At 46.8% G+C, this 135,869-nt stretch overlaps 1 protein-coding gene across 1 annotated transcript; it reads right to left on the bottom strand.

The window, feature by feature from the left end:
- Positions 1 to 24,173: 24,173 nt before the first annotated feature.
- LOC138361125 (uncharacterized) lies at positions 24,174 to 120,681 on the bottom strand (the record flags this gene model as incomplete). The annotated part of the gene is made up of 7 exons (XM_069320566.1): positions 24,174 to 24,989; positions 56,535 to 56,741; positions 68,550 to 68,637; positions 82,728 to 82,845; positions 103,472 to 103,591; positions 118,718 to 118,903; positions 119,288 to 120,681. Coding segments are annotated over 7 exons (2,459 nt in total), but the record flags the coding sequence as incomplete, so codon positions are not given.
- Positions 120,682 to 135,869: the final 15,188 nt, after the last annotated feature.

Genomic DNA, 135,869 nt, shown 5'->3' on the forward strand with positions numbered 1-135,869 from the left:
TTTTATTTCTTAGACTTCTACTGTTAGTGTAATATACCCTAAGTGAATTGTTATTTTGAGGCCCTTTTCTTTCCCTGATCATTTTGCCAATTCTTTTCTCCCACGAACACATACTTTTATTACCTCCTTCCTCCAAATCAATTCCCATACCACTATCTACTAACAGTTTAAACCTAAACAAACACCTCTAACCACTGGTTCCAACGAATTCGCAACAGCAACGACCCCAGCCCTCGATAGATGCACCCCATCACGAGCATACATTTCATTTCTTCCATAGAAGTGTTCCCAGTTGTCTATGAAAGATATTGCATTTGATTTGCAATATCTTTCCAGCCGGCAATTGACACCAAGTGCCCTCGACATCCATTCATTTCCTCCCTCTCATTTCATCCCTTTCTTGGAAGAATGCCACATATGATCGGGACCCTTGCTCCTAATTCAATGGCTGTCCTGAATCTCTGTATTAGTTCCTTACTCCTAACTTGCCCAACATCATTACCCCCTGCACTAATACAAATAATGGGTTTGTTCCCATTTCCCGTCATAATATCATTCATGTTTCCAACAATATCACCAATTCCAGCTCCCGGATAGCAAACCCTTAATCTGTTCCCCCTATCTCTGGCACAAATCGTTCTGTCTAAATACCTCACCTGGGAATCTCCCACAACCAAAATTCACTTCGGTACCTCCTTAACTTTCTGAGCAGCCTGCGCTCCGCCGCGCCTCGCTGATTTCCATTCCGAGTGAACTGCAGGCTCACCACAACACTCGTCCTCCAACACGGCAAATGAATTTGCTGTCCTTAGGGCGTTTGTAGGCGGCCTTGTCAAGGTCTTCTTAAGACTCCTGTCCTTCACGACTCTCCACGATGAGGTTCCGTCAACACTGGTCTCCTCCTTCGTTTCCTCCCGAAGTCTCAGCCGTCGTACCTCCTCCCGCACTCCCGCAGGGAATCCATCTCTGCTCTCAGAGCTCCAACCAGACTCACCAAATCCTTCACTAATCCTTCCATTATTGCAATAATAATGTTACTTAATACAAGAACATAAGGGTCATAATATTGGTGAAGCTAGGCGCAATTAGGACCTAACACAAAGGTCGGATGCAAGTGATACAACACCAATGAAGACTATACAGCGAGCGTATCCAGTTGTAGCTTTGAGCGTCACCCTTGCAATCCTATGCTATCTATAACAATTTGTTTAGATGATACATAGATGAATCGTTTTCTGCATTCGGTGATGATGCATCTGATACAAATAGCATAGATGAACAGTGTTAGCGGCTTCCATGGCGGTGTTTTCCATAGATATTTTCAAGAATACCAGAATCTCTTCCCAACTGACAGACACTCTTTGAAGCTAGCTGAATCTCTTTCCGACTGACGGACACTCGAGGTAAGTTGAATCTCTTCCTGTGTGGGACCATACAAAGCGATCTTTTCAAGACTACCTTACAAATTGATCTTTTCCTATAATCTTTTCAATACTACCTTATGCTTTACAAGCTTGGCTACATACAACCTACTAGTACTAAAGCCAAGGGTGTACGTGAGTGCATTATTTGCAAGCACACAGAATGAAGAAACAGTAAGCGAAAATCTCTCTCTACCTGGTGCCTGAGAGCGAATTAAGTCGCGTTGTGTACCATGGGTTACTTCATTGATTATTACTCACTTCCGAAGTACTGTGTAATACAGTGTGTTACTATGTAAATAGTGTGTGAAACTGTACATATTGTAATTTTAGGTAATTTTTAACACGTTATATTGCAACAATAAACATTTATTGTGGACACATTACTGACGCATGTATCACAGTTCCAAGGAACATTATGAACATTCTACTGTATACATATTGTAAAGGACACAAATATGCATCATATACGATAAAAAAAATAAAACCGCATTGGAAATACATAAAACAAATAATTAAAAATATATCTGTGGCAACACCCGGTGCTTGGCAGCACGGTGGTTAAGGCGACCACCTCCCCCCCCCTCCCTCCCACCAGGTAAACCTACAGAATGGTAAAGTTTCTCGCCGTTCAAGCATTCAGATCCAACAGAACCCATGCCATGCCCCTAATGAAAATATGGGCAGTCTGCCAGCCAGGAAGACTCTGGAACTTCCAAACGCTCCCAATACGGGAAAGAAGAACCGAACTCAAACGAGGACAGATCCATGACGGGGGCAGAATCCGGGTCTCTCCTGAACCTCCTTAGGTGAGATTTGAGAAGCAGAATACCTCCAGAAGAAGGAGCCGAAGAACCCAAGGGCACCCAGAACCAAACTCAGGGAGGAGCCGACCCCAAATCATACTTGTACACGGAAAGGCGGGTTGGGGGGTTGGTTGGTTAAGAAAAACCCCCAATACGCCCCGCAAAGAGGGCACTAGCACTCAAGCGGGGTCAAAGGGGGCCCAAGCCCCGAGGTCAACTCCTCCCCAGCCCCGGGAACCCCTTCCATGTCAGGAAGTGCAGTTCTCCATACCCTCTACCCCCTGAAGAAAAGGCAGAAAAGAGGAGGGCCTGCTGGTGGGACCCAGAAGCCTCGGCATGAGGAACCAGCTCGAATGTCTCCGTTCCCAATCCGAATGGGGCAGCCCCCCAAAGCTGCCCAATTCCCATTACCGACACTAAACTCCGACTCTGAAACCCTCAAGACGCTTGGGAGCCGGAAGCAGGGTGAACAACAGGGAAAGGACCAAGGAGTATGGACAACCAAAATCGAAGCGATTAACACCCCCAAGTCCAGGTCCCTATAACCAAAATGGGGCAGCCTCGGGGCATCCGGGTGGGCAACCAACCTAGCGAGTTGCAGCAACTTAAACCAAGCGTGCAACGCAGATGCCGCTTGTACCTAATATCAATGTCATCAGAATGGGTAAATTGGAGAACAAGCAAGGAGCAAGACTCTGGGTCAAAGACTGTGGTCGGTGACGCAACGGACAACATGACTGAGACAAAAGTGGTGACTGTCACCGCGAGACAAGGGCACATAGCAACCTTCAAACTTGCACAGGTGAGCTGGAACTCTGAAGACGCATACATACGTCCACCGAGCCCCAACAGGATTTTCCTGAGCCCATAGGCTGACTGCTACAGGAAGCCCGGGCAATGTGTTGCTAACCGGTTAGACCCAAAGCTAACAAGTGGGAGATCAAAACACTGAAACCCCTGCAACATGCACAATCACGGGGGCCTAGCGAAGGGCCACAAAATTATGCTCAGGTATATGCCGAGCACCAACCACCCCTACAGAAATGGCATCCCAAACGCACCAGGGAAGATAATCCTGACACGCAAGGGTAGTACTCACAGGGTGCTTAGGGAAGGCTGCCCTAAGCGCATGCAGCCCCGGTACACTTCAGGTACACCTGGCCACCACACTATGAATAGCAGAGGACACCACTAAGGTAAGTAAGTAAGTAATTATCAAAAGAAGGCACCAAACCAGGAAGGCTATGTAGCACCATCAAATACGCAAAATAATCAGAGGGCGCTAAATATCACCAAGGATGCCAATACGAGAACAAAAACGCATAAGGCGAACGATATCAAAAGTATCCGAGTCACCAAGAATTCTATCGAGGGACAGGTGATCGCGAGGGGCGGTCGGAAAGCAAGACACACGCTCGTCCTGGAAGTCAGGACATTTAAGAAGGACATGCACGACCGTAAGAGGGACAATGCAACTAGGACAATAAGGAGCAGGGCAGCGCTCCATCAAATGACCATGGGTTAAGCGAGTATGGCCAATACGCAACCTCGCCAGAGCTGTTTCCCACCGCCGGTTACGGTGGAAGGAGGACTGCCACGAGGAAACACAACATTTAAGAGTACGTAGCTTGTTACCAGTAACAGACAACCAAGAAGCCTGCCAACGGGTAAGGACTGAGGAATGGATAACCGGGTAAAAGTCGGAATACGGAATGACCTTACGAGAGATGGGACAAGAGCGGACAGCTTCCTTGGCGGCAGCATCCGCACGCTCATTTAAAGACACGCCAATATGGCTGGGAACCCAACAAAACTCAACCGACTTAAATTTACTGTGAACGAGAAACAGCCAATGCTGGATCTCGACAACCACTGGATGAACCGGATTAAAGGACCTGAGAGCCATGAGGGCACTACGAGAGTCAACAACAACTACAAAGGAAGACTGACAACGAGAAAGCAGGAGACGAAGAGCATAGAGAATAGCATAAAGTTCCGCTGTAAAGATGCTAGTCTCCGGAGGCAAGCGACACATATAAGTGCGATCAGGAAAAACAACAGAGTAGCCAACACCGTCCGCTGACTTAGACCCATCGGTGAAGACAGAAACGGAGCGGGAGTGAGAAGAAAAGTGCTCGAGGAAAAGGCGTTTTAGAACCGTAGGAGGGGTAAAAGCTTTAGTGATACGGGTCAAGGATGTACAAAACCGCGGAAGAGGGACCCTCCACGGGGGCAAAGAAGGAACAACACGAGGAGAAACATCAGAAATACGAACGGAAAGAGAATCCTGCAGGCGAGATAACTGGACAGAAAGAGGGAGGTGGTGAAGAGGAACAGGAACCGCAGGAGGGGTAAAAGTTAAAGCACGACAGAGGCGAGAGGAAGGATGTTGCAAGGACCGCGCAAGATAGCGAAGACAGTAGCGATCACGGCGGTCCTGGAGAGACAGGAAGCCAGTGTCAACATACAAGCTAAGGACGGGAGTCGAACGAAAGGCACCAGAACTGAGGCGCAACCCAGTATGGTGCAAAGCATCAAGACGGCGAAGAGTAGAAGGAGAAGCAGACGAGTAAGCAGGGCAACCATATTCGAGCTTAGACAGGACGAGAGAGGAATGTAAAGCAAGGAGAGTGCTCCTATCTGCCCCCCAAGAAGTATGGGACAAGACCCGAAGGAGGGTAAGGGCCTTAGAGCACTCAACACGGAGGTAAGAGATATGGGGAGACCAAGACAAACGAGTGTCAAGGAATAACCCCAAAAGCTTCGCGGAATCTTTGTATGCAAGGGGATGACCATAAAGTGACAAAGAGGGACGAAGAACAACCCGTTTCCGCGTAAAAGTCATGGCACAAGTCTTAGAAGTAGAGAACTTGAAGCCATGACCTGTGGCCCAAGACGACACGGCATCAATTGCAAGTTGAAGCCGGCGTTGAAGGAGAGGCGAATCATCACCCTGACAACAAAGGGTAAGATCATCGACATAGAGAGCGGAGAAGACACCAGAAGGAAGAGAGGAAAGAAGACCATTAAGGGCAACCAGAAAAAGAGTAGTGCTCAGAACACTACCCTGGGGCACACCTTCGTATTGCCGAAAAGAGGGAGAGAGAGCGGTACCAAGGCGCACCCGAAAGGAACGACGAGAGAGGAAGCTGCGGAGAAAGAGAGGGAGATGACCACGAAGGCCAAAAGAATGAAGTTGAGATAGGATATGATAACGCCAAGTGGTGTCGTAAGCCTTTTCTAGGTCAAAAAGGACGGCAACAACGGAGGTCTTCGCAGCAAAAGCAGTACGAATATAGACCTCCAAGTTCACCAGGACATCTGTCGTGCTGCGGCACTTGCGGAAACCAAATTGAGAAGGGGAGAGGAGGTGATGGTGTTCTAGGAACCACATCAGACGAACGTTAACCATACGTTCAAAGAGTTTGCAGACACAACTTGTGAGAGCAATAGGGCGAAAGTCCTTATGGGAAGTACCCAGAGACCCCGGTTTGCGAACAGGGAGGACAACGGCATCGAGCCAGTCCTCAGGGACTGACGACGACTCCCAGATCCGATTATACAGACTCAGTAAATACTGAGACTTGCTCGGAGGGAGATGGCGAAGCATCTCATAATGAATACCATCGGAGCCCGCCGCCGTAGAACCGCAGAGGGCCAGGGCAGAACGAAGTTCAGAGAGAGAGAAGGGATCATTATAGGGAAGCTGAAGATGAGTGCAGAAATCTAAAGGACGAGACTCAAGGACTGGTTTACGAAGAAGGAAAGATTGGGGAAGATGAAGACCAGAGCTAACAGAAGAAAAGTGGGAACCCAGTTCGGAAGCGACCTGCAACGGGTCCGCCACAAGAGTATCATGGAGGTGAAGTACCGGTGAAACATCGGGAACGAACTTACCCGCCATCTTGCGGATACGCTTCCAGATCTGGGCCAGAGGGGTTTCGGACGTAATTGTTGAGACATAAGATGCCCAACATTCACGTTTAGCCGTACGGATGGCCCTACGGGCCACCGCACTCGCTTTCCGAAAGAAAAGAAAAGAATCGGTCGTCTGCCTACGGCGGTGCTTCTTCCAGGCTGCACGCTTACAGCGGACAGCCCGAGCACAGTCCGCATTCCACCAGGGAACGCACTTCCGTGGACCCCGAGAGGAAGAGCGAGGAATAGAGCGGAGGGCAGCGTCGAAGACAGTGTCATGAAAAAGGAGGAGAGCGCGAGAGAGGGGCAGAAGGGAGAGGTCAGAGAGAGTAGCACTGAGGGAAAATAGGGTCCAGTCCGCCTTAGCAAACTGCCACCTAGGGAAAGAGAGGGAAGGGCGAAAAGAGAAAAAGGAAACAAGGATGGGGAAATGATCACTTCCATGGAGGTCATCAAGAACCTGCCACGTGAAATCTAAGTAAAGAGAAGAAGAGCAGAGAGAAAGATCAAGACAAGAAAGGGTGCGAGTTCGAGAGTCCAAATGAGTGGGCTCACCAGAATTCAGAAGAGACAGGGAAGAAGAGAGGAGAAACGGCTCAAGGAGGCGACCCCGGGTATTCGTCAGAACGTCTCCCCAAAGAGAATGACACCAATTGAAGTCACCCAGCAGGAGCACAGGCTCCGGCAAGGAGTCTAGGAGGTGTTTCAAATCAGGAAGAGAGAGCGGGACACTCGGGGGGAGATAAATGGAACAAACTGTGTACCATTTCCCCACAAAGATACGAGCAGCAGAACAATGGAGAGGCGAAGGAAAAAGAAAAGGAACAAAGGGAACATCAGCCCGAATCAAGAGAGCAGAAGAATTAGAAGCCCCAGCAATGGCTGGGGGGGGGGAGAAAGGAATAGCCACGAAAACGACCAGGACGAGCACCAAGCATTGGCTCCTGGAGACAGACACAAAGGGACGAAAACCGCGAAACCAGAAGCTGGAGTTCGAGGTTGCACTTATTAGTATGCTTAACTCGATTCATACAGCTCTTGATAAAAATGAGTTCTCTGTTGGGTTGTTTGTGGACCTGCGTAAAGCTTTTGACACTGTCAACCACCAAAACCTTCTTCTTAAATTACATCATTATGGAGTCAGAGGACACTCCCTACAATACCTCAAATCCTACCTTACTGACAGGCTCCAATATGTTTCTGTGAATAATACAATTTCTCCCACCCTACCCATCAACATTGGTGTTCCCCAGGGCAGCATACTTGGCCCTCTCCTCTTTCTCATCTACATTAATGACCTTCCAAATGCCTCCCAACACCTCAAACCAATTCTATTTGCTGACGACACAACCTTCATTTACTCCAGTCCTGATCCCCTTGCTCTAAATGCCACAGTAAATACTGAGCTAAATAAAGTCCATCTGTGGCTAACTGCCAACAAACTCACCCTTAACATTGACAAAACCTTTTATATTCTGTTTGGCAATAAATCCTCTAATCAAATAAATCTCAAAATAAACAATACCCAAATTTGTAACAAATTAGATGGCAAATTCCTTGGCATTCTCATTGACCACAAGCTTAATTTCCAGGGACACATTCTAAACATATCAAAAAAAGTTTCAAAAACTGTGGGCATTCTTTCTAAGATCAGATATTATGTACCACGCCCTGCCCTGGTGACTCTCTATTACTCCCTTATCTATCCATATCTCAACTATGGTATTTGTGCTTGGGGCTCTACTACCCAAAATCACTTACGTCCTCTAATTACTCAACACAAAGCTGCTATTAGGACAGTATCCAATTCTGGCCCCAGACACCACTCGGTACCCCTACTTAAATCTCTGAATATGTTAGACATTAAGTCACTGCACATTCTCTCATGTGTATTATACATATATAAAACGCAAAACTATAATGCCAATCCTGATCTCAAAAGCTTCATAGAAGGTTGTATCAGAACCCATGAGCATCACACCAGAAATAAATACAGTTTTGATATTCCTAGAGTACGACTTAATCAAACTAGAAATGCTCTACAAATCAAGGGGCCCAGAATGTGGAATGACCTTCCCAACCATGTTAAAGACTGTACCTCTCTCAACCAGTTTAAGTTAAAAGCGAAGCTATACCTAATAAATTCCCTGTAACCTACCTTACCCTTCTATTGTCAACCAATGTCTGTTTTTTTCTTTAAAGAACGCTGTTTTTCGACATAATTGTATTTGTGCTGCTTTTTCATCTATGTTTTCATTTCTTGTTTTCATTCTACTCATTATGCTCAATTAGTATTAAGCTTGTCATTTAAGTTTATCATGCCCGAAACGCTTTGCGTAATAGTGGCTTTAGGCATTGTATGTACTAGCTATACCTATAAGTTAAACAATCCTTGTAAATATTTATTGTATGTATGTACCTTACCTAAATAAAATTGTATTGTTGTATTGTATTGTATTGAAATTGGCGTAATAACCTCGAACGTTCCATTGAAGAATGGACAACGACGAGAAGAGAAAGGACAAAAACAGAGAACAAGGAAGAAACAAAGGCGAAAGACCAACAGAGCACGTTAAAGAATATCAGGGTCGGGATCAGGGTCAGCAAAGTCAGGGTTAGGGGGCATGGGCAAACTGAGCAAAGACGGAGGGAAGGAAACGGGAGAACAGATCAGAGGTGGGCGGGCAGGGTCCGGAGGAGGAGGAGGAGGAGGAGACAACGGAGAGGAGCAGTCAAGGACAGCAGCAGGAAGAGGGGGAGTAGAAAGAGAGGAGCGCACCCCAGCAAGAGCAGCAACCGAAAGGGAAGCAGGGGCCAAAGAAACCTCCATAGCAGGAACAGGGGGCGCAAGCACTGAAACGGGAGGGGAAGGAGCAACAGAGCCAGAAGGAGGAGCTGAGGAAGAAAGCGAAGCCTTCTTACCCGCCGGGGAAGAGGAAGGAGAGGAGCCAGGCTTACGCTTCTGACTTAAAGAGACCGGTGTCCCAGCAACTACGTACCGGGCAACGGATTCCAGTGTCTCAACAGGAGAAGCCGAACGAGAGCACACACGACGGCCGTTAGGAGAGCGATGGACATCCGCCCGCACCGACAGGCGGTGGGGAGAGCCGATAGATGGAGGAAGAGGATGGGAAGGAGGATCGGAGGGGGACGAGGAAGAAGACACAGAAGACACGACAGACCGGGTAGAAGGAAGGGGAACCCCAGACAGAGGACCAGGAGGAGGATCCTTCGGGAGAGAACCCAAAGGGACAGAGGAGGGGGCAGTGGGCGCATCAGGGTCCAAGGCCCGGAAACGGTTGTGAGTCAGAGGAAGGCGGGAAGGACGAGGAGAGGAAGAGCGCAACACGCGAGCATAAGAGATATTAGCATAAGGCGGGAGCCGGCGAACCTGGCGCCGCGCCTCAGGAAAAGATAAACGCTCCCGGTGCTTCAAGTTGAGGACGGCTGCCTCAAGCTTGTAATGGACACACGCACGGGAGAAGGTAGGATGGGCCTCACCGCAGTTGAGGCAACGAGCCTGGGGAGAAGCGCACTCCGACTTAGAGTGACCTTCGCCACCACACAAAGGACAGAGAGAGACAGTCCCGGAGCAGCGGAGGGCACCATGCCCAAACCTCCAGCACTTGTTGCAGAGCCGAGGAGAAGGAATGTACTCCTGGACAGAGCACCTGGCACCAGCAAGAATGACAGAGGGTGGAAGGGTCCTACCATCAAAGGTAATCTTCACAACCCGGAGGGGTTGACGGCGACTACCACGAGGGGGACGAGTAAACGTGTCCACCTGGAGAATAGAATGGCCCTGGGCAGCGAGGATATGTCGAATATCGTCGTGGCAGTCGCGCAGGTCCCGAACACCGGTCGCAACATGGGGCGGGAGCAAAATAGTGCCAACACTGGCATTTAACTGAACGTTCTTCGAGACCCGAACGGGGGTCTCGCCAAGGCAGGATAAGGCAGCCAAGCGGGAAGCAGCATCCTGAGAAGGAGCAGCAACGACACGTGTACCGAGACGAGTGGGGTTGAAAGTAATGGAGGCATCCACGGAATCAATGAGATGTCGATGAAGGGAGAAATCGTCAGGAGGCGCAGAATCAAGAGGGAGGAGATCAAAATATTTGGCCCCCGAAGCGGGACCAAACAAGGCTTGATAGGTAGCAGAACTGGAAGGAATCGAGCGAGGGCGGCCGTGACGAGGACTGCGGTGAGAACCCCCAGAGAGAGAGGGGTTAAAAGGCGCAGTAGTTACAACTAGAGAAGGAGCCGCGCCAGGGGACGAGGTAGTCACCACTGGGGGCTTGGGGCTCGACCCAACCACATAGGAGGGAGGGGAGCCAGAGGAAGGAGTCAGAGAGGCCAAAGGAGGAGCAAGGTCGGGGCCCAATGCAGCGGAGGCTACAGAGCCCGGTCTTCCAATACGGACCGACTCGGGGGCTTGGTCGCCCACCCCACGAGCCTGAGAAGGTAAACCAGAAGAAGCCGAAGCAGGGGTAATCATCTTGACGAAAAGAAGAATTCACTCACGAATGTGCCCCCACACCCACCATGGGGCCACAATTAGAGGCAGGACACCCAACAAGAAGCTATCGCCGATCTTGTCGGGGCCTCCTAGGGGTGCGTCGCGAGTATACGCCCCACAAACGCCACCTTAAGAAACCGACAGTCCGTCGAGATCGGGTTCAGTGACGAAGTGGGGATTGACAATAAAAGGTTCCCCTCGCTCTCGACGTCGGGTACTGCAGTTCTACGGGTGCATGAGTATGCCTCCTCAAGCACCCGGGCGTCAAAATAGAAGAAGTCCAAGGGAAGAACCAGAATGAGCAAAAGGTCGGCAGGAAACGGCAAGCAGATAGGAGAAGAGGGGGGAGAAAAACGAAACAGAAGGAAAAGGAAAGGATGCCCAGCAGAATTGGAGAGGACGGCAGCAGGAGCACAAGGCTAGAAAAGGACAGAGGACTGTCCCAAGGAGCATCACACTCCGGCAGCCGCCCACTAAGCCCCCACACGGCGACAACGAGCTGAGCGGGGAGGGGGTGTAATTTAAGAAGGAGGTTTTGGTGGTTGACAGTATCGAAAGCTTTACGCAGGTCCACAAATAACCCAACAGGGAACTCATTTTGATCAAGAGCTGTATGAATCGAGTTAAGCATACTAATAAGTGCATCGTTAGTGCTTTTTTTGGGCCTGAAGCCATATTGGCAAGGGCTAAGTATATTGAGTTTGGCTAGATATGAGTAAAGCTGCTTATACAACCCGTTCTCACACAAGACAGCACATATATGACTTAATGCTTAAAGTCAATATGTTGAATATGAATTAGTAAATATGTGATATATTCCCAGTTACTTTTTTTACCAAGGCCCAAACTCTTCCTCACGTACCAATTTACGTGTCACAGTACCCGTCCGTCAACATAGATAGCAGAATATTCGTGATTGGTTCAATTATAAGGAAAATTGTAGTTTTCAGGTCCCACATGGGTTGTGAAATTTACCTACTGTTGTCCATGCTCTTATAATATTACAGATCAGCTATATCCTATTGAAGGCTCGTAGTTTTGTTTTGAGAAATATTAGTTGTTCTTAGTAAATTATAATAAGCATTATAAATTATTACATAGAATAACAGTGCTTCACCAATCAATATTATATACCATAGTTCGGCTTTAAAAATCTTTAAAGAATGTTTTGTAGGAACGCTAACAGAAAACGATGTTACATTTGAATGTCTATGGGGTAAACTACTGCAAACAGGACGGTATTGTGTCTACTATACCAACTATAGCTAGGATGGGTATATTGTCACCTACCGCCTGTTAGGTGGGAAAGGGGTCCAATACCACCCACAGGATGGGTATGAGGGTTACATCCACCCACAGGATGAGTATGGGGATCACATCCATCCACAGGAAGGGTATGGGGTCCAATACCACCCACAGGATGAGTATGGCGTCCACTACAACCCACAGGATGGGTATGGGGCTCCAACCACCCATAGAATGGGTATGGGGCTCCAACCACAAATAAAATGGGTATAGGGTCCAATAACACCCACTGGATGTTTAAGGCGTCCATTGCCGCGCGTCGAGCTCGAAAACCGCAGCATTCATCTCAGAACCTTGCCTATTTCACACAGATTCCTTAATAAACGTAAGAGTTTTATATGTCACAAGAAAGATAGAAATATAAGCTTCATTCTAAATACCTTACCATGGGCATATTTAAATTTAAAGCGAAGATACGTGTACTTTTATAATAGCCGAGCTTTAACCCCGGACAGATTGATCGACCGAGCAACTCTCTCTCAGAACAATGTTTATTTCACGTGAATTCGTTAATAAACATATATGTTTTATATGTCTCAAGAAAGGCAGACATATAAGCTTCACTTTAAACACTTTACCATAGACATATTTAAAGTTCTAATGAAGATACATGTATTTTAAAAATTACGGAGCTCCCACCCCGTACAGACTGAACGACAGAGCAACTCTCTCTCAGATCAATGTTTATTTCACGTAAATTCGTTAATAAATACAAATGTTTTATATGTCTTAAGCAAGATAGAAATAAGAGCTTCATTTTCAATACATTACAATAGACATATTTATAGCTCAAGTGAAGATACATATGTTTTTATAGTAGCGCTCAGTAGCTTGTCGGGCATGGAGTGCAGACGCCTACGCACTTGCCGATATATTGTATAATTATCAAAGATACGCTAATAAAGCCTAAAATCTTATATGCCTCCAGAAAGACCGAGATATGAACATTATTATGATTTCACCAAATGAAATATATCATGTTCGAGAACAAAGATATATCAATTTTAAATTAAGCTTCGACAATGCTCGGGCGAGAGAGAGGGAGCGACTCTCGCCCCATCTATTGGAGATTCTGTCCACTAAAGACCCAAAGCTACTCAAACCCTCCTAGCATTATTTAAGTAATGAAGTAATATGGTATATTTACTATAATGTGGGTGCTGAATGCAGAACATGAGAAAACATATATTTACTCCAAACTAATATGATTTCATTATGAAATAAGTAAATAAGTAGCATCAAAGGAAGTCGACGGTCCAAGCGTCAGTGTTGTGGAACGACTTATCCAAGATATATCGTTGTTTGGAAAGTGTTTGTTGGCATATCCAGTTGTCGCACTTCTCTGCACAAATTATCACAAATTTAAATTATAATGTTAACAAGTAGAATACGTATTTTTAATAAAATCTAATATAGCTAGCCAGAAAACATTTAACATTTATTAAAAAAATATATGTTTGGAAGTTAAATCGACTTCATAGGACAATAGTGTTGTTATATATACTCGTTATTCGTTGACATGCGTTCGCTACTTAAACTACCATGTACTGTACTTATGTGAAATCTCCCATGTCTCTTCGCTCATCTCACCGAACCCTACAGGCTCTGTGATATATTGCTTAATTAATTGAGATTCACAAATAAAGCTTATAATTGTATATGTTATCAAAAAGGCAGAGCTTATTTTAGTTCATTTATTATGCACCCCATACCCATCCTATGGGCGATAGTGGAGTGTTACAGAGGCGCATAATGGGCTCAGGGACTGAGCCCCACAATTCATATAGCCAAGGAAGTTATAATCTTGATAAGCTAGTTACAAAAGTCAATGCACATTGTCATATCAACAATGGGCTCGAGACCGACCACAAGTACAGTTTATAATTTAAGCAACTGACATATATGGAGGGCTAGTGTCACAATTGATTTGTTTATCCTACACATAACCCCCTCTCCCCCATCCAATGGGCAGCGGTGGATAGGTTACAATCAAGTCGTTTTTTGCGTTTTATTCAGAGATTAGATCTTATTGGGTGAGGAAAGATATTCATATTTTAAAGAAGGCTTCTTGGCTGATGCTCTCCATTGATGGAAAATCTACAACCTTTTGAAAATCAATGTTAGTTTGATCTAGATATTGTAATTAACGAAAGTATTTATGTCATCAGAAAGGTAGAAATATAGGCTACATCTAAAATCCTTTGTCATAAATATAACTGAAGTGAAAACGAAGATATATGCGTTTTGATAGTTACTTGATGGCTTGCTCTGAGAGTGTGAAGCCCTGCACACCAGCCAATAAATTGTATAATTAGTTTCCATATATTTTAATTAATCTTAAAAATCTATATGTCAGAAGAAAGGAAGATGTAGCCGTTAATGTGACAACATTTAAAAATATATATATCTTAAGTTAAATAAATAATATCACCTTATCGCCGGTGTCCGGACACATGAAAATTACCTAGGTATCAGTATCCAGCCAGGCGGGGATCACAGGCTGCACAATACTGATAAATTATGTAATGCACTACTTGTGGTCCATCTCGAACCCATTTATGATGTGACGACTTATAGTGAATTTTGTAACTAGCTCATCAAGATTGTAACTTGCTTAGCTAAATGAATTGTGGGGTTCGGTCCATTCATTTTCTTTCTTTATTATGCACCCCATAATACACATCCCGTGGGCGGTGGTGTAAAGATTACAGAGGCACATAATCGGTTCAGGAACTGAACCCTCTAGTTCGTTTAGCTAAGCAAATAACAATCTTTTGACGCTAGTTACAAAATTATTAATGTACACATACTTATGCATACATGTACATATTCATACGTATACATATATACATACACATACATATTTAATCACCCACACAAATACACACATCAGTAATCTTTTGTGTCACAAGTGATTCAACAAGAGGCTCACAACAGTCACTATACAAGGCACTTTACATTTATGAGGAGTCGCACAGTTACTAGTCTTGCTGCACACCCACCCAACTGGGCGGCAGCTTTACAGTCATGTGCTCCACACCCACCCAACTGGGCGGCAGCTTTACAGTCATGTGTTCCACACCCACCCAACTGGGCAGCAGCTTTACAGTCATGTGCTCCACACCCACCCAACTGGGCGGCAGCTTTACAGTCATGTGCTCCACACCCACCCAACTGGGCGGCAGCTTTACAGTCATGTGTTCCACACCCACCCAACTGGGCAGCAGCTTTACAGTCATGTGCTCCACACCCACCCAACTGGGCGGCAGCTTTACAGTCATGTGCTCCACACCCACCCAACTGGGCGGCAGCTTTACAGTCATGTGCTCCACACCCACCCAACTGGGCGGCAGCTTTACAGTCATGTGCTCCACACCCAGCCAACTGGGCGGCAGCTTTACAGTCATGTACTCCACACCCACCCAACTGGGCGGCAGCTTTACAGTCATGTGCTCCACACCCAGCCAACTGGGCGGCAGCTTTACAGTCATGTGCTCCACACCCAGCCAACTGGGCGGCAGCTTTACAGTCATGTGCTCCACACCCACCCAACTGGGCGGCTGCTTTACAGTCATGTGCTCCACACCCACCCAACTGGGCGGCTGCTTTACAGTCATGTGCTCGACACCCACCCAACTGGGCGGCAGCTTTACAGTCATGTGCTCCACACCCACCCAACTGGGCGGCAGCTTTACAGTCATGTGTATGCATTACCTACAGTAAGCAAATTTTGGATACTTCGCTAAGATTTCGGGCAGCACATCATTATGAATGAAGTACTTACACATTTCATGGACACTATTGATGTTGTTATCTTTAAATTCCGCTATTTTTCACATTCAGATTCAGATTCAGATTCAGATGTTTATTCTGGTAAGGTATATACATACAAGTGATGTTACATTAATGGATTGATATATAGATAGAGCTAGTACATACAATGCCTAAAGCCACTATTACGCAATGCGTTTCGGGCAAGAAAACATTAATATCTAGAACTTAATACTAATTGAGCATAAAGAATAAAAGATGTTGAGAACAAATACAAATAAAGATAAAAAAAAAGGGGGAAACATGACTGAAAAAGAAACATGACATGACTGATTCCATTATATAATGATTCAAAGTATGCGAATAGTTCTGCTGACAGAGTTTACATTTAGTCAAATCTAGATCATCAGATGTTACAAACTCCCAGAGGTACTTGTAGCCGAGCCTAAACCTAGCAGTGGTAACATCTAGAAGTCTGCTAGCATTATTGGATGACCCATATACGAGCGATTCATCAAAGTTTATACAATATTGTGAAATTGAGAGTCAGTGTAGTAACATAAATTGGTAAATAATAAATATTGTAAGTTAAGAATCTGATGCATGTGTGTGTGTTGGGGGGGGCGGGGGTTATACCCTTGGTAAGCGAGAGTGGAAAGTAACCTTAGACGTACTGCGGTCAATGTGGGGGGGGAGGGGGAGGGAGGGTGGGAGAGTCAAATCCACCCTCCAACATCTGGACATAGTACCAGCAGCCTCCACAACACTCCATCAGCCTCCAGCTGATGCGTGTAGATGCTTCATCTAACCTCACTTATGTCACACATTAACCTACAGTTCCTGTGATATTTAAACTCCTCATCACAGTGGCGTCTCACCAATATAAACTGTATTGGATTTTGTCCCGAAATAGCTATATGCTGACTGGACGTGTATGTATGTATGTATGTATGTATGTATGTATGTATGTATGTATGTATGTATGTATGTATGCATGTATGTATGTATGTATGCATGTATGAATGGATAGATGTATGTATGTACGCATGCATGCATGTATGTATGTATGTATGTATGTATGTATGTATGTATGTATGTATGTATGTATGTATGTATGTATGTATGTATGTATGCATGTATGTATGTATGGATAGATGGATGGATGTATGTATGTACGCATGCATGTATGTATGTATGTATGTATGTATGTATGTATGTATGTATGTATGTATGTATGTATGTATGTATGTATGTATGTATGTATGTATGTATGTATGTATGCATGTATGTATAGATGGATGGATGTATGTACACATGCATGCATGTATGTATGTATTTATATATGCATGTATATACGCATGTATGTATGTATTTATATACGCATGTATATACGCATGTATTTATATACGCATGTATGTATGTATGTATGTATGTATGTATGTATGTATGTATGTATGTATGTATGTATGTATGTATGTATGTATGTATGTACGTACGTACGTACGTATGGATGGATGTATGCACGCATGCATGTATGTATGTATGTATGTATGTATGTATGTATGTATGTATGTATGTATGTATGTATGTATGTATGTATGTATGTATGTATGTACGCATGTATGTATGTATGTATGTATGTATGTATGTATGTATGTATGTATGTATGTATGTATGTATGTATGTATGTATGTATGCATGTGTGTATGTATGTATGTATGTATGTATGTATGTATGTATGTATGTATGTATGTATGTATGTATGTATGCATGTGTGTATGTATGTATGTATGTATGTATGTATGTATGTATGTATGTATGTATGTATGTATGTATGTATGTATGTATGTATGTATGTATGTATGTATGCATGTGTGTATGTATGTATTCCCAATCACGTTAAAGACTCCCCCTCTATCATCCAGTTAAAGAGAAAAACAACTATACTAAATAATCAACTCCTTGTAACTTTAATTATGCTGACCTTCCTATCTGTATTCAGACTGAGCCTACCATCATTAAAGGTGATTATAACGCTAGCCATAGGAATATTGGTAATTCGCAGTTCAGTAATCGTAACGACAACCAACTGGTGTCACTATTAGGTAGTCACGATGATGCACAGATTGTGGGTGACCTTGAACCAACGCATATCTACGGAGGTATTCTTGATCTATGTCTCGGTGTCAACGTCTCCCACACCGTGTGTGCCTCGTCAATAGTGCCAGATATGGCGTCTGATCATCTGGCCATATTAGCCACTGTAAGCATTGGCAGCTCTATCCTCCCTGGTGGAGTGTTCAAGCGGAAGAGGCTGGCTGTGCCCATCGATCAACGAGACAATCTTGTTGCTCATGTGTCAGATTGGTGCAGTTCATCTGAGCCTTCATCAGTTGAAGATTTTAACAATGAGCTCACAGGTACTATCGAGCAGTTTATAGAATCACTTGATTCATCGTCCAGGCCACGTAACCCAAATTACACTGGTCATAGCACTTATGCTTATTATAATGATTCTAAATTGCATGCACTAAAACGCACTGCCAGAATAATTGGACTAGCTTGTAGAAGGACCCGCACTGCTGAAATGCTTCGGCTCTTTCAAGCGGCTCTGGCTAAGGCCTGGGAACGTATGGTGGAGCTGAGGCAGACAGACTTTTGGGAAACTTTTGTCCGTGGTCTCAATTCTCACACGCCACTAAGTCGGGCATGGAAGGATATCAACAAGATCAAATGGAAAAATGCTGCAGAGATCTCGTACCCTAATCCTCTGCACAGAGCAAATGATCTTGTTGATGCTTGGGCCACGACTTCCAGCTTTGACAGTCTTCCTCTACCCTCACAGAATGAATTAAATGATAGATATACTGATAGAGCAAGGTTCCTTGACTTCATGCTTCATCAAGAGGATGACTGTGACATGCTTTTTACTGAATACAAACTAGATTCTGCTCTACATAAAGGCAAAGCTACATCACCCGGGGAGGATGGAGTTACTTACGGCATACTGCTTATGCTTCTGCTAGTTCCAAGGAATACCTTTCTTCAATTGTATAATATGAGCTATGTAACTGGGGAGCTTCCTAAGTCATGGACCAACAGTGTTATTGTTCCCATTCCTAAACCTCACCAGCCGAGTGCTTTTCGTCCAATCTCCCTCACTAGTTGTCTCTATAAGTGTCTTGAGAAGATGGTTCTCAACCGTCTCCTTTACAAAATTAATAATATGTTGTCTCCCCAGATATATGGCTTTATGCATGGAAAGAGTGTACATCACTGTATTACCACATTCCTCACCCTGCATACTGATAGGTCATATACCACTTTCCTAGATCTTAAGTCAGCCTTTGACATTGCTAACCCACACGTCATTATGAGAGAACTTGCTAAAATGAATGTTGGAATGTTAATGTTAAAAAATTTTCAAACTGAAATAAATATATAACACTGTACGGTACAGTTGTGTTTAATTATGTTTTGCGATTCCTATGGAAAAGGTATTTGTGCACCAAGTACTACTAGGTCATTATGAGATATGCTGAATGTTGTCAATATACCATCTGAATACGCTTCACTTTGCGTTAATCATTGAACGTCCTAATGATTAAGGTCCCCAAAAGGACTTAATCAGACCTCAGTGGATAATTTTACTCTCTCTCTCTCTCTCTCTCTCTCTCTCTCTCTCTCTCTCTCTCTCTCACACACACTCTCACTCTCACTCTCTGTCTCTGTCTCTGTCTCTGTCTCTGTCTCTCTCTCTCTCTCTCTCTCTCTCTCTCTCTCTCTCTCTCTCTCTCTCTCTCTCAGAGCATCCCCTTATGTGTTGTATGTGGGTGCTGAAGTTCAGTCTCTTGTCTATGTATAGGTGAAGGAACTTTCCATAATTGTTATTGCTAATGTTTACTTGTAATACTGGGTATACATCCGGTGTTCTTACCCTCGACCGCGGCGAGGGTAAGCCGTGGCCGTATGGTCTGAAACCCACAAATATTTACAATGGGGGGTGGGGGGGGGGGATAACATTTCCTCTTCAAGCACGCGCACACAAATGAACTATGTTACTTAACTGGAAGCACTCGTACAACATAATTTACACGATTTCTCAGGATAATTATACTTCTTACCAGCATATATACAGTATAGTACCTAGGAGGTTCTCTTCAATGGTATCTAAGATAATTAAAAGAACCCAAGCAAACCACTGTGGAAATGTGCAGGACAAACATATCAATTGTGACACTAGCTCTCCACTTATGGCATTTGCTTAATTTAGAAACTGTACTTGTGGTCGATCTCGAACCCATGTTGTTGATGTGACGATGTGTTATGAATTTTGTGGCTAGCTCCTCAAGATTGTAACTTGCTTAGATAAAAAAATTGTGTGTTCAGTCCCTGAACCCATTATGTGATAATTTAACTAAACTAAAAACTATAGTCTGGCGACGAAGCCTGAACTGCATAATGTAAATAGGGATTAACCAGAAAAAGATATAGGTGAAGAATAACATCAGGTAACTGCGTTAATTACAATATTAGATCAAACTAACATTGATTTTCAAAAGGTTGTAGATTTTCCATCAATGGAGAGCATCAGCCAAGAAGCCTTCTTTAAAATATGAATATCTTTCCTCACCCAATAAGATCTAATCTCTGAATAAAACGCAAAAAACGACTTGATTGTAACCTATCCACCGCTGCCCATTGGATGGGGGAGAGGGGGTTATGTGTAGGATAAACAAATCAATTGTGACACTAGCCCTCCATATATGTCAGTTGCTTAAATTATAAACTGTACTTGTGGTCGGTCTCGAGCCCATTGTTGATATGACAATGTGCATTGACTTTTGTAACTAGCTTATCAAGATTATAACTTCCTTGGCTATATGAATTGTGGGGCTCAGTCCCTGAGCCCATTATGCGCCTCTGTAACACTCCACTATCGCCCATAGGATGGGTATGGGGTGCATAATAAATGAACTAAAATAAGCTCTGCCTTTTTGATAACATATACAATTATAAGCTTTATTTGTGAATCTCAATTAATTAAGCAATATATCACAGAGCCTGTAGGGTTCGGTGAGATGAGCGAAGAGACATGGGAGATTTCACATAAGTACAGTACATGGTAGTTTAAGTAGCGAACGCATGTCAACGAATAACGAGTATATATAACAACACTATTGTCCTATGAAGTCGATTTAACTTCCAAACATATATTTTTTTAATAAATGTTAAATGTTTTCTGGCTAGCTATATTAGATTTTATTAAAAATACGTATTCTACTTGTTAACATTATAATTTAAATTTGTGATAATTTGTGCAGAGAAGTGCGACAACTGGATATGCCAACAAACACTTTCCAAACAACGATATATCTTGGATAAGTCGTTCCACAACATTGACGCTTGGACCGTCGACTTCCTTTGATGCTACTTATTTACTTATTTCATAATGAAATTATATTAGTTTGGAGTAAATATATGTTTTCTCATGTTCTGCATTCAGCACCCACGTTATAGTAAATATACCATATTACTTCATTACTTAAATAATGCTAGGAGGGTTTGAGTAGCTTTGGGTCTTTAGTGGACAGAATCTCCAATAGATGGGGCGAGAGTCGCTCCCTCTCTCTCGCCCGAGCATTGTCGAAGCTTAATTTAAAATTGATATATCTTTGTTCTCGAACATGATATATTTCATTTGGTGAAATCATAATAATGTTCATATCTCGGTCTTTCTGGAGGCATATAAGATTTTAGGCTTTATTAGCGTATCTTTGATAATTATACAATATATCGGCAAGTGCGTAGGCGTCTGCACTCCATGCCCGACAAGCTACTGAGCGCTACTATAAAAACATATGTATCTTCACTTGAGCTATAAATATGTCTATTGTAATGTATTGAAAATGAAGCTCTTATTTCTATCTTGCTTAAGACATATAAAACATTTGTGTTTATTAACGAATTTACGTGAAATAAACATTGATCTGAGAGAGAGTTGCTCTGTCGTTCAGTCTGTACGGGGTGGGAGCTCCGTAATTTTTAAAATACATGTATCTTCATTAGAACTTTAAATATGTCTATGGTAAAGTGTTTAAAGTGAAGCTTATATGTCTGCCTTTCTTGAGACATATAAAACATATATGTTTATTAACGAATTCACGTGAAATAAACATTGTTCTGAGAGAGAGTTGCTCGGTCGATCAATCTGTCCGGGGTTAAAGCTCGGCTATTATAAAAGTACACGTATCTTCGCTTTAAATTTAAATATGCCCATGGTAAGGTATTTAGAATGAAGCTTATATTTCTATCTTTCTTGTGACATATAAAACTCTTACGTTTATTAAGGAATCTGTGTGAAATAGGCATGGTTCTGAGATGAATGCTGCGGTTTTCGAGCTCGACGCGCGGCAATGGACGCCTTAAACATCCAGTGGGTGTTATTGGACCCTATACCCATTTTATTTGTGGTTGGAGCCCCATACCCATTCTATGGGTGGTTGGAGCCCCATACCCATCCTGTGGGTTGTAGTGGACGCCATACTCATCCTGTGGGTGGTATTGGACCCCATACCCTTCCTGTGGGTGGATGTGATCCCCGTACTCATCCTGTGGGTGGATGTAACCCTCATACCCATCCTGTGGGTGGTATTGGACCCCTTTCCCACCTAACAGGCGGTAGGTGACAATATACCCATCCTAGCTATAGTTGGTATAGTAGACACAATACCGTCCTGTTTGCAGTAGTTTACCCCATAGACATTCAAATGTAACATCGTTTTCTGTTAGCGTTCCTACAAAACATTCTTTAAAGATTTTTAAAGCCAAACTATGGTATATAATATTGATTGGTGAAGCACTGTTATTCTATGTAATAATTTATAGTGCTTATTATAATTTACTAAGAACAACTAATATTTCTCAAAACAAAACTACGAGCCTTCAATAGGATATAGCTGATCTGTAATATTATAAGAGCATGGACAACAGTAGGTAAATTTCACAACCCATGTGGGACCTGAAAACTACAATTTTCCTTATAATTGAACCAATCACGAATATTCTGCTATCTATGTTGACGGACGGGTACTGTGACACGTAAATTGGTACGTGAGGAAGAGTTTGGTCCTTGGTAAAAAAGGTAACTGGGAATATATCACATATTTACTAATTCATATTCAACATATTGACTTTAAGCATTAAGTCATATATGTGCTGTCTTGTGTGAGAACGGGTTGGCTTATAGATTAGTTTTTCAAAAATTTTTGACAAGTTTGGCAGGATTGATATAGGTCTGTAGTTGTTAACATCTGTGAGATCACCACATTTGTGGACAGGCGTTACTCTCGCTTTTTTTAGAATATCTGGAAAGGTTTGGAGTTCAAGTGACTTGTTGAAGAGCAAAGCAATAGCAGGGGCTAAAGATCTGGAGGCTTTTTTGTAGATTAAAGTTGGTATATCCTCAAGGGCACCAGACTTGGTTTTAAGGGAAAGGATTATCTCATTGACGTCAGTGGAATTAATAGGCTTTAGGTACAGAGACTGTGGATAATTACCTGTAAGATAGTCCTTAATGTCAGTACTGGAAGATGGAATATCATTAGCAAGGGATGAACCAATGGAAGAGAAGAACCTATTGAACTCAATAGCAGAATCCGAGGCTGAAAGCTGACCATCGTTATTAGACAGGAGTGTTGGTTTGTTAATTATAGACTTCTTTGATCCCAATATTTGTGAAATTGTTCTCCAAGTTTGTTTAATGTTGCTCTTTATTTGGGTAAATTTATCTTCGTAGTATTTAGTTTTGGCTCGTCTAATTATCTTAGATAGCAATAATGAGTAATTCTTTGAGAATTCTTTGGAGACAATTCCTAACCTATACTTCTTCTCAAGGTCATGTTTTTTATTAATAGATTTAAGTATTCCCTTTGTAAGCCAGGGATTGTTAAGCCTTTTGGTTGTGACTTGTTTTGTAAGCATAGGACAGTGGGTATTATAAAGGCTAAGAGTTTTTTGAAGAAAAGATTGAACTGCTAGGTTGATGTCCTCTATGTTACCTAACTCGGACTCCCAGTTGACATTATCAGTAGCAGTTATAAAATTGTCTATATCAGTTTCATTGTGTAGTCTAAAACGTATCTCTCTTGACTCAAGAGGTGGTTTGCTAATGTTAGTTAAGAGAAATGTGGGGTAATGGTCTGTAGTGCTATCGGTGATTATACCTGAAGTAAGCGGAGAGGTTATGTTTGTCCAGATGTGATCTAGAGTAGGCTGAACTATGACTAATGCCCTGGTCTAATGAATTGCATATTAGCCTGATAGCTGCAGGGAGCCGAAGGGGCTCCCCACAGAAAATATATTGAAAACTTAACCTTTAAATATATATTTTTTTAGGAAATTCTATAAAAATATTAGGTCTCTAGAACAAACTTCCATGTTAAATTTTATTTGAGCTCGTATCAGTTTGGTTTACAAACTGATTTACTTTAAGCATTACCATCTTTCTACATATACTTTAAAACACAAGTTACACCACTTTTATATTTCAGCACTTGTATTTCTCTCGACCCTTTTACATTTAATCAAGCTTTTTCTTCACATTTTAATCTGTGTTACATACATATAAGCGTATAATTTTTTTTAAATGATGGAAAGTCATTTGAGAGCCAAGAAAATTACTAGTTTCTCAATGGTTTGTAAGCGGATTAGTCTCAAGTATATGATCAAGCAGAAAATTTGAATAAATCATAGCCCAATTTTCTTTTCAAGAGAAACTGTTCAGATTAAAGAGAGATGCAGAATACAATTATATAAGGCAAATTCATCCTTTTGGGCACTGAAATACATATACAGTATTAAAAATCTCAAGACTAACAGCTGGCAGTTATTTTTGAGAAACATTAATGATATTGAAACATACTCTGCTGCTGAGTCTCTACTTCTACATGAAACATATTCAATGTCTGTTGTGCTGTGGTGTCACTGTTGGGTGCAGCAGCCTCAAGAGTGTGGTATTCTCTTCCTGAAGCACTGTCATCATGTGGTTGCTGAGCTGGTGCTTGTGGTAGGACATGTGGCTGTGGGTGAGCATGAGTGTGGTGTGCCTGCTGCTCTGGGTGTGCTTGTTGATGGAACTGCGGAAGAGTCGAGGCTGTTTCTGTCGCTGCCGTCACAACTTGAGCTTCTATGTCACATTTCTTAAGCTTGTGCTGTTGTTGTAGGTGTTGGCGGACACCTTGAAGCCATCTGCAATGAAAATTTACGTTTTGCAAATAAACAAATAATATATATCACATTCTAAATTTAGGAAAAACAAAATGAGTGCCACACAAGTCACATATTATAGAAAGTATATAAATTGCTTATTTATATCTACGAAACCTAAATCATGAAAAACACAATGTGCTAAATCTAAATAAAACTATTGTATGCTGTAAATTCTAAAAGCCCGAAAGATCAATCAATCTGACTGGGGAATTAAATACAACCATTGTGACATCTGTATCTTTACCCTATTTCCCATTTTCATGAGATGTGAGGCTTCAGCCTGGAGGAAAGAGCCAAACAATAGCAAAATAAGGTTGAAGATACTCATACAAAAATTCCACCATTTAACATATTTATCACAATTTGTCACTATGCCACTTCATTACACCAGGCACGAAAGGTCCTTTTTGAGCGGTCATTGTTATATTTTGCTTTGCTTTTATTATTTCAAACTATATTTTTTACATAACATAGACACCTTGGACATGGGTGAAAATTTAAGTGCAGCACAAGGGATCAGGGACAAGTCTGTCTATTCATAGCACACATGCACTATGCTATAATTTGCAGAAATATAAACAAGATTATCTTATGATATTCAAGAAAACTTGCTTTTATTAAGAAGTTTAGATACACTCAGCAATGTGCTGCTACCTAATTCGATATGAAGTAAGTAATTATCAAAAGGAGGCACCAAACCGGAAAGGCTATGTAGCACCATTAAATGTGCGGAATAATCAGAGGGCGCTAAATTTCACCAAGGATGCCAATACACGAACAGAAACGCTTAAGGTGAACGATATCAAAAGTATCCGATTCACCAAGAATTCTATCGATGGACAAGTAAGTAAGTAATTATCAAAAGAAGGCACCAAACCGGGAAGGCTATGTAGCACCATCAAATACGCAAAATAATCAGAGGGCGCTAAATATCACCAAGGATGCCAATACGAGAACAAAAACGCATAAGGCGAACGATATCAAAAGTATCCGAGTCACCAAGAATTCTATCGAGGGACAGGTGACCGCGAGGGGCGGTCGGAAAGCAAGACATACGCTCGTCCTGGAAGTCAGGACATTCAAGAAGGACATGCACGACCGTAAGAGGGACAATGCAACTAGGACAATAAGGAGCAGGGCGGCGCTCCATCAAGTGACCATGGGTTAAGCGAGTATGGCCAATACGCAACCTCGCCAGAGCTGTTTCCCACCGCCGGTTACGGTGGAAGGAGGACTGCCACGAGGAAACACAACATTTAAGAGTACGTAGCTTGTTACCAGTAACAGACAACCAAGAAGCCTGCCAACGGGTAAGGACTGAGGAATGGATAACCGGGTAAAAGTCGGAATACGGAATGCCCTTACGAGAGATGGGACAAGAGCGGACAGCTTCCTTGGCGGCAGCATCCGCACGCTCATTTAAAGACACACCAATATGGCTGGGAACCCAACAAAACTCAACCGACTTAAATTTACTATGAACGAGAAACAGCCAATGCTGGATCTCGACAACCACTGGATGAACTGGATTAAAGGACCCGAGAGCCATGAGGGCACTACGAGAGTCAACAACAACTACAAAGGAAGACTGACAACGAGAAAGTAGGAGACGAAGAGCATAGAGAATAGCATAAAGTTCCGCTGTAAAGATGCTAGTCTCCGGAGGCAAGCGACACATATAAGTGCGATCAGGAAAAACAACAGAGTAGCCAACACCGTCCGCTGACTTAGACCCATCGGTGAAGACAGAAACGGAGCGGGAGTGAGAAGAAAAGTGCTCGAGGAAAAGGCGTTTTAGAACCGTAGGAGGGGTAAAAGCTTTAGTGATACGGGTCAAGGAAGTACAAAACCGCGGAAGAGGGACCCTCCACGGGGGCAAAGAAGGAACAACACGAGGAGAAACATCAGAAATACGAACGGAAAGAGAATCCTGCAGGCGAGATAACCGGACAGAAAGAGGGAGGTGGTGAAGAGGAACAGGAACCGCAGGAGGGGTAAAAGTTAAAGCACGACAGAGGCGAGAGGAAGGATGTTGCAAGGACCGCGCAAGATAGCGAAGACAGTAGCGATCACGGCGGTCCTGGAGAGACAGGAAGCCAGTGTCAACATACAAGCTAAGGACGGGAGTCGAACGAAAGGCACCAGAACTGAGGCGCAACCCAGTATGGTGCAAAGCATCAAGACGGCGAAGAGTAGAAGGAGAAGCAGACGAGTAAGCAGGGCAACCATAATCGAGCTTAGACAGGACGAGAGAAGAATGTAAAGCAAGGAGAGTGCGCCTATCTGCCCCCCAAGAAGTATGGGACAAGACCCGAAGGAGGGTAAGGGCCTTAGAGCACTCAACACGGAGGTAAGAGATATGGGGAGACCAAGACAAACGAGTGTCAAGGAATAACCCCAAAAGCTTCGCGGAATCTTTGTATTCAAGGGGATGACCATAAAGTGACAAAGAGGGACGAAGAACAACCCGTTTCCGCGTAAATGTCATGGCACAAGTCTTAGAAGTAGAGAACTTGAAGCCATGATCAGTGGCCCAAGACGACACGGCATCAATTGCAAGTTGAAGCCGGCGTTGAAGGAGAGGCGAATCATCACCCTGACAACAAAGGGTAAGATCATCGACATAGAGAGCGGAGAAGACACCAGAAGGAAGAGAGGAAAGAAGACCAATGAGGGCAACCAGAAAAAGAGTAGTGCTCAGAACACTACCCTGGGGCACACCTTCATATTGCTGAAAAGAGGGAGAGAGAGCGGTACCAAGGCGCACCCGAAAGGAACGACGAGAGAGGAAGCTGCGGAGAAAGAGAGGGAGATGACCATGAAGGCCAAAAGAATGAAGTTGAGATAGGATATGATAACGCCAAGTGGTGTCGTAAGCCTTTTCCAGGTCAAAAAGGACGGCAACAACGGAGGTCTTCGCAGCAAAAGCAGTACGAATATAGACCTCCAAGTTCACCAGGACATCTGTCGTGCTGCGGCACTTGCAGAAACCAAATTGAGAAGGGGAGAGGAGGTGATGGTGTTCCAGGAACCACATCAGACGAACGTTAACCATACGTTCAAAAAGTTTGCAGACACAACTTGTGAGAGCAATAGGGCGAAAGTCCTTAGGGGAAGTACCCAGAGACCCCGGTTTGCGAACAGGGAGGACAACGGCATCGAGCCAGTCCTCAGGGACTGACGACGACTCCCAGATCCGATTATACAGACTCAGTAAATACTGAGACGTGCTCGGAGGGAGATGGCGAAGCATCTCATAATGAATACCATCGGAGCCCGCCGCCGTAGAACCGCAGAGGGCCAGAGCAGAACGAAGTTCAGAGAGAGAGAGAAGGGATCATTATAGGGAAGCTGAAGATGAGTGCAGAAATCTAAAGGACGAGACTCAAGGACAGGTTTACGAAGAAGGAAAGATTGGGGAAGATGAAGACCAGAGCTAACAGAAGAAAAGTGGGAACCCAGTTCGGAAGCGACCTGCAACGGGTCCGCCACAAGAGTATCATGGAGGTGAAGGACCGGTGAAACATCGGGAACGAACTTACCCGCTATCTTGCGGATACGCTTCCAGATCTGGGCCAGAGGGGTTTCGGACGTAATTGTTGAGACATAAGATGCCCAACATTCACGTTTAGCCGTACGGATGGCCCTACGGGCCACCGCACTCGCTTTCCGAAAGAAAAGAAAAGAATCGGTCGTCTGCCTACGGCGGTGCCTCTTCCAGGCTGCACGCTTACAGCAGACAGCCCGAGCACAGTCCGCATTCCACCAGGGAACGCACTTCCGTGGACCCCGAGAGGAAGAGCGAGGAATAGAGCGGAGGGCAGCGTTGAAGACAGTGTCATGAAAAAGGAGGAGAGCGCGAGAGAGAGGCAGAAGGGAGAGGTCAGAGAGAGCAGCACTGAGGGTAAATAGGGTCCAGTCTGCCTTAGCAAACTGCCACCTAGGGAAAGAGAGGGAAGGGCGAAAAGAGAAAAAGGAAACAAGGATGGGGAAATGATCACTTCCATGGAGGTCATCAAGAACCTGCCACGTGAAATCCAAGTAAAGAGAAGAAGAGCAGAGAGAAAGATCAAGACAAGAAAGGGCGCGAGTCCGAGAGTCCAAATGAGTGGGCTCACCAGAATTCAGAAGAGACAGGGAAGAAGATAGGAGAAACGGCTCAAGGAGGCGACCCCGGGTATTCGTCAGAACGTCACCCCAAAGAGAATGACGACAATTGAAGTCACCCAGCAGGAGCACAGGCTCCGGCAAGGAGTCTAGGAGGTGTTTCAAATCAGGAAGAGAGAGCGGGACACTCGGGGGGAGATAAATGGAACAAACTGTGTACCATTTCCCCACAAAGATACGAGCAGCAGAACAATGGAGAGGCGAAGGAAAAAGTAAAGGAACAAAGGGAACATCTGCACGAATCAAGAGAGCAGAAGAATTAGAAGCCCCAGCAATGGCTCGGGGGGGGGGGGGGGAGAGAAAGGAATAGCCACGAAAACGACCAGGACGAGCACCAAGCATTGGCTCCTGGAGACAGACACAAAGGGGCGAAAACCGCGAAATCAGAAGTTGGAGTTCGAGGAAATTGGCGTAATAACCTCGAACGTTCCATTGAAGAATGGACAACGACGGGAAGAGAAAGGACAAAAACAGAGAACAAGGAAGAAACAAAGGCGAAAGAGCAACAGAGCACGTTAAAGAATATCAGGGTCGGGATCAGGGTCAGCAAAGTCAGGGTTAGGGGGCATGGGTAAACTGAGCAAAGACGGAGGGAAGGAAACGGGAGAACAGATCAGAGGTGGGCGGGCGGGGTCCGGAGGAGGAGGAGGAAGAGGAGGAGACAACGGAGAGGAGCAGTCAAGGGCAGCAGTAGGAAGAGGGGGAGTAGGAAGAGGGGGAGTAGAAAGAGGGGGAGTAGGAAGAGGGGGAGTAGAAAGAGGGGAGCGCACCCCAGCAAGAGCAGCAACCGAAAGGGAAGCAGGGGCCAAAGAAACCTCCACAGCAGGAACAGGGGGCGCAACCACTGAAACGGGAGGGGAAGGAGCAACAGAGCCAGAAGTAGGAGCTAAGGAAGAAAGCGAAGCCTTCTTACCCGCCGGGGAAGAGGAAGGAGAGGAGCCAGGCTTACGCTTCTGACTTAAAGAGACAGGTGTCCCAGCAACTACGTACCGGGCAACGGATTCCAGCGTCTCAACAGGAGAAGCCGAACGAGAGCACACACGACGGCCGTTAGGAGAGCGATGGACATCCGCCTGCACCGACAGGCGGCGGGGAGAGCCGATAGATGGAGGAAGAGGATGGGAAGGAGGATCGGAGGGGGACGAGGAAGAAGACACAGGAGACATGACAGACCGGGTTGAAAGAAGGGGAACCCCAGACAGAGGACCAGGAGGGGGACCCCTCGGGAAAGAACTCAAAGGAACAGAGGAGGGGGCAGTGGGCGTATCAGGGTCCAAGGCCCGGAAACGGTTGAGAGTCTGAGGAAGGGGGGAAGGACGAGGAGAGGAAGAGCGCAACACGCGAGCATAAGAGATGTTAGTATAAGGCGGGAGCCGGCGAACCTGGCGCCTCGCCTCAGGAAAAGACAAACGCTCCCGGTGCTTCAGGTTAAGGACGGCCGCCTCAAGCTTGTAATGGACACAGGCACGGGAGAACGTAGGATGGGCCTCACCGCAGTTGAGGCAGCGAGCTTGGGGAGAAGTGCACTCCGACTTAGAGTGACCTTCACTCCCACACAAAGGACAGAGAGAGACAGTCCCAGAGCAGCGGAGGGCACCATGCCCAAACCTCCATCACTTATTACAAAGTCGAGGAGAAGGAATATACTCCTGGACAGAGCATCTAGCACCAGCAAGAATGACAGAGGATGGAAGGGTCCTACCATCAAAGGTGATCTTCACAACGCGAAGGGGTTGACGGCGACGACCACGAGGGGGACGAGTAAACGAGTCAACCTGGAGGACAGAATGGCCTTGGGCATCCAGGATATGCCGAATATCATCGTGGCAATCCTGCAGATTCCGAACACCGGTTGCAACATGGGGTGGGAGGAGAATAGTGCCAACACTGGAATTCATCTGAACGTTCTTGGAGACCCGAACAGGGATCTCGCCAAGGCAAGATAAGGCAGCCAAGCGGGAAGCCGCATCCTGAGAAGGAGCAGCAACGACACGTGTACCGAGACGAGTGGGGTTGAAAGTAACACACGCATCCACGGAATCTACAAGATGCCGATGGAGGGAGAAATCGTCAGGAGGCGCAGAATCAAGAGGGAGGAGATCAAAGTATTTGGCCCATGAAGCAGGACCAAACAAGGCCTGATACGCATCAGCACGGGAAGGAATCGAGCGAGTGCGGTTGGGGCGCGAACGGCGTTGAGAACCCCTAGAGAGAGAGGGGTCAAAAGGCGCAGTAGTCACAACGAAAGACTTAGCCACACCAGGGGACGAAGTGGTCACCACCGGGGGCTGGAGGCTCGACCCAACCTCAGAGGAGGGAGGGGAGCTGGGGGAAGAAGTCAGGACGGTCAAAGGAGGAGCAAGGTCGGGGCCCAACGCAGCGGGAGCTACAGAGCCTGGTCTTCCAATACAGGCCGACTCGGGGGCTTGGTTGCCCACCCCACGAGCCTGAGAGGGTACAACGGAAACATTCAACGACATAGAGACGAAAAGTGACAAATTCATCCACGAATGTGCCCCCATACCCACCATGGAGCCACAATTAGAGGCAGGACACCCAACAGGAAGCTATCGCTGATCATGCCGGGGCCCCCTAGGGGTGCGTCGTGAGTATACGCCCCACAAACGCCACCTTAAGAACCGTCAGTCCGTCGAGATCGGGTTCAGCGACGAAAGGGGGATTGACAATAAAAGGTTCCCCTCGCTCGAGACGTCGGGTACTACAGTTCTACGGGTGCAAGAGTATGCCTCCTCAAGCACCCTGGGCGTCAAAATAGAAGAAGTCCAAAGAAAGAATCCAAAACAAGCAAAAGGTCGGCAGGAAACGACAAGCAGATAGGAGAAGAGGGGGGGAGAAAAACGAAACATAAGGAAAAGGAAAAGCGATCCGGCACAATTGGAGAAGACAGCAGCAGGAGTGCAAGGCCAGAAAAGGACAGAGGACTGCCCAACGGAGCATCACACTCCGGCAGCCGTCCACCAAGCCCCCTCACGACGCCAACGGGCCGGAAGGGGAGGGGGTATCGATGGACAAGCGACCGTGAAGGATGGTTGGAAAACAAGACACACTCATCCTGGAAGTCAGGACATTCAACGAGGATATGCACGACCGTACGAGGGATAATGCAACTTGGACAATAAGCATCAGGATGGCGCGCCATTAAGTGACCGTGAGTTAAACATGTATGGCCAATATACAACCTCGCCAGAGCCGTTTCCCATCGCCGGTTACAGTGGTAGGAGAACGGTCATGAGGACACACTACTCTAAAGAGTACGCAGTTTGCTACCAGTAACAGAAGACCAACAATCCTGCCAACGGGTAAGGATGGAGGAATGAATAACTGGGTAAATGTCGGAATAAGGAATACCTTTACGGGAGATGGGACAAGAGCAGACAGCTTCCCTAGCAGCAGCATCTGCACGCTCATTTAAATTGACACCAATATGGCTGGGAACCCAGCAAAACTCAACTAACTTAAATTTACTGGAAATAAGAAACAGCCAATGCTGAATCTCGACAACCACTGGATGGACTGGGTTAAAGGACCCGAGAGCCATGAGGGCACTACGAGAGTCAACAACAACTTCAAAGGAAGACTGACAACGAGAAAGCAGGAGACAAAAAGCATAGAGAATAGCATAAAGTTCCGCTGTGAAGATGCTAGTCTCCGGAAGTAGGCGACACATATAAGTGCTGTCAGGAAAAGCAACAGAGTAGCCTACACCGTCCCCAGACTTAGACCCATTGGTGAAGATGGAAGTGGAGCGGGAGTGCAAAGAAAGTACTCAAGGAAAAGGCGTTTCAGAACTGTCGGAGGGGTAAAAGTTTTAGTGATGCGGGTTAAAGATGTACAAAACTGGAAGGGGGACTCTCCACGGGGTCAAGGAAGGAACAACACGAGGAGAAATATTAGAAATATGAACTGAAAGAGAATCCTGTAAGCGAGATAACCCAGCAAAAAGAGGGAGGTGGTGAAGAGAAACAGGAACCACAGGAGGGGTAAAAGATAAAGCACGACAGAGGCAAGAGGAAGGATGTTGCAAGGATCGCGCAGGATAGCGAAGACAGTAGCGATCACAGCGGTCCTGGAGAGGTAGAAAGCCAGTGTCAACATAAAAGCTGAGGACGGGAGTCGAATGAAAGGCACCAGAGCTGAGGCGCAACCCAGTATGGTGCAAAGCATCAAGACGGCGAAGAGTAGGAGAAGCAGACGAGTAAGCAGGGTAACAATAATCGAGTTTAGACAGGACGAGAGAGGAATGTAAAGCGAGGAGTGCGCGCCTATCCACTCCCCAAGAAGTATGGGACAATACCTGAAGGAGGGTTAGGGCATTAGAGTATTCAAGTCGGAGGTAAGAGATATGGGGTGACCAAGACAAACGAGTGTCAAAGATTAACCCCAAAAGCTTAGAGGAATCCTTGTACACAAAGGGGTGACCATAAAGCGACAGAGAAAGACGAAGAATGACACGCTTCTGAGTAAAAGCCGTAGCACAAGTCTTAGACGTAGAAAACCCGAGATCATGATCGGTGGCTCAAGACGACACGGCATCAATCGCAAGTTGAAGCCGCCGCTGAAGGAGAGGCGAATCATCACCCCGACAGCAAAGGGTAAGACCGTCGACATAGAGAGGGTAGAAGATGCCAGAAGAAAGAGAGGAAAGAAGACCATTGAGGGCAACCAGAAAAAGAGTAGTGCTCAGAACACTACCTTGGGGCAAACTCTCGTATTGCTGAAAAGAGGCAGAGAAAGTGGTACCAAGCCTCACTCGAAAGGAATGACAAGAAAGGAAGCTTTGGAGAAAGAGAGGGAGATTACCACGAAGGCCAAAAGAATGAAGTTGGGACAGAATATGATAGCTCCAAGTGGTGTCGTAAGCCTTTTCCAGGTCAAAAGAGACAGCAACAACAGAGGTCTTCGCAGCAAAAGCAGTACGAATATAGACCTCCAAGTTCACCAGGACATCTGTTGTGCTGCGGCACTTGCGAAAACCAAATTGAGAAGGGGAGAGGAGGTGATGGTGTTCTAAGAACCACATCAGACGAACGTTAACCATACGTTCAAAGAGTTTGCAGACAACTCTCGAGGGCAATAGGGTGGAAGTGCTTAGGGGATGTCCCCAGAGACCCTGGTTTCCGAACAGGGAGGACAACGGCATCGAGCCAGTCCTCAGGGACCGATGACGACTCCCAGACCCGATTATACAGACTCAGTAAATACTGAGACGTGCATGGTGGGAGATGGCGAAGCATTTCATAATGAATGCCATCGAAGCCCGCCGCTGTAGAACCGCAGAGGGCCAGGGCAGACTGAAGTTCAGAGAGAAGGGATCATTATAGGGAAGTGTGAGATGAGTGCAGAAATCTAAAGGACAAGATTCAAAGACAGGTTTACGAAGAAGGAAAGATTGAGGAAGATGAGAACCAGAGCTAACAGAAGAAAAGTGGGAACCCAGTTCGGTCGTGACCTGCAACGGGTCCGCCACAAGAGTACCATGGAGGTGAAGGACCGGCGAGACATCGGGAACGAACTTACCCGCTATCTTGCGGACACGCTTCCAGATCTGCGGCAGAGGAGTTTCTGACGTAATGGTGGAAACATAAGACTTCCAACACTCACGCTTAGCTGTACGGGTGGCCCTATGGGCCACCGCACTTGCCTTCCGAAACAAAAGAAAAAATCAGCCTTCTGCCTGCAGCGGTGTCTCTTCCACGCTGCACGCTTACAGCGGACAGCATGAGCACAGTCCACATTCCACCAGGGAACGCACTTTCGTTGTTCCCGAGAGGAAGAGTGAGGGAGAGGCAGAAGGGAGAAGTCAGAGTGAGCAGCACAGAGGGTAAATAGGTTCCAGTCTGCCTTAGCAAACTGCCACCTAGGGAAGGAGAAGGGAGGGTGAAAAGAGAAAAAATTAACAAGGATGGGGAAATTGGTCACTGCCATGGAGGTCATTAAGAACTCACCACGTGAAATCCAAGTAAAGAGACGACGAACAGAGAGAAAGATCAAGGCAGGAAAGGGTGCGAGTCCGAGAGTCCAAATGAGTGAGCTCACCAGAATTCAGAAGAGACAGAAGAAATTCAGAAGTGAAATTGGAAGCATTCTATGTCTGCCATCGACTGGGTTAGGCATCCAGAAAGGTAAGCATTCCAAAACAAACCCCTATTCTGGTGAAAATTACAACCAAAAGCCAAACGAGTGGATAGAACTCTTCAACAGAAAACAAGGAAACTAGTATGACGTCATACGTCACCGCGCCGCTGTCTGCGCAGCTCCCCCCTCCCCGGGAGGGGGAAGGGGGAGCCCCAGACCTCCCACGCCAGCTATCCACCCATCAGTTCTGAGGCTGGATGTCAAAACACGCGAAAAACGCCGACCGGAGGGAGGGAGGGAGGGTTGCCGGGGAGCCTCCGCGTCTCACCCAGAAAATGGTGTTTCATTACATTCAACGCTGGTTTTCTGGGGGGAGCCCCGTCGGCTCCCCGGAGCTAACTACCCACAGAGGAAGGTCAAAGGGACAGAACCGGGAGGAGGACACCACGCACCCCCCAAGGAGGTGAGACAACCGGCAGCAAACGCCAACCCAAGGCGCCACAGCCCCGAAAATTCCCGGGAACAACACGAGAACCACGAGCAGCAAGGCCCCTGCACGAACACCAAAAATCCACGGCCGAAAGACCGCAAGGCCACGTCGCCCAGACGGCAGCGAGAGCAGCAAAGCCACGAACGCCACAGGCATGAGGGAAGAACACAGGCAGCATAGCCGCAAGAACACAGCTGACCACCCGGGACACTATCACCCGCGAACCGGGAAGAACAGAACCGGATCAACGCAAAACGCGCTCCGGACCCAAACGCCGTGGCACGCAAACAACAGCGGAGGGCCGCCACAGAACACAAAAACGACACACCCCCGGCCCGACCAACGAAGCACCAACAAACCCTGGACCCCTCCAGAATGCAGCAGCCCCACCCTGCGCCAGAAAAGATGGAGACTGCTGCCACCAAACAACCAAAATGCTAAAACCGAAGGAGCAAGAAAACTCAGCGACTCGACCCCCAGAGGCAAAGGCCCAAAGGAAAGAGCCGACGAAAAAACACACCGGAACCGAAGGGGCACTACCAACCGAGGAGAAGACAGAGCACGCTGACCAGAGACCAGGATGGTGCAAGCAGCGCACGTACAAGCCGGAGGTGAAACGACGCACAAGACAGCTGACTAACGGTGCAGAAGCAACACCAAGACCGAAAGCAAGCTGAAGCGGCTCCGCCCGCGCCGCACGAAAAGAGGCGACAGTATGTGGCAAGACGACGGCCCCCAACCCCCACCAGAAACCAAGCCGAGAGGAAACCAAGCTAACAAGAGTAACCACCTAAGAAGGGACAGGAAAAGGAAGGACCGCCAAAATACCCCATACTGCCGCCAAGAGAAGCACGCAGGTGGGACACCTACCACGAAGCCACCCGACCACCAACCGGAGGCGAGACCGCGAGGCAGAACATAAGCAGCCCCGACAAGGCCCCTCCGAGCCCAGGAAAAAGGCGGAGCCGCGGGAAGATCTCGGGCGTGACCACCGAAACCCAGGCGGCACAAGGAGATGGAACGTCTGCCGAACAGAAAAAACTCCCCAAAGCATGCAAGCCCGCCAGGAGTTCAGAAACGATGGGTCCGACGCGAGACATCGCAAGACCCCAGAAAAACCAACCGGCAGGGCAAGCTAGGAAACCAAAGAAGGCGGAAGGGTCGCCGCCAGAACAGTACCCGAACCAGGGGTACGAACAACTGCAATAGACCGAGACAAAGAAGCACATCACAGGACACAGGCTGACCAACGCCTAAGAACACACGCAGAACATCCCTGTTGCAGAGGAGGCAGGAAGAAAGAGCAGAAGCACAAAAACCCCAGGAGAACAACCAGGGGTGGACAAGCAGGCAGGGACAGAAAAACCCCCACGCAATCCCCAGGCACAAAACGGCAGCAAAGTGCCACTCCACAACTGGACACAGGAACAAGGACACGCCACCGTGAAACACGGTACCAATGCACACGTGCAGCAGCAGCAACAGGCACCACTGCAACATGCAACATGTAAATAGCAACTCCCTTCTGCAAAGGCAGAGAACGGAGCAGGCAGACCCCAGACAGGGCCAACGGAGACACGACAAAACCCTGCAGGCCCAGAAACCTGCACCAGGCGACCGACGGCGGAGAAAACCCCGCCCGATACCTGCTGGATGAGGTACTGGGAGCTCTATTACACCTGAAGCCCGGCCCAAGGCCAGGCTAGACCGGCCAGAGGGTGGCCCACCAGGCAGCTGCTAGGAGCAGTCCACCGGCCCACATACCCCCACAACCAGGACGGGCCGGAACTGCCATACGAAAACAGGCTAGTGCGCCTTGGAAGTCCACGGATGAACCAGCAAGAAGGCTTATGCTCGCAAGTAGGTCGTGTAACAAGCACAGACCTCTGATGGTAATACAGTGTTCCCCAAATGTGCCAATAGCACCACTGCACTCCACTGGTACTATCCCGCAAGTTCTACCAGATAGGCGGGACCCAAGAGCCAGAGCTCAAATCCTGCAAGCACAGCCAGGAGCCTTACCAGGTGAGTACAGAACCAACCCTACAACCCCCACACCTCACAACAGTAAAAAAGGAGGGTCCCCTGAATGATTCCAGCATGGGTTGGACATGCACATGAGGGGGACAGGAAGGGTTGAAAAAGGGACAGTCACTGGTGTGCGAACGGTCTCAGTCGTACAAAAAGATACCTAAACAAAGACAGGTATATAAACAACACCGCATCCAGCGCCCGGCCAAAAGACGCCAGACCGCAGAAACTCACCTGGCGAATGGTGGCACGAACTTGACACGACTCAACCGTGCCCAGAAGAACCTGGGAGCACCGCCAGGTGAAGACGCCAGAGCCGGACCCTGCCGGACCCGCAGGAGAGCAGGGAGAGGCGAAGGAGGTGGTCCACACCCATGACACGGAAAACCGCGGTGCCCTCCCCACAACTGGGAACCAGGACACCCCCGGCGCGAAGGGGCACATACCGCAGCCAGGGAGAAGAACGAGAGGCGAAGCACTGTAGCAAAAAGGGCGCAAAACACCAGCACTGAAACACCGCCCAGACCAAAACAAACTCCACGGCGCATGCGCATAACACGCTGGCCGAACCGCACACCCTCCCAGCGGGAAGGCGCCAGCCAGGACAACTGCACGAGAAAAGTAGCCAAAAGAGGAAGCAGGAACAATAAAACCGGCCAAAGAAGCAAAGAGCCCAAAAAGGAACCCAACCGGGCGACAAGTAGCCCAACCGGGCGACAAGCAGCCCAACCGGGCGACAAGCAGCCCAACCGGGCGACAGGCAGCCCAACCGGGCGACAGGCAGCCCAACCGGGCGACAGGCAGCCCAACCGGGCGACAGGCAGCCCAACCGGGCGACAGGCAGCCCAACCGGGCGACAGGCAGCCCAACCGGGCGACAGGCAGCCCAACCGGGCGACAGGCAGCCCAACCGGGCGACAGGCAGCCCACCAGGGCGACAGGCAGCCCACCAGGGCGACAGGCAGCCCACCAGGGCGACAGGCAGCCCACCAGGGCGACAGGCAGCCCACCAGGGCGACAGGCAGCCCATCAGAGCGACAGGCAGCCCACCAGGGCGACAGGCAGCCCACCAGGGCGACAGGCAGCCCAACAGGGCGACAGGCAGCCCACCAGGGCGACAGGCAGCCCACCAGGGCGACAGGCAGCCCACCAGGGCGACAGGCAGCCCAACAGGGCGACAGGCAGCCCACCAGGGCGACAGGCAGCCCAACAGGGCGACAGGCAGCCCAACAGGGCGACAGGCAGCCCAACAGGGCGACAGGCAGCCCAACAGGGCGACAGGCAGCCCACCAGGGCGACAGGCAGCCCAACAGGGCGACAAGCAGCCCAACAGGGCGACAAGCAGCCCAACAGGGCGACAGGCAGCCCAACAGGGCGACAGGCAGCCCAACAGGGCGACAGGCAGCCCACCAGGGCGACAGGCAGCCCACCAGGGCGACAGGCAGCCCACCAGGGCGACAGGCAGCCCACCAGGGCGACAGGCAGCCCACCAGGGCGACAGGCAGCCCACCAGGGCGACAGGCAGCCCAACAGGGCGACAGGCAGCCCACCAGGGCGACAGGCAGCCCAACAGGGCGACAGGCAGCCCAACAGGGCGACAGGCAGCCCACCAGGGCGACAAGCAGCCCACCAGGGCGACAAGCAGCCCACCAGGGCGACAAGCAGCCCACCAGGGCGACAAGCAGCCCACCAGGGCGACAAGCAGCCCAACAGGGCGACAAGCAGCCCAACAGGGCGACAAGCAGCCCAACAGGGCGACAAGCAGCCCAACAGGGCGACAAGCAGCCCAACAGGGCGACAAGCAGCCCAACAGGGCGACAAAAAATAAAATTAAAAATAAAAAAAAAAAAATAAAAAAAAGTGCTCCTGAAAAATAGGTGAGATAACAGGAAAGTGCTAAGGGAAGTGAAAAATCGGATGAGAAAAAGTTGCCCTAGTGTTTACAGTGCAGAGAAGAACATTCAAGATGGCCACTGGCAAGGGGAAAAACAAAACAGAGCTTGATTTTGAGGGATTCAATGAAGAAAGCATTGATATTAGTAGTCTACATAACAAGTTGGTAAATTTAGATACTATAGTGAACTCTCATGTAGAAATAATTAGTAAATTGAAAGAAAGTAATGACCATTTGAATAGCAAAGTTGTCTTGAGGGTTTAGTGAAAGACTTGCGCAAGGATAAGAATCAATTGGAAACAAATTGCAAAGCCATGGAAGAAGAAAATAAACTCTTAAAAATAGCTTTGGAAGAAGTTAAAGTAAATTTAAACATAAATGACTACAATAGGTTAGGCAAGGAAATCCAACAGGAGAAACAGCTTGTCAGCACAGATGGAGGAAGTTACACAGGGAATAGAACAGTGCAAGAAAGATATGCAACTCACTTATGCACAAGTGGCCAAGGAGAAGGAAAAAATAGAAGAAGCAGTAAAGGAAGTCAAACACTGCAGCAACCAAGATAAAACAAACATTAGGCTAGAAGTGAGGAAAGAATTGGCATCTAACCCGAAGTTGGTGCAAAACACAGTTGATCGGAGTAAGTCCCTGATCATTTTTGGCTGCAAAGAAAAGGCGATAACATCTAGGTCAGAAAGAGCTGTAGAAGAAGCTAAAGTAGTAGATAAAATTGTTGGCCTCGTGGAAGGTCTTACAAACAGAGAGAATGTGTGCGACTACAGGAGAATAGGCAGGTACGTAAAAGGGAAAGATCGACCTTTGAGGATCACCCTAAACGGTGCCAAACAGATGGAAGAAGTACTAAGGAATGCTAGAAAATTGCAAAGGGATGAGGATGGGAAAGGGTGGTCGTTAAGACGAGATCTTTCAAAAGAAGACAGAGAGAAGCTGAAACTGAACCTCGCCGAGGCAAAACATTTAAATGAGAGCAGGAATGAAGAAGAAATAAATTCTTTTTTCTACAAAGTGATAGGGGTAGGCAAACCAGTAAAGTGGTACATAAAGGCAAACCAACAAAATCAATAGAGAGAGGGGGAGTGAAGAATAAGGAGAGGGGGAACAAGTTCCTGAAGATTGCATACACCAACATAGATGGAGTGAGATCGAAGATACTGGAGTTAAGTGATGTAATACAGCTGCAGACACCAGACATTGTTGCACTCACGGAGACAAAACTTGAAGATGTAATTTTAAATGAGGTCATATTCCCAAGGGGCTACTCAATTTGGAGACGGGACAGAAAAATTAGGAAAGGCGGTGGCGTTGCTGTGCTGGTAAAAGAACACCTAAAGGTGAAGGAAATAATGACTGCCAATCCACAAGAAGTTGACATAATAGCACTAGAGATCTGCTATGAGGATGATAAACTAATGATGATAAATGCATATAGTCCACCGCCAAGCAGCACATGGTCAAAGGAGGAGCTAGATAGTAAACGTGAAGGTCTTATAACAATAATGAGAGAGATTATAGCGAGAGCGGATAACGATAGATCACGACTGTTGATAGTCGGTGACTTCAACTTGAAATCCATAGACTGGGAAGCATATGAAGCTAAAACAGAAGATTTTTGGACCTGTAAATTTGTAGACCTCATCCTGGAAACATTCTTGTATCAACATGTTAAACAAGCTACGAGGATGAGGGAAGGGGACGTTCCCTCCATGCTAGATTTGATATTTACCAGGAAGGAGGAAGAGATATTTGACATTCAGTACCTTCCTCCCTTGGGTAAAAGTGACCATGTCTTTTTGGGAATAAAGTATGCAATGCGTTATAAGCTGGAAGAAAATAAGGAGGTTGAAGCAGTTGAAAAACCAGACTTCAGGAGAGGACATTATGGTGACCTTAGAAATTTTTTTTAGTGAGTATAATTGGACAGACTTGATGCTAGGCAAGGAAGTGAATGAGATGTATGGCAAGTTTTGTGAAATATATGATAAAGGCACAAAAAAATTTATACCAAAACAGAGATGCAGAACTAGGAAACAGGATTGGTTCAATAGAAATTGCGAGAGGGCTAGAGACCGAAAGACACAAAAATGGAATCAATACAGGAAGAGGCCGAACCCCTAAACATACCAGCGATACAAAGATGCGAGAAACAACTACACGGCAGTGAGGAGAGAGGCAGAAAGAAATTTTGAAAAAGGGATTGCGGACAAATGTAAAACAGAACCAGGTCTATTCTATAAATTCATAAACAACAAATTGCAGGTAAAGGATAATATTCAGAGGTTGAAAATGGGAAATAGATTCACGGAAGATGAAAAGGAAATGTGTGAAACACTAAACGAAAAGTTCCAAAGTGTGTTTGTACAAAATGAAATCTTTAGGGAACCAGATACAATAAGAATTCCAGAGAACAACATAGAACACATAGAGGTGTCTAGAGACGAAGTGGAAAAAATGCTCAAGGAGCTCGGTAAAAACAAAGCAGCTGGCCCAGATGGCGTTTCACCATGGGTTCTGAGAGAATGTGCATCTGAGCTCAGCATTCCACTTCACCTGATCTTTCAGGCATCCCTGTGTACAGGAATCGTAGCAGACGGGTGGAAACAGGCTAACATAGTTCCAATCTACAAAAGTGGCAGCAGGGAAGACCCCCTCAATTATAGACCTGTATCATTGACAAGTGTAATAGTGAAAGTATTGGAAAAACTAATCAAAACTAAATGGGTAGAACACCTAGAGAGAAATGATATAATATCAGACAGACAGTATGGTTTTCGATCTGGAAGATCCTGTGTATCGAATTTACTCAGTTTCTATGATCGAGCCACAGAGATATTACAGGAAAGAGATGGTTGGGTTGACTGCATCTATCTGGACCTAAAAAAGGCTTTCGACAGAGTTCCACATAAGAGGTTGTTCTGGAAACTGGAAAATATTGGAGGGGTGACAGGTAAGCTTCTATCATGGATGAAAAATTTTCTGACTGATAGAAAAATGAGGGCAGTAATCAGAGGCAATGTATCAGAATGGAGAAATGTCACAAGTGGAGTACCACAGGGTTCAGTTCTTGCACCAGTGATGTTTATTGTGTACATAAATGATCTACCAGTTGGTATACAGAATTATATGAACATGTTTGCTGATGATGCTAAGATAATAGGAAGGATAAGAAATTTAGATGACTGTCATGCCCTTCAAAAAGACCTGGACAAAATAAGTATATGGAGCACCACTTGGCAAATGGAATTTAATGTTAATAAATGTCATGTTATGGAATGTGGAATAGGAGAACATAGACCCCACACAACCTATATATTATGTGAGAAATCTTTAAAGAATTCTGATAAAGAAAGAGATCTAGGAGTGGTTCTAGATAGAAAACTATCACCTGAGGACCACATAAAGAATATTGTGCAAGGAGCCTATGCTATGCTTTCTAACTTCAGAATTGCATTTAAATACATGGATGGTGATATACTAAAGAAGTTGTTCATGACTTTTGTTAGGCCAAAGCTAGAATATGCAGCTGTTGTGTGGTGCCCATATCTTAAGAAGCACATCAACAAACTGGAAAAGGTGCAAAGACATGCTACTAAGTGGCTCCCAGAACTGAAGGGCAAGAGCTACGAGGAGAGGTTAGAAGCATTAAATATGCCAAAACTAGAAGACAGAAGAAAAAGAGGTGATATGATCACTACATACAAAATAGTAACAGGAATTGACAAAATCGACAGGGAAGACTTCCTGAGACCTGGAACTTCAAGAACAAGAGGTCATAGATTTAAACTAGCTAAACACAGATGCCGAAGAAATATAAGAAAATTCACCTTCGCAAATAGAGTGGTAGACGGTTGGAACAAGTTAAGTGAGAAGGTGGTGGAGGCCAAGACCGTCAGTAGTTTCAAAGCGTTATATGACAAAGAGTGCTGGGAAGACGGGACACCACGAGCGTAGCTCTCATCCTGTAACTACACTTAGGTAATTACACTTAGGTAATTACAAGCAGCCCAACAGGGCGACAAGCAGCCCAACAGGGCGACAAGCAGCCCAACAGGGCGACAAGCAGCCCAACAGGGCGACAAGCAGCCCAACAGGGCGACAAGCAGCCCAACAGGGCGACAAGCAGCCCAACAGGGCGACAAGCAGCCCAACAGGGCGACAAGCAGCCCAACAGGGCGACAAGCAGCCCAACAGGGCGACAAGCAGCCCAACAGGGCGACAAGCAGCCCAACAGGGCGACAAGCAGCCCAACAGGGCGACAAGCAGCCCAACAGGGCGACAAGCAGCCCAACAGGGCGACAAGCAGCCCAACAGGGCGACAAGCAGCCCAACAGGGCGACAAGCAGCCCAACAGGGCGACAAGCAGCCCAACAGGGCGACAAGCAGCCCAACAGGGCGACAAGCAGCCCAACAGGGCGACAAGCAGCCCAACAGGGCGACAAGTAGCCCAACAGGGCGACAAGGACGAGGAGCCGACAGACGTTCCAATAATGCGGGAAGTAGCGAAAAACCTTCCCGTACCCTCGAGAACACAGAAGCCAACACTAGTCCCGAAGGCACACGAAGGCGCAGGCGCACCCGAGATCAGAAGTCACGCAGAACCCCATCGAACGGGGAAACATGACGAAAACACCATCCCATAAAGGGGTGGGAGGAAACATCCACCCACAGGACGGAACCAACCGACTCAAAAGGCCAAGGAACCGAGCCCGAGGAGAGGCCGACGCCCAACAGCACGTACGGCGAGTGGGGAGGAAAAACCCCACACCGCGTAACCACAAGCCCCGCCTAGAGGGGGATAAAAAAAACCCCACGGGGTCCAACGGGGCCAAGGCCCCCCAAGTCAGCCCCTTCCCAGCCCCAGGAACCTACACAACAGACCCCGGGGCCGAGCCGTTCCCCCAAAGCCCCGGCCGTACCAGAAAACCGGGGCAGCCGTGAAAACACAAGTGAAGGGAGCCCACTGGCAGACTCGTACAACACGGCTGGAGGAACAGGCTCAAATGCCCCCGTCACTACCCCGGAAGGGGAATTTCCCGAGACTGCCCGAGTCTCAACACCATCAAAAACCTCGCCCCGAACCTACAGACGGTAAGGAACCGGCTGCAGGCAGGAAGGGTGATCCAGGGGAAAGACAAGGGGGCGTGGATGGAACCGAAGCAACCAACACCCCCAAGTCCCAAAACGAACTACAACGGGGCAGCCCCGGGGCTCCCGGGGAGGAAACCACGAGAACGTTGCCACCACCAAGGCTCAAGTGCAACGCCCCTGCTGCCCGCACCCGCTTTGTTAGCACAACTGGGTAACCGAGCCACAACGAGCAACCAAACTCGCACGACTCCGGGTCGAAGGTGTCACCGACCCCACAGGCAGCAGACGCAGGCAAAACAGAGAGTCACCCAGAGACAAAGGGTGAGAGCAACCCTCAAACTCGCTGGAAGCGAGGGGGGGGACTCTGGGGTCACATCCATCGGACCCGCCCGCCCCCAGGGGTTTCCCAGGGTCCCGAGTGTTTACTATAAGAGGACTCGCGCTCAGGTAATCCCAGGCAGGGTACTGCTAACCGGCACCCAAAGCTACCAAACAACTTTCTAAGAGCTGAACCCCCGGGACGTGTACACTCACGGGGACCTAGCAGGGGTACCACCAGAAAATACTCAGAACACAAGGGACACAAAGGGGCAAGAACGAAGGCAGACCCCCCACCAGGTAGATAAACAAAAAGAAAAAGAAAACCCCGCAAGAGGACAGCGTACCCAAGCGGAACACAGCTGGCCGCTATGATTGGTAAAGACAAGCTGCACAGTACCCTGCGCCCCACCAGTGCAAACACTGCCCCTTACTCTAAGGCGAACAAGGGAGACAGAACACCCGAGCACACAAAGAGCGGCCGAAAACCAAGCAGTAAACGGCCTAGCAGGGGCAGGACCCAAGGAACTTGTGGAAGGCGGCCCCAAGCCCCAAGGGCAGTACTTACAGGGCACCTAGGGAAGGGAACCCTAGGCGCATGCAGCCCGAGTACTGGAGAATCACTCCCGGCTCACGCACCACCTAGAAAACAGACACCACACTCTAGTTACAGTGCTGAAACAACCACTGGAGCCGGAGCAGATAACCGTTGCCTATAGCATCAGCCGAAGAACTGATGGGTGGATAGCCGGCGTGGGAGGTCTGGGGCTCCCCCTTCCCCCTCCCGGGGAGGGGGGAGCTGCGCAGACAGCGGCGCGGTGACGTATGACGTCATACTAGTTTCCTTGTTTTCTGTTGAAGAGTTCTATCCACTAGTTCGGCTTTAGGTAGCAATTTTCACCAAAATAGGGGTTTGTTTTGGAATGCTTACCTTTCTGGATGCTTGACCCGGTCGATGGCAGACATAGAATGCTTCCAACCACACGGGGGTTTCTATAGGCCATTGCTCCCCTTGCCTCTCTGAGGGGGCCAGGTTCTGGCTCGTGGTCCCCGGTAGGCCCTAGAACTCCATACACATGACTGATGCCAAAGTCTGACATTAGCATATCAGCCGGTAAAGCTCCGGGGAGCCGACGGGGCTCCTCCCAGAAAACTAAGGTAAAGAAGAACATGGGAGGATCAGGGACAGGTTCAGTGAAATTAGGGTGGGTCATAGGTAAATCTAGCAAAGATGGAAGAGTTGAGTGGTGGGGGAATGGAAAAAAGACACTGGGAAGGGGATGTCAAGTAAATGGGGGGGTGAGGAAGGACAGAAATGGCAAAGTGCACTTGATGAATGTCAACACATGAGGGAGAATCAAAAGCAACAGGAATCTGTACGGTGGTGTCAGTCGACTCCGCCACCGAGACTGGAGGGGAGACAGGGACACAGGTGGAGGTGTTGGGATTTAAGAAATGGAAATGGAAATGGTTGTGGAACTGAGGAACAGAAGAAGGGTGGAAAAAGGAATTGCACTGTGTCAGTCATGCCAGAGAAAAAGGTAAGACAGTGGACCTGGCATCTTTCCTTGTGAAAAGACATACATTCATGATGCTTTAAGTTTAGGATGGCTTGTTCAAATTTACAGTGCATGCACATGTAGGAGAAAGCAGGGAGGGCCTAGTTGGAAATTTCCAATCCTTAACTACTAACCCCTAGTACAATAAGATGTAATTCTTGTACTAGGCATTATATTTTACTACACTACTAACCAATAGAGTAGTGAAATTAAATTATTTCATTGAGGCATAGTAGCACTCGATTTCTCCCTAGAATCATGGCCATGTTGCATCAGCCAGCCGCCACAGGGAATAATTTCTACATATTAATGGATCGAATTGTATCCAGCCTCATTTACACTTCTTTATTAACCCTTAAATTGCATAACACATCATACGATGTGTTGAGTGACTTGCTATAAAATTCGCATCACATCATATGATGTATTGGAGTACTACGCAAGACTTAAACGGCCCGCGGATATCCGGGGTTCACATCACCTTCATCAGGGCTTTTGTAAACAGACACCATTTTTTTTAAATCGTGGGCCAAATTCCCAGGTGGGAGGCCCTCAGTTATTGAGTGAGCCACCAATCCTGACGCATGAGCTCACAGCACTGCTGTTCAGCTTGTGACCACAGCATCGCCTAAAAATGCAATAATATAAATGTTCATGCTACTATTTAGCGACGATATTATTACAGAAGACCCCTGACTGTGATAAAATGACCAGGATTCTGATAATAGCAGGATTGTTGTGATAATTAGTGCTGTAGTGGGAGGAGTAATCTTGGTGGGGAAGGAAGTACTGCTGACTCTGTGTGACCACCTTTTACTGTCTGGACACTCTATACCAGCTTAGTTGTTCGCTATGGTGAACAAAACATGCAGATACTTATATATAATGTCTGTACATAAAAGCAAAAACAGTATGGTGGGAGGAGAATGATGGCGAGTCAGGTGAGGTGGAGGGAGGGAGGAAGTGGTAGCCAGTGGCGGGCTACCACTGGCTGCCACTCAGCATACCAACTTATTGGTTCGTTATGGTGAACACGAATGTAGATACTTATATATAATGTGTATATACAGTGTAATAACAGCAAAAGGAGTGTGGGGAAGAAGCCATTTTGGTGATGGGGTGGCAACATCTGCATGATTTGTCATGTTGGTAGGGGGTGGCCACTATGCTCTTTGGGCATTATACCAGCTTAGTTGAACAGTTATGGTGAACAAAACATGTAGATACTTATATATAACGTCTGTATATAGGGTAATAACCCCACAAACAGTATTGTTTGGGGTGAAATTTTAGTGCATCTCACCTTGAATGTGTGAGGGAGGCAGCCACCAGCTGACTGTGTCAGAGACGTCTCTTAGTGCCTGAACTAACTATATCAGCTTAGTTGTACAGTTGTGGTGAACAAAACATGTAGATACTTATATATAATGTCTGTATATAGTGAATAAAAGCAAAAACAATATTGTTGGAGGAGAATATGGGGGAGTCAGGCGAGTTGAGGGAGGGAGGAAGTGGCAGCCAGTGGCGGGCTGCCACAACCACTGCCACTCAGCATACCAACTTAACAGTTCATTATGGTGAACACGAATGAAGATACTTATATATAACGTCTGTATATAGTGAATAAAAGCAAAAACAGCATGGTGGAAGGAGAATGTGGGGGCGAGTGAGGTGTTGAGCGAGTGAATGACAGCGAGTGGCTGGCTGGTGTATGGCGGTCACTCCTCATTGCTTTTTGACTCATAATACCAACTTAGTGGTTCGTTATGGTGAACAAAACATGCAGACACTGTAACCCCGCGATTATCCGGGATTCAAACATCCGGAAAACGCCCTTATACGGCCAAAATCGTGATCGGATAAAGTTATTACAATATCCGGCCAAAATGGCCACAGAAACCGGATAAAAGCTGGTTTGGCCGGATGAATATTCGGCCATACCGTATTAATCCCGTCTGTGGCTCTAGACGCATGGTGGAGGAGGGGGTGGGGTGGGTGGGTGGTGTTGGGAGGGTGGGAGGGGTGCGTCGGAAGGGACCACCTGGGTACAGGAATTACCATTAATTTTAGAACACTTAATCATAGCCAAAAACAAATTAAATAAGTACTAGTAATTATGTATTAACAAATAAATAAGTTTCCTAAAAGTAATGTGCACAGGCTGAAGTTTCCTTAAAAAATATTGAGGTTTTTTTCCTCCTGGCGGCCTACGTAACGCGCTATAGCTGCCCCACCCCAAGTGGACCCGTCCAACACTGGTCAACCCATGTGCGTCCGTCCCTCGTGTTATACACAGTGCTGCGCCATTAGTGAAATATTTTTTTAAATAACTTTTTTATTTTCATAGTAACTTTGAATATTTTTGGCCAAGACTATGTCTGGTAGCAGCATCAATCGTTCTGGAGGTGTTAAGAGGAAGAAGGTTGTCCTAGCAATTAAAGACAAGTTATGTGTTGTTCAACCAGTGAGGCGTCACAGGCAGCCAAATGCCTTCAACAAGTGAGGCGCCATAGGCAAGCCAAGCGCCTTCAACAAGTGAGGAGCAAGCAAGCAAGCGCCTTCAACAAGTGAGGCGCCATAGGCAAGCCAAGCGCCTTCAACAAGTGAGGAGCAAGCAAGCAAGCGCCTTCAACAAGCGAGGCGTCACAAGCAAGCCAAATGCCTTCAACAAGTGAGGCTTCACAGGCAAGCCAAGCGCCTTCAACAAGTGAGGCGCATGCAAGCGCCTTCAACAAGCGAGGCCTCACAGGCAACCCAAATGCCTTCAACCAGTGAGGCTTCAGCAGCTGGCAGTCAAAACTAACTTTGCTTAACGAACTGTACAGTAATTTTAAGTGTTGTGTTAGTATAGGTTACGTAAATTGTTAAGAATTCTTAACTTCAAGATGTGTGGCATCAATCAAGAAGACGAACACCAACAAGGTAAGTTGAGGTTTCTAGTTGAATATTTAATAATTATATGTGGCAAGGCAATTCAAATTATGTTGTTTGTAGTATAAAAGTAGTTGGAAATTGTCACTTTTGGACTCGTAGGTGAAAAAGTACCATTATCCGAAAAATGTGATAATTCGGCTGGGGGTCCTTCCCATATAGTCCGTATGATCGAGTGGAGACAGTACTTATATATAACCTGTGTATATAGTGTAATAACCGACACAGTATTTGTTCACTGTGTGATGAACATAATTGAATCAACAATATGCATATCATAATTTAGAGTACAGCAATGTTTCACTCATTTTATTATATAAATATATCACACTACACACTATTGAATAATAATACAGCAAAAAACTACGAAAAATCAATCAGAGACATTGAAATAATTAGATAATTATCTCTTTGTGGCCACTCCTGCCTGACAGCTGGGAGCAACAGACTGTCTGGGACGCATGCTGAGTCAGTGCCTGTTTTTTGCCCGACTTTCCCGCCCTATAGTGGGCAATATATGCCACTTACGATTTTTTTATTATTTTTCCCATGATCAGAGAACACAAATTAACAGGTTCAGAAGATTTTTTTTTTTTTTGGTATGCACCTGTGGGTGACAAATGCTAATTAGCCCTGAGCAACACAAGGGTTAAGGATTATTGATTAATAATATTTATTTTTATTTGATAGTATATACTTTCGTTTAATGGAAATAGTTTATACAGTCTAGATCAGCTGTTCCTGTACAGTGCTTCCTCAGGCTAACGAACCCCGCTCTATCGAATTCCCGGAAGAGCCGAACAAATTGAATTCGGTACCAAATGTTCAGTGGAACATACAAATGTTCGATTAAGTGAGGAATGTTCGTCCAAGCGGTCACCGAGGCCGAGCGTCAGAGCTGGCTGTCATCAACTATGATTCGCCAGAGTGTAAACAGTTATGTAGTGTTTTATTATCCCTACCCATTGTTTCTAGGGAGAAATGGTGATAAAAATGGTGATAAAATGGTGTCAGGGGGGCATTGGTGAGAGAGTTGTTGTCAGGAGGCAACACATGCTCCCCCACCCCCACCCTCCTTCCTCCACCTGACCACAGAGACCACTCGCTCTCCTCTCGTCGTCAGATGCCAAGAGTCAATTTAATGATAATTATCACATTATCTACACTGAAAATAGCCTTTTTATTAGAAAAATGTCATATTGGAGCAATAATAATGGTGAAAATTGTAATATATACAGTACATATTTTAAACAGTTTGAACACATTTCCTTTTCACAGAATTTTTAATACAATTGGGGTGTAGATAACAGCTGGCATTGTGTGGCCAGCCGGTCGCTCCCTGAGCCATTGGAGGGGTGGGGGTTGGAGGGGGGGGGTTGTTTCCTGGATCCCTCCCTCCCTCCTCCTAACAGCCTACATACTGTACTAATACCTATTTAGAATAAATTTTGAGGAGGCCAATAAAACAAGCACAGGTCGTGTGAACGTTAGGCCTTGGTGAGGTGGCTGGCATCATTTGTGGTGGTGTCAGGGGAGGCAGGTGGGGTCAGGGGAGGCAGGTGGGGTCAGGGGAGGCAGGTGGTGTCAGGGGAGGCACATGGGGTCAGGGGAGGCAGGTGGTGTCAGGGGAGGCACATGGGGTCAGGGGAGGCAGGTGGGGTCAGGGGAGGCACATGGGGTCAGGGGAGGCAGGTGGTGTCAGGGGAGGCACATGGGGTCAGGGGAGGCAGGTGGTGTCATGGGAGGAAGGTGGGGTCAGGGGAGGCAGGTGGTGTCAGGGGAGGCAGGCGGTGTCAGGGGAGGCAGGTGGGGTCAGGGGAGGCACATGGGGTCAGGGGAGGCAGGTGGTGTCATGGGAGGCAGGTGGGGTCAGGGGAGGCAGGTGGTGTCAGGGGAGGCAGGCGGTGTCAGGGGAGGCAGGTGGGGTCAGGGGAGGCAGGTGGTGTCAGGGGAGGCAGGTGGGGTCAGGGGAGGCAGGTGGGGTCAGGGGAGGCAGGCGGTGTCAGAGGAGGCAGGCGGTGTCAGAGGAGGCAGGCGGTGTCATGGGAGGCAGGTGGGGTCAGGGGAGGCAGGTGGTGTCAGGGGAGGCAGGTGGGGTCAGGGGAGGCAGGTGGGGTCAAGGGAGGCAGGTGGGGTCAGGGGAGGCAGGCGGTGTCAGGGGAGGCAGGTGGTGGAAAGAGGCAGGTGGGGTCAGGGGAGGCAGGTGGTGGAAAGAGGCAGGCGGTGTCAGGGGAGGCAGGTGGGGTCAGGGGAGGCAGGTGGGGTCAGGGGAGGCAGGTGGTGGAAAGAGGCAGGCGGTGTCAGGGGAGGCAGGCGGTGTCAGGGGAGGCAGGTGGGGTCAGGGGAGGCAGGTGGTGGAAAGAGGCAGGCGGTGTCAGGGGAGGCAGGTGGGGTCAGGGGAGGCAGGTGGGGTCAGGGGAGGCAGGTGGGGTCAGGGGAGGCAGGTGGGGTCAGGGGAGGCAGGTGGGGTCAGGGGAGGCAGGTGGGGTCAGGGTAGGCAGGTGGGGTCAGGGGAGGCAGGTGGGGTCAGGGGAGGCAGGTGGGGTCAGGGGAGGCAGGTGGGGTCAGGGTAGGCAGGTGGGGTCAGGGTAGGCAGGTGGGGTCAGGGGAGGCAGGTGGTGGAAAGAGGCAGGTGGGGTCAGTGGTGGAAGGTGTTGTCAGGGGAGGTGGAAGTGGAGAGGGAAGGGTGGTGACCACGCATGGCTGCCAAACCTCTCATTCATACTCTATTATAAATCTCAATCTTAGCTGTAAAATATTTATGCCAAAATTTGTTAATTTTCGTGTATTAATATACATTATTAATCATTAACACGTTTTATTGTTTCCTGAAGAAAACAATAGCTGACTTGGCATTGTGGTGTGTATGGCCGGGTGCCTGGGGGGTTGGGGAAGGGGGTCCTGGAGGTGTGAGAGGAGACCTGTCAACCCATCATTTTTTTTTTTTGTCGGGCGAGTTGACGCTTCCAAGCCTGCTGCTTCAATACACGGTGTGGGTGGTGTGGTTTGGGTGTGGGTGGGTTGGTGTGGGTGGTGTGGTTGGGTGTGGGGGGATGATGTGGGTGGTGTGGGGTGTGTGGGTGGTGGTGTGGGGAGTGTGGGTGGTGGGGGCAAATGGTGTTAGTGGTGTTGGGGATGGTGTGGGGGATGGTGTGGATGGTGTGGGGGATGATGTGGGTGGTGTTGTGGGGGATGGTGTGGGTGGTGGTGTCGGGTGTGTGGGTGGTGGTGTGGGGAGTGTGGGTGGTGGGGGCGAATGGTGTTAGTGGTGTGGGGGATGGTGTGGGTGGTGTGGGGGAGGATGGTGTGGGTGGTGTGGGGGAGGATGGTGTGGGTGGTGTGGGGGAGGATGGTGTGGGTGGTTTGGGGGATGGTGTGGGTGGTGTGGAGGATGGTGTGGGGGATGGTGTGGGTGGTGTGGGGGATGGTGTGGGTGGTGTGGGTGGTGTGGGGGATGGTGTGGGTGGTGTGGGGGATGGTGTGGGTGGTGTGGGGGATGGTGTGGGTGGTGTGGGGGATGGTGTGGGTGGTGTGGGGGATGGTGTGGGTGGTGTGGAGGATGGTGTGGGTGGTGTGGAGGATGGTGTGGGTGGTGTGGGGGATGGTGTGGGTGGTGTGGGGGATGGTGTGGGTGGTGTGGAGGATGGTGTGGGTGGTGTGGAGGATGGTGTGGGTGGTGTGGGGGATGGTGTGGGTGGTGTGGGGGATGGTGTGGGTGGTGTGGGGGATGGTGTGGGTGGTGTGGGGGATGGTATGGGTGGTGTGGGGGATGGTGTGGGTGGTGTGGGGGATGGTGTGGGTGGTGTGGGGGATGGTGTGGGTGGTGTGGGGGATGGTGTGGGTGGTGTGGGGGATGGTGTGGGTGGTGTGGGGGATGGTATGGGTGGTGTGGGGGATGGTGTGGGTGGTGTGGGGGATGGTGTGGGTGGTGTGGAGGATGGTGTGGGGATGGTGTGGGGGATGGTATGGGTGTGGGGGATGGTGTGGGGGATGGTATGGGTGTGGGGGATGGTGTGGGTGGTGTGGAGGATGGTGCAGGTGGTGTGGAGGATGGTGTGGGTGGTGTGGAGGATGGTGTGGGTGGTGTGGAGGATGGTGTGGGTGGTGTGGAGGATGGTGTGGGTGGTGTGGAGGATGGTGTGAGTGGGGTGGGGGATGGTATGGGTGGTGTGGCAGATGGTATGGGTGGTGTGGGGGATGGTATGGGTGGTGTGGGGATGGTATGGGTGGTGTGGAGGATGGTGTGGGTGGTGTGGGGGATGGTGTGGGTGGTGTGGAGGATGGTGTGGGTGGTGTGGGGGATGGTATGGGTGGTGTGGAGGATGGTGTGGGGGGATGGTGTGAGTGGGGTGGGGGATGGTGATTCTCGCATCTCAGATTATTATTGACACCAAAAGAGCATGAAAGATATTATAATGAAGCACCACACAACAAAGAAACAAACTAATGTGTCCTGGCATATGTTTAAAAAAAAAAAAAATAAGAAGGTTGTTGGGGCCGGACGGATGGAACGAATTCCGCACTGGAACGAATCGGCTTCGCCCCATATAGTTCGTTCAAGTGAGGACACACTGTACTTAAAACAATAAACTTGATTTCTACTATTAATATTCTCGGGCATTTATCATCATCTAAATTAATTGACTTGCACTATGGAATATCATTATTCCATAGTGCAAGTCATATTACAGTGTCAAATTATATTTTATACAGTACAACCTCGATTCAACGAATCTCCGACTAGTTCACACACTTTTCAGGCCGAATTTACTCACCAGGTTCGACGAACAATGGTTCGCCGAAGCGGGGATGTTCAGATTTGCTTACGATGTCCAGACAGAGTTCACAGACTGGTGGAAAACTTTCTCATTCTATCACAGATTACAATTAATAATTCCTTCATAAGAAGTTGGATCACACAAGTGAACCATATGAACCAAACACCAGCCAAAATAGTCCACACAAACACCAGCCAAAATGGTCCATACAAACACCAGCCAAAATGGTCCACACAAACACCAGCCAAAATGGTCCACACAAACACCAGCCAAAATGGTCCACACAAACACCAGCCAGTGATCCACACAAGTGAACAACTGAGTTTCCATGATTTTCGTTCACTGATTTGGGGCACACGTATCTTTGTACATTAATTTAAAGGATGAAGCGTGATTACCTAGCTACATGTGGTAAAATCTCCTTATAGACATTTTCTGTGATGAAACAAGATGAGTGAGGGTGGACAGATAAGAGAATACTGTACTGTAAACCTCACTTTACAGTGAGGTTTCACTCGCTTTCGTCTGTGTGTCGTCATAGTTCAGTGTCCCATGACTTTTGAAAGTTTCATATTAATAAATAATTTCTAAAACCAGTGTTTTAATAGCTTTTTATTATCCTAATTAAACTAAACTAAATAAAACCGAAAATATACTGTAATATGATAGACATCTGCTTTTTGAGAAATTACTGTATGTTATTGGAACAACTCTAGCGTGAGTGGACGGGTCTAATCCCTGTACACACACCATGCTTGTTTCATCCCTCCATCCCTCTCTCTCCCTCCATCCCTCTCTCCATCTATCCCTCTCTCCATCCCTCCCTCCCTCCCTCTCTCCAGCCCTTCCTCCCTCCCTCCAGCCCTCCCTTGCTCTCTCCAGCCCTCCCTTGCTCTCTCCATCCCCCCTCCCTCCCTCCCTCTCTCCATCCCTCCATCCCTCCATCCCTCCCTCCCTCTCTCCATCCCTCCCTCCCTCTCTCCATCCCTCCTTCCCTCTCTCCATCCCTCCCTCCCTCTCTCTCTCCCTCCCTCCCTCCCTCCCTCTCTCTCTCCCTCCCTCCCTCTCTCCATCCCTCCCTCCCTCCCTCTCTCCATCCCTCCCTCCCTCCCTCTCTCCATCCCTCCCTCCCTCCCTCTCTCCATCCCTCCCTCCCTCCATCCCTCCCTCCATCCCTCCCTCCCTCCCTCTCTCCATCCCTCTCTCCATCCCTCCCTCTCTCCATCCCTCCCTCCCTACCTCCCTCTCTTCATCCCTCCCTCCCCCTTCATCTCTCCCTCCCTCTCTCCATCCATCCCTCCCTCCCTCTCTCCATCCATCCCCTTTCTCCTTCCATCCATCCAGAATTGAAGAAACAAATCAAGTTAAAAAAAAAAATAACTGGGTCAGAGTTAGGGTTATCACCGAGTGGTCCCTTCACCACCACCGACACACCTCCCCCAACCCCCCACCCCCACCCCTGCAGCCCATACACACACACACCCTCAAATCATCCATCCTTCCATCCCTCCCTCCATCCTTCCATCAATCCATCTCCATCCTCTCCTTCCCTGCCTCCCTCCGTGCCTGCCTGCCTCCCTCCCTGCCTCTCCCTCACAAGCTCTGCCTGCCTGCCTCCCTTCCTGCCTACCTCCCTCCCAATCTCTGCCTGCCTGCCTGCCTGCCTCCCTCCCTCCCTCCCTCCCTGCCTGCCTGCCTGCCTGCCTGCCTGCCTGCCTGCCTGCCTGCCTGCCTGCCTGCCTGCCTGCCTGCCTGCCTGCCTGCCTGCCTGCCTGCCTGCCTCCCTGCCTGCCTGAATGGATGGTGGGGGAACTGGTTTATATTGGCTTTCTGACTTTGTGGTAGCATTCTCAGTCACCTGCTCTTCATTCCTCTGTGAGGGGGTGGAGGGGAAGGTTCTGGCTCTGGTCGACTGTATGCTGAAGTGAACTCCACAGTTGATGTACTCCAGTGGTTTGGGACCATCTCAGAGAGAGTGCTTCAGAAAGCCACAAGGGGCACTTCCCCATAAAGTAAACAATGTATTTAGTCATGAATGGGCATGCATAAGCTTGAACTTGTATAGTAAGACATCATATATGGTAGCGGTAAGCTGAATTATAAACTACATTTTTGTGACGAAAGAAATTAAACCGTCGTAGCATTTCAAACTTACCGAAACCATTTTCCACAAAGGCGACACTTGTACTTGGATTCAGCACTATGAGTCTGCATATGTTTTTTCACACTGTCATGCCAGGAAAATTTCTTGCCACACAACTCACACATGTATGGTTTCTCACCAGTATGTATTCGAACGTGTTCATTGTAATGCGCTCGGTGATAGAAACGCTTTAAGCATAGCTCACACTGAATGTTATATCTGCAAAGAAATTGAAAGATTATTAAAATTTAATGACAATTTTAAACTTAAGTACAAATCAAAAATGCTATTATATAATTAGAGAATTTAAATTATACTAGTAACTTAGTTAAAGTTTTCTCAAGAAGTGTAATATTTCAAATGGACTTAAATGAGATCAAAACCAAGTAGTAATCATAATCAATACCTTTCAATTAAAGGATACAACAAATATTATTACTAATTACCAAATTCAATCTAAGACTGCATTTAAATCACCCAGAAACTAAATTATTGTGAAAATATAGGGTGAATGCTATAGAGGTGACAATGCTTCGAGCATGACATGTAATAGGATCTCATACAATTTAAGGTGCTAAATAGAAAGAAAATATTAAAGCTTGATAATTTCTTTAAAAACTTATCTAATATTGCGCATGCAAGAGGCTAGAATGTAAATACCATCATGCTGAACAGCTACAGGAAGTGTTTCTCTCAAAGAAAGTACATAAACCTGCGAAATGTTAAGCCACCAAAGTAAATCAAACAACCAGCATTGAATGTAATGAAACGCCATTTTCTGGGCAAGTCCCGGAGGCTTCCAGGAGCTTACCGAGCTGATATGTATGTATTAGACTGTGGCATCAGTCAATTCTATTGGTGTTCTTGCCTACCAGGGACCACGTGGCAAAACCTGTCCCCCCTCAGAAAGGCACGAGGAGCAATGGCCTATAGAAACCCCCGTGTGTTTGGAAGCATTCCATGTCTGCCATCGACCGGGCTAGACACCCAAAAAGGTAGGAATCCCAAAACAAACTACAGCTGGTTAAAAATTGCAAACCGAAAGCCGAACAAGCAAGCAGAACTCCCCAATCAGAAAACAAGCAAACAAACATGACGTCACCACAGCCACTGTGCCACTGTCTGCACAGCTCCCCTCTCCCTGGGAGGGGGAAGGAGGGAGCTGCGAATGAAGCTTCATCCATCCAGACCCCCCACCATCCATCCATCCAGACCCCCCCACCATCCATCCAGTCCCCCCACCATCCATCCAGACCCCCCACCATCCATCCATCCAGACCCCCCCACCATCCATCCATCCAGACTCCCCCACCATCCATCCAGTCCCCCCACCTAGAAGACAGACACCACACTCTAGGTACAGTGCTGAAACAACCACTGGAGCCGGAGCACACAACCGGTGCCATTAGCATCAGCTGAAGAACTGGGGTGTGGATCGCCGGCGTGGTAAGTCTGGGGCTACCCATAACCCCCTCCTGGGGAGGGGGGGAGCTGCGCAGACAGCGGCGCGATGATGGGTGACGTCATACTAGTTTGCTCGTTTTTGTTTGGGGAGTTCTATCCACTCGTTTGGTTTTTGGTTGCAATTTTCACCAGAATAGGGGTTTGTTTTGGGACGCCACAAGAGTTTTGAATGGAACGTGAAAAATACAAATACCCAGAGGTGCGTTGCGCAAACCAGACGAGGGCCAGTAGGTGTATTGCGCAGTTTTTAAGGGTTAAACTGCGCATGGCGTATATATACGCCATGAGTAACATATCCCACGGTGCGCACGGTGTATGTATACGCCATAGGGTGCCAGGCACGATTCAAATGGCCCGCGGCTACAAGGTATATGCATCGGCTTCCTCACGGCTCTTGTATACAAGACGCCATATTTTAAAAAAATCGTGGGCAATATTCTCCGGTGTGAGAGCCACATTACTGTGAGAGTAACCAAGATTGTAGCAAGAGTAACCAAGAGTAACGCATGCAGCATGAGCTAACAGCATTGCTGTTCAGCTTGTGACCACAGCATCACCTAAAACTGTCAAAATAAATATGTAACTGCTATTATTTAGCGATGACAGTATTACAGATGACTGTGACTGTGATAAAAACTACCAGGATTGTGACAATAGCAGGATTGTTGAGATAATTATTGCTGTGTGGGAGGAGTAATGCTGAGGGAGGGAGGGAGGGAGGGAGGGGAGATAGCGTCGTTTACTGACCGTGTGGCCACCTGTTATTGTCTGCATTCACCATACCAGCTCAGTGGTTATCTATGGTGAACACAAATGTAGATACTTATATATAATGTGTGTATTAGTGTAATAACTGCAAAAGGACTATGTTGGGAGGAGCCATTTGGGTGACGGAGGCATCATTTGCTTGACTTGTCTAGCTGTGTAGAGGGTGGCCATTATGCTCTTTGGGCCCCCTACAAGCTTAGGTGTACAGTTACGGTGCATACAAGTAGATACTTATATATAATGTGTGTATATAGTGTAATAACACCCCAAACAGTATTGTTGGAGGAGAAATTTTAGTGCACCTGACCTTGAATGAGGAAGGGAGGCAGCCGCCAGCTGACTGTGTCTAGCAACGTCTCTTAGTGCCTGAACTATCAGTTTAGTTGTACAGTTGTGATGAACAAAACATGTAGATACTTATACTGTATATAATGTGTGTATATAGTGTAATAACTGCAAAACTATTTGTTTATTGTTTTATGAACGTAATAATTGAACCGTAATATAAACACCATACTTTTGAGTATAACAATGATTCACACATTTTATTATATAAATCTATCACACTACACACTATTCAATAATATTACTGCAAAAAACTAAGAAAAAAATTATTCAGAGACATTGAAATAATTAGATGATAATATCTTTGTGGCAACTCTCACCTGTCAGCTCGGGTGACGCTGACCAGCTCTGACGACCGCTCTCTGTCGACGCCGACATTTTGCCAGACTTCCTCGGCATATTGCGCCCAAAATATGTCCCTACGATTTTTTTATTATTTTCCCGTGCCCAGGGAACAAAATTATCATTTTTAGAACACAAAATAATTAAAAAACATTTTATTTTTTTTCGCACAGAGGTGTAAATCTCCTCGGGACCCCTTAGCAACTTTAGGGTTAAATTATTCCTCCTTTGTAGGGAAAGTCGTATCTACTTAACCACTTAACTGCGCCAACCAAGTATTCTCGGTCGGCGGGAAACTGCGCCAACCAAGAAAACTCTTTGATTTTTCCGTACCCACTCTGAATGTGTGCGAGATTGGTTGTGTACGAAATGGACTCTTAGGACCTACAGTGAGAGGCAGCCATCTTGGAAAAAATTCCCAGAATGTCCAAGGGCTGCTGGCTGGGTTAGTACCAAGTGAGCAACCAGGGGTGGCGCACGCGCCTCTGGCTCCCAAACACCTGTCCGACGTGGTATTGAAAGATAACGCTCTGTCGGTGAAATTCAAACCTTTTGTTTGAAGAACATAAGGGTTATAATATTGGTGAAGCTAGGCGCAATAAGGACCTAACACAAAGGTCGGATGCAAGTGATACAGCACCTATGAGGACGATACAGCGAGCGTATCCAGTTTACTCTGAGCATCACCCTTGCAATTCTATGCTATCTCCAATTTATTTAGATGATACATAGATGAATCATTTTCTGCACTCAGTGATGATGCATCTGATACAAGTAGCATAGATGAGCAGTGTTAGCGGCTTCCATGGTGGTGTTTTCCATAGATATACACACAAATCACAATTGCGTGATGCATCAAATGAACAAATCCACAAGGGCCATGATGAAGATTCAAACCTGCGTCCAAGAGCATCCCAGACACTGCCTTAATCGACTGAGCTACAAAATGGTCAAAAAGAGTTGAAACCGAAGTTCTACTGAACTTACTGGATCCTGCAGCCTCTCCGAGGCACAAACCAGGGTTTTACACAACTCCCCCATGCACTCGAGCGATGTCAATAGGCAGTTCTCCCTCTTCGCCCTTACTTCATTATATCATTTTGACCCTACTTACCCCTACTTCATTTTGACCATGTCCTAGCTCAGTCAATTAAGGCAGCGTTTGGGATGTTCTTGGACGCAGGTTCGAATCCTTGTCACAGCCCTTGTGGATTTGTTAATTTTCCATAGATATTTTCAAGAATACCTGAATCTCTTCCTGACTGATGGACACTCTTTGAGGCAAGCTGAATCTCTTCCTGTGTGGGACCATACAAAGCGATCTTTACAAGACTACCTTACAAATTGATCTTTTCCTATAATCCTTTCAATACTACCTTATGCTTTACAAGCTTGGCTACATACAACCTACAAGTACTAAAGCCAAGGGTGTATGTGAGTGCGTTATTTGCAAGCACACAGAATGAAGAAACAGCAAGCGAAAATCTATCTCTACCTGGTGCAACAAGAGCAAAGTCGTGCAGTGCATCATGGACTACTTTGTTGATTATTACTCACTTCTGAAGTACTGAGTGTGTAATACAGTGTGTTACTGTGTAGTGTGTGAAACTGTACATATTGTAATTTTAGTGAATTTTTAACAAGTAATATTGAGACAAACATTTATTGTGGACACATTACTGACACATGTATCACAGTTCCATGGAACATTATGAACATTCTACTGTATATAGTGTAAAGGACACAAATACGTATCATATATGATAAAAAACAAATAAAACCGCATTGGAAATACATAGAACAAATAACTGAAAATATATTTGTGGCAACACCCGGTGCTTGAATGGTCCGCGCGACTGTGTCTGGGTGAGTCATGCACGGGCGACCAGGCCCTGATGACGTCATAGCGCACTTTGTCCACGTCCCCACAGCCAAAGTAAGTGGAATTTGGTATTTATTTTTACATACACATGTTCAGGGAAGGAAATTTATCATTTTACGAAGAAAAAAAAAGAATTTATTGGGAACCCTTTATTTCATACACACAGGGGGAATTTCACAATAAACTCGGCGCAGCACGGTGGTTTAGCATTTTCGTTATTTTTTTCCTTTTTTTTTTTTGGTAGTGTCGCTTGCGTTCTCTAAGTCAGACCTCTTTCTAGCTTTCTGCAAATGAACATGGTTGAGACAGATTTTATATGCTTTAAAAGTCAGTTTTTCTATTCCTTGTGCAGGATTTTTATTACTTAGAACAGTTTCCCATTGAATGTTTGTAAGTTCCATGTTTATTTTCTCTCAGTCAATCCTTTTATTAAAATTTAATTTAGTGAATAACCCCTCTTTCTTCATCATTGTTTTAGGTCTATTCTGAATATTGATGATAGTTTGCAATTCAATGAGCTTGTGATCTGCATATGTGGTATCCGAGATCATTATGTCCCCTGATTATATCTTCATTGTTTGTGAAGACCAGATCTAGGAAAGTTTTGTTCCTAGTTGGCTCTGATATCTGCTGGTTGTGCCTGTCTGCCCCTATCCTCAGTTTCATTACCTGTTCCTTCACTGTTGTTTTTTTTCAGATGTGGCTGTGAAGCAATTTAGGTAGTCTTTGCCTTGCATGCTATGTCACTTTCATAGTGTCTTTCTGCTTCTTCTGTCACCATGACGTAGTCATTCCTGGCACTCTGGTATCTTTCTCTGCTCTCTAGTGATCTGTAATTTCTATAGTTTCTCCAAATGCTTGTACTTAGTTGCTTTGCTAGTTTATATCTCTGATTAAATGAGCTGCTCGTCTGCATTTAATTTTTTTCCTTTTGGACCGGGACAAACTTGTCTGCTGTCTCCTTACACTTCTGCGTGATGTAGTCCATCATGTCTTGGGCTGTCTTTCTTCTGAGCTCTGTTTCCCAAGTTATATCTCTAATGAATTTTCTTATCTCCTCATAGTTTCCCCTTCGGAATGCCAGTCATTTGTTTTTTGGGCCCTTCCTTGAGTACATTTACCCTACTTCGACCAGGAACTCAAACATCAGTATGCTGTGATCGCTCATTCCCTCAGGGGGCTTCGAAACCGATTTCCCTTGTGCTGGAGTCGTTTAGAGTGAAGACTAGGTTGAGTCTCGCTGGTTTATTGTTGCCTCTCATTCTTGTGGTTCCCCTGACATGCTGATTTAAAAAGTTTCTTGTTGCCACTTGCAACAATTTAGCTCTCCATGTTTCCTCACCTCCAAGCAGTTATTTGTTTTCCTAGTCTATCCTTCCATGATTGAAGTCCCTCGTGATGAGCAGATGGAATCGATTTCTACAGGCAGCAATGGCTGCTCTCTCAATAAAAGTGTTAACTGCCATGTTGTTTCTGTCATACTCTTGCCTGGGTCTTCAGTCATTTGGTGGAGGGTTATATATCATTGCTACTACTACTCTTGATCCTCCCATCATCATGGTGCCTGTTATGTAGTCTCTGAACCCCTCACAGACCAGGATAACCATCTCCTTGAAACTCCACTCCTTTCTCACCAGTAGGGCCACTCCACCTCCTTCCCTTTCTTCCCTCCCTCCCTCTCTTTCCTTATTTCAGTGTAGTCCTGGGGAAACACCATATTTGTTATGATTACCTGCTTGATACCTGCTTGATGGGGTTCTGGGAGTTCTTGGACTCCCCAAGCCCGGCTCGAGGCTCGACTTGTGAGAATTTGGTCCACCAGGCTGTTGCTTGGAGCGGCCCGCAGGCCCACATACCCACCACAGCCCGCCTGATCCGGAAATTCTCTTAGAAAACAGTCCAGTTTTCTCTTGATGTCCACGGTTGTTCCGGCAATATTTCTTATAGTCGCTGGGAGGACGTTGAACAGCCACGAACCTCTGATGTTTATACAGTGTTCTCTGATTGTGCTTATGGCACCCCTGCTCTTCACTGGTTCAATCCTGCATTTTCTTCCATATCGTTCACTCCAGTACGTTGTTATTTTACTGGGTAGATTTGGGACCAGGTCCTCCAGTATTTTCCATGTGTATATTATTTGGTATCTCTCTCGTCTCCTTTCTAGAGTACATCTGGAGAGCTTTGAGACGATCCCAATAATTTAGGTTTTATCTCGTCTATGTGTGCCGTATATGTTCTCTGTATTCCCTCTATTTCAGCAATCTCTCCTGCTCTGAAGGGGGAAGTGAGTACTGAGCAGTACTCAAGACGGGACAACACAAGTGACTTGAAGAGTACAACCATTGTGATGGGATCCCTGGATTTAAAAGTTCTCGTAATCCATCTTATCATTTTTCTAGCTGACGCAATATTTGCTTGGTTATGCTCCCTAAACGTTATGTCGTCAGACATCATTATTCCCAAATCCATGACATGCTGTTTTTCTACTATAGGCAGATTCGATTGTGTTTTGTACCCTGTATTATGTTTCAGATCCTCCTTTTCGCCGCATTCCTTGAGAGTTTTCTCTCGTCGAGTTTTGAGAGTTTTCTCTCTTGATTCCTGAGAGTTTTGTTTCTGTGAGTCCAATTACATCCAGGTTCACTTCTTGTTCTCTTTTCCTAAATTCACTTGCCTTGCTCGTAATCCCATCTATGTTTGAGAACATTACCTTGAAGCTGACTCTCTTCAGTCCATCCTCAGTTTAATTTGATTCCAATGGAGTAGAGGGACAAGGTATGTCTGGGGTGGAAGGGCCTAAGAATGAGGATCTGGGGGATCTGGGGTGTGAGGGGGCTGAGAGGATCTGGAACGGGAAGGCTAGGAGGGTCTGGGGTGGTGTAGCTGAGAGGGTTGGTATCAATTAGGGCGTGGGATGTGGGAGCAGGGGAAGGGGCATGTCGTGAAGGTCATGGGTTGGGGAATGAAGGCGAGCCCTCTAGGTCAAAGAGTTGGGGAGGGAAGGGAAGCCTGGGGAGGGGGGGGAGGCAAGAAGAAAGTGTGGGGGAGGGGTAGGGAGGAGAGCTTGGGGGGCGGGGGGAACTGGGGAGAGCATGGGCTGGAGAAACAGGGAAGGGCATGGGGTGGGGGAAGGGGTTGGGGAATAAGGAGGGCATAGGGTCGGGGAACAAGGAGGGTATGGGGTTGGGGAGCAGGGGGGGGGGGATCTGGAGAGGGTCTCTACTGATTGGGGAGGTACAAGTGATTGCAGTAGAATGGTCATGGGGTGGATTGGTGGGAGGCTTCAGTTACATTGCTGGACCCCCACCCCTCCCCCCAGGATACTTGCCTGCTGGTGGGGGGGGGGGGGAACCCACGTCCCTCCGAGGTTACTGTAGTATACACTCGATTTAACAACCTATATGGGACTGTACACAGGTTGTTAAATCCGGGGCTCTGCTAAATCTGGTTTTAAAATGTTGGTAACTTTTTAGTGATATTTGGAAGAGCAACAGGATGGATGTTGGGTGGGCTGACTGGCTAGTTAACTGGCTGGTAGACCCACTCAGTTGGGTGGGTAGGCAAGTGGGCTGTCTGTCTGGATGGATCGAATGAATAACTGGCTGGTAGGCAGGCGAGAATGGGGGTGGGCAGGTGGACTGGCTAGGTGGTGGGCAGGTGGGAGTGGGGGTGGGCAGGTGGGAGTGGGGGTGGGTATGAGGACTGGCAGGGTAGTGGGCAGGTTGATTGGATGGGTAGTGGGCAGGTGGAAGTGGGGGTGGGCAGGTGTATACTGGCTGGGTAGTGAGCTGGCAAAGTGGATGGATTGGTTGCTGACTGGAAGGCAGGTGGGGGTGGATGGATTAGTGGTTAACCAATTCATCCAATCCAACTGGTGGGTGGGTAGTTAGGTGGGGGGACAGAGTGGGCAGGAAGATGGGAAGGGTTGATGGCTGGCTGGCTGGGTGGGTGATAGCTGACTGGCAGGCAGATAGGTAGGTTCAGGTGGGTTTGGGTGAGCGGGCAGATATGGGGGGGGGCAGGGCAGGGCAGGGCAAGGCAGGGCAGGGCAAGGCAGGGCAGGGCAGGGCAGGGCAGGGCAGGGCAGGGCAGGCAGTCATGCTGAATGGAAAGGCAGGCAGGTGGTCAGACAGGCTGAATGGACGGGCAGGCAGGCAGGGTGGATGGATAGATGCATTGGTGACTGACTGGTGGATAGGTATGGGCTGGTTGGGCAGGTGGGCATCATGGCAGACAGGGGTTTGGGCATCAGAGTAGGCAGGCGGGCTTTGCAATGGGTGGGCAGGCAAGACATCACTGGGCTTGCTGGGTAGTTGGGTGGCTGGACGGGGTGCGTGGATTGATGAATGGACTGGTGATACCTGGTTGATACCTGGTTGATGGGGTTCTGGGAGTTCTTCTACTCCCCAAGCCCAGCCCGAGGCCAGGCTTGACTTGTGAGAGTTTGCTCCACTAGGCTGTTGCTTGGAGCGGTACACAGGCCCACATACCCACCACAGCCCGGTTGGTCCGGCACTCCTTGGAGGAATAAATCTAGTTTCCTCTTGAAGATATCCACAGTTGTTCCGGCAATATTTCTTATGCTTGCTGGGAGGACATTGAACAAACGCGGACCTCTGATGTTTATACAGTGTTCTCTGATTGTGCCTATGGCACCTCTGCTCTTCACTGGTTCTATTCAGCATTTTCTTCCATATCGTTTACTCCAGTACGTTGTTATTTTACTGTGTAGATTTGGTACTTGGCCCTCCAGTATCTTCCAGGTGTATATTATTTGATATCTCTCTCGTCTTCTTTCTAGTGAGTACATTTGGAGGGCTTTGAGACGATCCCAATAATTTAGGTGCTTTATTGCGTCTATGCGTGCCGTATATGTTCTCTGTATTCCCTCTATTTCAGCAATCTCTCCTGCTCTGAAGGAGGAAGCGAGTACTGAGCAGTACTCAAGATGGGCCAACACAAGTGACTTGAAGAGTACAACCATTATGATGGGATCCATGGATTTGAAAGTTCTCATAATCCATCCTATCATTTTTCTGGCTGTCGCAATATTTGCTTGGTTATGCTCCTTAAACGTTAAGTCGTCAGACATGATTATTCCCAAATCCTTTACATGCTGTTTTCCTACTATGGGTACATTTGATTGTGTTTTGTACTCTGTATTATGTTTTAGGTCCTCATTTTTACCGTACCTGAGTACCTGGAATTTATCACTGTTAAACATCATGTTATTTTCTGATGCCCAGTCGAAAATTTTATTAATATCAGCTTGAAGTTTTTCAGTGTCTTCAGCAGAGATAATTTTCATACTGATTTTTGTGTCATCTGCAAAGGATGATACGAAGCTGTGACTTGTATTTTTGTCTATATCTGATATGAGAATAAGGAAAAGCAGCAGTGCAAGGACTGTACCCTGAGGTACAGAGCTTTTAACTGCACTTGGACTAGATTTTATATGGTTGACCGTTACTCGCTGAGTCCTGTTTGACAGAAAACTGAGTATTCAGCGTCCTACTTTACCGGTTATTCCCATTGACTTCATTTTGTGTGCTATCACGCCATGGTCACATTTATCGAAAGCCTTTGCGAAGTCCGTGTATATCACATCAGCATTCTGTTTTTCTTCTAATGCCTCAGTGACTTTGTCGTAGTGGTGGGTGACTGGCATAGTGGCAGGCAGGTGGGTGGACAACCACAAACTGGCTTATAGCTTCCCCATCCCCCACCAGACCCTCCCAGATATATCCCCCACCCCTCGAGCCGCGTGTAGACGGTCTGAGCGGGATTAATACCATATGGCTAGGCTACCTTCCCACCAGCTGATGGCCTTGGGGGCAGACTGCCCTGCCTGACAGCTTTATTTATTTATTTATATACTAGAAGGTTTTGTGTTTGTGAGTAAATAATGTTGGTGTTTAGTCAACATCATCACTCATATTGTTTACAAACTGTGACTGATTGCTACTATGACTATGAATGCCTAACTGCCTTTGATTGGTTATGACTGACTGACTTGTGACTGTGAATGCCTGCCTGCAACCCGTTCTTGCACTTGCTTATAGTTAATATCTTACTTATGAATAAGTGCATATGTGACATACTAATTTATTGTGAATATTGAGTTTATCTTGAAAAGCTGAATAGAAAACCACAACCTAACCTGACCTTCTTAGTATGTTAAGATATTACAATTAGTACTGAACCTATACCTATATTGATATTACAGTTTTATAAAAATAATAAAACAAAACTAAAATATTTAAATAAATTGTAAAGTAACTCAGGATCTTGTCAAATTTTGTATAAAATCTCTATTGTTTAATAAAACAGAGGAAAAGTTAGTGCCTTGAAAACAAATATGGCTTGGAATATGTCACATATGTACTTAATTATAAGCAAAAGTGACTATAAGCAATAAGTCATATATGTGCTGTCTTGTGCGAAAGCAGGTTGCACAGCCTGACTGTGACTTGACCATGGTTGCCTCTGACTGGTTGTGACTGTGACTAGCTCTGAGTAGATGCTGCATAACAGAAGCAGTGAAATCTGTGAAGAAAAATGTAACCTCTGGCCTAGAGAGAAGGCAAGGTTGTCACAACACAATAGTGGCCTCCAGTTTAATGCGTACTGGACTCTGTAAACTCAATACCATATTCCGAATTTAATGGCCCAATGACTCGGTAAATAAGGCCCCAGTTAACGATCTAAAAATCGGCTATTTGAACCGGCGAAACAGTAAATAAGAGGTCTTTAAATCAAGTGGATACTGTACTGAGCCGAGTCCTGTGGCTTTCCCCATCCTGATCACTTTCTTTGCATCGCTTTCTTGCTTCTGCAGCCTTCCTTCTCTCTTCCCACGTCATGTGAAGCTTATGTGTGAAGCAGATGTAATGGATGATGCATGAATGCATTATTGGAAACATAAGTATTAATTTCTGTGATTTCACTTAAATCATTTTTTTCCTATTTTGTCAAGTCTTCACTAAATTTTTAATTTCCATTTTTTCTTTTGATAAATACAGTAGCTCCATTTTTCTCAAGCCCATAGATAAAACTCACAGCCCATACATTTTATGACTCCTAATTATATCTCACCAGATTATGAAACTGAATACTTGTTTTCCTTAGAAATTTCATTTTTATGGCCATTCCATGCCCTAAATAAAATCAAATGTCACATATTGACTTTCATAAATTATCCAAATTTTTAAAAATAATTTTCTTACCTTTTTTCATGCTGTGATCTAATGTGACAAAGCAAAGTTGACTTATCCGTGAACACTCTCTGACACTGGGTGCATTCGTACTTGCAATCTGAAAAGATTAAATTTTGAGTACATGAATAATTTTCTGAGCAGTACAATCAGTTGCTCCTTAAAGCAAGATTACTCTCTCCTCTGGTTATGATTTGCCACAGTGAAGGCAGGTCAATTTTTAAAATTGTCTCATGAAATACTGATGCGATATATATACACACACACACACACACACACACACACCAAAGAATATTCAGAGAGAAAGTAGATAACAAATATGCTTTTCATGAACCCCAAAACCTGCCCCAGATGCAACTTGACAACAAACACGCCCAAGGTGACAAAGTAACAATTGCAGACAATTTTGTGCTTGGGAGCCCCCAGACTTTGGCATAAGACATGAGTATGGAGTTCTTAGGCCTACCGGGGACCACGGGCAGAACCGGGCCCTCTCAGAGAGGCAAGGGAAGAAACGGCCTATAGAAACCCCCGTGTGGTTGGAAGCATTCTATGTCTGTCATTGACCGGACCAGGCACCCAGAAAGGAAAGCGCCTCAAAACAAACCCCAATTCTGGTTAAAATTGCTACCAAAAGCCGAACTAGTGGATAGAACTCCCCAACAGAAAACGAGCAAACTAGTATGACGTCACACGTTGCCGCGCCGCTGTCTGCACAGCTCCCCCCTTCCCGGGAGGGGGAAGGGGGAGCCATAGACCCTTCACGCTGGCTACCCACACCTCAGTTCTGAGACTGGATGTCAAAAACACGAAAAACCGCCAACCAGAGGGAGGGAGGGATGCCGGGGACCTCCGGGACCCACCCAGAAAATGGCATTTCATTACATTCAACGCTGGTTTTCTGGGGGGAGCCCCATCGGCTCCCAAGAGCTAACTACCCACAGACGGAAAAAGAGGGACTTACCCGGGAGGCGGTCGTCGCTCACTCGTCAACTCGAAGTCGAGACAACTGGCTGCAACCGCCGACCCAAAGCAACACAGGCCCGATGGGGCCCAGGGACATTCAAGAGTTAACGAACAGCCAGGACCCTGTTCGACCGCCAAAAACTCCGCGTCCGAATGTCAGACCAAGACATGCTCCCAAAGACAGCAGCAAGAGCCGCGAACTTACGGACGTCATAGGCATGGGGATAGACCGCAAGCTGGCTGGATTCGATAACTCTGCGGATGACCTGGGAGACCCGACCTGCAAACAGGGAAGATGGGAAACCGGATCAACCCAAAGCGCGTCCCCGTACACAGAAGCCGTGGCGCTCAAATAAAGGCAAAATACCACAACCGGACACAAAGCATGATGCACCCCCGACCGTACCAACTAAGCACCAATCACCCACGGACCCTTCTGGAATGCAGCAGTCTCATTCTTCGCCAGAAAAGAAGGAGACGGCTGCAGGTGAACAAAACAATTGCCACGACCGAAAGAGCAGAAACCCCTACGCCAGAGGAGAGCATGAAGCTCCCCAATCCAACCCCCAGAGGCTAATGCCAACAAGAAAAGAGCCTTGGAAAAACAATTCTGAACCAAAAGGGCCACGACGAAACGAGGAGACAAAAGGTAAGCGAGCGCTCTGTCCAAAGACCAGGACGGCTCAGGCGGCGCATGAGCAGGCCGGAGGTGAAACACTGCATGAGACAGCTTGCAAAACGGTGCAGACGTAACATGGATACCGAAAGCAAGCTGAAGTGGCCCCGCCAGCGACGCATGATACGAGGCGACAGTTTTAGGCATAAGATGACGGTCCTGAAACAACCAAGAGAGAAAGGACAAGACAACCCTAACTGACAGCGAACTAAAACAACAAAGACGCAAAAAGAAACAGAAGGACCGCCAGAAAACGTCATACTGCCGCCGAGAAGAAGCCCGCAAGTAGGACACCAACAAGGAGGCCACCCGATCACCATAGAGATGGTGATAGACTCGAGTCAAAAAAATATAAGCGAATACTCGAGGAGAAGATCGAACCAGCCACGTGAAGTACTGACCTGATCTTCTGAAAGAGGCAGAGCCGTGGGAAAACCCTCGGGTTCGGACACCAAGCAAGCAGCACCTGAAACCAAGGCTGGGCTGGCCCCTAAGGGGCCAGAAGAACAACTCTCTCCTGGCAAGTCTCCAAGCGAGTCAGGACTTGTAGCAACAGCTGAACCGCGAGAAAGAGGTACAGGAACCCTCACCTCGACCAGTCCAGTCGAAAGGCATCGAACCCGACGGCCTCATGATCGGGGAGGGCACCGCATACATGGGAAGGCTCCTCGACCAATCCGACGCGAAGAGGTCCACCACGGGGAGCCCGAACGTTTGGCAAAGCCAACGGAAGGAAGCGTCATCAACCGTCCACTCCATGAAGCGGGGAACAAAGCAAGACAGGCCGTCAGCCAAGACGTAGGACACTCCCCGCACGTGAACTGCCAGGAGAGCCAAACCTCAAGAACTCAGCAGATGAGTCACCCGAAGCGACCAGCCCCCAAAGAGCCAAGGACCGCATCAAACCCCCATGGTTCAGGCAATGAACCACTGGAGAGCAATCCAAATGGAGCCGAATCGTCGATCCGCGGGCGACCCGAAGCCTCCGAAGAGCAGACCACACCGCTGCGAACTCCCACACTGTGCTGTGGGCTCGACGGAAGGATGGAACCCAACTCCCCTGGCCGGCCTGGTGAGCACTGGTCACAAAACCCCAGCCGAGAGACGAAGCATCCGTGAACACATCGAGCGAGGGCTCGGGTAGGAGCCAAGGCACTGAACCCCGAAAAACCCGAAGAGGAACCTAGCGATGTAGCAGCCGATGCAAGGCTCCCCTGGGGTCAAACCCAGCGATCGCGAGAGGCGGAAGGGATGACCCCGAAGGAACCAGAACAGCCGACGAAGCCAAACCCAACCCGGCAGGTAGAATTAACATCGCGAAGTTCAGACTCCCGTACAGCCCCCTCGAGCAACCACCGGGTGACCCGAGGGCCCACCAGAAACAGACGAAGGCGGGACCGCAGCCACAGGAGAGACTCCGGAGGGAGGTTATCTTGAGGTTATCTTGAGATGATTTCGGGGCCTTAGTGTCCCCACGGCCCGGTCCTCGACCAGGCCTCCACCCGCAGGAAGCAGCCCATGACAGCTGACTAACACCCAGGTACCTATTTTACTGCTAGGTAACAGAGGCATAGGGTGAAAGAAACTCTGCCCATTGTTTCTCACCGGCACCTGGGATCGAACCCAGGACCACAGGATCACAAGTCCAGCGTGCTGTTCACTCGGCTCCCTGGGAGAGACAAGAAAGCGGTCCGAGAGTCCCAAATAAGACCCAGCCAAGTCCGAACCTGAGAGGGGACCAGATGGGACTTCCTCCAGTTCACCAAGAACCCGAACATGGCGAGCTGGGAAAGAATCAAATCCCTGGCTAGCAAGCAAGTCGGCCGGCTGGGAGCCCAAACCAGCCAGTTGTCGAAGTAGGCCAACACCCGTACACCAAAGAGACGCAAATGGACCACCACAACCCGCTTAAGGTGTGTGAACATGTGAGGTGCCAGGTTCAACCCGAACGGGAGACAACGAAAGCGGTAACTTAGACACCCCACAACAAAACCGAGCCAGTCCCAGAACCTCGGATGAATCAGGACGTGCCAATAAGCGTCCCGGAGGTCCAGGGACACCATCCAAGTGTCCAGTTCCAAGAGGAGCCAAACCTGGGACAGCGTAGTCACCTGAAAGGAGGGGCAATGAACCCAGGGGTTCAGACGGGACAGGTCCAGAATGAACCGCAGGTCCGCGCAGTCCTGTTCCGGGACTGGAAACAAACGGGAAACCCATCTGAGGGATGTTGTCGTTTCAACCACGCCCAAGCAAACCCACTCCAAGACGACCCGACAAAGCGCAGGGGAAGAAACCTGCCATGCCAGCCCCGACGTCCCTAAAGGGGGGGGGGGCCACCCAACGCCACTGCAAGCCGACAGACACGACCCAAAACGCCCACGAATAGTGGGACCAGGCGTGAGCGAACAGCGCAGGCTTTCCCCGCCCTTCCCCCCATCGCCCCGTCAATGGGGCAAACTGCGGAAGGGCCGGCGCCCCTTACAAGACCCAGAACCCCGCACAGAGCGATCACCGCGCCGACCAGACGAGGGCGGGTCTGAAGGAGCCGAACCCGAACCTGACACCAGTGGCCTACCACTACAAGAGGAACCCCGAGCCCTGGCACGACCCCTCCGGGAAGACCCCCCCACAGGACCACCGGAGGACCAGCAAGTCTGACATCGGACGACAAGCAGACGGAGCAGCCTGGATAAACTGCCCCATGGCAGACGCCTCAAACGGAAGAGGACAAAAAGGCGACGACAACCTAAGAGCCAGGGCCCAAGCAGATTCCACGGAGGAACCCAGCACCGCCTGCCGACATGCGAGCCGGGAAGCATAGAACAGGGAAACTGCATCCCGCAAAATTGGCGCGAAAAGCTTCAACAAGGAGGCAGACGAGCGAGCCGGCGAGAACAAGGCGCTGGACCCAGGGACGGACCCAAACGCCCTCACATCCTCCACGAGCCAATCCAAGGACAGCTCTAGAAGGGAAAAGAACTGCAAGGCCAAAGCCAAAAGGCCCCAGACGCGCAGGTCCTCCGCAACAAGCACCGCCGAAAGGGAGGGAACCTGCACATGGAGCTGAACATCACGTGGAAGGGCAGGGGCAAACAAGCACTCGTTCAGGTACTCAAGATCACCCCCCAGGAAAACCTGAACCACCGTGGAAGCTTCCCGCCACTCCAGCGCGCGGGAACGACAGAAGGAATGCCAGGAATCTAAAACAAACAAGGCACAGTCATCAAGCCAGAAAGACTCCGAAACCTCGTAACGGAGCCAGAAAGGGAACGAAGCCCCAAACCTAAATTCCGAGGGATCTATCTCCGAGGCATAATCCATGTCACGCAGGAGGTATGCTGCAAGGGAATTCAATTGCGAACACAATGATACCAAAATGAAAGCCCTAGGACAGGAATTGAGGTGACAAACGTGAAAGGAGTGTATACATTTTATAGCTCTTATGTGCTCCCGGGTAACATGCACTCACTTTCTCTGTTTGTTGTGGATGGTACGCAGGGCTTTTGGACTTTATATGTCTTTAGTCGTGTAGAGAATTCTATTGCGAACACAATGATACCAAATTGAAAAATCTAGGACGAAAATTGAGGTGACAAAATTGAAGAGAGTTCACACTTTTCAGAATTACCGCACGCTCCCGTGAAACGCCAAGACCCACCCGGGACAGTGCGGGTCTTGTGCGCGCGGTGAGCCAAAGTGTTTTAAGTTGGTATGGTGAGTCAAGACATTAACAGGTGACCACAAAGAGTCAGCAGACAATGCTACCTCCCTCCCTCACCAAGTTTACTCCTCCCACCATACTATGCACAGTGCTAATTATCACCACAGTCCTGTTATCAGAATCCTGGTCATTTTTATCACAGTCAGGGGGTCTTATGTAATACTATCTTCACTAAATAATAGCAGGTACATATATATTTAGACATTTTTAGGTGATGCTGTGATCACAAGCTGAACAGCAGTGCTCTTAGCTCATGCTGCGTGCGCCAGCCTTGGTTGTTCACCCAGTACTGAGGCTCTCACACCCGGGAATGTTACCCACGATTTTTTTCCAAGATGGCGTCTGTTTACTATCGGCCGTGGCTGGACTATAACTGCCCATATCCCTTGGGGGGCATTTAATATCGAGTGTGAGACCCTCAATAGTATATGTACGATGTGCGCCATTCCCTGACAGTTACTTCCCATGTACATGTATCTATTGTGCCATTCAAGGGTCAAGGATATAAATTTTAGCATTGCCTCGATTTCCCTGCTTTCTGCATCAAAAAACCCAAATAATCCAAGAAACGCAGCTCGAGATCTGCTCATTTCTCAAAGATGCCAACCTAATTGTGAAATACATAAAAAGCATGAGCTTTTTATGTATTTCACACTTGAAGGCATCTCCAAAGATGTGGAAGGAAATGGGATCTGAACACCTATACCTATTCATCCAATGAAAAGTTTGCTGGGTCTTTCAAGAATTTTTTTTGCAAGAGTTTATTAAATAGCTGAAATCTAAATTTATCTTTATGAGAAGAAACATGTCTGCCAGGCTCCCTATGTATGTGATATCATTCATTACCTAGATGAACTGAATACAGATATGCAGGGTAGGAACCAAATCCTGGTTGATATTCTTAACAAAATTATGTCTAAGAAAACATTCTATTTTTTTCCACAAAAAATTGTTTCAAGGGGAAAAATTGAAGCAGCATTCACAGAGTTGAATGCCATGATGGAAGTATTACTTGAAATAATCCTACTCTATAGGATGAATTCTACAGCATGACTGCAGAGTTCCTTGTCTGAAACAGCAAGAGTCACACACACCTAAAAAATATTTATCAGGGACACTTAATACAAATTAATTAAAGTTAATAAAACCCAGAAAATGTTGAACTTCACAAGCATAGCTGTGCCATAAATACATTAAATTTGGAAGTCATAATTTAGAGATGACACCCATGAGTCTCAAAAACTTATTAACCTTTATGAAAACAAAGTTCAAAAAGAATATTGTGCTGAACTTCTGTGTTCAAATTTATGGAGAAAGCTGGAGATGATTCTCAGCACTATTTTCATTCCCAGTCTTTCATCAACCTACCACTACTCATGCTCATTATTAATATTTTATAATTTTTTTCCTTTGTGGCTGAAACTCAACCTCACTGACATTGGGAACTGTATAAAACTTTAGATAGTTATTTGGGCAAGGACAACTTCCTAACTAGAATCAAGGATTAGATACATAACTAGAATGAAGGGTTAGCTGAAATCATGAAAAATTCATTTAATAAAACCAGCATTGAATGTAATGAAACACCATTTTCTGTGTAGAGCCACAGAGCCTCCCAGGAGCTATCGGACTGATATTAGCTCTATTTGTCTAGGGCTTCAGTCTCACGGAGTTTGAACCTACCAGTGATCACAAGCCAGAGCCTAGTCCCCTCAGAGATGCGCAGAAAACAATGGCCTCTTTTGTGCTAGTAGTCGTGTCTGTCATTGACCGGGGTTAGACACCCCAAAAAGGTAGGTGCCCCAAAACAGACCCCAACTTTTAAGAAAACTGCAACCGGAGACCGAACAGAGGCTAAAATGTCTCCCCCCAAGGAAAACAAGATAACAAGCAACAAGTCATCATAACATGTGTCGCTCGTTTGCGCCGAAACACCACCCAGACCGCTAGTTTGAAGACTGACAAATAGAACAAAACCGCTGACCGGAGGGAGGGAGGGTGCAAGGGAGCCTCCAGGGCTATACCCATAAAATGGCATTTCATTACATTCAATGCTGGTTTTCTGTGGGGGGAGTCCTGTTGGTTCCCTACCCAAAGGGCAGGAAAAAGAGGGACTTACCTGGGAGACAGCTGCACCGTGGGACTCATGACAAAGACGAGACAACTGGCTGCAACCGCCCACGCAACACAACACAAAACCGCTGAGAAATCGGCACATTAATTAACAAGTTATTGGGCAGCCAGGACCCTGTTCGACCTCCAAAACCCCCGCGACCAAATATCAGCTCGTGACATGTTCCCAAACACAGCAGCAAGAGCTGCGAACTTCCGAACATCATGGGCGCGAGGGTAGATCGTAGACTGGCTAGACTTAATAACTCTGAGGACGACCTGAGAAACCAGAGCCCTGGAACAAGGAACGAAGGACACCGGTTCAACTTACAGGGCATCCCTGGACACACAAGCCGAGGTGTACAGGTAACGGCGTAAAGCCGCAACTGGACAGGTTTGTAAGTACAGTACAACCTCGATTCAACATACCCCGATTCAACGAATTTCCGGCTAGTTCGCACACTTTTCAACCCGGATTTACTCACCCGGTTCGACGAACAATGGCTCGCCGAAGCGGGGGATGTTCGGATTTGCTTACGACGTCGAGACAGAGTTCACAGACTGGTGGAAAACTTTCACATTCTATCACAGATTACAATTATTAATTCCTTCATATGACAAGTTCGATCACACAAGGGACCACACAAGTGAACCGCACATGTGGTCCACAAGTGGTCCACAAGCTTACGATGTTGGGACAGAGTTCACAGTGGTAGAAAAACTTTACCATACCATCACAGATTACAATTAATAATTCCTTTATATGACAAGTTGGATCACACAAATGGACCACACAAGAGAACCACAAGTGGTCCTCAAGCTTACGATGTTGGGACAGAGTTCACAGAGTGGTGGAAAACTGTTTCATTCTATCACAGATTACAATTAATAATTCCTTCATAAGACAAGTTGGATAACACAAGTGGACCACACAACAAGTGAATCATATGAACCAAACACCAACTAGAATGGTCACAAGAAGTGACGCATATTAACCAACCACCAGAGTCGTCCACACAAGTGAATGACCGAGTTTCAATGATTTTCGTTCACCGATTTGTGGCACACGTATCTTTGTAAATTAATTTAAAGGCTGAAGCGTGAATAGCTAGCTAATGTTGAAATCTTCTTATATACATTTTCTGTGATGAAACAAGACGAGTGAGGGTGGACAGATAAGGGAATACTGTACAGTAAATCTCACTTTACAGTGAGGTTTCACTCACTTTCGTCTGTGTTGTCATAGTTCAGTGACCCATGGCTTTGAACGTTTCACATTAATAAATCATTTCTAAAACTGGTGTTTTAATAACTATTATCCTAATTAAACTAAACTAAATAAAACCAAAAATATACTGTAATAAGAGAGATATCTCCTATTTGAGAAATTATTCACGTTATTGGCAGCACAACTCCAGCACGAGTGGACAGGTCTAATCCCTGTCCATACAACACCATGCTTGTTGTGTTCGATTTCGTCGCCACAGTTCAGCGATCTACGGCTTCGAAAATAAGTATTCCAAAATAAAGTATTTTTCAGTTCCAAAATAAGTATTTTTTATAGCTCTCATTATCGTAATAATGTTGCTAAACTAAATATATAACCCAAAAATATATAATTCGATGTAAATCGAATTGTTAAGGGAAATTTATGTTACTGGATCAGGCTTAAACACCAGCCTACTGAAGGGTGTACGTATAGACTTAGTCTGCGTTCGTACAGTATGCACCCAGTGCCCTTAGCCTTGTCTGCGATTGACGTACAGTATTTATTCGTCGGTGGAAGAATAATCGTGGAATTGACCATTTTTTTACTACAGCTCTTTGGTTATAAAACAAAATGTCTCAGGGGCTTACTAATAGTGCCTTATTAATGCCAAAAATGAAGCAATATTTTGCAAGAACTAGTAGCAGAAAATCAACCAGCACGAGAACAGCCGTACCTAGCACGAGAACAGCCGTACCCAGCACGAGAACAGCCGTACCCAGCATGAGAACAGCCGAACCCAGCACGAGAACAGCCGAACCCAGCACGAGAACAGCCGTACCCAGCATGAGAACAGCCGTACCCAGCACGAGAACAGCCGTACCCAGCACGAGAACAGCCGTACCCAGCACAAGCACAGTTGTACCCAGCACTGGTACAACAGCAGCCAGCACCAGCTCAGAAGCAGCTGAACCCACAGCAGCAGCGAGCACCAGCAAAGCTGATGCAAACATCTAAAAACATCGTGTGCAGCTTGAACAAGTGTTAAATTTAAGTGTGTACACAGTGTTAAAATTAAAGTTGCAGTAATTTAGTGTACAATAGTTTTCATAAACTGTATTGTAGTACTCAACATACAGCAGAACTACTTTTAATCAACACAGTGCTAACGGCATAATGCACTGCAGTACGTATTTAACCCTTAAAGTGCGCATCACTTCATATGAAGTGTAAATCGTTTTACCAGTCAACTGCGCTTCACTTCATATGAAGTGTATGGGTACCGCGCACGATTTGAATGACCCGCGGTGTAGCTGGGGGTCCCATACGCTGCCCAGGGGCTCTAGTAAACAGCGGCCATTTTGAAAAAAATTCCAGCTCACGATCCGATGGCATGGGAGGCCTCAGTTTAGCGAGAGTCACCATGGCGAGCGCACGGTCAAACGCCTCACGGGCACGCACCACTCAGTCCCTCACCCCAGAGCAAATAGCCCACGAATTATTCTCTGAAGGTGAAGAAAGTGTGTTTGACGATTCAGACAACGATGAGGATTATACACAGTTGTCGGGTGATAGTAGCAGCAGCAGTGAAAGTGAGAATGACCGCCATGCCATGGCGAGGCCTATACGCTCTCCCATGCCTCCTCGCCCATTTTCTACCCCAATTCTACCACGACCTCACAGTTCCTGTGGATATTTTCTGTTTGAGGGTGACGAGTCAGAGGGAGGTGACTCCTTTTCTGGGTTTAGTGACTCAGATCAAAGTTTTATTGAGCCTGTGGCTGGTACCAGTGGTGTAACTGGGCGAGATATTGTCGCGTCAGCAGCATCTCGCCCGGCCAAGCGCCACCGCATGGCACCACATGAGGGACCAAGACCCTCGTGTTCACGTGCATCCACCTCACGTGCATCCACCTCATGTGCATCCACCTCACGTGCATCCACCTCACGTGCATCCACCTCAAGTGCATCCACCTCAAGTGCATCCACCTCACGTGCACCCACCTCACGTGCACCCACCTCACGTGCACCCACCTCACGTGCACCCACCTCACGTGCACGTAGCCGCCGTGCTTCTCGCAGACGGTATTCAGCTCCTGGTCGCCGGTATGCATCGCTTCCTCGCCGTCTTTCCTCTGCATCTCGCAGGACGCCTGGTATACTTGAGTGGAGTGATGGTGACGATTTTATTCCTAATATTCCTCACTTTGACGATAAAGATGTAGGGATTACAAACCTTTTCCCTAATCAAGGTGAGGACATGGCTGAGATGGAATATTTTACAGCATTCTATGATGAACCACTCATGGAATACATTGTACACCAAACGAACCTGCATGCTGCTTACCTGATTGAGAGGGAAATCACAGAATTTTCACTACTGCAGCGTTGGAAAAATACCACAGTGGCGGAAATGTATGTGTTTTTGGCACTCTGTTTGTTGATGAAGCACTGTCACAAACATGCAATAAATGACTATTGGAGCAAGGACAAGACAATACCAACACCTTTATTCGGGAAATATATGTCACGAGACAGGTTTCAGATACTCCTCAGGTGTCTACATTTTGGAAGTGTTCAGGACCGAAAACCTGATGATAGACTGTGGCGAGTGAGGCACTACATGAACGATGTTATTGGAAAATTCAGAGATTCTTACGTACCAGCACAGAAGCTGGTGGTTGAGGAATCTCTCATACTTTTCAAGGGACGTGTTCCATTCAAACAGTACATTCCCTCAAAACGAAACCGATTTGGCCTGAAATTTTTTGTTCTTTGTGATTGTGAGACAGGATACGTGTTACACATGATTCTGTACTCGGCTAGTGATGTAGACATTCCCGGTAACGACGAACATGGATTCTCGGGGAGTGTAGTGAAGACCATCATGGCTCCGTGGATGAACAAGGGACACATTTTATACACAGATAATTACTATACAAGTCCCTTGCTAGCTCGATTCTTGCTAGAAAATAGAACCGGATTGGTTGGTACAGTAAAGCCACAACGAAGGGAAATGCCTGTGTTTGACAACGACATTGCAGTTGGTGAGTGTCAGTGAAGGAAAAGTGATAACATTCTGTCAGTTCGGTGGAAAGACAAAAGAGAGGTGAACTTGTTGACAACAATTCATGATGGAACAATGGTGAACAGTGGGAAAGTGAGCCATAAAACAAACGCACCACTATATAAGCCAGACTGTGTTTTAGACTATAATATCAACATGCGGTTGATTGATAAATCAGACATGATGATTGGCACTGCAGAGTGTGTGCGGAAGACGTGTAGGTGGACGAAAAAGGTGTTCTTCCATCTTGTGGACATGAGCATGCTGAACTGTTTCAACATGTACCTTGTGAGAACTGGACGTAAGCCCACTTTCCGTGACTTTGTATTTGATGCTGCAATACAGTTATTAGGAAAGTTTGCAAAAGATGTCCCAGGTATTCAGCGGCCCATCATAAACCCACTGTTGCAGCATGCTGGTACTCCACGCCTCGCTCACACTGAAGGCTTCCTAGCACACAAACTTAAGTATTTGCCACCTGGTGTGAAGCGTGCAATAGCCCAACGTGATTGCTTGGTGTGTAAAACAACGACACGTAGAGACAAGAAACGGAAGCTTGTGCAAACATGGTGTGAAACGTGTGGTATCCCATTATGTGCTGTCGACTGCTTCAATGACTACCACAGTCTAGAAATTTTCTAAGTGTGCTTCAAAGTGTGTATTGCGTGTGCGAGTGTGTAAATATGTAAACATATAAGCAGATAGCGTGTGCGTGTGTGTAAATATATACAAATATAAGCAGAACATACAATATAATAGACTGTAATGACATATTATATTGCCGTAATTGAAAACATTTGTGTGCGCCTGTGTATACTCAAATATGCAACAATTATTGATACAAAATATGTTCAAACAGTATTTGAAACACAATTAGTGAAAAAAAATTAGATAAAATGCGCTTAGACATTGTAAATAAATAGCGCGAATATATATTTGTGGCAACTCTGGCTGTTTGAGGACCGCGCGCAACACCTCCCGGGCGTGTACTGCATGAGCGAACATGCAGATTGTGACGTCATCACCGTCCTTCTCGGCTCTATTGCAACAAAAGTAAGTACAATAGAATTTTTTTTTTTTTTTCCCGTGATCTTTGCTTTGATGTCCATAGGGAATGGAAAGGATGGGGGAGGTAGAGGGATGGGGAGATGAAATTCAGGAAGAGGATGCGGGTGTAGAGAGAGAGGAGGTTTGAAAGTTCGGTGGCCTGTCCACCATGGGTTGACATTTTTGTATGTGTTGTTTGTTTGCGTGTGTGTTATGTTGGGTTGTCAGTACATTGGCTGGGGGGGCTAGTGTTTGTGACCTTGTTGGTGTCCTAAAGCACTAGAGCCGATGGAGTTGGCTGAAGGAGGCTAATCTTAGAAACATCAGGGTAGTTACACTTCTGACGCCACGACAAATGGTTTTTTGGTTTTATATTTTTTTTGTAGGTGTTTTATTTATATATATATTTTTTTTTTTTTTTTTTTTTTTTTTTTTTTTTTTATTTATTTATTTATTTATTTATTTTTTTTTTTTTTTTTTTTTTTTTTTATATTTATTATTTTTTTTTTTTCTTTCTTTCTTTATTCTTCATATGGTGTAGATTGGGTCCGGGATGGGCCACTCATCTGGATCGTCTGGCAGACCGCTTAGTATCTGAGGGCTTGGGAAGGCCTCATCATGGATATGTCTGATCACTTTTTGTTGGAGAGTGATTCTTCTGGTTCTGTGTGGTGGTTCGTGGATCTCGTAGTCGCTGGTGGTGTTTTCTGCTACGAAGGGATCTTCTGGGTCTGGGACATACATGTTCTTCATACGGTACAGCTGTCTTCTGGCCAGGTAGCTGAGCCAGTGAACAGAACTTAACAGATTAGCAAAAAAAAAAAAATTTTTTTTTTTTTCAAAATGACATGCGCCTGTGTGGATGGCAGGATATTAGACCCCGAGCATGTTAAGGGTTAATGTAGAACATTCACAACTTCACGAAACTTCAAGATGGACATAACTTCAACAATAAGGTAAATTTATGAATTACAGTATTCTTTAGTAGAGAAGTAATATATAGGTAGAGTATGTAATATGATAATGCATTTTTATTGTGTACAAGAAAAAAAAAGACACTGACACAAACGCCTCCTGAAGGTCACCTCTTGCAACGAATCCAACGCTCTAACGAACTGGGGTTGGTCCCATATAGTACGTTGAATCGAGGTTGTACTGTACTTGCGTAACTGCTTCGTGAATCTGGCCCCAGGTTCTGGATTGTGGTCGCTGGTAGGCTCGAACTCCATGAGAATGAAGCCCCAGACTTTTTACTTTACTTTTTTACTATTAGCTACTGATAGCTAATATCAGTCCGATAGCTCCAGCGAGCAGATGGAGCTCCCACACAAAGAAAAACAATTAACATTTTGCAAACAATTCATATACTCCTCTACTTTTGAATAAAGACTTACTTTCATGCTTCTTAATATGCTGCTTGAGGTTGAAGGGCTTCTTGAAATATGCATGACAGTAGGGACAGGTGTGTAGGGACAGGTCGTGGCTGTGCATGTGTTTTTTGAGGTGGTTTTCCTGTAACACCAACAACACCTGTCTCAATATATAGCATATGGTATCTTCAATGTAGTAACAAATTAATTATAATATAATGGTCACAAAAGAAAACATTTTCACTGACCATCATCATAATTCACTATGGAACTTATTAAGTTAATTAAACTACAGTCAACTCCTATGTATAACTAAAGTTTTAGCATAATGAGTTTGTCATAACACAGGTTTCATTTAGAGACCAATAATTAAAAATGCATGCACTATTATTATAATACACCCACATATAGTATGCTCACCTCCTAATTTGAATCCTTCCCCCAAAACAACCAGCTTTGAATGTAATGAAACACCATTTTCTTTGCGAGTCCTGAAGGCTTCCCAGAGCTATCCCAGGCTGAATGGATATGTAGAACTATCTGGCATCAGTCAATGTGCTTGGAGTTCTTGCCTACTGGGGACCACGAGCCAGAACCTGGCCCCCCTCAGAAAGGTACAAGGAGCAATAGCCTATAGAAACCCCCATGTGGTTGGGAGCATTCTATGTCTGCCATCGACCAGGACAGGCACTCAGGGAGGTAGGTGCCTTAAAACAAACCCCTATTCTGGTGAAACTATTGCTACCGAAAGCTGAACAAGTGGACAGAGCTTCCTCAAACGAAAATTAGCAAACAAGCATGACGTCATCATGTTGCAGCGTCGCTGTCTGTGCAACCCCCCCCCCCTCCCTGGGAAGGGGAAGGAGGAGCCCCAGACCCTTGCACCGGCAAACCAACCTTCAGTTCTTAGGTTGAATGTCAAAATACGCGAAAAACACCGCCGACCAGGGGAAGGGAGGTATGCTGGGGAACCTCCGGGACTCGCCCAGAAAATGGGGTTTCATTACATTCAACGCTGGTTTTCTGGGAGGAGCCCTGTCGGCTTCCCGGAGCTAACTACCCAAAGATAAGGAAAAACAGGGACTTACCCGGGAGGCGGTCTGTCCTCAATCCTCAAGACGAAGTTAAGAAGAAAACTGGCTACAACTGCCAACCCAATGCAACACAGGCCCGACCGGGCCCAGGGACATTCACTGGGCAGTGAGCTGCCAGGACCCTGTTCGACCTCCAATAACCCCGGGCCTGAATGTCAGCCTAAGACATGTAGCCAAAGACGGCAGCCAAAGCAGCAAACTTGCGAACGTCGTGGGCAAGGGAATAAATCGCAGGCTGGCTAGACTTAATAAACCTGCGGATGACCTGAGAGACCCGATCCCGGGAACAGGGAGGAAAAGAAACCGGGTCAACCCACAGCACATCCCCAGCCACTGAAGCCGTGGCACACAAATAACGGTGGAGAGCCACAATCGGACACAACACATGTGTTGTGTTCGATTGCCGGCCTGACCAACCAAGCAGCAACGACCCAAGGCTCCCTCCGGAACGCAGCCATCTCATTCTTCACCAGTAAAGATTGCAACTTTTCGCCAGGTTGCAACCAAATAAAACGACCACTAGGACCAAAAGAGCAGAAACCCCTGCGCCGGAGGAAAGCATAAAGCTCCCCGACCTAACCTGACCCGACCCTCAGAGTCCAATGCCAACAGGAAAAATGCCTTAGAAAAACAATCCTGAACGGAAGGGGCCCACAACAAACCGAGGAGAAGAGAGAGAACCGAGAGCACCCAGTTCAAAGATCACAACAGCTCAGGAGGCGCATGAGCAGGCCGGAGGTGAAACAACGCATGAGACAGCTTGCGGAACAGGGCAGAAGTAACATCAACACCAAAAGCAAGCTGAAGCTGCTCCGTCAGCACCACACAATACGAGGTAACAGTATTCGGCATAAGATGATGGTTCAGGAACAACCAAGAAAGAAAAAGACAAAACAACCCTATCCGAGACCAAAGAACACCTACACAATGATAGGAAGAAACAGAAGGACCGCCAGGAAACTTCACACTGTCGCCGAGATGAAGCTCGCAGCAGGGAGACCAACAACGAAGCCACCTGCGCACCATACAAGTGATGATAGACCGGAGTCAAAAAGACCAGACACGAAGACTCAAGGAAAAGACCAAACCAGCCTCGTACCGGGTTGAATCAATCTAATAAAAGAGGCGGAGCCGCGGGAAGACCCTCGGGTTCGGACACTGAGCAAGCAGCGCCTGAAACCAAGGCTGAGCCAGCCACCAAGGAGCCAGAAGGACAACTCTCCCCTGGTAAGTCTCCAAGCATGCCAGGACCTGGAGCAACAGCTGAACTGGGGGGAAGAGGTATAGGTAACCCTACCTTGCCCAGTCCAGCCGAAAGGTGCCGACTCTGACGGCCTCGCAGTCAGGGAATGGCGCCACATGTACAATGGGGCCTCGACTTACGATGCTAATCCGTTCCCAGAGACGGATCGTATGTCGAAATATCGTAAGTCGAAGCGATTTTTCCCATAAGAAATAAAGGGAATTGAATTAATCCGTTCCCCACCCTCCAAAATATTAACATACAAATACATTTTAATACAATACAATGAATACAATGTTTTTTCTAACTACAATACAGTACCAAAGTTTCACTTACCTTTATGGAGGGCTCTTGATGGCGTATGGAAGATGGTGATGAGGGGGGAGGAGGAGAGTTGTTACTCTTTGGAAGGGGAGTCCCCTTCCATCATCACATCAGGCGGTGATGTTTTCTCTGGGGTACTCTCTCTCCTACGTTTTGCCTGAATACCACTAGGACCTGGTTGTGGTTCAGTGCTTGTTTGTCTCACTACAAATTTGTCAAGAGACATTTGTTTTCCCTTCTTTTTAACGTTAGTCGGTAATGATGCATCACAGTGTCATTGAATAGGTTAAGGCAACGACATACTGCAGCTTGATTTGGGAGAGTCGTTTCAGCAAAGGTTTGCAATTCTTCCCATGTTTCCCACATTTTCTTAATTGTTGAGGAAGACATATTCTGTATACTTGTTTCTGCTCTATGGTCTGCTTACATGGGTTTTCATATGTTTATCATTATCACTGACTTTCCTGGGACTCATGGCGTGATATATAATAATTACTTTAATGTTCAAAATGCAAAAAATCACCACAAACGCGAAATTTCTTACATGTGCGATCGTCACTATGCGGGCAGCTGTAGTAAACTGAGGCAGGTCGGCCGCGTGAACGGGAACCACGCGCTCAGTCGACCCGAACGTGTACCAACAGATATCGGATGTCGAAGACACCATCGGATGTCGGATGTCGATGTTTTTGATGAAATTTATATCGTAACTCGAAATTATCATAAGTAGGAGCAATCGTATGTCGAGGTGCCACTGCACCGGGAGACGCCTCGACTACTCCGACGCGAAGAGATCCACTTCCGGAGGCCCGAATGTCTGGAAGAGCCAACTGAATGCGCTGGCGTCGACCATCCATTCAGTGGACAGGGGGAATAAACCAGCCAGTCGTCGAGGTAGGCCAGAACCCAAACACCCAACAGATGCAGCCGGGCCACCACGACCCGAGTAAGGCGAGTGAACCAGCAAGGCGGCAGATTCAAGCAGAACGGAAAGCAACGAAAGCAGTAAGCTTGACGCCCCACAACGGAACCTAGCCAGTCCTGAACCTCAAATGAACTGGGACGTGCCAGTATGCGTCCTTGAGGTCCAGGGACACGATCCCAGCGCCCGGGCAGTAAGCTTGACGCCCCACAACGGAACCTAGCCAGTCCTGAACCTCAAATGAACTGGGACGTGCCAGTATGCGTCCTTGAGGTCCAGGGACACGATCCCAGCGCCCGGTTCCAACAGACGACAGACCTGGGACAGGGTAGTCATCCTGAAGGAGGGGCAATAAACCCACGGGACAAGTCCAGAATGAATCGGAGGTCTGCGCAGTCCCATTTCGGGACCAGAAACAGGTGGGAAACCCACCTGAGGGACGAGGTCGTTTTGACCACGCCCAAGAGAACCCACTCAGAGAAGGAGAAGATCGTGAGGAAAAGGCTCGTAGAGCATCTGGAGGGAAATAACTTTGTAACGCACCACCAACATGGGTTCAGAGATGGTAAATCGTGCCTCACAGGTTTAATAAAATTTTATGACCAGGCAACGAAAATTAGGCAGGAAAGAGAAGAGTGGGCCGACTGCATTTTCCTGGATTGCCAAAAAGCCTTTGACACAGTACCCCATAAAAGGCTGTTAAAAAAGTTGGAGCAACAGGCAGGAGTAAAAGGGAAGGTGCTCCAGTGGATAAGGGAGTACTTAAGCGACAGGAAACAGCGAGTAACGGTGAGGAGGGAGACATCAGAGTGGTGAGATGTCACCAGCGGAGTCCCACAGGGCTCAGTACTTGGACCCATCCTGTTTCTAATATATGTGAACGATCTTCCAGAGGGTATAGACTCATTCCTCTCGATGTTTGCTGATGATGCAAAAATTATGAGAAGAATCAAGACGGATGAAGATAGACAGAGACTACAGGATGACCTGGATAAACTGGAGGAATGGTCTAGAAAATGGCTGCTAAAGTTCAACTCGGGAAAGTGTAAGGTGATGAAATTAGGCGAAGAGAGCAGGAGGCTGAACACAAGGTATCATCTGGGAGGGGAAATCCTGCAAGAGTCAAATAGAGAGAAGGATCTGGGGGTTGATATCACACCGAACCTGTCCCCAGAGGCCCACATCAAAAGAATATCATCAGCGGCATATGCTAGACTGGCCAACATAAGAACTGCGTTCAGAAACTTGTGTAAGGAATCTTTCAGAACCCTGTATACCACTTATGTAAGACCAATCCTCGAGTATGCAGCTCCAGCCTGGAGTCCATACCTAGTTAAACACAAGACAAAGTTAAGAGAAGATTCAGCGGTATGCCACCAGGCTCGTCCTGGAACTGAGAGGATTGAGCTACGAGGAAAGGCTAAAGGAGCTGAACCTCACATCCCTGGAAAACAGAAGAGTAAGGGGAGACATGATAACCACCTACAAAATTCTCAGGGAAATTGACAGGGTGGACAAAGACAAACTCTTCAGCACAGGTGGGACACGAACAAGGGGACACAGGTGGAAACTTAGTACCCAGATGAGCCACAGAGACATTAGAAAGATTTTTTTCAGTGTCAGAGTAGTTAATAAATGGAATACACTAGGAAGTGATGTGGTGGAGGCTGACTCCATACACAGTTTCAAATGTAGATATGATAGAGCCCAGTAGGCTCAGGAATCTGTACACCAGTTGATTGACAGTTGAGAGGCGGGACCAAAGAGCCAAAGCTCAACCCTCGCAAGCACAATTAGGTGAGTACAATTAGGTGAGTACTCGGAGATGATTTGACAGAGCGCAGGAGAAGAGGCCTGCCCCGCGAACCCCGAGCCTTCCAAGGGAGGAGGAGCCACCCAACGCCACCACAGGCTGCACGAAATGACCTGAAACCCCCACAAATCGTGGAACCAGGCGCGAGCGAACAGAGCAAGCCTCCCCCCCCCCAATGCTCCGTCAATGGAATGAACCGCAAAAGGGCTGACGCACCACATGAGAACCTAAGCGGCGCACGGGGCAATCCCCACGCCTACCGGAAACAGACGGAATCGAAGGCTGCGCTTGCCCCGAATCTGGCACCATTGGCCTACCATGACGGAAGGAACCCCGAGTCCTGGCCGACTTTTTCAGGAAGGCCCCCCACAAGCCCCCCGGAGCACCAACAAGTCCAACACAGGCCGACAACTAACCGAAGCCGCCTGCAGATATTGAACCACCGCAGACTCTGCACACAACGACGGACAAAAAGGCAAGGACAACCTAAGAGCCAGGGCACACGTGGATTCCAAGGAAGAAGCAAGCACCGCCTGCCAACATGCGAGGAGAGAAGCATAAAACCGCAAAATCATATCCCGCAGGAGCGGCGCGAACAGCTTCAACAAGGCAGACGACACCTGCACAGCTGAGGACAGTGCACCCGACCCAGCAGCGGCCCCAAGCGCCCCACATCCAACTCAAGCTAATCCGAGGACAGCACGAGGAGGGAAAAGAAACGCAGGGCCGAAGCTGCATCACACCCACATCCCGCCGAAGGGCATAGGGGCGAACAAACAAGCATTGAGATGTTCGAAGTCGCCCCCCAGGAAAACCTGCAACGCCATCTGAGTATCCCTTCACTCAAGTGCGCGGGACCGACAGAACATGTGCCAAGCCTCCAAAGAGAAGAGCAGGCAGTCTGCCAACCAGGACGACTCCAGAGCTTCATTAAAAACCCGGTACGGACACGAAGATCCGTACACGAAGGAACACGGATCCATCACAAAAGCATAATCTGGGTCGCACAGGAGTAAACCGCAAGGGCTTCCAGCACCACTTGTGATGGAACGCAGTAAGCCGAAAGCCTCCGGAAGGATGGGATTGAAAAACCCAAGGGATCACAGAACCAAACCTGGGGAGGGGTAAACACCAAATCCAACTCGTACAAGGAGGGAGCGAAAGAGAACTCCTCTCCTTGTAACACCAAGCCCTGTTCTGAGGGTAGAAAAACCCAGGCGGGGACCAACGAGGCCCAAGGCCCCCAAGTCAACCCCTACCCCCGCCCTGGTAACGTCAACCCTGAGGACCCGGAGCTGAGCCAGTCTTCAAACCCCCTGCTTCCAAAGTAATAGCGCGAGCCGCCAAAAAAGCAGGAGTGAAGGGGGCTCACTGGTCAGACCCAGACGCTCCGGATGGAGGACCAGGCTCGAATGCCTCTGCCGCAACCCCAGAAGGGGACTCCCTCGAGACCACCCGAGTCTCAACACCAACTAGACCCTGCACCGACTCCGAAACCCTCAGACACTTCAGAATTGGAAGCAAGGGGGGAAAACCGGATGCACAACAGAAGGGGAAGGATTAGGAGGGGCGGACGGAACCAGAGCCAAAGCGACTCCCACCCCCAAGTCCGGGTCCCTATAACAAAACGTGGCAGTCTCGGGGCATTCGGGGCAGCAACCAACCTGGCGCGTTGCAGCAACCTAAATCTAGCATGCAATGCAACAGCTGCCTGCACCCGCATATGTCCAGGAGCTTGGAACAACTGAAGCACGTACAGACAACAAACGTCGCACGACTCCGGGTCAAAAGAATCACCGACCCAACAGGCAGCATGGCGGAGGCACAACTGGTGAGTGTCGCCCTGAAATAAGGAAACAGAGCAACTTTCAATCTCGCAAGAAGCGAGAGGGAACTCAAGGGGTCACATCCATCGGACCATGGAGCCCCTCGCAGAGTTTTACAGGACCCGTAACCTTCTTAACACGCTTAGGGAAGCCCAGGCAGGGTACTGTAAACCGGCCCCAAAGTCTACCAAACGAACTTCTAAAAGCTGAGCCCCTAGGACGTGTTCACTCTCGGGGGCCTAGCGGGGGATACCACCAACACACACAAGAAAATATACACCAATCCCAAAAACAGAGGAGAGGACAAGGCAGAACCCCCCCCCCCCCCCCCTCCACCAAGCAGGAACAAACAAAAACAAAAGAAAAACTCCACAAGAGGACAATTTACCAGGCGGAATAGAGCCAGCCGCTATAATAGGTGATAATTAGCGATGTAGTACCCCGCGCCCCTACCAGTGACGAAAGCTACAAATTTTGAACCGTTCCTGAGAACAAGTCCCTGAAGCGGGATGAAAGGGGGAGGGAAGGAGACCCCCCCCCCATTATATAGACAAGCTTGTCCCAGTCAACATGTGTAAAAAACTAACAAAAAAAATTTCCGCAAGTCTCCCTACAAAGGAACCAACGAGTCTCCGATCAACATTACGAGCTCACTAGCATTTGGAAGCATTCTATATCTGATTAACTAACCTAGTATATATCATAGTTGACCATTTATTAGTATACAGTGGTACCTCGGATTACGAGTGCCCCTGGTTACGAGTTTTTTAGGTTACGAGCAGGATTTGCTCGGAAAATTTGTATCGGGTTACAAGGGTTGCCTCAGGATACGAGTTTGTTGATATGCGTACAGGGTGACCTAGCGCATGGTGGCACGGCGATCGCCACTCACTTTACCAGTGCCTTGCGCCCAGTGACTATCCTGCCTGAATTCGTCACAAGGATTTACCATTTATTTTCGGAGTTTTTGCTCTTTGAGCATAAAATTTGTTATAATATACATCGCAATGGGTCCCAAGAAAGCCAGTGGTAAGGTTCAAGGCAAGAAATCACATGTGAGGATGACAATAGAGGAAAAGCAAGATATCATTCAGAAGCATGAAAATGGTGCACGTGTTGAATTTTGTAGGCAGTACAACAAATCCACGTCAACAATATGCACTATACTTGCCAAGAAAAAGGACATCATGAGTGCCAAAGTGGCAAAAGGAGTATCAACAATCACGAAACAAAGACCACAAATACTTGAAGTGGAAAAGTTGTTAATAATTTGGATACACAACAAGGAGTTAGTGGGTGATAGTGTTTCGGAGGCTATCATTTGTGAGAAAGCCTGGGTATTGCACAAAGACCTTGTAAAAAAAAAACCTGGAACGAGTGCAGAGAAAGATTTTAAGGCAAGCAGGGGATGGTTAGAGAAATTTAGAAAAAGAAGCGGTATTCATAGTGTTGTGAGGCATGGGGAGGCTGCCAGCTCAGACAAACCAGCCGCTGAGAAATTTATTGTAGAATTTAAAGAGTTTGCAGAGGCTGAGGGATACCTATCACAACAGGTGTTCAATTGTGATGAAACAAGACTGTTCTGGAAAAAGATTGCCTCCTAAGAGGACATACATTACAAAGGAGGAAAAAGCATTGCCCGGACACAAGCCTATGAAAGATAGGTTTACGCTTGTGCTGTGTTCAAATGCGAGTGGCAGTTTGAAAATTAAACCCTTGCTAGTGTATCATTTTGAAAATCCAAGGGTTTTCAAACAGTATAAAGTACAGAAAAATCAAATGTGTGTGATGTGAAGGGCTAATAATAAGGCATGGGTGACTAGGATTTTTTTTTCGGAGTGGGTAAATGCAGTGCTGTGCCCTGCCATACAAAAATATCTGCAGGAGAAACATTTGCCACTCAAGGCCCTGCTTCTCCTCGACAATGCTCCTACTCATCCTCCAGGCTTGAAAGATGAATTGATACACAGATACAATAAATTTCTCACAGTAAAGTGCCTTCCTCCTAACACCACTCCTCTAATTCAGCCTATGGACCAGATAATCATTGCGAATTTTAAGAGAATTTATGAAAGGGCACTTTTCCGGAATATTTTGAAGTGAATGAAAACCACAAACCTCACCCTCAGAGTTTTCTGGAAATACCATTTTAACATTTGTAGTTCTTTAAAACTCGTTGACAAAGCCTGGCAAGAAGTGACTAAAAAAGTCCAGAACTCTGGTTAGAGAAAATTGTGACCTGAATGTGTGACAGAACTAGACTTTGAGGGGTTTGAGCCTGTAAATGATGCGCCTATTGTTGAGGAAATCTTTACTCTGGGCTGGCAAATGGGCTTGGAATTGGATAGTGATGATGTGGAGGAGTTGGTGGAAGAACACAACGAAGAACTGACCACCGAAGAACTCCAAGCCCTTCAAAAGGAACAGCAAGAAGACCCAGCTGAGGATGTTTCTCCAGTGGAGGAGGATGAGGCAGTAGCGAATGCCCCTTTTGCAGACATCAAGAAGTGGTGTCAGATGTGGAAAGAAATGCAAACTTTTATTGAAAAGACTCACCCAGAGAAAGCTATAGTAGGCCGTTGCATTAATCTTTTTAATGACAATGTGATGCCTCACTACAGAGACATCTTGAGCAAAAGGGAAAAACAAGCTTCCATGGACAGATATGTTGTGAGAACATCGAGCAGTGAGCAACAACCAGGACCTAGTGGTATGCAGGCAAAACGTGCCAGAGAATGCACCCCTGAGAGGTCCTCACTGCCTGATGTTATAATGGAAGGGGACTCCCCTTCCAAACAGTAACTCCTCTCCTCCTCTCCCCTCCACACAATCTTCCATACGCCTACAGCATTCATCAGCAATGGTAAGTAATAACTTGAACATAGTTTTGAAGTGTAGATTTGGTTGAAGTACGTATAAAACCAGCGTTGAATGTAATGAAACGCCATTTTCTGGGTGAGTCCCGGAGACTCCCCGGAGCTTCCCAGGCTGATATGCTAATGTCAGACTTTGGCATCAGTCATGTGTATGGAGTTCTTAGGCCTACCGGGGACTACGGCCAGAACCGGGCCCCCTCAGAGAGGCAAGGGGAGCAATGGCCTATAGAAACCCGCTTGTGGTTGGAAGCATTCTATGTCTGTCATCGACCGGATCAGGCACCCAGAAAGGTAAGCGCCTCAAAACAAACCCCTATTCTTGTTAAAATTGCTACCAAAAGCCAAACTAGTGGATAGAACTCCCCAACAGAAAACAAGCAAACTAGTGTGACGTCACACGTTGCCGCGCCGCTGTATGCGCAGCTCCCCCCTCCCCGGGAGGGGGGAGCCCCAGACCCTTCACGCCGGCTACCCACACCTCAGTTCTGAGGCTGGATGTCAAAAACATGAAAAAAAAACGACCGGAGGGAGGGAGGAATGCCATGGGAGCCTCCGGGACTCGCCCTGAAAATGGCGTTTCATTACATTCAACGCTGGTTTTCTGGGGGGAGCCCCGTCGACTCCGCTGAGTTAACTACCCACAGACGGAAAAAAGAGGAACTTACCTGGGAGGCGGTCGTCGCTCACTCGTCAACTCGAAGTCGAGACAACTGGCTTCAACTGCCGACCCAAAGCAACACAGGCCCGATGGGGCCCAGGGACATTCACGAGGTAACGAGCAGCTAGGCCCCTGTTCGACCGCCAAAAACCCCGCGCCTGAATCAGACCAAGACATATTTCCAAAGATGGCAGCAAGAGCCATGAACTTACGGACTTCATGGGCACGGGGATAGACCGCAGGCTGGCTGGATTTGATAAAACCCTGCGAACAACCTGGGAGACCCGAACCCGCAAACAGGGAAGAAGGGAAACCGGATCAACCCAAAGTGCGTCCCCGGACACAGAAGCCGTGGCGCACAAATAACGGCGAAGCGCTGCAACCGGACACAAAGCATGATGCACCCCCGGCCGTACCAATGAAGCATTAACTACCCACGGACCCCTCCGGAACACAGCAGTCTCATTCTTCGCCAGAAAAGGAGACGGCTGTAAGCGAACAAAATCTCCACGACCAAAAGAGCAGAAACCCCTGCGCCGGAGGAGAGCATAAAGCTCCCCGACCCAACCCCCAGAGGCTAATGCCAACAAGAAATGAGCCTTGGAGAAACATCCCGGACCGAAGGGGCCACAACGAAACGAGGAGACGAAAGGTAAGCGAGCACTCTGTCCAAAGACCAGGACGACTCAGGCGGCGCATGAGCAGGCCGGAGGTGAAACAAAGCACGACAGCTTGCGAAACGGCGCAGACGTAACATCAACACCGAAGGCAAGCTGAAGCGGCTCTGCCAGTGGCGCACGATACGAGGCAACAGTGTTAGGCATAAGATGACGGTCCTGAAACAACCAAGAGAGAAAGGATAAGACCACCCTAACAGACAACGAACTAACACGACAAAGACGCAAAAAGAAACAGAAGGACCACCAGGAAACTTCATACTGCCGCTGAGAAGAAACCCTCGGGTGGGACACCCACAAGGAGCCCACCTGATCACCATAAAGATGATGATAGACTCGAGTCAAAAAACCCATACGCGAAGACTTGAGGAGAAGATCGAACCAGCCATGTGACGTACCGGCCCGATCTGCTGAAAGAGGTGGAGCCGCGGGAAAACCCTCGGGTTCGGATACCGAGCAAGCAGCACCTGAAACCAAGGCTGGGCCGGCCACCAAGGGGCCAGAAGGACAACTCTTCCCTGGTAAGTCTCCAAGCGAGTCAGGACCTGGAGTAACAGCCGAACCGGAAGAAATAGGTACAGGAACCCCCACCTCGACCAGTCCAGCCGAAAGGCATCGACTCCGACGGCCTCACAATCGGGGAAGGGCGCCACATACACGGGAAGGCGCCTCGACCATGCCGACGCAGAGAGGTCCACCTCGGGGCGCCCGAAGGTTTGGCAAAGCCAACGGAAGGAAGCGTCGTCGACCGTCCACTCCATGGAGAGGGGAACGAAGCGAGACAGGCCATCGGCCAAGATGTTGGACACTCCCTGTACGTGAACCGCCAGGAAAGCCAAACCCCGAGAACTCAGCAGATGAGTCACCCGAAGCGACCAACCCCAAAGAGACAAGGACCGCATCGAACACCCGCGGTTCAGGCAATGAACCACCGGAGAGCAGTCCGAATGGAGCCGAATCATCGATCTGCGGGCGACCCAAATACTCCGAAGAGCAAACCACACGGCCACAAACTCCCGCACCGTGCTGTGAGCTCGACGGAAGGACGGACCCCAATGCCCCTGGCCGGCCTAGTGAGCACTGGTCACAAAGCCCCAGCCGAGAGATGACGCATCTGTGTACACATCGAGCGAGGGGCTCAGATAGGAGCCAAGGCACTGAACCTGGAAAAACCCGAAGAGGAAGCCAGCGATGCAGCAGCCGACGCAAGGCCCCTGGGGGTCAAACCCAGTGATCGCAAGAGGCAGAAGGGACGACCCCAAAGGAACCAGAACAGCAGACGAAGCCAAACCCGACCCGGCGGGTAGACTACCATCGCGAGGTTCAGGCTCCCGCACAGCCCCTCAAGCAACCGCCGGGTGACCCGAGGGCCAACCAAAAACAGATGAAGGCGGGACCGCAGCCACAGGAGAGACTCCGGAGGGAGAGACAAGAAGCGGTCCGAGAGTCCTAAATGAGACCCAGCCAAGTCCGAACCCGAGAGGGGACCAGATGGGACTTCCTCCAGTTCACCAAGAACCCGAACCCGGCAAGCTGGGAAAGAACCAAATCCCTGGCTAGCAAGCAAGCTGACCGGCTGGGAGCCCAAACCAGCCAGTCGTCGAGGTAGGCCAACACCCGAATACTAAGACACAAAAAGGCCACCACGACCCGCGTAAGGCACGTGAACACGCGAGGTGCCAGGTTCAACCCGAACGGGAGACAATGAAAGCGATAATTCAGATGCCCCACAACAAAACCGAGCCAGTCCCAGAACCTTGGATGAATCGGGACATGCCAATAAGCGTCCCGGAGGTCCACAGACACAATCCAAGCGCCCGGCTCCAAGAGGAGCCGAACCCGAGACAGCATAGTCATCCAAAAGGAGGGGCAATGAATCCAGGGGTTCAGACAGGACAAGTCCAGAATGAACCGCAGGTCCATGCAGTCCTGTTTCGGGACCGGAAACAGACGGGAAACCCATCTGAGGGATGAAGTCGTTTCGACGACACCCAAGCGAACCTACTCCAAGATGACCTGACAGAGCGCAGGAAAAGAAACCTGCCCTGCCAGCCTCGACCCCACCTAAAGGTGGGGCTACCCAACGTCACCGCAGGCCGAACGACACGACCCAAAACGCCCACGAATCGTGGGACCAGGCGGAGCGAACAGCGCAAGCCTCCCCCCCATTGCCCCGTCAATGGGGCAAACCGTGAAAGGGATGGCGCCCCTTTCCCACCCCTTAATCCAGGAACGGATTATTTCATTTCCCATTATTTCTTATGGGGAAATTAGCTTCGGATTACGAGTATTCGGAATACGAGCTGTCTCCAGAAACAGATTAAACTCTTAAACCAAGGTACCACTGTGTAAATGTGTGTGTAATTACCTAAGAGTTTTTTTTTGTTTTTTTGTTTTTTAACCTAAGTGTAGGTACAGAATGAGAGCTACGCTCGTGGTGTCCTGTCTTCCTAACACTCTGTCATATAACGCTTTGAAACTACTGACGGTCTTGGCCTCCACCACCACCTCACCTAACTTGTTCCAACCGTCTACCACTCTGTTTGGGAAAGTGAATTTTCTTATATTTCTTCGGCATCTGTGTTTAGCTAGTTTATATCTATGACCTCTTGATCTTGAAGTTCCAGGTCTCAGGAAATCTTCCCTATTAATTTTATCAATTCTTGTTACTATTTTGTACGTAGTGATCATATCATCTCTTTTTCTTGTCTTCTATTTTTGGCATATTTAATGCCTCTAACCTCTCCTCATAGCTCTTGCCCTTCAGTTCTGGGAGCCACTTAGTAGCATGTCTTTGCACCTTTTCCAGTTTGTTGATGTGCTTCTTAAGATATGGGCACCACACAACCGCTGCATATTCTAGCTTTGGCCTAACAAAAGTCATGAACAATTTCTTTAGTATATCGCCATCCATGTATTTAAAAGCAATTCTTAAATTAGAAAGCGTGGCATAGGCTCCTCGCACAACATTCTTTATGTGGTCTTCAGGTGATAGTTTTCTATCTAGAACCACCCCTAGATCTCTTTCTTTATCAGAATTCTTTAAAGATTTCTCACATAATATATAGGTTGCATGGGGGTCTATGTTCTCCTATTCCACATTCCTTAACCCTTTAACTGAGCGGCCTATAAATATGACACCCCCCCCCCCCCCCCAGAGAGCAGGAAATAAATTATCTTGAAAATATTCTTTTCTTTTTTTAAAGTGTCAAAAACCCTTCCACCAGTATGGGTATGTCAAAAAAATTTTGAACTTTTACTTACTTTGGCTGCTATAGGGTCCGTAAATTGGCCCGTGACGTCATCATTCCCCGTTCGCCAGTGCAGTAAGCTCCCGGGGGCGGTGGGGCGCCCGGGGCGGGGCGCGCGAGTTGCCGCGAATATATTTTCGTTCATTTTTTGCGCACAGTTCCAAATGCATTTTATTTGTTTTTACATACTAATCCTTTGTATAATGAACACGTACACTATATTATAGCAGTAAAACATCCGTACTGTCTGAGGACACTGTTACGTGCATGACACTTGTGTACACATATGTTGCACATATTTACTATGTATCATGCTAATTTATGTATATATACAATCTATTTACAGACTGTACACTGTCACACATTATATACATTCACCATCAACACATTCAGAACACCGTGAGTGTGAGCAGCCACACCCAGCCAGACCTCCTTCACTCCAACGTCTTACTCACCAACACGGCTCCTCCCACCATACTGTTATTGTATTTATTACACTATTTACACATGTTATATATACCTAACTACATTTTTATTTACCAGAACTATGCAAGTGAGCCGGTATTGTGTCCAAACAGTACAGTGGCCACCATACACTGCATGAGAAATCACACAGCAGACGACGCCACGATTACGACGTCACCTCCCTCACCAAAATAGCTCCTCACAACATACTCCTGGTGCTGTTACTACACTATTCACACACACTGTATATACCCATGTACATGTGTATTCCCCATAGCGAACCACGAAGCTAGTATGGTGAGCAAAACAAGAGTTACTGCCACACAGTGAGGCTACCTCAATTCTCTCCCTTCCTCCCTCTCCAAAATTCCTCCTTCCTACGCACAATGCTAATTATAACCCCAATCCAGGTCACTAATTCCTGTAAATGAATAATTGACCACAAGTTTATTTTGAAAAGGAACCTAAAAAGTCGTTTGAAGATTCCTAGATGGACGAAATAATGCTGTGGTGCTGTGGCTAGCGCTGTGAACATCGTGAACAGCATTGAATCACTGATATTTGAACATTGTACCCAGTCATTATCACACTCGGGCTCTTCTATAATACTATCATGGCTAAATAAAACAGATTATATATATATTTTGACAATATTAGGCAATGCTGTGGTCACACGCTGAACAGCAGTGCTGTGCGCTCATGCTGCGAGCGCCAGCCTTGGTTGCTCACTCACTACTGAGGCTCTGACACCCGGCAATGTGGACCATGATTTTTTTAAAGATGGCGTCTGTTTACAAAGAGCCCTGAGGAAGCTGATGTGAACCCCATGTAGCCACGGGAGTTTTGAATGGCACGTGAAAAATAAAAACACCCGGAGGCGTGTTGCGCACCCAAAGTCTGGGCCTGCAGGCACGTTGCGCAGTTAAAGGGTTAACATGGCATTTATTAACATTAAATTCCATTTGCCAAGTGGTGCTCCATATACTTATTTTGTCCAGGTCATCTTGAAGGGCATGACAATCATCTAAGTTTCTTATCCTTCCTATTATCTTAGCATCATCAGCAAACATGTTCATATAATTTTGTATACCAACTGGTAGATCATTTATGTAGACGATAAACATCACTGGTGCAAGAACTGAACCCTGTGGTACCCCACGTGACATTTCTCCAGTCCGATACATTGCCTCTGATTACTGCCCTCATTTTTCTATCAGTCAGGAAATTTTTCATCCATGTTAGAAGCTTACCTGTCACCCCTCCAATATTTTCCAGTTTCCAGAACAACCTCTTATGTGGAACTCTATCATAAGCCTTTTTTAGGTCCAGATAGATGCAGTCAACCCAACCATCTCTTTCCTGTAAAATCTCTGTGGCTTGATCATAGAAACTGAGTAAATTCGATACACAGGATCTTCCAGACCGAAAACCATACTGTCTGTCTGATATTATATGATTTCTCTCCAGGTGTTCTACCCATTTAGTTTTAATTATTTTTTCCAATATTTTGACTATTACACTTGTCAAGGATACTGGTCTATAATTAAGGGGGGTCTTCCCTGCTTCCACTTTTGTAGATTGGAACTATGTTAGCCTTTTTCCACACATCAGCTACAACTCCTGTAAACAGGGATGCCTGAAAAATCAGTTGAAGTGAAATGCTGAGCTCAGGTGCACATTCTCTCAGAACCCATGGTGAAACTCCATCTGGACCAACTGCTTTGTTCTTATTTAGCTCCTTGAGTATTTTTTTACACTTCGTCTCTAGACACCTCTATGTGCTCTATGTTGTTCTCTGGAATTCTTATTGGATCTGGTTCCCTGAAGATTTCATTTTGTACAAACACACTTTGGAACTTTTCGTTTAATGTTTCACACATTTCCTTTTCATTTTCCGTGAATCTATTTCCCACTTTCAACCTCTGAATATTATCCTTTACCTGCAATTTGTTGTTTATGAATTTATAGAATAGACCTGGTTCTGTTTTACATTTGTCTGCAATCCCTTTTTCAAAATTTCTTTCTGCCTCTCTCCTCACTGCCGTGTAGTTGTTTCTCGCATCTTTGTATCGCTGGTATGTTTGGGGGTTTGGCCTCTTCCTGTATTGATTCCATTTTTGTGTCTTTTGGTCTCTGGCCCTCTTGCAATTTCTGTTGAACCAGTCCTGTTTCCTAGTTCTGCATCTCTGTTTTGGTATAAATTTTTTTGTGCCTTTATCATATATTTCACAAAACTTGACATACATCTCATTCACTTCCTTGCCTAGCATCAAGTCTGTCCAATTATACTCACTAAAAAATTTTCTAAAGTTGCCATAATGTCCTCTCCTAAAGTCTGGTTTTTCAATTTCATCAACCTTCATATTTTCTTCCAGATTATAACACATTGCATACTTTATTCCCAAAAAGACATGGACACTTTTACCCAAGGGAGGAAGGTACTGAATGTCAAATATTTCTTCCTCCTTCCTGGTGAATATCAAATCTAGCAAGGAGAGAATGTCCCCTTCCCTCATCCTCGCAGCTTGTTTAACAAGTTGATACAAGAATGTTTCCAGGATGAGGTCTACAAATTTACAGGTCCAAAAATCTTCTGTTTTAGCTTCATATGGTTCCCAGTCTATGGATTTCAAGTTGAAGTCGCTGACTATCAACAGTTGTGAACTATCGTTATCCGCTCTCGCTATGATCTCTCTCAATATTGTTATAAGACCTTCTCGTTTACTATCTAGCTCCTCCTTTGACCATGTGCTGCTTGGCGGTGGACTATATGCATTTATGATCATTAGTTTATCATCCTCATGGCAGATCTCTAGTGCTATTATGTCAACTTGTGGATTGGCAGTCATTATTTCCTTCACCTTTAGGTGTTCTTTCACCAGCACAGCAACGCCACCACCTTTCCTAATTTTTCTGTCCCGTCTCCAAAATGAGTAGCCCCTTGGGAATATGACCTCATTTAAAATAACATCTTCAAGTTTTGTCTCCGTGAGTGCAACAATGTCTGGTGTCTGCAGCTGTATTACATCAATTAACTCCAGTATCTTCGACCTTACTCCATCTATGTTGGTGTATGCAGTCTTCAGGAACTTGTTCCCCTATTCTTATTTTTCACTCCCCCTCTCTCTAATGATTTTGTTGGTTTGCCTTTATATACCACTTTACTGGTCTGCCTACCCCTATCACTTTCTAGAAAAAAAATTGATTTCTTCTTCATTCCTGCTCTCATTTAAACGTTTTGCCTCGGCGAGGTTGAGTTTCAGCTTCTCTCTATCTTCTTTTGAAAGATCTCATCTTAACGACCACACTTTCCCATCCTCATCATTTTGTAATTTTCTAGCATTCCTTAGTACTTCTTCCATCTGTTTGGCACCATTTAGGGTGATCCTCAAAGGTCGGTCTTTCCCTTTTACATATCTGCCTATTCTCCTGTAGTCGCACACATTCTCTATGGTTGTAAGACCTTCCATGAGGCCAACAATTTTATCTACTACTTTTGCATCTTCTACAGCTCTTTCTGAGCTAGATGTTATCTCCTTTTCTTTGCAGCTAAAAATGATCAGGGACTTACTCTGATCAACTGTATTTTGCACCAACTTCGGGTTAGATGAAAATTCTTTTCTCACTTCCAGCCTAATGTTTGTTTTATCTTGGTTGCTGCAGTGTTTGGCTTCCTTTACTGCTTCTTCAATTTTTTCCTTCCCCTTGGCCACTTGTGCATAGGTGAGTTGCATATCTTTCTTGCACTGTTCTATTCCTTGTGTAACTTCCTCAATCTCTGCCCGAAATGCTTTGCGTAATAGTGGCTTTAGGCTGCCCGAAACGCTTTGCGTAATAGTGGCTTTAGGCATTGTATGTACTAGCTCTATCTATAAAGCCAACAAACTTTGTAAAATCTCTTTATGTATGTACCTTTACCTAAATAAAAATTATTATTATTATTATAATTATTATTATTATCTGTGCTGACAAAAGCTGTTTCTCCTGTTGAATTGCCTTACCTAACCTATTGTAGTCATTTATGTTTAAATTTACTTTAACTTCTTCCAAAGCTACTTTTAAGAGTTTATTTTCTTCTTCCATGGCTTTGCAATTTGTTTCCAATTGATTCTTATCCTTGCGCAAGTCTTTCACTAAACCCTCAAGACTAGTTAAATATTTATTATTTTATTTTTAAATGGTCATTACATTCTTTCAATTTATTAATTATTTCTACACGAGAGGTCACTATATTATCTAATTTTACCAACTTGTTGTATACACTGGTTATCTCAATGCTTTCTTCACTGAATCCAGCAAAATCAAGCTCTGTTTTGTATTTCCTCTTGCCGGCGGCCATCTTGAATGTTCTTGTCTGCACTGGAAACACTAGGGCAACTTTTTCTCATCCAATTTTTCACTTCCCTTGGCACATTCCTGTTATCTCACCTATTTTTCAAAAGCACTATACCTTTATGTTCTCTGGGACACCACTCACTATCATCATCCTGTATTACAATACTTAGGATTGTTGAAATATGCTGGAGCTCCTCTTGTCTGCCTCTTGGGAAAGAACTTGGGACAAGTGTTGTACCTAGTAGCCAGAACACAGTTCTTTGCCTACTATGCAGAGCTCAGTTTGCCTAATAAGCCAAGTTTTCCATAGTTTCAAAAATTTTCAAATTTTTTTCTTATGAAATGATAAAGCTATTTATTTCATTATGTATGAACCATTTTTTTTAAATTTCAGTTAAAACTAACGTAGATATATGACCGAACCTAACCAACCCTACCTAACCTATCTTAATCTAACCTAAACTAATGAAACTGAATCAATAATTCATGTTCTTAATGTAATATAATAATAATATTTAAAATAAACCAATTGGAAACAATTTATTGAAAATAAAGAAAATTACTCGGCCTATTAGGCAAATCGGGCCTTGCATAGTAAGCCGAGAAGTGCGTTCTGGCTACTAGGTACGACATACATACATACATACATACATACATACATACATACATACATACATACATATATATATATATATATATATATATATATATATATATATATATATATAAGAACAGTGAAAACAGATTAAACTCTTCTGAACTTTGGGAAGTGATACCAAGGCAAAATTGACCGATATACAGTTTTCCCTTGCAGAGTGACATAGGACAGTGCAAGGATAAAAGTGGAGTGGCTTGGACTAGGGATACTTAAAGGTAGGTATAGTGCTGCCACCTGGTGATGGTAGCCCGGCAGGCCTACATGCTGTTGGCAGTATTCCTCCTTTTGCAGAAACGGGTGATGCCAAACAAGGGTTTGGGAGGGTTTGAAACGGCTTTGAGTTTTCATGAAAAAATATATCTTGTTATACTGACCAAGATTTAATATTCTTCATTAAGTCCATAATCCTAAAGACACTACTGTACTGTACTTGAAAGGTTTTCTGTGGTACTGTGTCCATAATGTCATCCTACTTGTGTTTAAATCTACCCAATTAACACAAATCTAGGTTCAGCAAGCAGGCAAACGTGATATCTCAACAAAGGTATCCTGGCAGGGATACCTAGTTACATACAATATCACTAAATGATTTAGTCATAGGGTAAAATGTGCTAGCCAGAACTTACTCCAACAAATCTCTCCTTACAAACAGTGCAGACTAAATTCTTCGGCTTCCCACAGGAATCTGTGTCAGATTTCTTCTTTCTTCTCTTCTTGGTAATATGAACAGGGGTTGTTTCCATTTCCTGTGAATACAGATCAGGAAAGTTAATTTTGCATTTAAGAGTATCAGTATTATTACATCAGTAAAATGACAAAATGTTAATTGGGATGTCCACTACCCTGCTGAACCCTTATGCTGCTATGGGCCTAATGGCCTTCATCACTGCCTAGCGCAAAAAAAAAAACAGTGTTGAATGTAATGAAACGCCATTTTCTGGGTGAGACCCGGAGGCTCCCCGGAGCTTTACCGGCTGATATGCTAATGTCAGACTTTGGCATCAGTCATGTGTATGGAGTTCTAGGGCCTACCAGGGACCATGGCCAGAACCTGGCCCCCTCAGAGAGGCAAGGGGAGCAATGGCCTATAGAAACCCCCGTGTGGTTGGAAGCATTCTATGTCTGCCATCGACCGGGTCAAGCATCCAGAAAGGTAAGCATTCCAAAACAAACCCCTATTCTGGTGAAAATTGCTACCTAAAGCCAAACTAGTGGATAGAACTCTTTAACAGAAAACAAGGAAACTAGTATGACGTCATACGTCACCGCGCCGCTGTCTGCGCAGCTCCTCCCCTCCCAGGGAGGGGGAAGGGGGAGCCCCAGACCTCCCACGCTGGCTATCCACCCATCAGTTCTGAGGCTGGATGTCAAAACACGCGAAAAACCGCCGACCGGAGGGAGGGAGGGTTGCCGGGGAGCCTCCGGGTCTCACCCAGAAAATGGCGTTTCATTACATTCAACGCTGGTTTTCTGGGGGGAGCCCCGTCGGCTCCCCGGAGCTAACTACCCACAGAGGAAGGTCAAAGGGACAGAACTGGGAGGCGGACACCACGCACCCCCCAAGGAGGCGAGACAACCGGCAGCAAACGCCAACCCAAGGCGCCACAGCCCCGAAAATCCCGGGAACAACACGAGAACCACGAGCAGCAAGGCCCCTGCACGAACACCAAAAATCCATGCCCGAAAGACCGCAAGGCCACGTTGCCCAGACGGCAGCGAGAGCAGCGAAGCCACGAACGCCACAGGCATGAGGGAAGAACACAGGCAGCTTAGCCGCAAGAACACGGCTGACCACCCGGGACACTATCACCCGCGAACCGGAAAGAACAGAACCGGATCAACGCAAATCGCGCTCCGGACCCAAACGCCGTGGCACGCAAACAACAGCGAAGGGCCGCCACTGAACACAAAAACGACACACCCCCAGCCCGACCAATGAAGCACCAACAAACCCTGGACCCCTCCAGAATGCAGCAGCCCCACCCCGCGCCAGAAAAGATGGAGACTGCTGCCACCAAACAACCAAAACGCTAAAACCGAAGGAGAAGAAAACTCAGCGACTCGACCCCCAGAGGCAAAGGCCCAAAGGAAAGAGCCGACGAAAAAACACACCGGAACCGAAGGGGCACTACCAACCGAGGAGAAGACAGAGCACGCTGACCAGAGACCAGGATGGTGCAAGCGGCGCACGAACAGGCCGGAGGTGAAACGACGCACAAGACAGCTGACTAACAGTGCAGAAGCAACACCAAGACCGAAAGCAAGCTGAAGCGGCTCCACCCGCACCGCACGAAAAGAGGTGACAGTATGTGGCAAGACGACGGCCCCCAACCCCCACCAGAAAACCAAGCCGAGAGTAAACCAAGCTAACAAGAGTAACCACCTAAGAAGGGACAGGAAAAGGAAGGACCGCCAAAATACCCCATACTGCCGCTAAGAGAAGCATGCAGGTGGGACACCTACCACGAAGCCACCCGACCACCAACCGGAGGCGAGACCGCAAGGCAGAACATAAGCAACCCCGACAAGGCCCCTCCGAGCCCAGGAAAAGGCGGAGCCGCGGGAAGATCTCGGGCGCGACCTGCGGGAAACCCAGGCGGCACAAGGAGATGGAACGTCTGTCGAACAGAAAAACTCCCCAAAGCATGCAAGCCCGCCAGGAGTTCAGAAACAACGGGTCCGACACGAGACATCGCAAGACCCCAAAATAAAAAAAAGGCAGGGCACGCTAGGAAACCAAAGAAGGCGGAAGGGTCGCCGCCAGAACAGTACCCGAACCAAGGGGTACGAACAACTGCAATAGACCGAGACAAAGAAGCAAATCACAGGACACAGGCTGACAAACGCCTAAGAACACACGCAGAACATCCCTGCCGCAGAGGAGGCAGGAAGAAAGAGCAGAAGCACAAAAACCCCAGGAGAACAACCAGGGGTGGACAATCAGGCAGGGACAGAAAAAACCCCACGCAATCCCCAGGCACAAAACGGCAGCAAAGTGCCACTCTACAACCGGACACAGGAACAAGGACACGCCACCGTGAAACACGGTACCAATGCACACGTGCAGCAGCAGCAACAGGCACCACTGCAACATGCAACATGTAAATAGCAACTCCTTTCTGCAAAGGCAGAGAACGGAGCAGGCAGACCCCAGACAGGGCCAACTGAGACACGACAAAACCCTGCAGGCCCAGAAACCTGCACCAGGCGACCGACGGCGGAGAAACCCCGCTCGATACCTGCTGGATGAGGTACTGGGAGCTCTTTTACACCTGAAGCCCGGCCCAAGGCCAGGCTAGACCGGCCAGAGGGTGGCCCACCAGGCAGCTGCTAGGAGCAGTCCACCGGCCCACACACCCCACAGACCTTTGATGGTAATACAGTGTTCCCCAAATGTGCCAATAGCACCACTGCACTCCACTGGTACTATCCCGCAAGTTCTACCAGATAGGCGGGATCCAAGAGCCAGAGCTCAAATCCTGCAAGCACAACCAGGAGCCTAACCAGGTGAGTACAGAACCAACCCTACAACCCCCACACCTCACAACATTAAAAAAGGAGGGTCCCCTGAATGACTCCAGCATGGGTTGGACATGCACATAAGGGGAATAGGAAGGGTTGAAAAAGGGACAGTCACTGGTGTGCGAACGGTCTCAGTCGTACAAAATTATACCTAAATAAAGACAGGTATATATACAACTCCGCAACCAGCGCCCGGCCAAAAGACGCCAGACCGCAGAAACTCACCTGGCGAACGGTGGCACGAACTTGACACGACTCAACCGTGCCCAGAAGAACCTGGGAGCACCGCCAGGTGAAGACGCCAGAGCCGGACCCTGCCGGACCCGCAGGAGAGCAGGGAGAGGCGAAGGAGGCGGTCCACACCCATGACACAGGGAAAACCGCGGTGTCCTCCCCACAACTGGGAACCAGGACACCCCTGGAGCGAAGGGGCACATACCGCAGCCAGGGAGAAGAACGAGAGGCGAAGCACTGTAGCAAAAAGGGCGCAAAACACCAGCACTGACCGCCCAGACCAAAACATACTCCACGACGCATGCGCATAACACGCTGGCCGAACCGCACACCCACTCTGCGGGAAGGCGCCAGCCAGGACTACTGCACGAGAAAAGTAGCCAAAAGAGGAAGCAGGAACAATAAAACCGGCCAAAGAAGCAAAGAGCCCAAAAAGGAACCCAACCGGGCGACAAGTAGCCCAACCGGGCGACAAGGAGCCCAACCGGGCGACAAGTAGCCCAACCGGGCGACAAGTAGCCCAACCGGGCGACAAGTAGCCCAACCGGGCGACAAGGAGCCCAACCGGGCGACAAGGAGTCCAACCGGGCGACAAGGAGCCCAACCGGGCGACAAGGAGCCCAACCGGGCGACAAGGAGCCCAACCGGGCGATAAGGAGCCCAACAGGGCGACAAGTAGCCCAACAGGGCGACAAGGACGAGGAGCCGACAGACGTTCCAATAATGCGGGAAGTAGCGAAAAACCTTCCCGTACCCTCGAGAACACAGAAGCCAACACTAGTCCCGAAGGCACACGAAGGCGCAGGCGCACCCGAGATCAGAAGTCATGCAGAACCCCATCGAACGAGGAAACATGACAAAAACACCTTCCCAAAAAGGGGTGGGAGGAAACATCCACCCACAGGACGGAACCAACCGACTCAAAGGCCAAGGAACCGAGCCCGGGGAGGGGCCGACGCCCAACAGCACGTACGGCGAGTGGGGAGGAAAGACCCCACTCCGCGTAACCTCAAGCCCCACCTGGAGGGGGATAAAAACCCCCACGGGGTCCAACGGGGCCAAGGCCCCCCAAGTCAGCCTCTCCCCAGCCCCGGGAACCTACACGACAGGCCCCGGGGCCGAGCTGTTCCCCCAAAGCCCCGGCCGTACCAGAAAACCGGGGCAGCCGTGAAAACACTAAGGAAGGGAGCCCACTGACAGACTCATACAACACGGCTGGAGGAACAGGCTCAAATGCCCCCGTCACTACCCCGGAAGGGGAATTCCCCGAGACTGCCCGAGTCTCAACACCATCAAAAACCCCGCCCCGAACCTACAGACGGTAAGGAACCGGATGCAGGCAGGAAGGGTGATCCAGGGGAAAGACAAGGGGGCGTGGAAGGAACCGAAGCAACCAACACCCAAGTCCCAAAATTAACCACAACGGGGCAGCCCCGGGGCTCCCGGGGAGGAAACCACGAGAACGTTGCCACCACCAACGCTCAAGTGCAATGCCCCTGCTGCTCGCACCCGCTTTGTTAGCACAACAGGGTAACCGAGCCCCAACGAGCAACCAAACTCGCAGGACTCTGGGTCGAAGGTGTCACCGACCCCACAGGCAGCAGACGGAGGCAAAATAGAGAGTCACCCAGAGACAAAGGGTGAGAGCAACCCTCAAACTCGCTGGAAGCGAAGGGGGGACTCTGGGGTCACATCCATCGGACCCGCGCGCCCCCAGGGGTTTCCCAGGGTCCCGAGCGTTTACTATAAGAGGACTCGCGCTCGGGTAATCCCAGGCAGGGTACTGCTAACCGGCACCCAAAGCTACCAAACAACTTTCTAAGAGCTGAACCCCCGGGACGTGTACACTCACGGGGACCTAGCAGGGGGTACCACCAGAAAGTACTCAGAACACAAGGGACACAAGGGGCAAGAACGAAGGCAGACACCCCCCCCCCCCCACCAGGTAGATAAACAAAAAGAAAAAGAAAACCCTGCAAGAGGACAGCGTACGCAAGCGGAACAGAGCCAGCCGCTATGATTGGTAACGACAAGCTGCACAGTACCCTGCGCCCCACCAGTGCAAAAACTGCCCCTTACTCTAAGGCGAACAAGGGAGACAGAACACCCGAGCACACAAAGAGCAGCCAAAAACCAAGCAGTAAACGGCCAAGCAGGGGCAGGACCCAAGGAACTTGTGAAAGGTGGCCCCAAGCCCCAAGGGCAGTACTTACAGGGCACCTAGGGAAGGGAACCCTAGGCGCATGCAGCCCGAGTACTGGAGAATCACTCCTGGCTCACGCACCATCTAGAAAACAGACACCACACTCTAGGTACAGTGCTGAAACAACCACTGGAGCCGGAGCACATAACCGTTGCCTATAGCATCAGCCGAAGAACTGATGGGTGGATAGCCGGCGTGGGAGGTCTGGGGCTCCCCCTTCCCCCTCCTGGGGAGGGGGGAGCTGTGCAGACAGCAGCACGGTGACGTATGACGTCATACTAGTTTCCTTGATTTCTGTTGAGTTCTATCCACTAGTTCGGCTTTAGGTAGCAATTTTCACCAGAATAGGGGTTTGTTTTGGAATGCTTACCTTTCTGGATGCTTGACCCGGTCGATGGCAGACATAGAATGCTTCCAACCACACGGGGGTTTCCATAGGCCATTGCTCCCCTTGCCTCTCTGAGGGGGCCAGGTTCTGGCCGTGGTCCCCGGTAGGCCCTAGAACTCCATACACATGACTGATGCCAAAGTCTGACATTAGCATATCAGCCGGTAAAGCTCCGGGGAGCCGACGGGGCTCCCCCCAGAAAATATATTAACACTTTAGTGCGCGCGGCACTCGTGAAAAAAAAAAGCGCCTTGTGCGCGCGGCGTTCTGGGCGCTCAAGTGTAAACACAAAAAAGTGTATAATCTTTTCACGCTCCTAACATCAATTCTCGAGCTACGTTTTTCATTTTGGTATCAATGCGTTGGCAATAAAATTCTCTACAAGATCATATGCATAAAATGTCACCAAAGCATTTGCTATCCCACCACGAAGTAAATAAACACAAAGATGACTCGCCATGACACCCAAACAGGAAGTAAATGTTCATACTCTTTCGTTTGTTGCCAGCCTCACAGTCATCCTACAGCGCTTATTTTGATATCGCTGAACTCGCAATAAAATTCCCCACCCAGACATATGCCTATCAATGTCTAATTATGTTCCGCACGAGTGTGGGAACTGGGTGAAGCGTTAGCCGTGATTTCAGCAGCGACGACACTGTTGTGATGCAGCGCTTTGAAAGTTTATACTTATTTCACTGTCCTGACATTATTTCTCGAGCTACGTATTTCATTTTTATAGCAATGTGTTCGCAATAAAAAGTTTTATATATAACAATAGAAAGTTCTATAAGAACATGGGTAGAATTGGCCAACAGAGCGTCAAATAAATTTGCCACGAATAAAATCTTACGCGTGTTTGTACCCGTGAGCGTAAAAAGTTTTTACTTTGCTCATGTTTTTTCAAGTTTATACTTGTTTCACACCGGTTTTTTTGTTTGTATAGTGTTCGGAATAAAATTCTCTACACAGACATATGCATATAAATGTAGAATCATGATCGCGCCAACACAAGAGTGTGTGGAGTGGGCGATTACCCTCGTTGTGTCACCAACTCAATAGTCTCTCCTCTAAGTTACAATACATTGCCGTTTTCTCAAATAGGCACTGTGCCTATTAGAGAAAACAAAAATTTAATGACAAACATATTCATACAAACCCCAAGTCGATCGAGTAGTAAATAACCAATATAACACGGTCCGTAAATTTACGTCGTGATCCGACAAGCGCTTAGCTAAACCGCCCGTAATTCCAAGTGGAAACTCCAGGAAAGTGTTTAAAAAAAAAAAAAAAAAAAAAAATTGTCTTAAAAGTGTTCACTTATGTTCCCAGAGTACAGGAAAAAAATTAATTGCACTTACCAATAAGGTAAATGAGCCGAGAAGTTGGTAGAGCGTGGTGCGTCCCCAAGGCGTCGCGGCATTCAAGCCTCCCAAGTTGCCGCAAATTTATTTTTGCAGCATTATTTACATTACAGCATATTTTACAACCATTTTTTGTCACTGACATTATTCAATATATTGCTACCTGATGTATTATAATACAGCTGTCATAAATTCAATACATACACACATTAGTGTCACAGGTATGTGCAACAAAATAATGTATTTTTCAGGAAATATAAAATGTATTATGATTTTTCTTTCAATATATACACTCACTCATTTAATATGTAATATATGGTAACATAGCGTTGCCCGAAACGCTATGCTTCCTAGTGGCTTTAGGTATTGTATGTATTAGCTCTATCTTAAATTCCAACAATATGTTTGTAACTCATCTTCAATGTATGTACCTTTACCTGAATAAAAAATCTAAATCTAAATCTATGTACATGTTTTTGCACCATTATTGGACATTTTGAAGTCTTGGAGAGTGTGTTACTCTTCGAAACAGTCGACATAGCACAAAGGGATGGCACACGCTGGACACAATGTTCGCACCAATTTATGTTTTTGTGGCCTTTTTTGTGTGGTCTTACACATAATGCACTCATGCTGGCCTACTGCACACGTTCCAGTTGGTTGTAATTATTTTTATTTTGTGTACCTAAAAGGTTTCCCAGTAAGCAAGCCTAGGTGTGGGAGCATGGTGCAATACTTGGTTCTGAATGGGTCTTTGTATGCCAGGGATTTCTTTGCCAAACTTTATTAGTAATTGTATCACAACTTGAAAACTAAATGCATGGAAATGTGGTTTACTACCTATTTTCACATGATACATATTGTAACTGTTCAGCATTGTTACGTCAACAAGGTGGAAAAATATCTTATTGGTCCACTTCACTATTTTCCGTATAAACTCGACTGCCCCTACCATTATATCACATTTATCCACCAAACGAATGTTTATGTTGTAGCCCATAACACAATCTGACTTATATATTATTTGTCTGGTGGTTCTGTTCACCTTGCCACTGTCCACCATTATACCAGTGTAAATAGTGGTCAACATGTTCACTTCATGCCTGTCTTTCCATCACACAGAAAGCATTCCACCAGTTTTTCTTGGCTGGCAATCATCTCACCTTGAGGTTACCTTGAAATGATTTTGGGGCTTAGCGTCCCTGTGACCCAGTCATCAACCAAGCCTCCTGGTTGCTGGACTTGTCAGCCAAGCTGTTGGACGCGGATGCTCACAGCCTGACGTGTGAGTTATAGCCTGGTTGATCAGGTATCCTTTGAAAGTGCTTGTCAAGTTCTCTCTCAAACACTGTGAGGGTTGGCCAGTTATGCCCCTTATGTGTAGTGGAAGCATGTTGAACAGTCTTGGGCCTCTGATGTTGATAGAGTTCTCTCTCAGAGTACCTATTGCACCTACCTGAATAGCATTGTCAAACACTGACATTTTCCATCGTTTTGCCTTTACTCTGTAACATATTCCAGTTCTATTATCAAGCAAGAACCTAGTTAGCAAGGGACTTGTATAATACAGTAGTTATCTGTGTATAATATGTGACCCTTGTCAGACATGGTGCAAGCAGTGACTTCACCACACTACCTGAGAAACCATGTTTTTCATTACCAGGAATGTCTACATTTGTACCTGAATACATTATCATGTGTAACACCATTCCTGATTCAGTGTCACAGAGTACAAAGAATTTCAATCCAAATCTATGGCGTTTGGAGGGAATATACTGCTTGAAGGCAGCACGTCCTTTGAAAAGGACAAGGGATTCATCAATCACAAGCTTCTGAGCTGGTACGTAGTGATCTCTGAACTTTCCAATAAGTTGATTCAGAACGTGCCTCACCCTACGAAGCCTATCATCCTGTGTCTCGTCTTCATTACTTGCAAAATGAAGACATCTGAGGAGTATCAAAAGTATGTCTCGAGACATATATTTCCCGTACAATGGTGTTGGAACAGTCTGCTCCAATAATGCATCCCAAAACAAACCCCTATTCTGGCGAAATTTGCTACAAAAAGCCGAACTAGTGGATAGAACTCCCCAACAGAAAACAAGCAAACAAGTATGATGTCACATGTCACCGCACCGCTGTCTGCGCAGCTCCCCCCTCCCCGAGAGGGGGAAAGGGGGAGCCCCAGACCTCTCACGCAGGCTATCCACCCATCAGTTCTGAGGCTGGATGTCAATACACGCAAAAAAATGCCGACCGGAGGGAGGGAGGGTTGCCGGAGAGCCTCCGGGTCACACCCAGAAAATGACGTTTCATTACATTCAATGCTGGTTTTATTGGGGGAGCCCTGTTGGCTCCCTGGAGCTAACTACCCACAGAGGAAGGTCAAAGGGACGGATCCGGGAGGCGAACGAAAACACCCCTCAATGGAAAGCAAGACAACTGGCTGCAACCGCCAACCAAAGACAACACAGGTCCGAACGAGCTCAGGAACGACACGATACAACGAGCAGCCAGGCACCTGTACAACCGCCAAAGAGCCCCGTGCCCGAAGTCAGCAAGGGCACGCCGCCAAGAAGGCAGCAAGAGCAGTGAAACTATGAACGCCACGGGCACAGGCAAAGAACACAGGCTGGCTAGCCGCAACAACACGGCGGATGACCCGGGACACCCTCTCCCACAAACAGGGAAGAACGGAACCGGAGCAACCCAAAGTGCACCCAGGACACAGAAGCCGTGGCGCGCAAATAACAGCGGAGGGCCTCAACTGAACACAAAACACGACGCACCCCCAGCCCGACCAACCAAGCACCAACAAACCAAGGACCCCCCCCCCTGGAATGCAGCAGCCTCACCCCGTGCCAGAAAAGAGAGACAGCTGCAACAGAACAAACCAAACACCATGACCGAAGGAGAGCAAGAAGCTCAGCGACCAAAGCCCTAGAGGCAAATGCCAACAGGAAAAGAGCCATCAAAACAAACCCGAACTGAAGGGGCCACCACCAACCAAGGAGAAGAAAGAGCACGCTGTCCAGAGACCAGGACAGCCCAAGTGGCGCAAGAACAGACCGGAGGTGAAACAACGCATGAGACAGCCTACGAATGGCGCAGATGCAACACCAAGACTGAAAGCAAGCCGAAGCAGCTCCACCAGTGCTGCACAAAACGAGGCGACAGGATGCGGCAAGTCAACGGCCCCCAACCCCCACCAGAAAAGCCAAGTCAACGCCAACAAACACAGCCACCTAAGAAAGGACAGAAGGAAAAGGAAGGAACGCCAAAATACTCTATACTGCCACCAAGAAAAGCACGTAGGTGGGACACCAACAACGAAGCCACCCGACCACCTACCAAAAGTGAGAGACTCGAGTCAGAACCCAACCAGCCCCGTCAAGGTTCATCCAAGCATAGAAGCGGCGGAGCGGCGAGAAGATCTCGGGCACGACCACCGAGGAGGCAGAGCCGGAAACCAAAGCCGGCAAAGATGGAGATGAAACGTTTGTCGAACAAAAAAAAAAAAAAAAAAACAACGCGAGCGAGCGTGCCAGGAGAGCGGAAACTACGGGCCCGACGCGAGACCCCCAGAGAAGGAACACTGCTAGACCCTGAAAAAGCCCACAGGCAGGGCAAGCCAGGAAAACAGGAACCCAAACCCGGCAACAGGAAGGCCAAAAAGCACAAACAAAACACACAACAGCGTGAGGGAGATGCACGAGGAAGGGAAGTGGTGGAAGCGGACCCCACACACACAGCTGCAAGTGCAGACCTGACAGAGCCCAGATGTCAGGAAAGAGATAGGGGAGAGGCAGGACGAAAGAGCCAAAGCTCAGCCCCAGGTACAAAACTACAGCAAAATGTCACCCCACAACAACCTGACACAATAACAAGTACCACATGTCATCCTGGCACACGTTACCAATGCACACACGCACCAGCAACATGCACCACACGAAACACACAACAGGCAATATGCAACACGTAACATGCAACCGGAAGTAATGTCTCGCGGCGAAGGCAGAGAACGGTGGAGTCTGACTCCAGACAGGGTCAAGCGTAGATATGAGAGAGCCCAGCAGGCCCAGGAACCAGCAGACTAAGCGACCGACAGCAGAGAGGCGGGACCAAGAGCCAAAGCTCAACCCCAACAAGCACAACTAGGAGAGGACAACTAGGGGAGAACAGAGAATCCAATGTTCCATCAATGTTTGTATCTCACTTTGTAAGTATGTACATTACCTGAATAAACATCTGAACTTCAATTTGAATGTACATGGAAAAGCTAAGCCAGGTACAGCAAGACCAGCAAGGAATGAGTGACCCAGAAAGCATGGAACAAATAACTCAAACAAGGAAGGCCCCAGGAAGAAGCACGGAAGGGCCGAACAAAACGCCACAAGCATACTCCAACACACAACCGCAGTATCAAAACCGCAGCAAAACGTCACCATAAAACACCCTTGACACAGGAACATGTACCACACAACAGGTACCACCACTTACGCACCGAGGAATACGGTGGAGGTGGGGCCCCGAACACAAGCACGAAACCTGCGTGATACCTGCTTGATGGGGTTCTTGGAGTTCTTCTACTCCGCAAGCCCACATAGGTGGACATGCATAGGAGAGGGACTGGATGGGCACAGTCAGGAGCCGCCCCGTATGGGGCGAGAGGCCTCCTGCAGTCACCTGCGGGCTGACGTCTGAATCAGGAGGTTAGGAACAAGAGCTGCCACGTATGGGCCATTAGGCCTGCTGCAGGCACCCCTGTTAGTATGTTCCATGTACTCATGTACGTATGTACTCCCATTTGTACCCCAAAAAACGAACCAGCGCCTGGATGAAGGAGACGCCAGACTGCATAAACTCACCTGCAGAACAGTGGCACAGAAGGGTCAAGACAATGTCACAAGGCCGGTGACGCCTGAGGCGTGAGGCGGCCAGGGTATCGTGCACTCGCAGCCGAGAACCGGGAGCACCACCTGCGGAAGCAGGCCAGAGGCAGAAGAGAAGGGGAGAGGAGACAGAGGCACCCACTACCTAAAACGCAGGGAAAACCCGGCGTCCTCCCCATAGCAGCACCCCAGAACACCCCCAGGAGCAACTGGGCACGGACTGGAGAATGAGACGAGCGAGAGGCAAAGCACTCTAGAGAAAATGGACAGAGAACCCCAGCACTGGTGCACATCGTCCGAATCAAAACGAACTCCCACAGCGCATGTGCAGGACATGAACGAAAAGTAGCCCAACAGGACGTATCCCGGTCAATTCGCTGTAGAGAAGAAACAGCCCAACGCACGGGAACAGAAGCCAAAAAATGAAAAAAGGAGTAAGCAACGACACACACAGCTGGCTCATTAAGGAAACCAATGAACCGAACAGAATCCAACCGGGCCACCAGTAGCCCAATTGGGCTACAAGCAGCCCAACCTAGCATCCCGGACCAGGAGTATGGAAGGAAAACGAGCAGCGATAAGACACAGCATGGAAAGAAGAAACATGAACAAAAGAACAAGACAGGGCCGAAAACTCAAGGGGAAGCACGGAAGAGGACCAACAAGCCCTAGAAAGGACCGGAGGGAAGCCGCACCGTCAGACAACAGGCAATCCACTAATACTGGAAGGAGCAAAAACCATCCTGAACCTTCAAGAACACAGAAGCAAGCACAAACGACGAAGGCACCGAAAAACCCAGTCACACCCGAGATTTAAAGTCTACAGAACCCCAAGAAGAGTAAAACATGACGGGGAAGTCCCGTCCAAAGTTAAAGGGGGTGAACAACGGAGAAGAGCACCCACCAACAGGACGGAACCAACGGGCGTAAGGGACAAGGAACCGAGCTCGGGGAAGGGCCGACGCCCAACAACTCGTGCAGAGTGTGGGGGAAGAAAAAAACCCACTCCGCACAACCGCAAGCCCCACCCAGAGGGTAGAAAAAACCTCAGCGGGTTCCAATGGGGCCAGAGGCCCCCCAAATCAGCCCCTCCCCAGCCCCGGGAATCCACACGGCAGGCCCCAGGGCGGAGCCGTCCCCTCAAAGCCCCAGCCTCATGAAAAACCGGGGCACCTGTGAAAAACACAAAGGAAGGGAACCCACTGGCAGACTCATACAACACGGCTGGAGGAACAGGCTCGAATGCCCCCGTCGCTACCCCGGAAGGGGAATTTCCCGAGACCAACCGAGTCTCAAAACCATGGAAGCCCCGCCCCGACCTCAAACCTACAGACAGTAAAGACCCGGATGCAGGGAGGAAAGGGGGGGAAGGGACCCGACAAGACCACCAATCAAAACGGGGCAGCCTTGGGGCTTCTGGGGAGCAAACAACCTAGCTCGTTGCCACCGAAACTTAATGTGCAACGCCCATGCTGCCACAACAAGCCACAAAACTCGCAGGACCCCAGGCTAAAGGTGTCACCGACCCCACAGGCAGATGACGGAGGCAAAACAGCGAGTGCCACCCCGAGACAAGGGGACAGAGCAACCCTCAAACTCGCACAAAGCGAGGGAGGGGACTCCGGGGCCCACATCCATCGGGCCCTTGCTCCCCCTAAGGGTTTCCCAGGGTCCTGAGCGTTTACTATAAGAGAACTCACGCTCAGGTAATCCCAGGCAGGGTACTGCTAACCGGCGCCCATGTCTACCAACTTTCTAAGAACTGAACCCCCGGGACGTGTACACTCACAGGGACCTAGCAGAGGGAACCACCGGAAGAAGGAAAAGAATCCAGTACAAAGGAGGCAAGAACCAAAGGCAGACCCCCGCACCAGGTAGACAAACAAAAATGAAAAAGAAAACCCCCGCAAGAGGACAGCGTATCCAGGCGGAACAGAGCAGGCCGCTATGATTGGTGAAAACAAGCTGCGCAGTACCCTGCGCCCCTACCAGTGCAAACTGCCCCTTACCCTAACACGAACAAAGGAGACAGAACCCCTCATCACACAAAGGGCGGCCAAAAACCAAAAAGTAGACGGCCTAGCAGAAGCAGGACCCAAGGAACTTGTGGAAGGTAACCCCAAGCCCCAAGGGCAGTACTTACAGGACACCTAGGGAAGGCAACCCTAGGCGCATGCAGCCCGAGTACTGGAGACTCGCTCCCGGCTCACACACCACCTAGAAGACAGACACCACACTCTAGGCACAGTGCTGAAACAACCACTGGAGCTGGAGCACACAACCGGTGCCTTTAGCATCAGCCGAAGAACTGATGGGTGGATAGCCGGCGTGAGAGGTCTGGGGCTTCCCCTTCCCCCTCCCAGGGTTGGGGGAGCTGCGCAGACAATGGCGCGGTGACGTGTGACATCATACTTGTTTGCTTGTTTTCTGTTCGGGAGTTCTATCCACTAGTTTGGCTTTTCATAGCAATTTTCACCAGAATAGGGGTTTGTTTTGCGATGCTTACCTTTCTGGATGTTTGAACCGGTCAATGGCAGACATAGAATGCTTCCAACCACACGGGGTTTTCTATAGGCTTGCCTCTCTGAGGGGGCCAGGTTCTGGCCGTGGTATCGGGTAGGCCCTGAGAATTCCATACACATGACTGATGCCAAGGTCTGACATTAGCATATCAGCCTGGTATAGCCCTGGGGAGCCGACGGGGGTTCCCCCCAGAAACCTGTACATATTATCGAGTGCGTGTATATATGCTGATGAAAAATCTAAATACATATTATATTTTGTGTAAAAGAAAACATTTGTGTGTGCATAATTGTGACACTAATATGCAAGTGTGTATTGAATGGATGCAAGTTGTATTATAATCCAACATAAATATTATATGGAACTGTATTAGTGATAAAAATTGAGGTAAAATATGCCTAGACACTGTAAATAATGCCGCGAAAATAAATTTGTGGCAACTCTGGCTGCTTGAAGACCACATGCGATGCCTACGGGATGCTCATTGCATGAGCGATTATGTTAGGTGTGACGTCATTGCCCAAGTTGTCGGCTCATTAACGTTAATGTTAAGTACAATTAAATTTCTTTTTCCTCGACTCGGGGAACAAAAATTAACAGGTTTATAAGACCAAAATTTTATTTTTTATTTTTTGTGCCTGTGGGTGTTGAAGGCCATATAGCCCAGAGTAGCCTAGGGGTTAAAGAATATAAACAAAAGTTCTTGCATGTAATGAAAAGTAAGATTCAACCTAGTTAATAACTACCATTGGTTGTGCCATAGGCTGAAGGGAAGGGTCACAAGGGCGATAAAATATTCCAAGAATCTCTAGCATCCGTTGCACTTGGTCTTCCTTAATGTTGAATTCCTTAGTGAGTTGTTCCACTCTTGCGTTGATGTCCCAAGGCCCTGTTGCCGAGGTTCTGTTGCTGGTTGCACATACTGCCCCTTCCTAGAATAATTTCAGCATATTAAATAAAAGGAAAATACAATTAACTTATTAAAGGGGAATACAGTAGATATAATTTCATTATGTATCTAAATCTATGTTTAACCTATTGTATATGGATCATTAGATTATAGCAGTAAAGGATTGCTAGAGTGCAAAGGTGTTTGTTTATATGTGAAGAATATATATATTGTACCATAATATGGATGATATAATGAATGGCCAAGTGATTTTCTAAATACATATCTATAACCTTATTTTGATATATTATTCACCTCCCTATCCCATGACAGGGGGAAATAGAGTATTGATAATGAATGTCCTTAAAAAGTGTTCAATAAATGTTACATTTATGGATTTAATAAACAAATGTCAGTATACACTTACTTGACAGCCGGTACAAATAACACTAAGCTGGGAAACCGCCCCCTCACGGAGAGAAGCCTGCTCCTGGATCACAATGGCTCCCATGGAACCTGTGCACCGGTGCATCATTCTTATCATCTCACTGAGATTAGTCATGTCCATTATGCGATAACCTACAGCTGGTATGACATCATCCACAACACCCTCTGGTATGAGGCTTGCTGGCTCACAGTGTTCCGAGGCCTTCAGCAGCTGACCCAAGAGGTTTTCCTTTTGCGATTCGTTTTGCATGGTGATTGACGGAGCAGGTATTTCACGAACAGACAGAATTCCATTGTCTGGAATTATAAAATTGTCACCCTCTTCTGTTTTTGGAAAGGGAACAAGTTTTGGCTCCCTTTTTCTCTTCCTCCTGTTAATTTTCTTTGTGTCATCAATAGAAATGCTTTGGTGATGGTGATTAGGAGTTGTGCCTCTACTTCTTCTGCTTCTCAGTACTAGAGTGGGTTTTTGGTCCTTTTTCCTAATTTCTTCTTCTAATGCCTTATTAGTTTGGTGATTAATATTCCCAATTTCTTCTAATTCTTTATTGGTTTGATGATTAATGTTATCAAATTGCTGATGGTCAGTTACACCTGAAATGATGGATGCAGCCCTTATGACATCTGAGTGCTCAGAACCATGATTATGACCACATTCTCTGTCCATTTTCTCAATTTTTGGATTGCCAAGACTAGCCAGAGTTAGTGCCACTTCGCTGTCCGTGTCTGTGGAGGCATGATACACTGCCGACATGGACAGCTGCGCCATGTTTGCTACAGTTGTTACTGAAGTATCATAGCATGAGGTTGATATCAGACTAAACTCTGTTCCAATTGGCATCATATTACCAGACTGGTCACCTACTTTTGCAAAGTTGCTACCATCTCGGTTCTCAAGGACAATATTAGGGCCCACCCCATTACTTCCATTGATCTGTTCAATGACCATCCCTTCCGTACTAGTCTCCTTCTTCTGAGGTTGGTGTAAAACATATAAAGGATGAGGCATATCCTGAGACGGATGAGCGTATACAGTTTCGTTAACAGAAGCTTGTAGCAAATCTACCCCTTCATTATTCTTTTCCCCAATGCCTTTTGATAAGGGAACAGGCACTAGAGAATCAAAAGGAACAATGTTGCCAGTGGGAACTTCATACACCATTATTGGGGCTGGGTGAAGAGTCTCGTAGTAGTGTTGGGCATCTAAGGGTAAGGCTCCGCCAGCACTGGTCATGCCGCCCAGCTGCAGGTCTTGTGGATTATGGGCTTCGTGGGGAGTCTGCTGGGTGGCAAATCTGTGCAGCTTGATAGTCTTATTTGCATTAAGCACCCCTGATGCATCTTCTAATAGGTTAGTCTGAGGGCAAAAAACTCCTTGGTTAAGAAAACATCATAAAGCTTCAGTCATATAAAAACATGAAGCTAAAGCTAAAGAGTGTTATGTATACAGCATGCACTCCCAAATATTCCATCTGGTGTTGGAACAAGCAAGTCATTTAAAAAAAAATCCTAAAAAAATACAAAACACATGTATGCAGATCTTAATATAATCATAACATCAAAATCTTCTTGTAATCGAGTACTGAAGCTCCACCAGCCTTATGAATCTGGAATGGCTAAGTGAGATGTCCCTGTACGAAAGAAATTTGTGCACACACACTATATTGACACTATTGTGTGACACTATATTGTTTATTGTATTTCTGCCTTTGTTTATTGTATTTCATTAGAAACAGTACTGGTACAGATGCGATATTTTCCTGGTCTTATCCCTACAAAGGGTCACAATCAGCCAGAGAACTACATTTTAAAATTAGTATTATTACAATGGAATCTAGTAAGAAAAACACCTTCTCTTTCCAGCTGTGCCATTATTATTTATTAATGGTATAACAAATACGAGATGTTGAATTCCTCGGCAACAGGAATTTAATATACTGTAATTTATACAGTATATATTATCAAGACAAAATATCAAGAATATAACCAAAAATCATAACCATACATATATACAGTACAAAGATAAATAATTAAACAAAAATTAGTAAAAATATAAAGTGTTGAATGTAATGAAATGTCATTTTCTGGCGGGCCCCAAATTGTTACTCGAGCTTAAGTTTTGGCACCATCAAGCCTTAACACATTCAAACCACACATCACAAAGTGAACAAATGACAATGTTTCGGTCTATCCTGGACCATTATCATCTGCATCAAGCCTTAACTAAACACACCAGCAGCTGGGGACCAAAGCCAGAACCTGACCCTCCTCACAGAGATGCAGAAACCAGGTGACACTGCCACTCCACCGGCAAAGCATCCATAAAGTCAGCAAACCAATGCAGACCACTGCCAGGCACAAAAAGAGACCGAAGCTTCAAAACTGCCAAATGAACTCCCCAATGTAAACAAACAATAGAATCTCTCGAAACTAGCAAGAGCTCATTAGCACCAACCCCCTTGCCAGTATGGGGTTGGGCAAAGCTTCAAGTCTCCCCCAGAGTCTCCAAGCCAGATCTGGAGCAGATGTGAAGATTACACAAACCAACCAATGAACCTAGAAGAGGGGAAGGGAATCAGGGAGTCACCAGGGCTCATCCAGAAAGAGGCGATTCATTATATTCAATGCTTGTTTTCTTGGGAAGCTCTTTCTGGCACCCTGAAGCAAACTACCCATTGAGAAGAAAGTCAAAGGACTTACCAGGGAGCAGTTGGAGACTGCAGGTAATCAAGATGAGGAAGGAACAGCCGGGTGAGAGAGAGAACCCAAGGCAACACGGGCATGACAAGGCCTTGGGACATTAAACCAAATACCGAGCTGCCACAACCCTGTTAGTCCGCCAAAATCCAAGTACAGTGGTACCTCGGAATACGAGTGTCCCTGTATATGAGTTTTTCAGAATACGAGCGGGATTTCCTCGGAAAATGTGTCTCGGAAGGCGAGGGTTACCTCGGAAGGCGAGGGTTACCTCGGAAGGCGAGGGTTACCTCGGAAGGCGAGGGTTACCTCGCCTCGGAACTCGGAACGCGAGTTTGTTGATACGCGTTCAGGCCGACCTAGCGCGTGGTGGTACGGCGATCGTCGCCCCTTCGCCCCTCAGTTTACCAGTGTCTCGCGCCCAGTGACTATCCCACATCAATTCTTCACCCGGATTTTCAGTGTTTTGTTGGATTTTTGGTCATTTGACTATACAATGTTATTATATATCTCACCATGGGTCCCAAGAAAGCCAGTGGTAAGGATCAGGGCAAGAAAGCCCATGTGAGGATGACAATAGAGGAGAAACAAGAGATCATTCGGAAGCATGAGAATGGTACACGTGTTGTTGAACTTTGTAGGCAGTACAGTACAACAAAACCACATCAACAATATGCACTATACTTAAGAAGAAAAATGAGATTATGAGTGCTAAGGTGGCAAAAGGAGTAAGAACAATGACGAAACAAAGACGACAAATACTTGAAGAAGTGGAAAAGTTGTTATTAATTTGGATACACAACAAGGAATTAAGGGGTGATAGTGTTTCGGAGGCCATCATTTGTGAGAAAGCCAGGGTATTGCATGAAGACCTTATAAAGAAACCCCGTGCAACGAGTGATGCAGATACGAGAGAGTTTAAGGCAAGCAGGGGCTGGTTTGAAAAATTTAGGAAAAGAAGTGGTATCCATAGTGTTGCGAGGCATGGGGAGGCAGCCAGCTCAGCTGTTCTAAGTAATACAAGTCCTACAGAAGGAATAGAAAAACTGACTTCAGAAGCGTATCAAGTCTGTCTGAAACATGTTCCTTTGAGGAAAGCCAGAAAGAGATCTAACGTAGAAAGAGAACGCAGACGACACTATAAACGCAGGAAAAATATAACGGAACTGCTTATGCAGACACGAATTTCCCGTCAAAGAAGGAATAATTTAAATAGGGAGATTGAAGAAATCGAGCGGAAATTGAAACACTCATATGAAACTGAAGAAAGACAGTTAGAACAGAAAGCCATTCAGGAAATAAAGAAAAATCCAAAATATTTCTTCTCATATGCGAAATCAAAAGCAAAAACCACTGCCAGTATTGGACCTATTCGTACAAGTGAAGGTTCATACACGGAGGATGACAAAGAAATTAGTGAAATCCTAAAAAAGCAGTATGAGGACATGTTTAGCACTCCAATAAACAACATGAAGGTGGAAGATCCAGACAATTTCTTTATGCGGGATATTCAAACCCCTGTAAATATAACTGATATAAACACGAGCGCACTAAATTTTGAAAAAGAAATTGAAAACATGCCCATGCACTCGGCCCCAGGTCCAGACTCATGGAATTCAATATTTATAAAGAAATGCAAAGTGCCGGTAGCACAGGCACTCAGTATAGTGTGGAGGAAGAGCTTGGACATGGGGGAGATACCAGATGCACTTAAAGTAGCAGACATAGCCCCTCTACACAAGGGAGGGAGCAAAGCATTGGCAAAAAATTATAGACCAGTTGCACTAACATCGCACATCATAAAAGTATTTGAGAGAGTGATTAGGAGTCAGGTCACCAATTTCATGGAGACCAATGACCTTCACAACCCAGGCCAACATGGATTTCGAGCGGGAAGATCGTGCCTCTCACAGCTACTTGAGCACTACGACAAAGTCACTGAGGCATTAGAAGAGAAACAGAATGCTGATGTGATATACACGGACTTCGCAAAGGCTTTCGATAAATGTGACCATGGCGTGATAGCACACAAAATGAAGTCAATGGGAATAACCGGTAAAGTAGGATGCTGGATACTCAGTTTTCTGTCAAACAGGACTCAGCGAGTAACTGTCAACCATATAAAATCTAGTCCAAGTGCAGTGAAAAGCTCTGTACCTCAGGGTACAGTCCTTGCACCGCTGCTTTTCCTTATTCTCATATCAGATATAGACAAAAATACAAGTCACAGCTTCGTATCATCCTTTGCAGATGACACAAAAATCAGTATGAAAATTACCTCGGCTGAGGACATTGAAAAACTTCAAGCTGATATTAATATAGTTTTCGACTGGGCATCAGAAAATAACATGATGTTTAACAGTGATAAATTCCAGGTACTCAGGTACGGTAAAAATGAGGACCTTAAACATATTACAGAGTACAAAACACAATCAAATGTACCCATAGTAGGAAAACAGCATGTAAAGGATTTGGGAATAATAATGTCTGACGACCTAACGTTTAGGGAGCATAACCAAGCAAATATTGCGACAGCCAGAAAAATTATAGGATGGATTACGAGAACTTTCAAATCCAGGGATCCCATCACAATGGTTGTACTCTTCAAGTCACTTGTGTTGTCCCGTCTTGAGTACTGTTCAGTACTCACTTCCCGCTTCAGAGCAGGAGAGATTGCTGAAATAGAGGGAATACAGAGAACATATACGGCACGCATAGATGCAATAAAGCACCTAAATTATTGGGATCGTCTCAAAGCCCTTCAAATGTACTCACTAGAAAGAAGACGAGAGAGATATCAAATAATATACACCTGGAAGATACTGGAGGGCCAAGTACCAAATCTACACAGTAAAATAACAACGTACTGGAGTAAACGATATGGAAGAAAATGTAGAATAGAACCAGTGAAGAGCAGAGGTGCCATAGGCACAATCAGAGAACACTGTATAAACATCAGAGGTCCGCGGTTGTTCAACGTCCTCCCAGCAAGCATAAGAAATATTGCCGGAACAACCGTGGACATTTTCAAGAGGAAACTAGATTTATTCCTCCAAGGAGTGCCAGACGAACCGGGCTGTGGTGGGTATGTGGGCCTGCGGGCCGCTCCAAGCAACAGCCTGGTGGACCAAACTCTCACAAGTCAAGCCTGGCCTCGGGCCGGGCTTGGGGAGTAGAAGAACTCCCAGAACCCCATCAACCAGGTATCAACCAGACAAACCAGCCGCTGAACGATTTATTGACGAATATAAAGAGTTTGCAGAGGCTGAGGGATACCTACCGCAACAAGTGTTTAATTGTGACGAAACAGGACTGTTTTGGAAAAGAATGCCTAAGAGGACATACATTACCAAGGAGAAAAAATCCTTGCCTGGACACAAGCCTATGAAAGATAGGTTTACGCTTGTGCTGTGTTCAAATGCGAGTGGCAATTTGAAAATTAAACCCTTGCTAGTGTATCAATCTGAAAATCCAAGGGTTTTCAAACAGTATATAGTGCAGAAAACTCATTTGTGTGTGATGTGGAAGGCTAATAAAAAAGCATGGGTGACTAGGCTTATTTTTTCGGAGTGGGTGAATGAAGTGCTGTGCCCTGCCATAGAAAAATATCTGCAGGAGAAACATTTGCCACTCAAAGCCCTGCTTCTCCTCGACAATGCTCCTGCTCATCCTCCAGGCTTGGAAGATGATTTGTTGCCCAGATACAATAAATTCCTCACAGTTAAATTCCTTCCTCCTAACACCACTCCTCTAATTCAGCCTATGGACCAGAAAATCATAGCAAATTTTAAGAAACTTTATGAAAGGGCACTTTTCCGGAAATGTTTTGAAGTGACTGAAGCCACAAACCTCACCCTCAAAGAGTTCTGGAAACACCATTTTAACATTTGTAGTGCTTTAAAACTCGTTGACAAAGCCTGGCAAGAAGTGACTCAAAGAACCCTGATCTCTGGCTGGAGAAAATTGTGGCCTGAATGTGTGACAGAACTAGACTTTGAGGGGTTTGAGCCTATAAATGATGCGCCTATTGTTGAGGAAATTGTTAGTCTAGGCCAGCAAATGGGCTTGGAATTGGATGGTGATGTGGAGGAGTTGGTGGAAGAACACAACGAAGAACTGACCACCAAAGAACTCCAAGCCTTTCAACAGGAACAGCAAGAGAACGCAGCAGAGGATGATTCTGCAGTGGAGGAGGAGGCGGCAGCAGCGAATGTCCCTTCTGCATTAATTAAGAAGGTGTGTCAGATGTGGGAAGAGATTCAAACAATTGTTGAAAAGACTCGCCCAGAGAAAGCTGTAGTAGGCCGTTGTCTTAATCTTTTCAATGACAATGTGATGCTTTACTACAGAGAGAGCTTGCGAAGAAGGGAAAAGCAAGCTTCCATGGACAGATTTGTGGTGAGGAAATCGAGCAGTGAGCCTCAACCAGGACCTAGTGGCACTCAGATAAAACGTCCCAGGGAGAGCACACCAGAAAGGTCCTCACTGCCTGATGTGATAATGGAAGGGGACTCCCCTTCCAAACAGTAACTCCTCTCCTCCTCCCCCCTCCTCACCATCTTCCATACGCCTACAGCATTCAACAGCAAGGTAAGTAATAACTTGAACATAGTTTTGTAGGTTTATTTAGATGAATTAGGTATAAAAATTTAGTTTGATGTGGGGTTTTTGGGGTAGTCAGGAAGGGATTAATTCATTTCCCTTTATTTCTTATGGGGAAATTAGCTTCGGAATATGAGTTTTCGGAATACAAGGCGTCTCCAGGAACCAATTAAACTTTTAAACTGAGGTATGCCTGTATATATCTCAAAAAAAAAAAAAAAAAAAAAAAAAAAAGTTTCTTATCCTTCCTATTATCTTAGCATCATCAGCAAACATGTTCATATAATTCTGTATACCAACTGGTAGATCATTTATGTTGACAATAAACATCACTGGTGCAAGAACTGAACCCTGTGGTACCCCACATGTGACATTTCTCCAGTCCGATACATTGCCTCTGATCACAGCCCTCATTTTTCTATCAGTCAGAAAATTTTTCATCCATGTTAGAAGCGTACCTGTCACTCCTCCAATATTTTCCAGTTTCCAGAATAACCTCTTATGTGGAACTCTGTCGAAAGCCTTTTTTAGGTCCAGATAGATGCAGTCAACCCAACCATCTCTTTCCTGTAAAATCTCTGTGGCTCGATCATAAAAACTGAGCAAGTTCGTTACACAGGATCTTCCAGATCGAAAACCATACTGTCTGTCTGATATTATATCGTTTTCCTCCAATTGTTCTACTCATTTAGTTTTAATTATTTTTTCCAATATTTTGACTACAGAGCACCACTTGGTTTCCGAACTTTAGTTATCCGAAACTTCCAGTTTCCCGATTGGGGTTGGGGAGTCATGCTACCCGAACAAAGTTCGGGTAGGAAGGGGTCCGCCAAGCGTCACGCCGGCTTGTGGTGGTGGGTGGGCGATGGTCCAGTTTGCCCACTGTGACTTCACAGATTCACGACCTATTATTCCTATTATTTTGAATTGCCATAAGGCTGGAATGTTCATTCTGTGCTTTTGTTTTACATATCTGCACAATCAAGAAACATCTGTGCACCATGTTGGCTCCAAATGCACGCATTGCGTCAGTGATGGCTGACTGGTGGGTGGATGGACGATGGAGCTTAGGTGGGAGGCAGTATGAATGAGGGGGGGGGGGAGAATCAGTGAGAGAGGGGGGGAGAGAGATGCTAGGAGGGAGGGGGAGGTAGGGAGAGATGTTAGGAGGTAGGGAGAGATGCTAAGAGGGAGGGGGAGGTAGGGAGAGATGCTAGGAGGTAGGCAGGAAGGGATGGAAGTAGTGAGAATTAGGGAGGGAAAGGCAGGCTGGCAGGCACAGGCAGGCAGGCACAGGCAGGCAGACAGACAGGCAGGCAGGCTAGCTTGCAGGCAGGGAGTGAGTGGTAGTCACGCGGTTGAACCGCGTGACCTTGAGAGATGGGATGTAGAGGGGCGGGTGGTTTGTTGGTGGTGGGGGTGAGACCGGCTCATTCCCGAAGATAAGCCTAACACACACTACCCGTTAGCATGATGGCAGGGAGGGAGGCAGGCTGGCTGGAAAGGAAGCAGGCTGCCAGGCTGGGAAGGAGGCAGGCTGGCAGGCTGGGAAGGAGGCAGGCTGGGAAGGAGGCAGGCTGGGAAGGAGGCAGGCTGGGAAGGAGGCAGGCTGGCAGGCTGGGAAGGAGGCAGGCTGGGAAGGAGGCAGGCTGGGAAGGAGGCAGGCTGGGAAGGAGGCAGGCTGGGAAGGAGGCAGGCTGGGAAGGAGGCAGGCTGGCAGGCTGGGAAGGAGGCAGGTTGGGAAGGAGGCAGGCTGGGAAGGAAGCAGGCTGGCAGGCTGGGAAGGAGGCAGGCTGGGAAGGAGGCAGGCTGGGAAGGAGGCAGGCTGGGAAGGAGGCAGGCAGGCAGGCTGGGAAGGAAGCAGGCTGGCAGGCTGGGAAGGAGGCAGGCTGGGAAGGAGGCAGGCTGGGAAGGAAGCAGGCTGGCAGGCTGGGAAGGAAGCAGGCTGGCAGGCTGGGAAGGAGGCAGGCTGGGAAGGAAGCAGGCTGGCAGGCTGGGAAGGAGGCAGGCTGGGAAGGAAGCAGGCTGGCAGGCTGGGAAGGAGGCAGGCTGGGAAGGAGGCAGGCTGGGAAGGAAGCAGGCAGGCAGGAAGCGATATATGGGTGTTGAAGTGAACCGTGAACCACTTGACCTTTGAGAGTGTGTGTGTGTGTGTGTGTGTGTATGGGTTTGGGGTGGGGGAGGTGTGTCGGTGGTGGGGGGAGAGGGGGAGGTGTGTCGGTGGTGGGGGGAGAGGGGGAGGTGTGTCGGTGGTGGGGGAGGGACCGGCTGACTCCGTAAGCCTAACCACACTCCACAGACCTGTGACTCAGATTTGTTTCTTAAATGTACAGTACATCATCGTATATTTTAGGCAGGATGTGCCTGCAGGCTGGCAGGAAACATCCAGAGGATGTTTGCCAGATGTCTTAATAATCAGTTAGGAACAATTAAGGACTTTTATAAAGCGGATCAGGACTTCACTTATTGATGAGTACAAACAAAACACGGTTGCATTTACGCCATGAACCTGACGATTTTTTTTCCTAGAGTTTTTTTCATAAATTTTTCGGAAAAATTTCTTTTTACATTTCTAGTTTATTTTTTCCCCTCTATTTCTCGTATACGAACTTACATGTTAACCGACGGGTCTCGTCCCCAAGGGGTTCGGAAACCAAGTGGTGCTCTGTATTACACTTGTCATCATTACTGTCATCATTGACAGTATGTCAATGATACAGGTCTATAATTAAGGGGGTCTTCCGTGTTTCCACTTTTGTAGATTGGAACTATGTTAGCCTTTTTCCACACATCAGCTACAGCTCCTGTACACAGAGATGCCTGAAAAATCAGTTGAAGTGGAATGCTGAGCTCAGGTGCACATTCTCTCAGAACCCATGGTGAAACTCCATCTGGACCAACTGCTTTGTTCTTTCTTAGCTCCTTGAGCATTTTTTCCACTTCGTCTCTAGACACCTCTATGTGTTCTATGTTGTTCTCTGGAATTCTTATTGTATCTGGTTCCCTAAAGATTTCATTTTGTACAAACACACTTTGGAACTTTTCGTTTAGTGTTTCACACATTTCCTTTTCATCTTCCGTGAATCTATTTCCCATTTTCAACCTCTGAATATTATCCTTTACCTGCAATTTGTTGTTTATGAATTTATAGAATAGACCTGGTTCTGTTTTACATTTGTCTGCAATCCCTTTTTCAAAATTTCTTTCTGCCTCTCTCCTCACTGCCGTGTAATTGTTTCTCGCATCTTTGTATCGCTGGTATGTTTGGGGATTCGGCCTCTTCCTGTATTGATTCCATTTTTGTGTCTTTTGGTCTCTAGCCCTCTCGCAATTTCTATTGAACCAATCCTGTTTCCTAGTTCTGCATCTCTGTTTTGGTATAAATTTTTTTGTGCCTTTATCATATATTTCACAAAACTTGATATACATCTCATTCACTTCCTTGCCTAGCATCAAGTCTGTCCAATTATACTCACTAAAAAAATTTCTAAGGTCACCATAATGTCCTCTCCTGAAGTCTGGTTTTTCAACTGCTTCAACCTCCTTATTTTCTTCCAGCTTATAACGCATTGCATACTTTATTCCCAAAAAGACATGGTCACTTTTACCCAAGGGAGGAAGGTACTGAATGTCAAATATCTCTTCCTCCTTCCTAGTAAATATCAAATCTAGCATGGAGGGAACGTCCCCTTCCCTCATCCTCGTAGCTTGTTTAACATGTTGATACAAGAATGTTTCCAGGATGAGGTCTACAAATTTACAGGTCCAAAAATCTTCTGTTTTAGCTTCATATGCTTCCCAGTCTATGGATTTCAAGTTGAAGTCACCGACTATCAACAGTCGTGATCTATCGTTATCCGCTCTCGCTATAATCTCTCTCATTATTGTTATAAGACCTTCACGTTTACTATCTATCTCCTCCTTTGACCATGTGCTGCTTGGCGGTGGACTATATGCATTTATTATCATTAGTTTATCATCCTCATGGCAGATCTCTAGTGCTATTATGTCAACTTCTTGTGGATTGGCAGTCATTATTTCGTTCACCTTTAGGTGTTCTTTTACCAGCACAGCAACGCCACCGCCTTTCCTAATTTTTCTGTCCCGTCTCCAAATTGAGTAGCCCCTTGGGAATATGACCTCATTTAAAATTACATCTTCAAGTTTTGTCTCCGTGAGTGCAACAATGTCTGGTGTCTGCAACTGTATTACATCACTTAACTCCAGTATCTTCGATCTCACTCCATCTATGTTGGTGTATGCAATCTTCAGGAACTTGTTCCCCCTCTCCTTATTCTTCACTCCCCCTCTCTCTATTGATTTTGTTGGTTTGCCTTTATGTACCACTTTACTGGTTTGCCTACCCCTATCACTTTGTAGAAAAAAGAATTTATTTCTTCTTCATTCCTGCTCTCATTTAAATGTTTTGCCTCGGCGAGGTTCAGTTTCAGCTTCTCTCTATCTTCTTTTGAAAGATCTCGTCTTAACGACCACACTTTCCCATCCTCATCACTTTGCAATTTTCTAGCATTCCTTAGTACTTCTTCCATCTGTTTTACACCGTTTAGGGTGATCCTCAAAGGTCGATCTTTCCCTTTTACGTTCCTGCCTATTCTCCTGTAGTCGCACACATTCTCTATGGTTGTAAGACCTTCCACGAGGCCAACAATTTTATCTACTACTTTAGCTTCTTCTACAGCCCTTTCTGACCTAGATGTTATCGCCTTTTCTTTGCAGCCAAAAATGATCAGGGACTTACTCCGATCAACTGTGTTTTGCACCAACTTCGGGTTAGATGCCAATTCTTTTCTCACTTCCAGCCTAATGTTTGTTTTATCTTGGTTGCTGCAGTGTTTGACTTCCTTTACTGCTGCTTCTATTTTTTCCTTCTCCTTGGCCACTTGTGCATAAGTGAGTTGCATATCTTTCTTGCACTGTTCTATTCCCTGTGTAACTTCCTCCATCTGTGCTGACAAAAGCTGTTTCTCCTGTTGAATTTCCTTGCCTAACCTATTGTAGTCATTTATGTTTAAATTTACTTTAACTTCTTCCAATGCTATTTTTAAGAGTTTATTTTCTTCTTCCATGGCTTTGCAATTTGTTTCCAATTGATTCTTATCCGTGCGCAAGTCTTTGACTAAACCCTCAAGACATAAAACTTTGCTATTCAAATGGTCATTACTTTCTTTCAATTTACTAATTATTTCTACATGAGAGTTCACTATAGTATCTAAATTTACCAACTTGTTATGTAGACTGCTAATATCAATGCTTTCTTCATTGAATCCCTCAAAATCAAGCTCTGTTTTGTTTTTCCCCTTGCCAGTGGCCATCTTGAATGTTCTTCTCAGCACTGTAAACAATAGGGCAACTTTTTCTCATCCGGTTTTTCACTTCCCTTAGCACTTTCCTGTTATCTCACGTTTTTTTCAAGAGCACTATACCTTTATGTTCTCTGGGACACCACTCACTATCATCAACCTGTACTACAATACTTAGGATTGTTGAAATATGCTGGAGCTCCTCTGCTGCAAGTGTTGACCCTAGGGGTGTCACCTTTTTTTCCTTCTGTGAGTGTGAGAGAGAGTGTGAGTGTAATTACCTAAGTGTAATTACCTAAGTGTAGTTACAGGATGATAGCTACGCTCGTGGTGTCCCGTCTTCCCAGCACTCTTTGTCATATAACGCTTTGAAACTACTGACGGTCTTGGCCTCCACCACCTTCTCACTTAACTTGTTCCAACCGTCTACCACTTTATTTGCGAAGGTGAATTTTCTTACATTTCTTCGGCATCTGTGTTTAGCTAGTTTAAATCTATGACCTCTTGTTCTTGAAGTGCCAGGTCTCAGGAAATCTTCCCTGTCGATTTTATCAATTCCTGTTACTATTTTGTATGTAGTGATCATATCACCTCTTTTTCTTCTGTCTTCTAGTTTTGGCATGTTTAATGCTTCCAACCTCTCCTCGTAGCTCTTGCCCTTCAGTTCTGGGAGCCACTTCGTAGCATGTCTTTGCACCTTTTCCAGTTTGTTGATGTGCTTCTTAAGATATGGGCACCACACAACAACTGCATATTCTAGCTTTGGCCTAACAAAAGTCATGAACAATTTCTTTAGTATATCGCCATCCATGTATTTAAATGCAATTCTGAAGTTAGAAAGCATCGCATAGGCTCCTTGCACAATATTCTTTATGTGGTCCTCAGGTGATAGTTTTCTATCTAGAACCACCCCTAGATCTCTTTCTTTATCAGAATTCTTTAAAGATTTCTCACATAATATATAGGTTGTATGGGGTCTATGTTCTCCTATTCCACATTCCATAACATGACATTTATTAACATTAAATTCCATTTGCCAGGTGGTGCTCCATATACTTATTTTGTCCAGGTCTTCTTCAAGGGCATGACAATCATCTAAATTTCTTATCCTTCCTATTATCTTAGCATCATCAGCAAACATGTTCATATAATTCTGTATACCAACTGGTAGATCATTTATGTAGACAATAAACATCACTGGTGCAAGAACTGAACCCTGTGGTACTCCACTTGTGACATTTCTCCATTCCGATACATTGCCTCTGATTTCTGCCCTCATTTTTCTATCAGTCAGAAAATTTTTCATCCATGATAGAAGCTTACCTGTCACCCCTCCAATATTTTCCAGTTTCCAGAACAACCTCTTATGTGGAACTCTGTCGAAAGCCTTTTTTAGGTCCAGATAGATGCAGTCAACCCAACCATCTCTTTCCTGTAATATCTCTGTGGCTCGATCATAGAAACTGAGTAAATTCGATACACAGGATCTTCCAGATCGAAAACCATACTGTCTGTCTGATATTATATCATTTCTCTCCAGGTGTTCTACCCATTTAGTTTTGATTAGCTTTTCCAATACTTTCACTATTACACTTGTCAATGATACAGGTCTATAATTGAGGGGGTCTTCCCTGCTGCCACTTTTGTAGATTGGAACTATGTTAGCCTGTTTCCACACGTCTGCTACGATTCCTGTACACAGGGATGCCTGTGTGTGTGTGTGTGTGTGTGTGTGTGCGCGCGAGCGCGCGAGTGTGTGTGTGTGTGTGTAATTACCTAAGTGTAATTACCTAAGTGTAGTTACAGGATGAGAGCTACGCTCGTGGTGTCCCGTTTTCCCAGCACTCTTTGTCATATAACGCTTTGAAACTACTGACGGTCTTGGCCTCCACCACCTTCTCACTTAACTTGTTCCAACCGTCTACCACTCTATTTGCGAAGGTGAATTTTCTTATATTTCTTCGGCATCTGTGTTTAGCTAGTTTAAATCTATGGCCTCTTGTTCTTGAAGTTCCAGGTCTCAGGAAGTCTTCCCTGTCGATTTTATCAATTCCTGTTACTATTTTGTACGTAGTGATCATATCACCTCTTTTTCTTCTGTCTTCTAGTTTTGGCATATTTAATGCTTCTAACCTCTCCTCGTAGCTCTTGCCCTTCAGTTCTGGGAGCCACTTAGTAGCATGTCTTTGCACCTTTTCCAGTTTGTTGATGTGCTTCTTAAGATATGGGCACCACACAACAGCTGCATATTCTAGCTTTGGCCTAACAAAAGTCATGAACAACTTCTTTAGTAATTAATTACCTAAGTGTAATTACCTAAGTGTAGTATATCGCCATCCATGTATTTAAATGCAATTCTGAAGTTAGAAAGCATTGCATAGGCTCCTTGCACAATATTCTTAATGTGGTCCTCAGGTGATAGTTTTCTATCTAGAACCACTCCTAGATCTCTTTCTTTATCAGAATTCTTTAAAGATTTCTCACATAATATATAGGTTGTGTGGGGTCTATGTTCTCCTATTCCACATTCCATAACATGACATTTATTAACATTAAATTCCATTTGCCAAGTGGTGCTCCATATACTTATTTTGTCCAGGTCTTCTTGAAGGGCATGACAATCATCTAAATTTCTTATCCTTCCTATTATCTTAGCATCATCAGCAAACATGTTCATATAATTCTGTATACCAACTGGTAGATCATTTATGTACACAATAAACATCACTGGTGCAAGAACTGAACCCTGTGGTACTCCACTTGTGACATTTCTCCATTCCGATACATTGCCTCTGATTACTGCCCTCATTTTTCTATCAGTCAGAAAATTTTTCATCCATGATAGAAGCTTACCTGTCACCCCTCCAATATTTTCCAGTTTCCAGAACAACCTCTTATGTGGAACTCTGTCGAAAGCCTTTTTTAGGTCCAGATAGATGCAGTCAACCCAGCCATCTCTTTCCTGTAATATCTCTGTGGCCCGATCATAGAAACTGAGTAAATTCGATACACAGGATCTTCCTGATCGAAAACCATACTGTCTGTCTGATATTATATCATTTCTCTCCAGGTGTTCTACCCATTTAGTTTTGATTAGCTTTTCCAATACTTTCACTATTACACTTGTCAATGATACAGGTCTATAATTGAGGGGGTCTTCCCTGCTGCCACTTTTGTAGATTGGAACTATGTTAGCCTGTTTCCACACGTCTGCTACGATTCCTGTACACAGGGATGCCTGAAAGATCAGGTGAAGTGGAATGCTGAGCTCAGATGCACATTCTCTCAGAACCCATGGTGAAACGCCATCTGGGCCAGCTGCTTTGTTCCTCCCGAGCTCCTTTAGCATATTTTCCACTTCATCTCTAGACACCTCTATCCGCTCTATGTTGTTCTCTGGAATTCTTATTGTGTCTGGTTCTCTGAAGATTTCATTTTGTACAAACACACTTTGGAACTTTTCATTTAATGTTTCACACATTTCCTTTTCATTTTCCGTGAATCTGTTTCCCATTTCCAACCTCTGGATATTATCCTTTACCTGCAATTTGTTGTTTATGAATTTGTAGAATAGGCCCGGTTCTGTTTTACATTTATCTGCTATCCCTTTTTCAAAATTTCTTTCTGCCTCTCTCCTTACTGCTGTATAATTGTTTCTCGCATCTTTGTATCGCTGGTATGTTTGGGGGTTTGGCCTCTTCCTATACTGATTCCATTTTTGTGTCTTTTGGTCTCTTGCCCTCTCACAATTTCTGTCGAACCAATCCTGTTTTTTGGTCCTGCATCTCTGTTTTGGTATGAATGTTTGTGTGCCTTCCTCGTATAGTTTTAAAAATTTGGCATACATTTCATTTACTTCCCTGCCTAGCAACAATTCTGTCCAATTACACTCATTAAAAAAATTTCGAAGTTCCCCATAGTTGCCTCTCTTTAAATCGAGTT

This window comes from Procambarus clarkii, unplaced genomic scaffold, assembly GCF_040958095.1.
Source record: "Procambarus clarkii isolate CNS0578487 unplaced genomic scaffold, FALCON_Pclarkii_2.0 HiC_scaffold_186, whole genome shotgun sequence".
Lineage (NCBI taxonomy): Eukaryota > Metazoa > Arthropoda > Malacostraca > Decapoda > Cambaridae > Procambarus > Procambarus clarkii.